Genomic DNA, 124,647 nt, shown 5'->3' with positions numbered 1-124,647 from the left:
TTTACTATTCAAACCAGGATTTGTTTACAGGTGAGTACAATGTCTGAAGCCTGTTCTTGGTGACAGGGATTGAATCTTGCTTAAGCAGCATAAATTCACTCACTCATTCACCATAAAGTTCCACAATATCTACTGGTATGCAGGTGGTATGCGACCCATGAAGATCCGGGTTCAAAGGGATCTTCAGCAACCCATACTTGCTGTAAAGGGTGACTATGCTTGTCGTAAGAGGCGACTAATAGGATCGGGTAGTTAGGCTCTCTGACTTGGTTGATGCATGTCATTGTTTCCCAATTGCGTAGATCGAAGCTCATGATGTCCATCACTGGATTGTCTGGTCCAGACGTGATTATTTACAGACTGCCATTATATCGGTGGATTATTGCTGAGTGTGGTTTTAAACAACAAACAAACAAGATGCTATTGCTTCTGTTCTACAAACAAACAAACATGTGAGATGGAATAATGGACTTTATGCACCTGTTTTGTTACATTTGATTTTGAGTTTGTTCTACAACTTCTGTGCAACCATGTAATAAGGACAGAAGCGTAATAGGACTCAGGTACTACAGGATTTAGGATACAAAACAGCATGGTCACATGGTTATCCTTCTTGTTTGACATTTTCGTATTGCAAGCTATAATTCAAACAGACATTTTGTTGTTTCCGGGTATAATTTGAAGGTCACAAATATTCAAAACATTTCGTTTCCAATGTTAGTGAATAAATCTGTTTAATGTGATATGTGTGTTGTTCTTCTTAGACCTTGGATTAAACGGACTGTTTTAAGTTATTATATACACATGCACAAAAGTTAAGCGCCACCATATTCATAGTCTCTTGATTTCACGTATGGGAATCAGAAATACGAAATATGATGATGTATGACTGAATTCGTCCAGATGCCACAAGGAAAGCGTGCTTTACGTGTTGCTGCAGTTCCCCTACCCTATAAATAGTGAAATTCAAGTTTCAGACACGTGGTTGCATTTTGTTCCTGTGTGAGATTCCCCTTCCAAAAGAGGTTGAAAATCAGCCATGGTGAGGAGAAAGTTAACGAACGCTGAAAGATGGCAAGTGATAGGCATGAAAAATGCTGGCATGTCATGCAGGGCCATTGCAAGACAAATGGGTCGTCATCACAGTGTTATCACTCGTTTAATGGTCAAACATGGTCAAACCAATGATGTCAATGACAGGCATAGGTCTGGTAGGCCAAGAAAGACCTCTAACAGAGAGGATAGACGTCTTTTCAGGATAGTTAGACGAAATCCATTTGCCACTGTGTCTTTTCAGGATAGTTAGACGAAATCCATTTGCCACTTCAACAGATTTAAGACTGCAGTGGATTACCCATCAGAGACACTCGACGATGACCGTAAGGCGTCGCCTCAGAGCGGCTGGTTATAACGCCAGATGACCAGTAAAACGTCCTCAACTGACTGAGAGGCACATGCGGAATCGTTTGATATGGTGTCGTGCCCGTAGTCGATGGAACTTGGCCAACTGGAGAAGGATCCATTGGTCTGACGAGTGTCGAATGCTGCTACGAACTGTTGATGGTCGAATACGTGTTTGGAGGCAACGTAACACTCGTTTTGCACCAAGGAACATCCAGAAGACCTTGGCGGGGGGTCTGTCATGATATGGGGTTGTGTTTCCTTCGGCTGCAAACTTCCGCTGGTGACAATTCGTGGAAACCTGAATGGCCAACAATACCAAGATGCCGTTCTTCGTCCTGTGGTAGTCCCTCATTTTGACAACCATCCTCTTCAGACAAGACCTGTTTACATGGACGACAATGCTAGACCACACAGATCTCGGGCAGTTTTGGCTTATTTGCGCCAAGAAGCTATTGCCACTCTTCCTTGGCCGGCCTGTAGTCCGGATCTTAATCCGATTGAGCATCTCTGGGACATTCTTGGCCGGAAAATCAGACATCGTGATCCCCCAGTTCAAAATCTCTCTGGACTTGAAGCCGCACTTCATGAAGCATGGATCCGTTTGCCTCAGAGAAGCATTGAACGACTTGTAATGAGTAGGCGTAGGGTTGGAGCTGTGGTCAATGTCCGTGGATCATACACACGTTACTGACGTTTCTGTCTTGCAATAGACTCTGCACTCCCTAGGGTGTCTATGTGACACCTGATATGGCTTGCTGATATGACAGTTACATGAATAAACAAGTTTTTCAATGTTTTCTAATCCTTCAATTTCTGGTCTTCGGTAAAATTCCTTTCTGTTCATATTCTTTTGGAACACAAGATAAACTTGCTTTGGGCCACGTTTTGCATCACATGAGGTTTACATATACGGCTTATAACAGTCGTACATCTCGTTATAATAGTCATCATTAAGTGCCATAAGTAACAGCTCAAAAATATGGTGGGTGTCGCTTAACTTTTGTGCATGTGTATATATGCTTGATGTGTACATGGGCTGCTACGTCAGCCATGCGAGATCCACTGGACATGACTTAGAATACTAGATTCAGAGTCATCCTCGAATACCCAGTGTATTTTTTCCCCTGGCATATATTGCGGGGAGATATAGTCATCATCTGGTCTGTCTGTCCGTCTGTATTTTGTTTCCGGAGCGTCCGTAATTTATTTCCGGAGCAAAGCGTGAAAACCGTGAAAGCTGTTACATCCAAACTTGGTACATATAATAATCATTGGCTGAAGTGTTGATTCCGGGGTAGAATAGGTCTTCAGCAACCCATGCTAGCTGTAAAAGGCGACTATGCTTGTCGTAAAAGGCGACTAACGGGATCGGGTGGTCAGCCTCGCTGACTTGGTTGATTCATGTCATCAATTCCAATTGCGTGGATCGATGCTCATGATATCAATCACTGGATTGTCTGGTCCAGACTCGACTATTTACAGTCCGCCGTCATATAGCTGGAATATTGCTGAGTGCGGCGTTAAACAACAACAAACCAAACCATTCCTGAATGAAACATGTTGTACCACTGTAATCCTTCAATGTATGATGGCAGTATCCTTTGCAGGCATTCTTCAGTTTTGATACGGGGCGGTCGGGTAGCCTAGTGGTTAAAGCGTTCGCTCGTCACGCCGAAGACCCGGGTTCGATTCCCGACATGGGTACAATGTGTGAAGCCCATTGCTGGTGTCCCCCGCCGTGATATTGCTGGAATATTGCTGGAATATTGCTGGAATATTGCTAAAAGCGGCGTAAAACCCCACCCACTCACTCACTCAGTTTTGACACCTTCTATCTGTGTTGCCAGGAACAGCAAAATTGAAGATCGGGTAGTTAAAATATGAGACCTGGTTTCTGTCAGAGTTGCTTGTGCTGTTGATCACTGGCCACCCCTGGAGTATTTATTGCTGGCCTTGATATAGTTATAAAAATGGCGTTAATCAAGCTAACTCACTCGCTCACTTATTTCTGCCTTCTGGCAATCAATCAACCCTCGTATTGTATTTGCTTGTTATAATTTTAGGTATATGATATATGATTAAATAATAACGTTTCGTTGCGATGGGTTACCCTAGTAGTTAGAACGTTCGCTTGGCACACCGAAAACCCAGGTTCGATTCCCTACATCAGTACAATGTGTCCCACCCTGTGATATTGTTGGAATACTTCTAAAAGTGGCGTAAAATCATACTCACTCACTAACTCAGGTGATAAATTTTTTTTGGTTCATACCCACGTCACGAACAACCAGATTTGGTGATCTCTGCTTTGCACGAGCAGCTCCAATGTTGTGGAACAGCTTACCACTTGACATCAGAAGTTCCCAAGACCTGGGCAGCTTCCAGAGCAGACTGAAGACCTGCCTCTTCAGGAACACTTGCTTGTTAGGGTTAGGGTTAGGGATTCCTGCCAGCGCTTTTGAGCAGTTTTCTTAACTGGATACCAGCGTTTAATAAATGCTTAGTTATTATTATATTATTATTAGTTACGTTTCACGGTGTCCCCTGAGCCTATTATAGGCTGGCTGAATTGTGGTTATATTTATATTTCTTTATATAGCCATTGTAAACCATCACTAATAAACCCTCTGTATGTCTGTTTGTCAAAGCAGGGATATTTGACACAAATGAACAGATTTGATTGAAGCAGCACTAATTGGTAGGATTAATTGCGAAAAGAGAAAACAGGACAACAGTTTCGTGTTCAATATTTTGTCTAAATGGAAACATGAAATGTGTTGCAGGCGTTTTTTTTGTCATGCATTGAACATGAAATCAAATATGTCGCCATTCATGTTACATGAAACTTAACTTTGCTCATGGGTCTAAGACATATGACCTGCATTTTGCCCCGAAATCCCAAATGGATTATGTGCATAGGAAATATCACATGCTTTTTACAAGAACCAAAACCTGAATTATGTGCATAAGACATATCACATACATTTTACAATCCATCAAAGATTAAATGCAATAGAAATATCAAACATGGATTATGTGCCTTTAAATAGAAAGATGACATGCATTTTACATGAAATCAAACATAGACCATGTGCCAAACTATGCCGTGCGTTTTAAATGAAATCCAAAAAAGGATGTGATTAAAACAGATGTCAGGCATTTTACATGAAATCCAATATTGAAATGGTTCATTCATTTAATGCGAAATCCGCCATGGATTAAGCGCCTTAGAAACATCCCTTGTATTGTACTTAAAAGCCAACAGTTATTATGTGCATAAGAAATCTGGCCTACATTTTACATAAACACCAGGATGAATTATGTGCCTCAGGAATATCACTTGCATTGTAGATGAAATGCAACATAGATTATATGCCTTAACAAATGCCGTGCATTTTATAAGAATCCAACACAGGGCCTTGTCCTTTGTTTGTTTGCTTGTGTGTTGTTTAACGCCGCACTCATCAATATTCCAGCTATATGACGGCGGTCGGTAAATAATCGAGTCTGGACCAGACAATGCAGTGATTGACATCATGAGCATCGATCCACGCAATTTGGGATCGATGACATGCATCAACCAAGTCAGCGAACCTGGCCACCCGATCCCGTTATAGTCGCCTCTTACGACAAGCATAGTCGCCTTTTAGGGCAAGCATGGGTTGCTGAAGACCTATTCTACCCCGGATCTTCGCGGGTCCAGGACCTTGTCGACAGAAATTAGCCAAGCATTATATTTTTCATCAACATATTACATTAATGCAAAAGTTGAGTACAGTGTAGATATCGCTTGATCTCTCCAAACGATATCTCCTGTGGGAGTCAGTTTTGGATGATAAAATTGTATCTCTCATGGTAAATTGGAAAATAAATTACATTCTCTACTAATCAGAGTTTGCTTCAAAGGAAGGAGTCCGAAATGTTATTTTATCACAATTTTAATGGAAGCGGGCAATTTGTTAAAACGGAAAGTAACTCTACTCAAGGCATATTCAGAGAGACAATATGCGAGTTGCTGGATTTCTTGATTGACAATATCTTTGTCAACTGTTAAGATAGAACATTTAGACAAGTAGCAGTCATGGGTACTACGTGTGCTGATCTGTTTCTCTTTGCCGACGAAAGGGATTGTTTTACTACTTCTCCCCATGTTGCAAGGCATTTTTTTAAATATTTTTTTTTAAGACCGTCAGTTAATGACAAACTCTGAAAATCCTGATATGATCCAATCTGTTTCTGTATTCTTAAAACTTGTCTTTATAATGAGGAATGTGTAACTTGATTTAAAATCTGATCATGTACATCACGTGACAAATGTTAATATCAAATCTGCATTGTACTATGGGCCGTGATGCCTAAAATACTAAATAAACTGTCTGTCTGTTTTACTACTTTAGTTATAGAAAGGAAGGATACATTGCCAAGACGTTCAACCTCAGTTTCAGATATATAGATGATCTCATTTCTTTCAACAATGCCAAGATATATGAGTATGTTCGTCTTATCTCTTCGCCAGAGTTGGAATACTGAGAAGCCGTATTCAGTGTCCTATCTGGATCTGTACACAGAAACTCAAAATGATGGCAACATCTGAACCAAACTGGGATGATTTTCATTTTTCGATCAACAATTTGTCTTTCATGTCGAACAATACACCACCAGCTCCAGCTTATGGCGTCTACATTTCTCAGCTGCGATACTTAATCGCATGTACATATTATTTAAATTTCATGGATAGACACATTTTGCTTACCGCTAAGTTTTTTAATCAAGGTTTCACCATGAAAGCCTGGTTAAGTCATTCCAGAAATTTTGTGGAAGATATTCATTGGATTTTGCTAAATATGACACGTTGTTTGGCAACATGATGCGCCATGCTACCCCATACTATTAACTTTACAGGGGATTTTCACATCTCCCTACTCATGGGCACTTACTTTAATGGGTCGGGTGTTCAAACTTGGTGACATGGCTGACAGCGTGATACTGCTCATGATATACTGATCACTGGATTGTCTGGTCCAGACTCGACTGTTTACAGTGCGCCGTCGTATGGCAGAAGTACTGCTGGGTACTATACGGCGTCAGGCAATAAACAGTTACTTCTTTTAATGAAAATTGTGTGAGTGGTGGGTGGTGCGGTAGTTTAGAACATGCGTACTCTTTCCCCGAACACCGGGTGCCATCACCGATTGTCAGTTATCCATTCATGACTTTCATAACTACTGTGCCTTTTACGCACTATGGAATCGGTTTTGGCTGCCGTGATAATCGAGAATTATTCTCTTATTGAATTACCAAAGAAATATGCAGAGATGAGATCTACAATTAATTGCCGAAGAAATATACCAAGTACTTTACATGAAATCTAACGAAAATGATATTTCTTATGTGCTTTCAAATCAGACAAGATAATGCTCTACTAACATTGATACAACTTTTTCAAAGATGTATAACACATCGTCCGGCCAATGAGGCCTTTGTGAAACAATCATATCAATAATAATACAGTAAAAGCATTCAACGTGCTAAAATATCAATACATGTTAAAACAGTCATTGTGATTCCTTAAACTCTCATTAACCCTCATTAGCTAAGTGATTGTTTTCCCTCAAGACGCCATTGTTCATTCCATGAAAGAGAAAATCGCCAACAATGTGTACAAGGCCAAATGTGTCTCACGTCGCCAATAACAGAACGCATGCATGCACTAACAGAACGGCTTCAATCCTATGTATCTTATTGTAAACCACACCATACTCAGTGCATAATTTACCATTCATCTGTTCAAAACTGGTTTAGCGATTTCATTCATAATAGTTATTTGTGATGTCGAATCTTCGATCCCTGTGCCCTCTCGATACGTGCCGATTGAGACGAGTCATCATTCAATCTTGAATGATTTATGACAACACAACAACAATCATAACGATATAAAAACACTCAGTCATGACGCCACGCATTGACCTGCCAAACCCATTAAAGCAAATCTATATTTTAACAAAGTGAAGCAGTATTCACTCAACACCCGTATTAGGACGGGCTCGTTTGTGAAGGGATTTGGATATAAGCTCTTAGTTACAGGCATCGAGCGTCACAGATCGCGGTGTTTACGGGTGTGCTGGTTTAGTCCATGTGGGGGGATCACTTTTGTTTTCGAATATCTGGAGTTTCTGCTTCCTTAATACTTACAAATACCTGGATTTAACAAGCGTACAGAGAACGGATTAGGGGGAGCATGCTCAACCCTGCTGCTCAGTGACAGGCGACTGGGTCTGGCGTGGAAACGTGTCGTCTGCTACTCGTGGCAGAAGTGTCCAGTTGGCGGGATCAACTTGTGCAATAAACATGGATGAGACGGATACCGCGGCAACCAACTGTCAGAGTGATAGCAACATGGAAGAAGATAAATGTCTGCGAGAGAATGTTACAGTAAACGGCGATGACCTTAAAGGTAAACAAACTGTCGGCCAAGTGGCAAAACTGCTGATCAATACAAGTCTTATGACGATAGTAAACAGTAATTAATGTAATTTTTACATTAACTATGATGAAACATTCTTCATCTCGATATTACGATCACCAAACAAAAAGTTCAAGTGCGAGTGGTTCCAATGTGTACGAAACGAAAGGTGTTTGTTTTATTAACTAAATTTAGTTTATAATGATGACGGTTTAATGTGTGCTAATCTTGATCACTTTTATGAGTGGAATAACATGAGGAATTTTACTCTGATTGGACATTCAGTTACATGGCTTCTCTGACCCAAAATACAGCCTGTGTTACCAACAACGCGAGCGTGTAACAATAGTGTATTAAATTATCTATATTAATTTTACCTGAGGCCACCACATCTTCGCGTTTACCGACGTCCAAAATCTTCCTCAGTTACATTATATATAATAAACGTTTGTCATATAAATGAATGGCTTCGACAGTAAAAACACTTATATACATACAAAATGCTTTATTCCAAGTTCTTCGGGGAGATGAGAATTAAACGCACACTGATCCGTAACTAGGGTAGTAATATGTCCTGCCCTTTGAGCTGGCGTATGTGTGGAATCTACATAAACATTTTATTGTAATATATATTATTATTATGTTCTACAGCGCCGCTACTTGTTTGTATTGAACACAAAATTGGTTACGTGGCGCCGTGTCAACTATGCCGTCACAAATGTTTGCGTTCATAACGCGATAGCGAGACCCTTTGTTCCCCATTAAATCTCAGCGTTCCTGTCAACATACACCCCATGTAGCATTGAATCACCGTCGATAAAGCAGATCGATAATGATCCATTTGTTCCGACAGGTGTGTCAGTGTGACTGTGTTAGAACCGTATAAAGGTGTCTGTTCCCCTGGATAAAGAAAGACGCAGGTGCCCTCAGTTGGCTTAACCTTACATAAGCGTACACTCAGAACAGGGACCGCCTATGTCAGCTCGGGATAAATTGGGTGGGAGTCGGTGAATGTTGATTAATGCCGCAGTCGACAATGTCCCCACTATATCGAGTCCAGACAGGCTAACGACTGACAACATGGGTGCTCCACGCCGTCGGGTGCGATGACATATAATCAGCTAAGGTCCACTAGCACAAAGCGATCTTAGCGCTATGACAATCGTATCGCCCATTCGACTTACGATAGTCGTAGAGCTAAGATCGCTTTGTGCAAGTGGATCCAGGTCGCGTATTGTGACCACCCGATCCTCAATTAAGTCAGAATTATGAAACACCAAAGCTGTTTAACTCGTATGGTACGCCGATTATTCACCAACCCGTACACAAAAATGTTTCATTCCACACGAATACTGTTTGGTAATACCGCTGAGTTTGCAAATGAGAAATGCAACTATTTCCGCACGAACATTGTCGTTTACCTTCATTATCCAGTCAGCTTTTGCGTTTCAAAATCGCGTGCTCCTTCTCATTCTGTGTAATTAGCTAAGCGTGTAAAGTGCGGCTCTCATTTCCCGCAAGATGTTTAAGCAGTGGACTAATCTCTTTAGAATTACAACTTCAAGGTCACTGGTCCATAATCTGTTCTGTCAGTGTGATCTATGGGGTCTTAACGCCGTATAATTACCCATTGTTGTTGTTTAATGCTGAATGTGGTACACTGATCCTGTTAGAATGTGTGCAATCAGGTCATGGCAATAGATCAAGAAACATATACGCCTACAATAGACCTACTTGCACAAAGCTATCCTATGGCTACGACTTTGATAATGTATATGTGTTGTGTTTGTTTGTTGTTTCACGCCGCACTCAGCAATATTCCAGCTATATGACAACGGTCTCTAAACCACACAATCCAGTGATTGATATCATGAACATCGATCCACGTAATTGGGATACGATGACATGTATCAACCAAGTCAGTGAGACTGACGACCCGATCCCGTTAGTCGCCTCTTACAACAAGCATATTCGCCTCTTACAACACGCATGGGTTGCCGAAGACCTATTCTATCCCGGATCTTCACGGTCGTTACGCTGTGATCACCTGTGCAAGTAGACAGGGGTGTAGTTAGACTAACGCTTATTCTCTGAAAATATGTAATTTTGATAAACACCATTTAAATTTAAAAGGGGCCCAAGTGAGATGGGGAATTCAAACCTGTGAAAACTCTAGACTTGCTTCATTAAGAGTTATAGCATACTTTGTCCAAGAAAATTCTTGAAAAAATGTATTTTGCCTCAGACTGTTGAAAAATAGAACGAAATTGTCTGCCACAAAAATGCAAGGTGTTTTTCTTTTCAAAATATTCAGACTCATAATTTAATCAAAAAAATATATCTGGTTTTGCAGCTGAGAGTTGAAAAATATCTAATCTCCATGCAAAATCCCATGACCCCCGTCAGAATATCAAATGGTCGGGTCCTTATACTTGGGGCTGGGCGGAAAGGGAAATACAATGTAGTATGGTTCATCGACTGAGACAGACTAATGCGAAGTGTGCAGTTCCAGTTGGTTGGCGAGATTACCGGCGAAACACTTAAGACGATTGTTATTAATTAGGCGTAATTTTAGCTGATCGTATTATGATTTACACATACGCTAGACAATAGATGGGATTTAGGAACAAAACGCATGTCCTCAGACAATAATTTGATCTTTTAGTTAATGGTTTGGCTATCCCAGGCGGATTACATATATATCCTCGTGTAAGTCTGTACAGGGGGTTTAGTATTACCCCCAGTGATTAAATACTCTCCAGGCTTCGCTTGCGACATTTGTGTAGGCGTCACCATTCACGTACTCAACGTCTACCGAAAGGCAAACGTAAGTTTGATCATATTAGTTTATTGATAACTGGACGCTGCTGCTGCTGCTGCTGTAGTCTTGTAGAAACTAGACTTTGATATAGGTTGATATAGGCTAATGGACACGCATTCGGGAAGCTGCTGCTGATGATATTGACTATATTGCTGGACAAAATTGATCAATCCTCTGTTTACAACAAAGTAAGTACTTAAGTAAGCTTAAGTACTTACATGTATACTGGGGTAGAACAGAGAATCACACTTTCAATGTTCATTTTCTTTCTGACTGCTGTATATGTAGTACTCAAAAGAAGTTAAGGATCACTCGATTCTTTCATATTATATATGGTTTGGCATGGCATGAGTATTGCTCAGTCTCGCTGACTTGCAATTGGTTGATGCATGTCACCGATCCCAATTGCGTGGATCGATGCGTGGATTGTCTGGTCCAGACTCGATTATTTACAGACCGCCGTCATATAGCTGGAATATTGTTGAGTGCGGCGTAAAACAACCAACCATCCAACCAACTATTGCTGGTTATTTGTAAGAATCGGGCATGACATGGCGTCTCAGATTAACTATTGCTGTAGTGTTATGAAAGAATCGGATACTCTTCTTTTGAGTAATATTTATATATATAACATGTGACGTGAAAACGATCAGAAATTACTTGGCAGAATTTGAATAGTTAAATTTGAATCTCATAATAACATTTGAAAATATCTTCTGAAATCTTTGAAACCCACCAAGAGCCTATACACAAGAACATGTTGCATCTTCAGTGATAAGGAGCGTTTTGAATGGGGTACTGAAAAATACAATATCAAAATTAGGAACTTTATACTTATCTATTGTACAAATGTTATTTTACGTTTATTGATATGCAGAGAAACTTTTCCACTCAGTTGGTTTTATCAGATATATGTTTTTATTTAAAAAAAATCTAATCTGATTTTAACTTTATAAAACTATTTTGTTTCTTGCATAATACACAACTGAATACGGGTATCTTAGACATCTTATCTTTGAAAATAAATAAATTTTCCTTTTTCGGCACAAAACATTTCAAACATGGTAGGGGTCACGTGGGTGCATATTCATTTCTTACTCCAGTATTCATAGAACCAATTTATTTTTACACACAATTACCCAGCCACAGATTACTTTTTACAAAATGTTGCTGGGTGATGGTTAGATAGACATGATCATATTTAACAATAGTTCTTTAATTTCTCAATTACATAAAAACAAACTCGGTATACTTTCTTTTGACCCTTAGTTTATTTACATTTAGTCACGATCAGTTTTGTGTCGGAGCATGCATTAGTTTTGATGATACGTTACCTCCATGGAACCATCGTGATTTGAATACATATAGTCTGATCTGTAGACATAGAGCCACTTACATGCCATGTAGCATTTTGTTGTTGGTTATGCGATACAGACGCAATTCCAAATCCATTTTTCGTATAGAACCACCCAAAACTGTCCAAAGTGTTCAAGCTGTAAAGACGATACTCCAAAAATATTCATTGAATCAGATATGCAAAACAAATGTCCAGTGCAACGTTAGAGAGCAGCTTTACATTCTCTCCAAACAAAATATATGTTCTCGCTAGCTCGAGACTGATATCTTTTAAACATAAAGAAAAAAAACCGATCACCAAACCTGTTTGAAGTGAACAAAACCATAGCCTAAAACGTTGTAATGACAGTCATAAACTGTACTGAACGAGCCCTAGATTCCCTCTCTTCGCGCTCGCCAAGATATTAACTTCCCCAGATCCAATGGCTATGTGTCGGCGGGCTCAATCTGAATACTTATACGGGCAGGGCATCACGGCATTACAACACCAAACACCATTAGTCTTATATGAGATCTCTTTATCAAGTCCCATGCGAATTCCTACCAGTGCTATCCCATCAGGCCTGTTCATACCTGCGCCCAGTGACAGAAAGTTCAATGAAGGGTCACGTGATATGCGATTGCTCCGTTGCAGCAGAAGACAGTGGGCACTGTCTTAGGCCTGTCGTGTGAAAATACGCGTTTTTGTTTGGAAATCCCTGGATTATCAGTCATCTTGTGTTAAGTAACAGTCAGGTATGTATTAAAACGTTTATCTATCAGGTGTGATATATGTCGTATCGCATAGCTTTATATTGTAGAGATGGAGAAATGTCGTCTGCTCAGACCCGCGGTTTCTATCGGTGGCAGACGTCAATTAAGATTAATGGTCACCTGGTGGAAGTATAATCGATTAATGAGTTTACGAAAGGTGTTCCTGTTGGCGGGTGGCACGATATTGGAGTATAAAACTTCGTTACATTGCATTCAAAGCAATAAAATGCTTGTTAGACAGTTCATTCTCAGCGGGGTTTTAACTTTTGGTAGATTATACTATGATGAAACGTCTCCTTAATCATGTAGATTTCACCATGGCGCTTAATTCGTACCGTTGTATTATATTTATATGTTGAGATGATCAGTTGAGAAACTCAAAATATTGAATTATCCAAATGATATATTGTTTTGTCTGTTGCTTATATTTTGTATGTTTCTTTATGGGGGCAGATAAAGGAAACATAATGTATCTTTTTTAATTCCTTTGTTATTAAGAAACTTATATGATGAAGTAGATGTATGTACATTGGTCAAATCGCTGAATACTTCAATATAATATTGCTCTTCACATGTTTTTGCATGTGATAAACCCAACGTATACAAGCCAGATGCATTCATATGTATGAGCGGATAATATGCCTGTGTGTTCTTTTCACAATCCAGGGTCAGTCTGACTATTTGCAATATGCATCTGCGTCATTGCACGTTATGACGCATGCTATATACAAGACAACACTCCATAGAAAGCTAAAGAGCAGGTTTTTAGTAAAAAAAAAAGACCGCGTGACATCAAGGTTCATTCTGACAAAAGTTGAACTCACAATTTTAATTTGAGATAAGATACCAATCTGTGTATCATACCGATAGTACACAGACGCGTGAGACTGGTACAAAATGGATAAAATCGTTAGAGTTTTAAGAATCCGCTGTGCAACACATCCTTCTGAAAAAAAACACGAGTATGAAGGCTCTTATCACCCTCTCGTGCACAAGAATAGGTTGATAAGCACATTATTATCTGTACATATGTACGTTGAAGGTGCCCCCTTTCGCGATCACTGAAATCGTTCTACATAAAGTGTTTTTATATATTCAATGCCACTTTCCTTGTCAATTGGGCTTAAACAACGTTTGATGGATCACCAATAGGTACAGTATGTCAATATCGTACGAGTATTGGATCAACCAAGCACAAAGAGTTTGTTTGCCGTTTTACTTAGTCATATTGTCCGAGCACTGTATAAGAACATTAATTCGAAAGTAAAGTTATACTTAATGGACTGTTTTTGCTAGTCTATGACAGCCACGATGGAATTCAGAGCATTGTTTGATCAATCAAGACTAAATTTAGTGGTGAAATGTGACACCTCTCCTTACCGTGTGTACCTGTCATGCGTCCTATTGGCATAAGATATCGGCTTAAACTTAACAAAGCTATGTCCATGAAGTACTGACACCACAGGCGAATATATGATATTGTATCTGTATATTAAAGAGGAAGTATGTTTCATGATCTAATGCCCATTTTCAGTCAGATTCTAGACGCTGTGATTTTGCCGTATGATACTGAGACATTGTTTCTGTGTAATGAGGGATCATTAACTTCTAGATTGATATACATGTGTACATAATAGCTTTTCAGTTAGTAATGAAACAATGCGGGGTTCAACCGACTTGAATCTAACTTGAGCCAGGACAACCCATCGACCGGGTCTGGTCTCCCTTCCATGAGTGAGTAAAAAATTAACGTCGCATCGGCATCTACCTTTAAGCGAACATCTGTATTAATTTTGTCATATAGAAAACCAGTGTTAGTAGTGTAAATGACTACTCACACTATCAACCAGACCACAACTGAGAGGGTTAAGATTCATCCATCCTAACGCTCTTCGTGTTTCCTTGCACAAGGTAACCTCAGTTAAGTTCCACCCTTGAGACTTATAGGTTGGAATTAGGGTTACTTCAGACTAAAGCGACCCAGCGGCAAAGTGATCTTAGCGCTACGACTGTCTTAAGTCTCTGTTAAAGTATGGGAGTTACGATCTCCTTGGAGCTACGGTTGCTTCGTGGAACGTTAACATGGCGTCACGCCAGCCATGGGTTCGAACCGTAAGTTACGTTCATTGTAGGCTAGGGTAAAATCGTGCTAAGATTAAGAATACGACCAGTTTTGTGCAAAGCTTGAGGTTGCACCGTGAATGGGACCCCAGAAGGTTCCCTGCCAAATGACCTCAGCGCAATTGACTACCGCAACTCCCTTACTTTGATTTATGAAGGTAGTGCTTGGGGGTGAGGGGAGCTGGAATTTTGTTTAAAAGAAAATATTTTGTTCCAGATAAAACAGGAATAAAATTGCTTTCTGGTTTTAAGAAAAACAACAACAAGTTGTTTATTGGACAAACTGGAATAAAAACAACCCCACCCTCCCCGAATATTCAATGGCAGGTCCATAAGGTTGCTTTGTTTGTGGACAGTGTGTATCCAATGCTCCCCGACTCTACACACCCCTACTCCCTGGAACTCCAGCGTCACTGCCCCAACATTATAAAGAAGTAGGGTAACATTCAGGGATTATCCTATGATTAACAATTATTCATGATATATATCAGCCCTTATGTTCATTTTACTTTTGTCCAAACCGGCATGCATGATGCTAGTCACGAATGACTTCATTATACGCACTGTGCCCACCACTCCATGCAAACTTACCGTATGAAAGGTTTCATTATAAACACAAGGACTACTACACTATGTACAGAAGCTGTATGAAGGAACGCCGCCTTGTCGTCATTATATACGAGTTCTCCTTGGGGGATTTACAACCAGGGAATAACTATATTGGCTCCAGATAAACACTACACAATTGTATTGCAAACCTAGGCTGACTTTGCATAACCGATTGTACACACCAACAGGTCAACAGCCAAAACGCTCTTATTAATATCCCCTCGAGTGAATTACAAGCCAACGTGCGGTGTGTGTGATTGTTTTGTTGACAACTGACAAGGATTACACACGGATTATATATCAAAGATGTTTGCTGAAACTCTTTTGAAGTAAATGCTGTCATCAATGCCACGGAGGACAAAGGGTATTGTCTGTACATAGAGCTGGAACAGTATTGTTGTCCAACGTAAGGCATTGTTTTTGTCTCTTGGTAATACACATTTGAACATCTTTGCAAAATAATTTGTTTTCCATAATAATATGCTGGAACAAGTATCTATTTCTTAAATGTCAAATTTGTATTTGCTGTAGACAGTGTTCCGCTTTTCTACAAACAAGATATGTCCAAAGCAAAACGTTGGGAAATGGGTATTGCGTGGTATAACATTACCCATCCTCGATTGTCCAGTGTATTATCTCCACTCTATTCTGATAAATACCCTGAACCCATCCGTCACCATAGTCCCGCTGCAGCGACGTCACAATTTCCATTGTCCCTATCTGTAAACTTTGAGAGCAATTTGTTTGAAAGACTTTTTTAACATCATGTAATTCCAATCCGGCTCAAGACGGATGATGGTAGCGAATGGGCCAAAGGTATTTATCAAAAGAGTATGGCCATATAATATCATGGATAATCGAAGATAACCATGACCCAACGGGGTACCCACCTCTATTGTGCATAGTCAATGCCCGCAAAGAACAAGAGACGTTTTGTGCTCCTCTGACCCCCGGGACTCCGGATCAGTGTGGGACCCTAGAAACCCGTGCTTGTCGTAACAGGTGTCTAACTGGAACGAGTGGTCAGGCTAAGACTCGGCTGATTGCGTGTCATAACACAATGACGGCGTGGATCCTCGCTCATGATATCAATCACTGGTTAGTATGGTCCAAACTCGATTATTTGCAGGCTGCCTTCATATTGCTGAGTGCATCCAGTATGGCCCTGTCTTACAGTGCCGTTATATTTGTGAGTGAGTGAGTGATTGAGTGAGTGAGATTGGTTTTACGCCGCTTTTAACAATATTCAAGCAATATCACGGCGGGGGACACCAGGAATGGGCTTCACACATTGTACCCATGTCGGAATTCGAACCCGGGTCTTCGGCATGACGAACGAACGCTTTAACCTCTAGGCAACCCGACCGCCCCCGTTATATTTGTAGTCAGATATATGAAGTAATTCCTGCATACTGAGTTCCACTATGTCCTATGCATGGTTACAAGCAATCTTCTTTAAATGTTTGTATACTATAGGGTAGTATCAAATTACGCAGAAGAAATACAATCGTACCCTAAGTTCGTGGGCTTTATCGCATGTACACTATCAACAGCTAGCTATGCCATCGTTGACTTTCTTTGCATCTTTAATAACTCCTAAATGTGTTTAACACATACCTGTTATCAAAAAGGCTTGCTACTCCAAACCTCCTAATGTTATTCCTGAAACGTTCCTGGCACAACTTCGAGATTTATGATAACCCTTGAGAACGAAAGCCCTATGTTGTATTATGCATTCCTGAGACCTCGGGCACGGTACCTACAGAACAACAGTTCGCTGTCAATGTATGCTTCAGATCTTCTAGGAGACATGCAGCCAAACACTCACTGGGGGTGGACATATTTAGGGCGCATTCTCCTTTCAAGGAGGCCAATCTGAGCCTTCAGGAATACCAGTGGTCATATTTCATCAACTGATTAAACTCACTAGCCTAATATTCGGGGTAATTTCAAGGACTGCATATGGTTAGTTTGGTAAAACGTAATTAAGAGATTACCATAAAGAAATCTGGTTTTAGTTTTGTTATGGCAGCAAAAAATAGGATAATAATAAAGACGTTTCAACAAGATAAGTAAACATATTTCTTCGAGTTATTTTCATGGCGTATGATTGGTTTTTAACAATTGTTCGTCGTTCTGGTGTCTCAGAAACTGTAATTTAGACAATAGGATGATCTCACATTTTTGTTTCTAGTCAATGTCCACGCGTAGATATTTTCCTGAAATTCATGAATGTTGAAATATTAAGCCTGTTCAGCTATTGGGGTTTACATTATGATTACGAATTCTTGAACGGTCTGAGGTTGCTTCATGGTAAAAGCGTTCGCTCGTTACGCAAAAGACCCGGGAAGGATGGGCCCAATGTAAGTAGCTTATGTATACTTTGTGTTCCATGCGATGGTGATGAATTTGAATTGAATGAGCCTCCAAATTGTCCTCGAAGTCTCCAGAAATGCTCCCTCAATTTTGTCGCTACTGGTGCTACTTCTCGTCTGCTCGGCTACACGTGGAGATCAAGGGTTAACGTCACGTCTGCGTTCTGTCCCGTCTACACAGGGGGAACTTGTTTATGTAGTGGTTGTTGTGTTGGTCTCGTGCATCACCTAGAAACTGCATTTCCCGCCGCTGGCAACCGCTACCACAAACTGTATGCGTTGTGCAACAGGCTTCACTATCATGTCAGCGTAACGCAAGATCAGTTGTCTTGGCATCATTGTTATGAAGGACGTTGTATATATTGCGGCATTTGCAAGAATATGACAGTAACTGCACAAAGTTGCAAAGTTGACTTCAAACGCATTTAAAAATCACTGGATATATATTTTGCAATCTCTAGTAAACTAAGGTATCATCTGACCTGAAGGGTCATCAATACCTATACTATATTTCCACTACTGCTACCCTACTGGTTTGGTGGTACTACTACTACTACTACTACTACTACTACTACTACTACTACTGTTGTTGCTGCTGCTACTACTACTACTACTGTTGTTGCTGCCGCTACTACTACTACTACTACTACTGTTGCTACCTCTACTACTACTGATGTTGCTGCCGCTACTACTACTGTTGCTACTTCTACTACTACTGTTGTTGCTGCCGCTACTACTACTACTACTACTACTGTTGCTACCTCTACTACTACTGTTGTTGCTGCCGCTACTACTACTGTTGCTACTTCTACTACTACTGTTGTTGCTGCCGCTACTACTACTGTTGCTACTTCTACTACTACTGTTGTTGCTGCCGCTACTACTACTACTACTGTTGCTACTTCTACTACTACTGTTGCTGCTGCTTCTCGTTCTACTGTCACTACTCGTATACTGCTATTACTACTGCTGCTACAATACTCAGAATAGGTCTCAGTACATCATGCTTGTTGCGTGAGCCAACTAAAATGGCATGGGGGGTGAGGCTGCGAGACTTGGTTGATTTCGTCACACCATATCCCGATGGCGTGGATCGGTGTTCATTCTTTCAGTCACTGGTTTGCCTGATCCAGACTCCATGATTTACAGGCTGGCGTGATATGGCTGAAATATTGGTGACTCCGTCGGTTAACTATATTCTCTCACTAACCGATGCTAAAACATACAACTAATAGTTGTAAATATGGTGCCATGCCGACAACAGGCTGTTTATTATATTTGAGCTGAAGATCACATGCATATCTGACACACACATACTCCATGCCTTCCTTCACCTGACGGAGGAGAACACTAGAGCTGATAGTAACGTTCTTGACCGTATACTTGGTGTCTCTGTGAACTGCGCGGACAAAGAACGACAAGAACACCACCTTATCTGACTCATTCCCGTTGGGATTTCAGTTAGAATTGGGGCGGTGGGGTAGCCTTGTGGTTAACGCGTTCGTCCGCTTGCCACGTCAAAGGCATGGGTTCGATTAATGTGGGAAGCCCATTTCTGGTGTCCCCACATGGTAGAACAACCAGTAAACCAGCCAAATGTAACTCGCAGTAGCCACTCTCTTTCCAGAAGCCTGAACATTCTCCGGCAACGTTTTCGCCATCTTTATAATTGTACCAACAACTATGTTATTGATTTCATTGCGTGATTTTCTCCATGTTAATTAACCTTCGGTCCTAACGTCCAACACGTGCACCGATGTACAAACGTTCCTAATGTCTGGTAACGATTCTGTAAATAATATAAGACTACATTGTCCCAGTATCGTGTTGTGCACAGGTGACAATATTAATAACCTGCAGCTTATCAAAGTTTTACATGATCTGAGCATTGTGCAATTTAGTTCTTCGTCAAATTCATTCTTTCAAAGCATAAAAACAAATAATCTGCAAAATGCATCTGTCGAAGAAGGTGAGTGAGTGATAAGTGTTGTTTTACATCACATCTATGCTCCAGCAAGACCACGAAGGGAAGGGATCGCACACCGAATATACACAGTGTGTCGCGCAACTGTTTCTTTCCTCAGTGAGACGGCGGGCGTTGTAAGCGGTGAAATAAGAATGTTTTTATTTTCTAAATAAATCTCTACAAAGAACAAGGTATGACTAGGGTCCTATTTGCCCACGGAAATATGTTAAGATGTAAGATTTTAAAGTTACGAATAACTTCGAAACATTGGCATGAAAATGGACATATACCATGTGACTAACCTTTCATTTTTCTTACACTTGTGAGAGCTTCTGGCTTTGGACATTACCAAGAACATAAGAATGGATAAAACGAGTCATAAAGGTCGATTTTTCAAACTTTAATTGAAAATGAGTATTTCACTACAAATTCTTACTGTTTGTAGGTGTTCCTCAGAACAACCTTAATGAAAGACGAGCTCTTGTTTAAATATTAGAAACATGCAAGCTTCGTGAAAACCATTTAAGCCTTTATTTTTATATTTCAGCCTTTTCTCTATATTTGGTATATATGAACAAAGTCCCTTTCACATATTGGATATTACATGTTTTGCTCGGTTTTCAGATTATGCGGATCCTGTGGAACAAAATGCTGCCCCGGGCACTGTTCCATAAAGGCTCCTATACTTTAATACAGGTCTATGACTATCATAAAGCTAAGATCGATTTGTGGTAGTGGGCCCCGATCATACCTCGTCCTTTAGTATTTGACGGATACGGTATGTTTCTTCATGAACATTGACATTGACAACGATGATTTAGCACCTTTAATACTGTTGTTTCTCTGAAAGGTTATTTGACGATGATGATCATGTGATAACAGTCCAGTAAAATCTAGTATTGTTGTACTGGGGGAAAATGTACTTTGGTAAATCTGATTTAGTCATAGGTAGGAATGAACAGGCAACCAGAACGCTTATATCTGTAAACTGACAGAAATGTTCATCACTCGAAGATCTGTACACAACGCATGTGTGTCTCGTGCGAAGCCTACGTTATTATCCAACACCCATCTGCGAAACGTAAGGCTCGCAGGCACTGGTTACGTGTTGTATAGCTGATTACATACCTGTGCGTTAATCAGTGTATTCACCTGTGAAAACATTTAAACCTATATCACTCGTAACACGCGGATCAGAGAAATGGCAAGGTAATCAAAGATTCTACTTGCGCTTTATACAGTGACTGTGGACGTATTTGGTACTATCATATTTTCTTTTGTTCGTTGATGTTGTTGCACTGGAGAAATAGTGTGCTTGCGATTTGATGTCACAGTGCAATCATATGGTTTACAATAAAACAATTTGAATCGAGATTAGATATTTTGCCGCTACAGCTACCAAACCAGATATGTGTTCATTTAAAACTGCGATCCTGTAGTTTTCTTAAGAAAAACACCTTGCAAAAATGTAATTTTGTGGCAGGCGATATCAAATTGTCGGAGTCAAAAGAGTCCGTCAACAATATTGTACATTATATCAAATTATATCACCATATTAGCTATAACTCAATATTTGACATTATCAATATATTAAGAGTAAATCTGCGCCTCAAAACCCGATTTGTTCCAATATAAGCCAATATAATGCTGAATCGCGAAATCACCCTTTTAAACCGAAACGACAAAGGCAGACAAGGCTATTGTGTTTGAGGTAACTCGGGCTGACTGTAAGTGTTCACGTCAACAATGCTGTTCATTCATGTGGAGGAAATTGATCCGTTTTGGCAACCAGCCAAGTACTGGTGCTAGAGGTATTACAAATTGTGCTGGAGGCGAATATTTAAGCCGAGTGCAGTCACGTGACCGGTACCAACACAAAATCAGTTTCTGACTTTGAATGATGTTTTAATATACGTTTTATGTACTTTTCAAGCGATTAATAACTGTTATCTGCAGTGGGTTATGTTATATGCACTGTTGTTCTTGAAGTAAGACACGTCACCCAATCCTACAAGCGAGAATACATAACTGAAAACTTTACATTCAACTCGGGATGTCACAAAGTCCGAACAAGACAGTTTATTCTTTCAAACCAGTCTGGAATATTGCTGAGTGCATCGCTAAACAACAAACAAACTAGAAACATTGAGGTTTATAATCGCTACCGTGTTGCACGTGTCGTGGGGCTAGTGCATTTGTAGCGTGTTGCAGGTGTTACCGAGGTGAAATCATCCAACACATAAATATTGGAATTAGAAGTGCTTACGAGGTTTTTCCTTATTTCTGAAATAATATTTATGCATGCCAGCCTGTTTGAGTTCGAGGTATGTTACCTTTCGGAATTTAAGTAAGTTTTATAAAAGCCGTGAGGATATTCGACAGTTTTCATTTCATCAGAGTACCAGTTAAAAGAACCTATATATATCTATCTTACCTGACACATGGATGTTGGATTCTGATTGGTTCAATGTAGCACGCTAAAATGTAAGCCTCAGTCCCCGCGCGAATTGCCGAACTGTTGCATTAGATTTTCAATCAATCGCAATTTTGTATCTCAAATTAATGATGTAACACGCCATTCTCCGGATATTTGCGATATTTTCCGAATGAAATAAATCCAGGGGCAATAACTCTAAGTTAGTTTTCTGTCGTCTGCTATTTTGCCTAACTGTGGTATTTTTACCCCTTAGGACCAAAGCATGCAGTACACAACATACCTGCAATATAATTCGGTGTGCGGTAAGAGGAATTCGTTGCCCACCGGTCCCTCGGGATACACGGGTTATTAGTTTATGTATTTCGCCCTTCGAGCTCGTGAAACATAGAGGGTACATCAACCCATGTCCACCATCGAGAACGGTGAGCAACTTATTATCTGCGAAATCGGTCATGTCCATAGGTGCATCCAAAGTAATTGCTCCTTTAAAGGATATACACTATAAATGAGCACACCTAAGTATGTTTGCATGCCGACCTCTTGGTAGAACTAGGTCTACATGTATGTTGGGATACATTTAGAACTGATATGTACATATAAACATCGCATATACCACGCATCAATGGTGTAGTGTTAGTAGAGACAATGATAATACACCAGAAATAATAAAGAACAGGGCTACAAGGAGATACAAGCTTAACTGGGTCTGCTATAACGACAAATATAGACTTGGTGTATAGGGTGACTTGTCAGCTTATTATCGCCATCTGTTAATCTGCTTCTCCTGAATAGCATAAGTCCCAGTTGATTATTTACTACATAACAGGCAATGCCATATCTATTGTGTTTATATAGTATTATGGCTACTACAATAATCTTTCCTACACAAAACAAAGGGTATGTCATTCAACGTTTACAAATCCGCTAACTCCAATTACATACCCACATGTAAGAAATGCATTAATATCCCACCGTCAACTCAACTTATAAATCGTAATACCCAAGGTCACGTGATCTGTCAGTTATAAACCAACATGATATATATTATTTAACTGCATATCAGTGTTACTTGACATAGGTCTTTATTGATCAAAAGAGCCATACAGGAGCCGGACAAACGCGGCGATGTGACAATGCATATGTTTCCCCAATTAGCGTTTTACATACGGTGTATCGACCTCCGCGAGCTGTCGAAGGCCTGGCCTGCGCTGACCGAGCACAGGGCACACGGCTGAGCTTGGAGGAGAAGTCCTTCCTTCATCCAGCGTTCGCGTTTCGGATTATTCCATATTTCGAGGCATCTTCATTTCGATGCTGACTTTTCTTCACGTTATGACGTCCCTGTTCGGTAAATATTATACACATTTATATGTTTTGGTGACAGGATTGTGAAACAATTGCTTCAAATATGAAACAATTTTCTGACGACAAATTTAAACATTGATTCGTGTGTGTTCTGTGAAACATTAGACAATTTGTGATGTAGACTTAACTATATTAACCACCAGACATTCCATTTGCATTTATCCCAAATCTGAGAACCATATCGTACTGAAACGTTCTGCACATATTTTAACGTCGATAGTCTTCTTATGTTTTCGTACATTATTTATATGGCTACCAAGGTGACATTGTGCCCGGAAGGTATTTCCTTTTCAGAAAATTTAAAATTCTGATTTTTATCTTACCAAGATTTGTACGGACTATTGTTCATTATTTGGGTAACATAAAACAGGTTTTAATGCAATGGGTGGCAATATTGTTAGTCATTAAGGCCATATCTACTCAACGCCGCCGTGAATAATGTGTAAATTATACTATTGGCTAAAAAAACCCTTTAAAGCATTCGTGCAATATTAACGTCGTCTGTAAAAGGTATGTGGTAAATAACTAAAGGTTACACATATGTAATTATATTAAGGACAGTTTACATGCATATTTATTGTAAAATCTATTGTATGATGAATCCGAAACTATAAATATTCTGCCTTGAACGGCAAGGAGATGTGTTTTTATTTATATTTCCACCAGTATCTAGGCAACGGAGTAATAATTCAATAAAAACACATACAAATATTTGCATTGAGCGTTTGCTTTGACAAGGTCAGGTAAGTGAACAAGCACTTCGTATGAATCAGTGTTTTGATATGCCTTAATTGTGTAATACTGAGTGACGTAAAGCTTGATAAAACAGTAACCCTGGGTGTTTAAAGTCGATAAGAACTGCCATGGTGCATCCGCATCGCAGATAATAGAGCCCAGCCGTAACACAATGAATAGGATTATCGATTAGTATATGTACAGGTGGATGGCAATCATGTGTAATCTACACGAGTGGTGTAACTCATTCACAGCACAAATTGTAACACATCACCCCATTACTCTGATATCACGGAAGACGCTTCCGGCGGACGGCGTGTGTTGTTAAATACGGATTAGTGGGATATGATTTCATATTAACTGAACGGCGCAATTAACCCTTTTTATCCCATGATTTGTTGACAGAAGGTGTTAATCACTGAATAGGTTTTCTGTATGGGAAAACAACATATTGTGTATGTATGCTTAATGACCAATGCGTAATATTCACATGGGCGTTAATTAAGCACCACCTGATTCAAAATCCAATTCCGAAAAATATTGACAAACCCTGATCTGAACCCATGTTACCTTTGGGTTTACCTTGGCCGCAAAGTGAGAGCTGGAGACCCTCCACTTCTAAACCTGAATGAACTGACCTAGACACTGCACCAGGATCTCAATGCTGCTTATCAGACGTGAGGAGACGCCTCGCGAATGTCACCCGTGAGAGGAGTGGACACTCCAGATACTGATTGCGGAGTCAGTGGTTGTTCCTGTTTTGACAATAATCGTATTTCACTGCATAGTGAGATTCGATTCGTGGGTGCTGGTACATTTCAGCATTGTTGAAATGAACGTTTTTAGACGTCTTCGCATAACGCCAGTAAATTGGTACCGGTTGCTGGTGTCAACTTCAACTTTATGTGATTGAAGTGCCAGGCGTTTTGTTCGTCAGTTTACTACTCTTTTGTCGTGTTTCCAACAATGAATAACAGCAGTCATGTTTTATAGTCGCACATATCCGGTGGTACTTAATTAATGCTCATGTGTATAATGTATCGGAGTAGAAACTACCGCTGTAGGAATGAAAACAGATAAGGGGGTCGTATAGGTGTAATGAACTACAGATATAAGGTTCTACTTACAACCACGTTAGTGAACATCTCACCTGGGATGCTCACATCCAAAACCTAACAACTAAATGCAGTAAAGACCTAAACACCCTAAGATTCCTAACTGGCTCTAACTGGGGAGCCTCCAAAGATACTCTCCTCTCTCTCTACATATCCCTAATTAGATCAAAACTAGACTACGGCTGCGCCATATACAACACCCTAAACAACTCTCTATCTAAAAAACTTGACTCAATACAATATCAGGCTCTCAAACTCATTACACGCACCCAACATGGCACCTCCTACACCTCACTTCAGGCCTTAACAGGAGAAATGCCACTAAGTCTACGCAGGGAACAGCTAAGCTTAAATTTCTGGGCCGCGTCCCAATCAAACCCTCTCATCCAAAACTTAATAAACCAAAACATCAGCCCTAAAAACCAAGCTCTAGCTCGTAAACACCCCTTACTTACCCCAATATCCCAAAGAATAACAAACTACCTAAATGAACACCAAATTAAAAATCTTAAACAAAACTGAAAACAATCAAATATCTTCACCCCTAAACTTAAAATACCCAAAATAGACACAACACTAGCTAGCCAAATAAATAAGCAAACCGACCCAAACATAGCTAAAACTACCACACTAGCATACATACACAAAAATTGGCCAAATTGGTGTCACATTTACACGGACGGATCCTCAGATCCGACCTCCAAACACACGGGTTTCGGAGTCCATACCACACAACCAACTAAAACCACACAATCCTTCCGACTCCCAAATAACCAATCAATATTCACGGCAGAACTAATGGGCATGGCCTCAGCCCTCCACAATCAAGAATCCAAAAAACACCAAAAAATCCTAATACTTACTGACTCCCTAAGTGGACTACAAGCCCTCCAAAACAAAAATACCAAAAACCGACCTAAATTAATAAATCAAATACTTAAAAGCTCCAACGACCTAACTAAGGCAGGCAGACAAATAACCTTCTTGTGGATACCCGCCCACGTAGGAATATACGGTAATGAAAACGCCGATAAAGCAGCTAAACTATCCCTCAAAATCCCAGAAATAAGCTTAAACTTACCCATCTCAAAATCAGAAATTAAAAGTGTAAACAAACAAAAAATCACAAAAAAATGGCATAACCTATATCTAAACTCAAATAGCCAAATCAAAAGAGTGCTCAGCAAACCACTAACCAAACCAAAAATTCTCCATCCATAAAAAAAAATCGACAGAGTAATCACTAAACTCCAAACAGGACACACCAACCTAAATAACCACCTAAAAAAAATTAAAAAACACACTACAGGTAACTGCCCACACTGCAAACAACCAGAAACCCCAGAACACGCACTCATCCACTGCACACACTACCTAACACATCGAACCGCATTACAAACCACCCTCAATCTAAACAAGGCTCTCACTCTAGAAGCAATACTAAACTCACAAAATAAACTAGAAAACTTCAAGGCCTTAGGCGTATTCTTAATCAAAACGGAACTAATAAAACGCATCTAAAACCATAATAACCTACCAAATCAAAATCACATAAACAAACAATCATCCACCATATACCCAGCTCCCTTAGTTCTCCTCCCCAACCCCATCGGCATCTATTCCAAATCTCAAAATTCCCAAATTCTATATAAGCAACCCCTAAAGCCCCCTCTTGGGTTGCACAGACCACCCTCGCCCCTTTCGGAAACACATTAAATGGCCTGGCCGGGCCCGTGTGCGAAATACGCATCAGTCGGAAAGCGCACGTTAAATCTCCAAAGTAAGTAAGTAAGTAAGTACCACGTTAGTATAGGTGCTTAACACCACGACCTCTCTACACAAAATTTAGAAATTGGTCAATATGAAATCCTATATCTGAACCTCAACTTTCATCTGTTGTCCACAATGTTCATGAGGTTATGTATGAAGTTTGTGTCTATGCAGACCAGGTTCAGATGAACACGAGCACCACCATTGTTGATATGACCCTGTACAAACTAACCCCGATAGGGCTTCACTAATTATAGCCAGGTGTTCAAAGTCGTACACTATGATGTGATAGGCGCCTAATTACAAGATCAATATTGTTAATTATAAACCAACATTAGCATGCAAAGTCATGAGGGCTGAGACAATGTGACAATACGTACACGAGCATGTTGTGACACAACCCGTTACACGACCGCGTGCAAACGGTCAGAATCTTGGGAAACAAATTATGTTATGTAAATTCTGTGACGTTTAGTTGATTAGTCAGGGCTTGTTTCCATGTCCGCGTTTACAAACGTTCTGAAGTGTAAGAACTGACTTGGTCTAATGACGTGCACTTATTCTCTTCAGAGGACGGCCCCAAAGCGAACGCTGGGGAAACTGCCTCGTCTGAGTCTGTGGTGTCCGGGGAAAAGAAGGAGGACACGAAGACCGCAGAGGAAGAACTTCCAGGCATGGATAGTCGACCTGCCGCCGTATGCAGGTACCGGTGGGCGAAGACTGTCCCCACCAGTTCGGCTGAAGTGATCTTCTTCTCATCCAACAAGCCGGTGAGTGTTGCAAACCAAGTACCGTCGCTTATCAGGTCGTTCGTCTATGTTGAAGTTTGTGAGATACAAGAAACTTCATTTAACGTCAGTTATTCGGTTTAAAAATACAACATTAGCCCTTCACAGATATTATTCCGACAAAACTTTTCGATAGTCATGTCACAGTCGTAAGCTTAATTCAGTCGTAGATCTACGTTAATTTTTTTACCTTATGATAACCATGATAGCGATCGTAAGGTGTGTTCAGTCGTAGGTCTACGTTAATTTTTTGGCCGTTACGATAAGCATTGTATCAACTGTAAGTCTAAATCAATAGTAGGTCTACGTTGGAGTGCTGATTATGGTAGTAGCGATTGTAACCCTGAGTTAGGCGTAAGGCTATGTTAAAGTGTGGGAGTTAAAATAGTTACGGTAGCAGTCGTTCTCAACGCTAATTTAGAAGTACTTATCTTATGTGTTGAAGTGTGTAAGTGACGCTGGTTAAGTAGCACTTCAGCTGTCGTAGGTGTAAGTATACTTTACAATAGTCTTACAGTCGGTTTGTGCAACATGTCACAGATGAATAAATGATATTTATCGTTTCTCCACAATAAATTCATAGTCTATATCATCGTCGGTTTGAAGTCAGTTTTGAATTAAACCTGCCCGTATGAATCGTGTCAGTTGCAACCGTGTATTGTTACTCAGATATGTCGTTATCGTGTGTGATCGGAAAACTAATAAATTAGCACAGTGCATAGGTCTTACTTGACTGGCAATGTTAGATTAGAATAACGTTAACCTTTCACTGTTAACCTCTTACTGTAAAAATTAAGTGCATTTGAATAAGGTGTGTTGACGCATGAGCTAGCCATTACATGATGTTGACACACCCTTTGCCATAACTCGCCGTGACTGGAAATAACTTCGGGAAAAGAAGAGTACATTTTGCACATCCCCATGGCAGAGTATCGCGAGAATCACTCGTGAGAGGGGCGGATATTCCAGATACTGTTTCGTTGGTTTTCCACTGCATAATGTGACAGTCCGATTCGTGGTGTTGGCTGAGTGCTGATACTTTTTAGTGTTGTTGAAGATCCGTGGAGATCCGGGTTAGAATAGGTCTTCAGCAACCCAAATAATAAAGCTGACACAAGCAATCCCAAGAACGAGTTTCTTGCCTACGATGTAGCACGACAGTGATCACTGTGTTTATCACCATACTAAAGCCGCAATATAGCAAATGGTGTTTATTGTTACTATTAAAGCTACGCTATAACCATCATTGTGTTTGAAGGTCGTACACGAATGCACTATACAGCGGATTTTTAATGACTGCTTCATAGTAGGCCTGTTACGATTCAATCGCGTATTCGATGAATCGAACCGTACACCTTCATGAATAGAATTTGTTATTCGTGGTCACTATAATCGAATACGTACGAATTTTACTGACTTGGTTGATGCATGTCATCGATCCCAATTGCGTAGATCGATGCTCATGATACCAATCACTGGGTTGTCTGGTCCAGACTCGATTATTTACAGACCGCCTTCAAATAGCTTGAATATTGCTGAGTGCGGCGTTAAATAAACAAACAAACAGTGAAACAAACAGTGTTATTGAAATGAACATTTCTAGGTTTCTTGGCATAACGCCAATAAATCGGTACCGATTGCTTGTGTCAGCTTTATTATTTGTGTGAATCACATCAGTCCAAAATTGGGTGATTTATAATTAATGCTCATGTATATATATATACTAGAGTATTTGAAAAGATAAAATACACTACCTCCTGGATGTAAATCACCGGCCGTCTTAAAGGCTACGTCATAATGAGGGCACATATTTGCGTGAACCTCACCAGAATATTAATGTTGTGTTTCTGTTTGTTATAACACGACACGAAGGCGATATGTCACCCCTGTGCAGTCAGACAGTGTAAGATAGATCCATGAGGATTTACGACGTCATGATACAACCCACTCGGTGTATTGTCGGTGGATACAGAGATTAACACGTTCCTCTTCCACACCCTGTATCCCAAGAACGAGGACCATGTAGCACGACAGTGATCACTGTGTTTATCACCATACAAAAGCCGCAATATAGCAAATGGTGTTTATTGTTACTATTAAAGCTACGCCATAACCATCATTTTGTTTGAAGGTCGTGCACGATCAGTACTTGATACAGCGGACTTTTAATGACTGCTTCATAGTAGGCCTGTTACGATTCACTCGCGTATTCGATGAATCGAACCGTATATCTTCATGAGTTGAATTTGTTATTCGTGGTCACTAGAATCGAATACGTACGATTTTTTGGTAAAGAGTGTGTTTTTTAAACTTGTCGGTTATTTATCAAAGCGAGATATGCAAAATGGAATATAAACAAGCCAGCAGTAGCGTAACTTGTGTCAGTTTGTCAAGGCCCCTAATGGTACTGTCAACCAAAACATGAGGCTATAGTATAAGCGTCACTGTTGCAATGTATTGCCTGTTTGCTTCACAAAAAATATCACAGAAATGTTTCAACCTAAGCAAAACCATGACATACATTTACGTACATTTCTAGTTAACTCAAGTTTTACACTGACACGATGTTTTCCCCCAATGCAAAAGACAGTAACAGCTGATTACCGTGAGCACGTAACACCGGAAGTAACTTGTTATTGTATTCGTGAATAAATGTTTCGTATTCGTTACCCTATATTCATGATACGTATCATACTCGCCTCATATAGTGTACTCGTTGCAGCCCTACTTCATAGTAAAGAATCTTTTGCATTCTTCCATTGGGTTTGTTGCTAACCCGTTGGGGGTCCACCAAATGATCATATCCGTTTATTAATGACTGAAACTGTATAACAACTATCATGATATGGGGCCTTATCTCACCGTGTACACAACAAACCGCTTGTCAGGACAGTCCAGTTCAACATCGAGGCGTTTTAAAGGGATCAACAAGAAAGTCACTTAAACCTGTCTTTCCCTTTAAAGCTGCAGAAAATTTTCAATGGGTTGTGGTATTTTACTATTACCTGTGTGAAGAGCACAGAAATTGCATAGCGGATTGTGATTTTTTTTTATTGTAGCATTAAAACAAATAAATACTCTGAAAATTAATAATCGTTATAAGGCCTATGTGGAGTCCATCTTAATTCACATTAAACACCAAAACGCTTAAAACGCTTGACATATTTAAAAAAAACCCAACGTACTTTAAAGTATTTGTTAGTTTCTTCTGAAGTTACTTTTGTCTTTAAGTGTACGTTTTCACCGACTAGGTTATGTATATGTGTGTGCGACTTCTGTAAAGAATAAAACTAGACATTCAAACTTTAATGATTGTACAAAAACCTGCGCCTGTACATCGGCATCCCTCGTTGACAACCACCCAACCTTGGCAGGTTTATAGACACCCGATTTCACTGATCAAGTACTCTTGTGTGTCGTTCCCCACGATGGAGTTGCTGGTATTATTTCTCGTCGTTACAGTCACCGCATGCCCGGTAGCAGCGTTACCACAACGAAAATACAAAGACAATGCGATTGTCATCAATTATACACGTGAAGGAGGGTGTATTGATATGTCATCGGGTTTATTACAAAGAGAAGATATAAGGTTATGCATTTATAATCAGTTTTCTGATCATATTATATAGCAGATCAATGGGGGATGAATATTTCATAGTGTTAAAGGCTGAACCTTGACTGTTGGGTGAAAACTTGGTTGCATGCATGTATTCAGTGCGCGGGTGTGGGGCAATCACAGTTGTCTCCCCCTTCGCTTTTAGTCTACAGTAAACTACGGTTATAACGAAGTCGTCTAAGGCGTCGCAATTCATTTTACAAAGTTGCGTCTTTCAGTTGTGCCAGAAACACAGCTATGGTCCTTAGATTCGCCCTAATTAAACTTCAGTGTTTGTAAGCACTATACTTGCTATTGTGTTTTACTTACCTGACCCTGAGGATCCAGGTTAGAATAGGTCTTCATCAGGCCATGCTTGTCGTAAGAGGCACGACTTACGAATCGGGTGGTCAGGTTCGCTGACTTGGTTGATGCATGTCATCGTGTCCCAATTGCGTGGGTCAATGCTCATGATGTCAATCACTGGATTGACTGGTCATGATTCGGTCCAGATATAGCTGGAATATTGATGAGTCTGGCGTTAAACAATAAACAAATATTGTGTTTTAACCAAAGTTGTAAACGACTCAGACCTTGCCTCAGACATCAAGCAGACGTACCGTGATATACAGTTCAAAGCGGTGATAACCAAACTCACTCACTCATTCAGGCACTATGCAACAACATATACTGGTGTATCAACTTCACACGTGTTTCTGGTTCATGGAGATCACTGTCACGCAGTATCTTAAACTTTCATTCTCTGAAACGGGGTACAATCCAATCTGGATGTTGAATTACAATGAATGAATGAATGAATGAATGAATATGGTATTACGCCGCTTTTAGCAATATTCCAGCAATATCACGGCGGGGGACACCAGAAATGGGCTTCACACATTGTACCCATGTCGGGAATCGGCGTGACAAGCGAACGCTTTAACAACTAGGTTACCAGACCGCCCCGGTGAATTACAAGGGAGATCAACTTTAAGTTGTATTGCTTTGAAATCCAACTGCTTTTCCTCTGACACCCACACGGGCAGTTGCTGTGTAGCTGATATAGAATGTTCGTTTCGTGTACCACTTGGTGACGTCACATCATCAATGTAGTTAATGGGCTTTACGGTATGTTCATAGCATACTTTGCAAGATAAACAATATTGTTATGTTCTACCATATGAACGAATATTATCCTGTACAGTATATTCCTAACACGCAGTTCTGTCCTTGTCCCCAGAACGAGCCAGTGGTATTGTCGTGGAATGACGCCCAAGCTGTCTTCTACTCGGTGGAGATGCAGGTGCCGAGTGGAGATTTCCATGGCAACCTCGTCGTAGAGGGCGCTACCTACCCTGTGGAGGATCACAATGTCCGCCCCTACACGTTCGAGGTTGATCTCTACATCAAAGACGGTAAGGGCGCCCAATACACGACACTGTCGATTTACGCTGCTTAAATAAACAATAGAAGTATACATGTAAGCTCTCTCTCTCTCTCTCTCTCTCTCTCTCTCTCTCTCTCTCTCTCTCTCTCTCTCTCTCTCTCTCTCTCTCTCTCTCAATTAATTTCACATCCATGGTGATTACTTCTGTATTTGCATCAGCACGACCGTCAGAACTTTCGAGAGTGCAAGTACTCTACCTTTATGCTATATACGAAGGTACATATATAAGGTATATCGCTATACTAGTCGGGTTACTATATATAAACCACTTGAAACTTACTTTTGGAATTTCACCCATGCAAGTATTTTTTTCAATATGATTCCCTTTAATGGTCATAACGGCGTAAACATAATTCGTGTGCATGTACACTTTGTTACATTACATGTGTGTAGTTGGTTTGTTTGTTTGTTGTTTTACGCCGCACTCAGCAATATTCCGACTATATGACGGCGGTGTGTTAATAATCGAGTCTGGACCAGACAGTCCAGTGATTGATATTTTGAGCATCGATCCACGCAATTGGGATACGATGACATGCATCAACCAAGTCAGCGAGCCTGACCACTCGAGCCGGTTAGTCGCCTTTTACGGCAAGCATGGGTTGCTCTACCCCGAATCTTCACGGGCCTAATACTTTATTATGCACAGTCGGGGATCCCATTAGGGCAAAAGGGTCGCTTTGTTGTAGGAGGCTGGTTGCAATAGGAATGAGTTGGATCATTAGGCTTTGTTAATGAAGATGTCAGTGTTGCAAATGTTACTACCGCCTCGTGAAAAAAACACAGGGAGTAATAACGTGTGGCCGAGTAGACTGCCTGTCTAAGTACAGTGGGATGGACAGCCAGCTCTGGGCTCCGAACTACATCAGTAACAATGGATGTGGTAACTATCGTCATGTCTTGGTAATACCCGAGTAGAGTTTCATTTCTGGAGAGGGGGATTATTTCGCGTTACCCCCCAGTCCTCTAGATCAGTGTGTGCACTGTATGGTACATCTCGTCCATGCATGCAGGACGTGGGTAGTCATGATGGGGTGCTTCGGTTTCCAGGTTCTCTCGCTGTAGTTACCAGATTTGCACCCCATGAAGATCCTTGGTGTTTGATCACCAATACTTGAAATTATGTTCAAAGCGGTGTTTGTTGCAATGTTTATATACATTCATGTGTTTTCTTCTTCTTTTCTTCAGTTTCACAAACTGGCGTGAATGTATATATTTACTATATATAACATCTATAGCAGCGTAAATAAACTGCCGGGCAAAAGACAGTATACACCCATGTTTGATGATGGCCAATAATGACATACACAAAAAGTATAGATATCCGATGGTGGTGTATTTGATACGGGTATCGTAGTTGTGTTTTGGAGCTTCTGTTTGCAGTGTTTCGGTGACTGTTTTCAGCCCTATAACGTTTTCTAAAAGTTTGTAATGTTATGGTCAAATCCCATTTTCAAGTGTATACTTTCTTTTGTCCGGCAGTTTAGTAGCTCTAGAACTACCTACCATAAATCTTATATCTACAAAAATAAATATTTATTTATTTTTGTATATGTTTATTTATATATATTTAAATAATATATCTATATTTATCACAGTTCAGTTAACTTAACCTCTTTTCATGAAAGTCTCGATCGGTATGTGGAGTTACCACCAAAGAGTATATTATTCCCGCAGAAAGGAAATACACGCTGACGTAATTAAACGTTATAATCAAGTTACGTCATAAAGTTTATTGAAATAAAAAGACAGAGTGCGTACTGGGAAATCTTAGTCGATTAAGAGAAATCTTACAAGCGATTATTAGAATCTAGGCTTAGGTAGCGCATTTATCCAGCTTTTGTTATCCCCGACAGGTAGAATTAATTACATAGCGGTAATGGGTGTTCATGTGCCTTTATACGAACATTGAATCAATAATCAGCTCAATGACTACACCTGTGGCCTCGGGCGACATTTGATCCAGAAGAAATGAACTACTCGTATTGTAAAAGCTGGGTCTGAAACTCGGTTCATTAACGGTACAAACAACCTAATTAGAATATCAATAGGTGCTGATTACGTGACACATTTTCACCAATCCGATTCCGTTTCCCGTACTGATCAGTGGAACTTTTACAGCAACCGCCAAGCACATGCCGTGACGACGAGCGGTAATTTGTAAACAATCTTATTTGTCCGGCCCGATCACAAATAGCTCAGCTATCTCACACAATCGCCGTTGAAGGAAGGTAAGGTCTGTTGTGAAAACGGAATAGTTCACTCTGTAAAGTGGTTATTATCATATCACTCTGGTGTCATAATGAAAATATCGCATATAGTCGCGGAAGTCGCGTGTTGAAACATGCTTAGTTACAATGTCGGTCGAAGTTGACAGTCTGGTAGGGTATACCTAAATGTCAGAGTGACTTTAGCACGGACGTGGTCACGTCTTATGGGCAGTAGGATGAAACAGAGAGGTATTTTAGTGTGCATGTTTGTCTTTCTGAAATATTAATGTGGTTCAATGTTCGTTTCGCTATCGCTTCTTGTGATCGATAACTTCGATTAGTGGAGTTATTTTTATCTGCCAATCCAAGTGAAGATAGCCTACTGAAGAACTGTATTTTAACACAAGTGTAAATTGAAAACGGACATGAATTTCCAAACACGCTAATTCACAACAGTCTTATAAATTAAGGAGGGTCTTTGAGATTGCTGCAGACATATTCTCAATGTAAGTATTGTGTAAAAGACACCTTAATTTATAACTTAGATATTTTTTTCAAACACAGGTCGGTAACATGCAAATCTCAAATCTCATAACGCTAAAAATTATGCTTATCTCCAAATTTATACTTTAAACTGCACTATTGTATTGTTGTTTATTCCAAAATGAGGCCACCGACCCATTGTACAAGTATGAACACACACATATGTATATGACACAGACCAAGCGCAGTAATGTTTGTTTTAGGATGTACAATAACAGACAGTATTACTACTTAGGATAATCAAGGTCATCATGCAAATAGCTATATATGTTTCTTTACTGTTAAAAAACATATTTACATAGACTGTAAGTAAAGATGTTTGATTTGAGGTGGAGAATAGCATATTACATTTGTGGTAGTTAGGATGGGTACAATAATACTATCAAATTGCTCTATCTTGAACCTGCATAATACACTGAAGGCAAAACTGATATTCTGATTCTACTATTAATAATATACAAAATAGATAACATCTTAAAATTTATGAGCATGCTTGCTATATTTCAGACGTCATTGAAGATGTGGTCAAGGCAAATGAAACACAACTAGTAGAAGAAAAGTTTCAAGAACATCTCCAAGCCAAAAATATAGACACATACAGAGATATTAACACAGATCTTGCGGGGCTGCCAAAAATGGATAGTGGTGCAGAAAATGGTATCCATGTGACATCCAAATATGAAGATCTAGTCCGTCAACAGATGCTACACAAGGAGACATTGGATACCAGTCTGGAACATGAGGTCAACATGTCATTGAAATCGGAACTTTCAAATTCATTAAATGGTTCAGTTCGACATACACCGGTTGGGGATGTTGCTATTGAACCCTATGGAGACAATGAGGACACAGTGCTCAGTAACCATAGCAACCTTGGTTCAGTTCATGGATCGTCTCATGGCTCTGCTAGACAAACCCCACAGTGGGATGCAACAGACGGAGGAAAGACCAGTATACTCGATGAGTTGGACATGGCGTCGAACAGGTCCCATCATAGTTCTGCAAGACAAACGCCACAAAGCAATGCAGTCGAGGATATTCTGAGAAACAGCTACTCCAACCCTTCTTCGCGACCAGGTAGTGAACATTCTGGAAGTTACCATGGCTCGAACAGACATACTCCAACAACGGGGGATGTGCTTAACGGGGAGGTGTACCAGTCGGGGGGAAGGTCAGGGTCACAGTCTTTGGAAGACTCACTACGGCAGACACCAGTTGACATCAGCAGCAGACCGCCGTCCAATCAGGGATCTCTTCATGGGTCCTCCCACACACCCTTGACTGAAGCTGTGGATGAAATACTGGAGAGATATTCAAGAGGATCTAACCGAGATAGAAGTGAATCTATTGAGGATGTTCTTGAAAGCCCTTCTCGATCAGCCCATAGCTCAGTTAGGCATACACCACAGAGGGACTTGGTGAAAGAAGACCTCAGTTTGCCAAGTTCTCAAAGGCATACACCCCAGAATGAAGTCATCTTAGAATCCTTCCGAAGCAGCCATGAAAGACTCTATGGAAGTCAGGAGATTCGAGTCAGCACTGAAATCTCAGCTCGACCAGGCAGTGCTGGTGGCAGTCAGCACAGCAGTTCCAGCAGACCGCACAGCGTCACGAGTGAGCAGGAGCTGTCACAGTACCTGGACTACCCACGAGGTGACTTGGGGCCAAGAAGAGCAGCATCACTAACAGGACTGCATCACAGTGATCCGCTGCTGCCCCCGATAACGCAGGACCGCCCTGGGAGTACAGCCAGCATGCCGCCCCTCTCCTCCCAGGGCCTTGACAGACACCTCTCCACCCCTGACAATCATATCCGGCTTCCTGCAGGAGGGGGCTCTCCACAGATCAGAAGCCCTCTCGTCACGACAAGGTCAGGGTCCGTTTCAAGGTCAAGTAGCAGAACTGTTACACCTGGGTCTGTGACAGGGGCCCTGGCAGAGAACGGATTCAGAGAGGCAAGTTTTGTTGTCAGAGTCTTGTATTAAATATGGTTTTGGTCTGTACAGGTTGACTGAAGTATGTACAAATATTGTATTTATGATGATTGCACATTTAGTACATTGTAACATGTTATAATATTGCAGATGAATTTTGATTTTTACAATTATATATAGTTTTGTAATCCATTTATGAATGGGTGTTTAAAGAAAAAGTTCTATTTGTATAACTGAAAACACAGAGCCTTAAAATGATATTTAGTTACAGAATTTTAACAGAAATATTGAATATGGTACTACAGCATTGTAGATAATGGCTGAAAGAAAACATACTGTGTGTGTTCAGGTTCCGATGATTTGATGAGCCTGAGAAACAGATGGATGATGACAGATTTTTCATCATCTGCATTTATCTGCACTGCTGTAATTTGTGAATTTTGTAAAAATTTATCAAGTTTTAGACTTAGACTCCAACTTAATATCTCCTCCGTTAGACACTGAGTCCTTGTGCTCTAGCACATGCCTTAGCATCATGATGAATTTGTCATTGCTGGTACAGGATGCCAAGAAGGTTGATGACTACGAGGACACGATAGTGAACCTACGCAAGCTCCTGAGTGGCCGTGAGACGGAGGTGCACCAGCTGACAGACCAGGTGCAGGACCTGAAGGACATCAACCGATCTTTGATGGAGGAACTAGAACACACCAAGGCTAGCCTTGGACACAGCAGCACCAGCAGAGAGGTGAGAGCTTTGTCACATTGGTCATACAGGCATCTGATGCTCAGTTCTCTCAGAGGTTGGATCCAGATTGAGATAAGGTCACTAGCAGCCGATCACACTTGTTACGAACTGACTTCAATATATTTTGTGTTTATGGAGGTAAGAGCCTGTGTGCAGTCTAAATCTGCATATTTAATGATTAACACACAAATAAAAGAAGACAACATTACAAAATCAGTGACACTGCAAGGGCGGATCCAGCATTTTCAAAAGGAGGGGTCCAAAATATCAAAAACCTCTCTCTCATTTGGTTTTTAAAAGGTATGGGGTCCGGACCCCCTGCACCCCCCACTCTAGATCTGCTTGTGCATCGTAAGCATAGTAATGCAACACAAGCTCCACCCATTCTATTATCAGCCAATCAGGAAACATTAGTTGGCCTAATTGATTTTCGTTTTATGGAAACAGAAACACCAAAATAATTGCTTGATTAGCCAATCATTAGCAATTTATGTATTATTATACAGTAGCAGTCATGCGAATTTGTTCAGGGTATTTATCCAAATAGAATGGAGAAATAATACCCTTGACAATGGAGGATGATCATGCTGTGTGTTGTGTTTCAGTATGAGAAAAAGTACAAGCACCTGCTGAGTGAGAAGGAGATTCTAGCTGTGGAGGTGGTCAAACTACAAGACCAACTGACCGCTCTTGGGGCAAAGGGGAACTCCATTGGCATCGATAACTACTCCCCAAACAACCCTTTGGCGCTTCAGCGAAAGATCGGTAAGATGTCTTGTACTTAGCTGTTTGAGTACTTGCAGAAATTCTGTCAGAGTAAGCCCATAGGACATGTTAGAAATTTTGGGCCTGTGTCCATTAATCTGCCTGAGATATAAATGACATGAACATACAGTTGTATAAGGGACCAGTTATTTATTATGGGTTGGGGGATGGTGTTCACCAAAAAACCATTAGTCTCTAGGGGAGGGACATGAAAAATAATTCTCATATTTGGGGAGGGTCTGGATAAAATGGACATTGTATAATAAAATAAGAAGTGTTTTTGCATTCTGTCTTTTTAGGGAGCTTCATGACAAAAATGTACTTGGACATAGGCAGGGTCATCCAAAAATATGACAAGCATTAGGGGAGGTCGTTATTCTCGGTATATTAGTGCCTCAAGAACCTCTGTAATGAATGACCAGTCCATCTGTAAGAATTAAAATTACCAAACTACAAAAAGCTATTCCTTTAGGAATTTTTAAAAACGCAGCAATTTGTGCAGCAGCATCCTTGATCATCCAGTGTGCTGCATCTCAATTCCTTTTGGATGAATACCTGGATCCTCTCGCTACAACAGATTTTCGTTTCTAGCCCAATTTGAATGGCACAGCGCTAAGAATAGTTGCACTATCAAATAACACTCATGAGTGTCAGAAATTTTGTGCTAAGTTAGAGATTGGCATGATGAGGTGGTGATATGACTTCTGAAATGGAACTCGGGTGGTGAATGGATGTGGGGTGTTATCATAATTGAAAAGAGATACAATGCACTGGATATGCGAGGATGATGCATTGGTACAACAAAGTTAAATGTTCATAAGTGTAAGTTACTGACAAGTAAAATTGTCCATAAGTTTGTTTGTTGTTTAACGCTGCAGTCAGCAATATCTCAGCTCTATGACAGTGTTCAGGAAATAATCAAGTCTTAACCAGACAATACAGTGATTGACATCATGAGCATCAATCTATGCTTTTGGGATACGATGACATCCATTAACCAAGTTAGCGAGTCTGAACACCCGATCTTGTTAGTCCTATGATAAATAGTAGTGCAGCAATTGATAGAATAACCAGTTAAACTATCAATCTTGACGTCAAAGGATGAACACTTACCAATATAGTTAATGAATGAGCCATAACTGTATATAAGTTTACTGTCACAGTCTCATGCCTGCGCCAAAGTTTACAGAAACAAGTCGTGATCATCCAGCTGTGAGTGTGGCTCACAGTCACTAGTGTTAATCATGTTAATAAGTCATTTTGTCATTACAGTGTCATATAGCAGATATATTGTGTTTTTTCATTCTGTTCACAAACAATGAAGAAGACGATCACCTTCATTCTTTTGGAACCACTTGTGTGAATTCAAGTTTCAATAATATTAAATGAAGCATAGTTTTACTTCTTTGATGAGCTTAGCTATTATCACATATTTGGTGATTAAATACACAGCATTGTATGACAGCATTGGTCATATTTAACTTGTCCTAAGTTCATTTTGTACCAGTGGTTTATTCAAAATATCTGGACTTTGGTATAAAACTACTACCTGTAGTCCCCCTGGATTTTGGCTAGTCTATTCAGACTGGTGGCTGTGTGTAACCCTAAAATATATCTTTCCTCACAACCTACATTAATATCTTTGAAACATCCATCAAGATGCCATACTCAAAGGTAACATGTTGTTTCAGATGACCTTGAAGGTCACATCCAGGACATGCAGGAGGCCAATGAGACGGCGATGTTGCAGCTGACCAAGTCGGAGAAGCGTGTCAAGGAGCTGATGCAGGAGAACGAATCTCTGAGGAAGAGTCCAGTCCACTCCGTCCATGATCTGGAGCAAGACAACAGACGTCTCCAGGAGAAGGTACAGGTCATAGGCTGACAAAGAGTGAGTTAGATGGGTTTAACGCTGCTTTTAACTGTATTCCAGTTATATCACAGCGTGTCAGCTTTAAGTGGGAGGAAAGCCCGAAGCGATGTAGGTCTTAGACATTCACAGCTTTGGTGAAACCTAGAAGGACAAGTTTGGTGCTGACAAACCTAAAAACATAATCGGTGCGAACGAGGATTTGGACCCACAGTCATGGGTTTCCAAGGGACGCAACTCTGCACAGGGCCATCCGTGTCTTGGCTAACAAAGAACGTTACTGCAGTCAGCTCCATCAAAAGAATCATTATTTGTCCCAAATTATAAGTAGCTGGTGACTTATAACAAAATTACATATGAAGACCTTATTTCTGCAGATATCTCGACTCAGCGATGGAGAAGGGGATTACAGATCCAGAATAGAGATGCAGCAACTCAAGGATGACCTTTTGGCATTACGAGACCGTAACTACCAGCTGAATGAAGAGAATATACGTTTGAAGGAAGGATCAGATGTAAGAAGGGGCATGCGACCAGGAGATGTGTCCTACAATCGTGATCTCAAGATTACAAGGGAGACTACTCTCAGAGCAGGTATGAAAACATTAAACATAAAGTGCTTTTCTTAGTCTTTGATTTTCATTTGCTTTTGTTGATAAATGATGGCTGAGACATGACTTGCATGTGGTGAGCATGAAGAAATCTTAACTGTTTTACAGATGACCATTTGAGACGACAAAGTTCAAGGACACAAGAAAAAGCTCCTCTAACAAGAGACAATGTTTCCTCACTTGAACGAAGCTTTGGGTCTGACAGAGAGTCCAGGGACTATAAATATACCCGCAGTGGACGAATAGATGGAACATATCTTGATAATTATAGAATAGGCAAAGTGTCATCAGGGGGTCTTGAAAGGTCAAGGTCAGAGCAAGAAGTGCAGAGTCGCTCAAACAGGTCACTTCCTGATGGACAGGTGGCAGACAGACTAGTCACAGACTCTAGTAAATATAGTCGTCTTTTTGAACGAACTCGGTTAGAGAGGGAGCAATTGTCACGTGATATTTATACGTCAGATCGGAGTAAAGAGCGTGACCGAAGAGAACACAGCCATCTTGAGAACCAGAGGCCGTCAGCAGGATCACAACTTGATTCAAGAGGTAGGTTTCTGTGTGTAATGTGTTTGTGTACATCTACAAGTATAAGACACCACTATTGTTTTTAAGTGCTAATCATGCATTGCTGATACAATGCAAACAGTTGTAGTTGTCAGATAGAAACAAGGATTGGCTAGAAACATGATAAACAAAACACCATTGTTATCTGTCCAGTTGAAATAATAACTTAAGTTTCTTAAATATTTTATATATTGTTTCATTTTTATGATTGATTGATTTAATTTGCTGATAAAGTCTTGTTTTTCATTTAAGATTTCATATTTTCTGAATTTGCCAGGTTAAGGGTTTATACATGAGAATTGGAATAGGTATACAGATGTGTATGAAAGTATGAGTTGTCCTTAGTGGCCCTTAGTCAGTGTTAAAACATTGACACTGTCGTAAGCCAGTTGTAGTCATTTGAAACAGCGATACATAAATCTTTTGTTGTGGTCCCTCTGTAGTAATCTACAAACTGGTGCGTGACCGCATGCAGAGTCCATGGAGTAGTGCCTCACTCCACCCTGATCATGTCACCAGTGTCACCTCCCTCGGTCGGGCCTCACCTCAGGGGTACAGTGCCACTGACACCCCCATTGGCAGTATCCTCACCCCCTCAGTGTCCCATCTGGAGGGTAGGTGGAGACACGTGTGTCACACCCATACAGACTCTGTCCTCCCAACACACTGCACCGGGTCACACCTAGATGTGTTGGGAATTCATCACAACAGTAAAACTCACTGGAGGAGATGTATTAGTGTGACAGACGGGATGTATAACATTATATTATCACATTGATTTTACTCGAGGAACAGTGAAGAGATGGGGATTATACTGTTTCCGATGGAAGGTCATCAGGTATATTTGTCATTTCAAATGTGAAACAACATTATCATAAAAGAAAATAAGTGTGGTGGAAGGCTTCAGAGGGAGGTGGGTACAGATGATATTACTTGCCTTGTGGTACATGTATATCGGTCAAACATATTTTAAGTATTGGCTCAACATAGGGGACTGGTCATTGATTATGGAGAGGGTGACCCCCCATTTTATGTTACATATTTTCATGCCCCTCTCCCCCCCAATACATGTGATTGTACATGACCCCTCTCCCATCCCAGTCATATGTAGGCTACACGTCTACTCCAGTGTAGGAGACAGGACCTGGTGCAGTGAGTGAGGGGTTGATGTCTGTATGTCTGTAACTCGGTGTGTTGTCTCTGCTCTATGCCAGGCTTACCTCCCCTTCTGTCTGTCTGTTTGTCCATTACTGGTCACTAATGGTGGATGGTCATGTTGATCTGCCTGTGTAATCTCATATTGTCATATTCTCTGCCATGTACATCCAGCTTGCCTTTATGTCAACATCTATATACTAGTGATTGTTGTTGATGGAGTGTGCTGTTGTTGATTTTCTCTGTAACGATATTGCCGATTTCCATCATCTGAGTTATCCAAGCTATTTCTTCCATGCATAAATGTTAATACTGCTTGTGTTGATAATCTTTATATTTGCTGAGTCAGCATCATGCAATATTCACTCGCTCACTCTACTGCTCAGCTTTTGATAGGGATATTCTGAGTGTCCAGGTGACAGTAGGCCTGTTCAGTAATCCACATCCATGATTATCCTGTTTATTTGTATCTCCATACTGTTATTTATACCCCAGGCCAGTTCCCGACTATTGTCTGGTTCAAATAACCAGACACTAGAAATAAATTACATGTACACTGTTCTTTCATCATTGAAACAACCGGCTATAGAACCAGTACTCGACTTGACCTTTGTGTGAGGTCTCAAATACCCTGGAACATCTTGTATCATAAGGACTCGCCCTACCCTCATCCTAGTATTCATCTTTTGCAACTAAGTATGTTCATTTATAATAACCTTTTGAATCCATAAAATATTCTGAGGACTTGCTCAGATGAGGCTGCAAGTTTAATGTAGATCTGTGACAAACTCAGAAGAGGCATTTTGGTTGTTGATTTAAGAATGTTGAGCTGGACAAATTCTGTGCTCAGTTCGTGATAGGTAGAGATGGAGCTGGTGACGTCACTTCTGATACAAAGCTATGCGGGAAATAGGACCAGGGTACTTATCATGGTACAATGGAGATTTAATACACTGTACGATTAGGATGATACTGCCATTGAGCTGACAAATTTTCAGCTTCATCTTTAATTTTAAAATTCCATAAGTACACATGTTCACAGGTTGTTGTTCTCAGGGATCATAAGCGGGTGAAGAATCTCAGTATGTCTATCAAAAGCTGTGTATTACTTATTTACTACTCTGTCTATTTATATTTGTGAGACTTATTGTTTTTTTGTATGTTTGAAGGCATTGTTTGTTAGATACATTGTTCTGATTTTTTGTACTGAATGTTTTGGAGACAAATGAGTTTCATGCTTGGAAGAACATGTAAAATGGCCACCCAGATTTCATCATAAAAAGAGGAATGGTATTGATCATGAGCACAGTTCGGTGTTCTGAGTCACATGATCTGTGATATATTTCTGTTTGAGATAGCCAAAGCAATACAGCAATATAAAATGTTCATTTCAGACAATGGTAGGGTCTCCCATTTCAGTTGTTACGATTCGATGCTGTTCTCCACAAGTGTGAACATAGTGTAGGCTTTGTATTTATTTATTTGGAGTAGGTTTATTGTGTCTGATCCACTGACTTATAACACTCTTTCTCATCTGAACTGAATGCAAAACAATTACACTTGATAAATTGCTCCAGAAAGGAAGTGACAATTATGGTTAAAGATATAATTATTATAAAAAATGTATGATTCTAATGAAAATCTTTGAATTCATAGCATTACAAATTTGTTGCATTGACACATTCTTGTAAAATTGTTTTGAGAAAATACAAATGTTTGAAATGGTCAGGTGAGCAAAGAATACAAAATTGATGTTTTTGTGAAAAATCTGTTTAGAAATGCCTATTTGTTGGTTGTTGTGAGGAATTGCTTCTATGCCGCCACTGTGTACAATTCAATTATGACTGTCAGAAGACATGGAAACAGTCTCAAATAATATTGTTCAAATTAATATTGAAAAGATGGTCAGGATTTGAGGTTTTCTTAAACATAACCATTTATATAGCAGGGTGGAGAGAGGGTGGACATAAACGGACTGGTTATGTCTCCGACTTCGGGGATTCTGCAGTGCATGCTGGGAAGTCACGTGACTATGAGACTCAACACCGCAAGCAACAAAGCAGTCACGAGAGCTCCTATAATCATGAGAGATCTTATAAAGGTTGGGGGATAAAACAGCATGGTTTAGTGTCTGTGATAACCTGACTTTAAGTGAAATTGTTGTTTCAAACTATTTTTATAAAAAATGTAGTTGATAGTTATGCAGGATCTTATTTCACCAGAGAAGCTTGTAACCTTAATCTCTTCATGTATATATATCACATTTACTTTCTGAAACAGTGTACCACTTTCTTTTCATGTTTCATACACCTCTATTTCTTCAACACAACATTTGTTCTCTGAACTGTTCATCACGATAGTGAAAACTATAGAATGTATTTTAAATTCTTTGTATCAACATGCGTAAGATGTATTTGACTTAACAAATATAAGCAAACTATCAAAGTATGTTTCATCATGTGTTATAACAAAGTGTTTTATGACTATTGTGTGGTTGGGTTGATGCACGGGAAGTTGATTTGTGAGGTGTTCAGCTGTTTTCTTATTAATATGATTATGGAGGAAAAATGTTAGTATTGACATGTCCATCCTCATAATGACTGAATCAATGCATTTGTTCCAGTTGTTATGGGGTGCGGCGGGTTTTATCTAGACCAGCTCCCCAAGTCTGCAGCAAATGTTAAAGTATAATGTTAAAAAAACTCTGAATTTAGGAAAATGATAACTTTGAAAATTCACATATTTGAACAAAATAATTGTTTCTTCCCAAGGGTACATTGTTGTGAATCCTGGATAAATCTCTGGTGCTTGTGAGGCCGCTCAGTTTAAGCATCTGCAGTTCATAGTGAAAAGTTGTCTCCCTTAGATCCCAGGATCTGCTGATTGTGGGTTTTGACCACTATTATGATCCTTGGTTTGTTAGCTCCAAGGAAATGTTACTAGTCCTTCCTGAATTTTGCTTGTCTATGACTAGCAGACGTATGTAAATTTTTGAATCCTATCAAATCTTCTTAACCCCCTATTCACTCCAAGTTTTGTAACAGATTGAATATTTATGACAAATAATATTGTCCCTCTCACTTGTCTCAGGTGACTACGACATGCAGAGGAAGTTGTATGCAGAAGACAATGGAGAGTTGAGCGACACAGCCACTGATATACTCCTCAGTAGTGACTTCATTGACCGCAAACCAACTAGATCACATCGACGTCGGCGGCGACAGTCCGTGGAATCGGAGTCTTTGTCTTCTGCAAGTGATGACGAACATCTTGGATCTCGGCGAAGACGATCAAAGTCTGTTGATGCTAGAGGTTGGTAGTTGTTGAAAATATTGACTCAGATGTGATAAATTTGTGCAGCTTGTTTTGTCTACAGGTTTGCAGTTTGGATCTTGTCTCTAAAATATTTGAGTGTGATTCTTTTTATCAGTGTTGGTTCCAGCATGTCCAGTGAACAAGATTATTTCAGTATGAGTGATTTGCCTGTGTTGGTTTACAGTGAACACAATTATTTCAAGCACTGAAAACTGAAATCAGGGTTAGATTTAACAACTATTTCGTATGTAGCCAGCAGAGCTTGCTTCTTTCAAAAGTTACTGGCCCTTCTCCAAACTAACTGGCCCAAAACTAAGTTTTGCAGGCCACGACTGAGTTACCTGGCTCCAAACATTTCAGAACTCCTCACCCCACAAATGCTATTTCCTGCACTCTGAGATTTAATCCTGGCCTCCATTTGTCTCATTTTGTGGCGATTTTATGAGCAAATAAAGATGTTGTTGTACAGAACATTCCAAAATGGCCAACGGTTGTGCGATCTACCGAGATGAACTTAGGGTTACTCATTCACACGACCTCAACCACCCTAAATATTTTCTCATTGAAATTACAGGACTCAAGGGCAGTGTCCAAATAAAAAATATAAAAAATACACAGAGAAGGGGTGAAATTTTGACTAGCCAGACGGGCCATCTTGTTTGTGTTTCAGCATGCCTTTCTTAATTTTAACTGACCACGTGCCAATGGACCAGCGGGACAGCAGTTAAATCGACCCCTGGAAATGGGGACTAGTCTTTGGCAAATCAGATAGTTTCAACAAGCTTATTTAAATACCTCTTTCTTTTTATGATGTTTTTGAATTATCTGTGCATCTGCATAAAAAAATGTACACGTTTCTTGGGCACAATTTTATCGAAACTTTGGACTTTTTAAGTTTTTCTTTATTGAAAATTGAAAATTAAAGTGATGCAGAAGGAACGCTTTTTACTTTTCATACCTAGAATACCAACAAACACAACGGGTTACAAATTGAACTCGGCTTTTAATATGATATCAGTTGTCGTGCATGTCATTTCATTGACAACAGTGTATGCTTCTGGTAATGCAGGAAATTTGAACATAAGGTTTTTAATTGGCAATAAAACTGTCTAACGTATAGGATTTCAAGTGACATGCCAATTCCCAAGAAACATTTTCTTTCATTTAATCCTTAGCCTTATCAGCTAAAGACAATATCTCAGATGCACACAACACACTAATTACCATGTCTGATAATGGGCAATGGACCATAGTTCCTCTGCAAACAGTGAATTTTGGTGGGATTTTGTCCAGCTCCAGATTAAACATGGCTTATTCTTGTGATTAAAAAGTACAACAATATCATGGGATTTACCAAACCTCAAAGTATAAATCAAATTGTAAAAGCTTAAATTCTTGGCAGACATTTCTGTGCAATGTTTTGCTGCTAGACGATGTTGACTACATCTTTAGTTGAAGTATCTTGACATGACACAGCTTATTGTGGTGGTCTCATTTTTTCAAGCGCCATATTGTTTTCAAAACCTGATCAAATCAGGGAAAGATAAATATCCATACTCCCAAAGTGTCCACAGTGAAGACTTTGACAATTACATGGTGTACTACATGAAGGAATATATTGACAATAACACCTGCTTGACATGCTTATTGAGCAGCTGCACACTGTTTCTTCCAGTTGCACAGACTGATGCACGAAGCGATTTGATATTTTCCTGTAAAAATTGTATTAGGTGATCACTGAAGAGATTATTGTCGTTATTAGATCCGTCACCAAAGTGTTTTTGGCAGGTCTGTTTGTCGTGTACATACATGCCAGTGTCTGGAGCATCGGTCTGCACAACCCCAAAATGCAATGTGCATTTGCTGAAAATGCTACTGTATTTTGAAACAATCCACTTTTTCTTGTATATATCTTTTTATAAAATGTTGAATTTAGTATACTGGTCCCAAGTGTAGAGTTAATCTTTGAGCCGAATTTCTGTTTCAAAGTTAGTTTCCACTAAAACACGCACAAGATGTTGCTTCTCAGTCAGTAACTTTGGGAAAATTATAGTAAATTGCATTTATATTTGCAACTCCTTCCTTAGCTGCGAAACTGTATGCAACCTGGGTATCAAAATTGATTGTTAAAAATGAATTGATAAGCCAAAGGCTGAAGTAAAAGGCTGTAATGTGAGCAGTAAGAATTTCCTTTTAGACGTGTAGGGAGAGTTTTATAATAGGGATATGTTGTAATATATAGTCAAGGTTAGGGTTAGGATGTTCAAAGTTGGGACTAGTATACACGTTTGTATAAAAAACCCGACCTTTTTACTTCTTTTAGATATTCCCTTTTGATTTATGAAGACTTTGTTTCTGAGTTTTTGCATAATTTGGTTGAGTTTTACATACATCTTTGCTATATTTCCTGTGCTGCTTCAGTGGAATTCCTAAAGGACTCCGTGATCTCCTGGCTAAAGATGATGTCAGGTAGAAGGCCTGCGATGGCAGTTGACTCACCCACCCCATATTTGTTGCCCTGTAGTGTTTGTTTTCCCTGAAAACGTATTCCCCAATAATCTGTAAGCAAACATGTATGTCATAAGGACCCATTTAAAAGGTTATTGTCTTCACTTCTAATGTTCGGGGGATGTTTGCTGAATTATGTCAATAAATAGTCTACCTCTTGAATTGACTATAAAAGGAGTCTTTCAGTAAAAACGGAATTCAGCGTAAAAACTGTTAAGAATTGGTTAACATTTCGAGAATGATCATTGGTTAGAAACATTAACGGATTGTTGATGAATGATTGATCATGAATGAGAATTGAAAAATTAAACAATTAAAGCATTCCAATTCTGTATTCTTCATGTAAAGCTTGAGGAATGGAATTGCAGATTTCTTAATGACATTTGACTGGACTCAAACACAAACACAAACACAAACACAAACACATCTACATGTACTTGGTAACATTGCACCAGCAACAGGCCTTGGAACATTGTCCATTATCCAACTTTAGATCATTACCATATTCGACTTAATAAGGGCCCAGGGCGCTCTCAAAAGTAGATAATCCTAACTCCGTTACCCTGGTGGATTTGCCCTAAGCTGCATTACAGGGTCAAGGCCCTTAATCCCTGATCCCTAACCCTTTATGTTCAGCCTAGATAACTCCAAGCTAATCATATCGGGATCCTAAACTGACAGAAATATGTTGCTCTTTTGATGGTATGTACTACTTCACCAAGTTGGAAAACAAAAAATCCCCCCTCGCGGTTGGTCATCATACTGTTTGATTGGTTAAGGTGTAGGAAAAACAATGTAGCTCACCATAAACAGTAGATCAGCCTGAGTAGTAGGAATGTCCCGATTCAAAACATATAACGATACTTTGTTCACGATACGATACATTGCAACACTTAATTCACAGCAATCTTGTGTGAATATTTATATTTCATAGGGCATAAACACTACCGGTATCAAAAAGGCTTGAAACTTCCTGAACATCTGGTCACCTATTTGAAAATAAAAATGTGTTATTTCAATCAATACTTTATTTCAGATAAAACTGGGGTGTCAACACCAGTTAGAAAAAGGCTAGAACAGAATTGAGGTCTTAAAAGTATGTACATTGAAGATATAGCATAATTAATAATGATAAAATTGTTTTTTGAAATGTAGGTAGGACCCATTTTGACAACAAAGTCATTCTATTGCTGTTTTAAATGTCCCATGTGTGAAATGATATGGGATCAAAATATGAATTGATACAGGATTAAATTATGAATCAATACATGTGGGTATCGCGTGTCATATCATGTGAGAATATTATTGATGCGTTGAGATATTTGTGAATCGTGGCATCTCTACTAAATAGACCGCCTGATATTACCATACAGACACACACACACTACTGACTATTTATTCACTGCTTGTAAAGACCTCAAGGAACTCCTGACCCCCGTCCCCCACGAGAGTCGACTTACAGCCTACCCTCACCTACATGGCACACTGCCCGACCTTGTGTGCACATAACACTTGCACTCCGATATCACTAGGTAGATCTTATCAGGAGCAGACCAACCTGTGTTAAGCCACAGAGAAGCAGTCAGTGCCTGTGTTCACCATAACTGGTCCACAACAGGTAGACACACGTCACGGGTAGATATTACGTGGTAGAGTTTGTGCTGTCGGTGTTATGGTTGATTAGCAGGCTATGTTTACTCGGATCACTGGTGCGGGTATTATGTCACAGCTTCATGTTACTAACACTGTTACATGTTTGTGATTGCTTCATGTTTGTCATTACTATATGTTTGTGCTTGTGAATTTGTCTACATGAGCTTCTGTTCCAATCATATCCCAGCGTAGAGGTATCATGTTACATGTCATTCATAAATTCCACTGTTATCGATGTTTACTGGAGTAACCGCGCTATTGAGCTTTATGTAGTTCACATGCATGTAAAATACCATGTATCATAGTGTGGAGGAACTTGGAAATGATTCACGATTACGAGTTAACAATGTACAAATTAAGGATTTATTTGAGTGAAATATATCTGTATAGCAATGAGAATGTTTTTGCCATCTTCCTGAGGCAAGGGAGTGAACTGACTGTAAAAGTCCAGATTCCAACTCTCGTATCACTTGAATTGCTTCAAACAAAATAGTGTCACCCAGTCAAGACAATCTGATCGATAATCAAGATCTTTATAGTAATAAAACGGGTGAGCACCTTGATTATAAACATGGAAAGATTTGGAAAATATCTGTTGAAGCTAAGTTGATGGTACACATGCTTTGCAAATCCTGCAGTCAACCAAAATTGCATGGCAGTTATCGTACCAGATGTTGATTTCATAATGAGATTTTGAGTGGACTAGGCATAGACTCGTTAGTCCAGCCAAAATATTACTCCAAAATTCCAGCCTAATTTGGCAAGGGTGGAAACTGGACTTTTATAGTCAGTTAACTCCCTTGCCTCAAGAAGATGGTTTTCGCAGCCTCAGTGAACTTGTGTTTGGAAGAAGTGTGAATCAGTTGTGATGAGAGTGGAGAGGTAGCCTTGCCGTTAAAGTGGTCACCCGATGACACTGAACGTCCGGGTTGATTCCCCACATGGGTAGAATTTGTGAAACCAAACTTTTGGTATCCCCTGCTGTGATATTGCTGGAATATTGCGAAAAGTGGCGTAAAACCCATCTCACTCACTGACCACTTGTGGTGTGGAGAAGTGCTGTGACATCAAACATCATGTTGTCATGACATGTAGCTGCATGACTTGTATGGGGACCACAGCTAGGCAGTCATTTTGTAACAAGTCATACTAACCAAAGATCTGCCTTTGAACTACTAAATATTAGAGACTGTGCTAAACACATTTACATCTGCATTTGATCTTGGCATTATTATCAGCAGAACTGAGTCTTTGCATGTGGATTAGTATCAGCTGATCCTACTAGACCAAAAGATCATTTTACTCAGGCTTCAGACTAGTGGTTAAAGTTAGGAACTGTTTTTATCCTCGGTCTGTCAGAACCACATGATTACCTGTACTCATGGATTTCATCAAAGTGGTAAACAGCATCACTGTGTCTTTACATATCAAACTCTTATTATGTGAAAGACTTTTGAAAACGGCATTAAACCCCAACTCACTCACTCATGCATTCCAGTCTTCCGAGTGATAATGGCTGGGACTCTTCAGATTTTAAATGTTGCTGTGTTTTCCTCCCCAGGTGACTGGGTGGCTCGTCGTACCCCAACTGGTAGTCCCTCTCGCACAACGCCCGCCATGCAGATGAGAATCTCGGCTAGTAGTGAGAGGTTGTCCCAGAATACACCTGCACCAAGTTCTGCTGGATTCCGGAGTGTCACACCTCAGCCAATCACAACTCAACATAACAAGGGCATGATGGGAACTATTATGTCGCTATCAAGGTAGGACACGTTAATGTTGTTATTGATCCCCAATTATCCAGGGTATTCTGTCTCCATTTTCCACCATAGTGTTGTCTTGAACCAGATTTGTATGGTACGATACTAGCAATAACTGTCCAATTAAATTACTCTCTAGAGCGAAATAAATATTGTGCTCAGTGATAGCAGTGGAGGTGATGCCATCACTTACAGTGCAAAGCTAAGGTGGCAAATTAGCCAGGGATGTTTATGATAGATTGTAACATAAAAGTAGGTATGTTCTCTGAGAATGGATATATAATACTCTGGATAATCAAGGACAAAGTTCTATTAAAGAATTCAGCTTACAATAGCTTTCAATGCTAATCAACATGCCTAGTTGTGGTGTAAGGTGTTCTCATGGGTGAACATTTGAAGAATTATATGTATTGCACATGTTGATGTATCCATTCTACTTTCCCAGGAATGTTTATTTTGTTAAACAATGTTCCACTCTAAGTAACAACTTCATATAAAATTATTGGTAAAAATATTTTAGAAAAATGTCTGCCAAATTGTGACTCTTCTTGCTAGTCTTAGGTATATATGTTGCCTGTTGATCATCAGCTGACTGTGATGTGTTGTTTGCTGTAGCTCCCTGACACAAGGTATGCGTCCGTTCGCTCCACGCAGCCCTGGGGACATGAAGCTGGACGATGTGGTCAAGTTCTCCCGCCAGGGCGGCAAGCTCAGCCAGGGCATGGTCAAGTTCATCGGTCATCTGCCTGGCCGCAGTGACGTCTACCTCGGAGTGGAGCTGGATAAGGAGGGTGCGTACCTGTAATTTGTGACCACGTCAGTGAATGTTGTTTAACGTCCCAGTCAGCAGTATTCCAGCTGTATTATTGAAGTCTGTGAATAATCGAGTTTGGGTCAGGCAAACCAGTGATTGATGTGTGAGCAACATACCACAACTGTTCGCTTCAATGACACGTAATTAACCATATAACCAAGCAAGAGCAAATGATACAATTTAGTTGCTTTTTGCGACAAGCAATAGAATGCTGGGGACCTATTCTAAGGTCTGATAGCCAGGCAGTACTCCATGTTTGGAGTTGAAATTGGCATCGGTCTTATTGAGACTCCTGGGTTCTGGAGAATTTTTGAGGTTATTTTAATCTAGGAACCCTCTAAATTTTCAATTTTAAACATTACAATGTTATCATAGCCTTAATTAATCATTAGGAACACTGTTTATATCACTGCACAATATGTATTTGTATAAGAGAAGGCCATAGAGAATCTAGAAAGTGAGCAACTTTCATATTCGTTCTGAAGAAGATGTTTTCAGGACCAGTTAATTAATACTATTTGAAACATTATTTTCACTGAATGTTTTTCAGGCAGTTATCTGCTATGTGGTTAGCTGAGTCTGTTTTGTTGGAGTTATATTACATTCTCAGGCCATTGTTAGTTTAATTGACTTGTGTGTACAAGATATGACTGGTTGGTACAGGTTCTAGTTAACATGTTTGAAGACTTTTGACAAATAAATGTTTCATATGTTTACAGAAGGAAAACATGACGGCACATTTGAAGCAATCCGTTATTTCAAGTGGTATGTATGCTCTTATGTTGATAGATGACCCTGATAGGCAACTTCTGGACTCATGATTAGCCCATAATGAATTATTTGAAATTCTTCCTCACTTGCCTGACTGCCCAAATTTGGATGAAAATTGAATAATACCTGGTATATGTATTGTGGCCTTACCAGATAATCCTACTGGTAAACTTAATGTGAAAGAGTTTGTCTTGACACCTCTTTGGCCAATATTTAGTCTACACGCCCCAATTGTGATGCTCAAACAGTAGTAACTATGGAAACATGTATACAGTATATTTCGGATAAGACAAACTGATGTATAATTGTAGTAATACTTGACTATCCTGTGGATTATATCTCCATTACAATATAGATGAGTGAGTGAGTGAGTATGGTTTTACGCCACTGTTAGCAATATTCCAGCAATATCACAGTTGGGGACACCAGAATTGGGCTTCACACATTGTACCGATGTCGGGAATCGAACCCGGGTCTTCGGCGTGACGAGCGAGCTTAGTAACCACTAGGCTACCCTACTACCCTACAATATAGATGATGAGTGAATGGAGATACAACACACTTAATGACTGAGGCTTAAATTTCATAGATGATCCATCTGGTAACATGAAGACTTTCCAAAATTAATGTTATCAGCAATTCAAAATAATCAGCATTGGATATATTTTTTAATCTATATCTGTGTTTGTTTTTCAGCAAGCCCAACAAAGGAGTTTTTGTTGCTTTCAACAAAATTGTGATGGCCTGGGCACCTTGATATCCTTGACAATGTGATCATTATGTGCGCCGTATTTTCCTCAAACCACGAACAACGCTAACCTCGTACAATACCAAAGCTACTGCCTGACAAGATGAAACACTGTGACTGTTGTATGTGTAAATATGGATGCATGCATTGCCTGAAATAGTTTGTGTGATGGCATAAGTCCTTCAAATTGTAGCCAATTACAAACAATCTGTGATATGTGGCCTTAGCTGCTTCCATTTTCTTTACTCTATTTAAAGACTATTTATAGTGTATGTACAATTAATTTAGTTCCAGACAATTTATTTATTTATTTTCTATTTATTAGTTATTTCCATAGGACAGATTAGATAAAATATCTCAATGGAGGTCACATGGACCGAGTCAACAGTAGAAAAATTATATGTACCTAGTGTGGTTTACTCCAGCTAATTGTACAAATACAATACTGTAGGACAGCATATAACTCTAGAAATAGAATGTTCAGAGATCAGTTGTATTTACATGTATTTAAATGTATTTGTTAATCAAACAAAATATAAGGCTGTGATTTGAACATATCAGTGAATATTTTCACTGAATACTAATATTATAGTGATTAGCAGGAATGAAAAATATACAGACTTAGAGTTACTTCCCTTGTTACAATGGCGGTGTGATCATCACATCACACTGTGTGTAACAATAGGGGAAATTCACTCACCAACATTGTTAAATTTATTTTAACACAAACATATTTAAAAAATACAGTGAATAAACACAAATCATACAATTGGAATTGCAAATAGCATTCATACACAATCATCTTGTTTTGATTATTAAACTTGGATTTGTAAATAGATCACCCATATTTATTATTATTTATTTGCTTTTTGTAATGCTCTATAGTTTATGTACTTTTAGATAAATTAAGTCCGTCCAGTATTTTGCTAGTGGCACTTTAAGCCTTACATCTGTGATGTCATGTTTTGTTGTGTTTGCATATTTTAATAAATGTACACTGACCATATATGGTGTTTATGTTGTTTTAGTGGAAAATGTTTAATCAGTGAGGCTGTGCAACACTGGTGATAAAAGTCATTCAATTCATTTTCCAATATTGTAACTGATAGACCATGTGTTCACAATGTCATGAACAAATGAATGATTTGCAATATCACCAAGATAAAACCTCTGTGGGAGCCTTGAACAACTTTCATTAAGTTAACTGGCACACTTCTCTCAACATGCTCAAATTCAAGAGTATGATGCTTGTGGGTGGATGTCAGGATATAAATTCTGTACTGTACAGTGTACACTCTGTCCTGTCATGACCAGAGTCTTCAATAAATGCTGCCGCGATCCGTGGTAAAATAGATCTTCAGCAACCCATGCTTGCGGTAGAAGGCGACTATGCTTGTCGTAAGAGGCGACTAACAGGATTTGGTGATAGGGCTCGCTGACTTTGTTGATGCATGTCATCATATCCCCATTGTATGGATCGATGCTCATGGTGTCAATCACTGGATTGTCTGGTCCAGACATGATTATTTACAGACTGCCGTCATGTAGCTGGAATATTGCTGAGTGCGGCATAAAACAACGAACCAAACCAAAACCAAACCTTCAAGAGTAAGGTGGTCAATACTTGGTTTCATACATACTACCTGTATACCTTAAACAACCTTATTAACTAAGAACAGTCACATGATTCTAGAAATGTCACTGTTACATAAATGATTAACCAGACATAAGTACACCATACAAAACACAAGCCATAAGCCCCCAGCAACCAAATGTTGACCATCCAAACTGGGGATTAAGGGATTTAGAGAATTCTGTTTCCTGCAAGGGGGCACGGATGGCACATTCGTCTAAAGCTCCACGATTCGCTTTGCAGGGTTGCGTCCCTTGGGCATGCCAGAAACCTATGATTGTGGGTTCGAATCCCGGGTTCGCCCGGATTATGTTTCTAGGTTTGTCAGCACCATACCCCTGCTCGTGGGTTTCGCCAAAGTTATAAACGTCTGAGACCTGCATCAATTCGGGCTTTCCTCACACATTAAGCTGTGGAAAGGCCTCTATATGGATACACACGCACAATGTTTGCTGTTCTCCTCCATGGTGTGGTTAATAAGAGTGTCTGCCTGGAGAGCAGAAGGTCAGATCCCTGGCCGAATCATACTAAATAGAAAGATGTTGAACAATTTGTACTTGTGCCTGCTGCTCGGCACTCAGGGGATAAAAGGACTACAGTCTGTGCCACAACCTTGGGTCCACTAGCCCTAACTTGGCTCTTAGCATCATTTTCAGTTGATTTTGCTGTCATGTGACCTTAGCTGAACTTACAAGACCAAACAGAACTTTACTGGGCTAGGGCTTCGGACCAGTGGCTAAAGTCGCAAACTGGGACTGGTATACTCTGTATACTGTGTCTGAGTGGGGTAACTGCAGCAGCTTCTCAGTGGGCTCGCTCCATAAAACTGAATTTAGTGTGGACTAGCATAAGCAGCCACATACACATATACACACGTGCATGCCTGTCACTATAGGCTACAAGTGCAATAATCTTGAATGCGACCTTGTATTCCTCACTTACTGTTATGTTGTCGCAGTGATAATAGTCTGTAGGGATATTGCTGCTTAGAACAGTACTATGTGTGTCAGCCTACCCCTGAAGATCCAGATGGGAACTGGTCTAAGCAGCTATGCTTGTCGTAAGAGGCGACTAATGGGATCGGGTGGTCAGGCTCGCTGACCTGGTCAATGCAGGTCATCGTGTCGCAATTGCGTGGATCGATGCTCGTTTTCAATCACTGGATTATCTGGTCCAGACCGTCGATATATGTGGGATATTGCTGAGTGCGGCGTAAACAACAAACAAACAAAGCGAGTATATGTGGGTTGTAGTCAAAACGGCCTCAAAACTCAAAAGTCCAAACGGCCACAAGAGAATCAAAATGGCCACAAACCCATAGTCAAAATGGCCACACACAAAAAGTAATAGCCTAACGGCCACAACAAAAAATAATAATGTTAGCAGGATGTGTTCAGAGTTGATTATATACTTCAGAGTTTTCTGAAGTTGAGAAAAGTGTTATTTTCACTGCAGTGAACATAACACTTGATATTTCACTTCTGTGAACAAAACACTTAGAGGGAACTGTTGTCCTACAAGAGTTACCTCCCCTTAAATTGTCAATGGTCACGATGTTGTACAGGTGCGCCTCTACGTTCACTATCCGTTAAATGTATGACACAACATAAAAGTTAACTCTTCCCATCATGTCTTCAATAGTAAGGGCAGCTTAGTACCGTACGAGTGAACGATCTCTGAACGCACTCTTTTGCTGTAAATACTGGTGTTAAGCAGCTCTCACACTTTGCCGAGGTGGTTGTCGAGCTCTCCCGAGCCTAACTCGGTTAGGACTCGGGAAGAGACTACATATATACGAGTATCACACGAGTACGCTACGTGTGTGTTACGAGCCCCATAGGAGTCAATAGGAGTCTAATAGGAGTCTATTAAGAGTTACATACGAGCACAACGATTTCGATACGAGCTGTACGAGTTTGGTACGACTTTGGTACGACTTTGGTATGAGGTGGCTACGAGCTGCTAAATAATTCGGCGGGAATTTGTCACATGATGTAACAAGGAGGCTCGTATAGCTCGTTTTAGACTCGGTCAACTCGGCAATAAATTTTGCAGACGATCCTCATACCAGTTCTGTACGAGCACCACGAGGTCGCCACGAGGCTACTACGAGTAGGACGAGTGTGTTACGAGTTTGTTAGGAGTTGGCTGGCGGCCCGAGTGTTTTGAGCAGTTCCAAAACTCACGCAGATCAGTACGAGGTATCCCGAGTTACCCCGAGTTTAGTACGACCTCGCTACGAGCTCCATACGAGTACCCCCGAGTCAGCTCGGGTCAATACTCGGCAAAAGTGTAAGAGCCCCTTTAAGCAAGGATGTGCTTTATAGCCAAGACGGTATGTAGATAAATAATGCATGTGTAACCATGACACTTCGCATGTATGCGGACGACAGCGCTCTGATGGCACCAACCAAAAATAAACGACCAAAAATGATAGATATTGTCCATAGATGGTGCCGAAAATGGAGACTTCATATAAACCAGGACAAGTCCAAGATTGTACATTTTAGATGTAAGGGTTTACCCAGCTCAGATTTTAACCTTTTGTGTGATACGATGCTAGAATACACGAAATCTTACAAATAATGCCCTTATTACGAAATATAATGGCCTCTGACGTTTACCAACTTTTATGAGACACCGGTGGAGCCGATTCTAAAGTGTGGGACTCGGTATCTACTCTCAACGTCAAATTAACAAGCTCCAAAACCGAGCATGTGGCGTCTTCCTATGTGTACAAGGTAACCCATCAACATTGCTGTACAAGGGGAAATGGGGTGGATATCTTGTTTAACAAAGCAAAGACGTATAGCATTTCGCTCTAATAAAAAAACAATATATATCAAACTTCCGAAAATAGGTCCGAATGGTCCAAACCAGGAAAGAAATTTTTTCCCACTATGGTTGAGAATATCTGCAACAAAATGGACATCTCCCGCTTCGTATGTGCGCCTGGTTCGTGCAGTTGAGATTCGTCCGTCATGCCAAACGCCCCGGGCCGATGCCTCACATGCAATGTGCGAAGCCCATTTCTGGACCCCCGTCGTGGTGTTGCTGGAACATTGCGAAAAGCGGCCTAAATAAAAGCAGCAAAACCCATTCCACAATCATAAGAAATATCTGCTAAAAACCGAGTCATTTTTACGATTCCGACTATATCACATAAGCTTGTGTAGGAATCACTATTCACATAATGATGACTCATTCTGCATCCACACGTGACGTCATTCCTTCTGGAGAGTTTAGATATATTTGATTTCGACACTTAGGATATCCAAAGAAATTATTGACATTTCTTCGTTCACAAAAATAGATAAGGTTGCACTGAATAAGATAACCGCCAATTTTTGTCACTCGTTCTAAAATAATAAAAGTATCTCTTCCATTATATCAACAGTGCAGCTTACTGGGATGACGTCTGACCTATCCAGTTACATCCCGATACATATGTATACACTAAACACATGTTAATCAGGAAACGCACCTCCCTCAAGGTTTGATATGGGCTTTAACGCTCGAGCGTTAAATAACATGGGATACGAACCCGATGCACGTTACACCATAATGCAAATCCTGAACCAAGGCTTTCAGGCTCGATGGTGTGGTGAGGTGAAATGGGGTTTAACGTCGCGTCCAAGATTATTGCACTTATATAGCATTATTATTATGCCGATTTATAGTGCTAGCACACTGAGATACCATGCCGCAGTTTAACATGACTACCCAACTCAGACATAGTATACTGGCTCCGAGGCGACCAGTCCTTGTTTTAGCCCCTTAATGATGAGCGCAGCCGGAATCGAACCCCGGACCTTTTGCTCTCCGGGCGGACGCTCTACCACTAGACCACGGAGGCGGTCCTTTCAGCATCGGCGCGTAGACATAAAGGGTATAGTATAAAAAAACAAACTACTGACACATTGGACAATATGCACCCTTGTGGAGTAGCTTTTTCTGTGGGAACGGTACAGTGTGGATTAACGGGGTTTTACCGAATAAACCAGGGAGTCCTCTACAGTGATAGAACTTCCACTATAATGGTGATGGTAATAGACATTTAGCCCCAGAAATAAAGTAATTTTAATAACAAATATCCAAATGGAAGCCGAGAACAGGCCATAATTTCAGACGCCCTAGAGCTGTGGCAATGCAGACTTGCCTGAACATTCCAGACTTGAGTTGAACTCCTTTTTAAATTGATTCTCTAGAGTTTGGGAGACAGCAAAAGATGACAATTATAACCAAGAGATCAATACACCACCAATAGGCATGACAATATTGCATTAGGTTATCCTAATAAGAAAATCAATAATATGGTTTTATATAACATCTAAATGGGCCATAAAGAAATTATTATGATCTCCAAGAGACAGTTCAATCTAACCATCAAGAATATAAGGAGGTTCATGTCAATAGCTCGTGATTAAACATGAAAGCCTCCCCCATTAAAACGCATGACATAAAGGTTCTCAAGTTCGCTATGTAAAGTCTCAAGTTCACCGTCTGCCCTGGGGATCGAGGGTCGGTGGTTCGAATCCCTGGCTGCCTCATACCAAAAGACGTTAAAAGATTGTACTTGTTGTTTCCCTGCCTGGCCCTCGTTTTTAAAGGGATACAACAAGGACTGGTCGGCTCAGAGTCAGTATACTGTGTCTGAGTTGAATATTCATGTTAAACTGCAGTATGGTATCTCGGTGGGCTAGTACTATATATAAACCCGGCTAATGTACGTCCCACGTGTTTGCACACGTAAGTCCACTACTCCTTAACGCGACGTTAAGCCCAGTCTTAGCGCTAAGGTCGCTTTGTGCAAGAGGACCAGAAGACAAGTGCAAAACTAATTTCACTACCGTTAGTTCCCAAGCAGAGTTTGCAACTATAGTCCTGCTAGAGAGATTTGTAGCATGGAGAACGCAGAGTGGAAAGTTCACATCATTGTTGCACGGAGGTAGATGTACGAGGTGAGGTGAGGTGAGGTGAGGTGTGGTGTGGTGTGGTGTGGTGTGGTGTGGTGAGGTGAGGTGCGGTGAGGTGAGGTGAAACAGGGTTTAACGTCGCGTCCAAGATTATTGTACTTATATAGCGACGTGAATATTCCATTCTGACACAGAATACAAACTCCGAGGCGACCAGTCCTTATTTTAGCCTCTTAATGCTGGATGCCAGGCAGGGTAACAACAAGTACCATCTTTTCAACGTCTTTTGGTATGACGCGACCGGGGATCGAAGCCCGCTTCCGCTCTTCGGGCGGACGCTCTACCACTCGTAGTCTCTCGTAGATATACGACGTAACTGTAGTACCGTATTAGGGCCTCAAGAAGATCCGGGTTAGAAAAGGTCTTCACCAACCCATGAGGCGACTAACGGGATCGGGTGGTCAGTCTCGCTGACTTTGTTGATGCATGTCATCGTATCCCAATTACGTATATCGATGCTTATGACGTCAATCATTGGATTCTCTCGTCCAGATTCGATTATTTACAGAACGCCGTCTCACAGCTCAGATATTGCCAACAAACGAACAAACATATTTCAAAGTATATTTGTAAATAGATAGATGCTCGCCCTTTAAACACAAAACCCTCTCAGGTTCATTCAGCAAGTTGAATGAGTTAATGTTGTCTCCGCGAATTGATTGATTGCCGGTCTATTGATTGAGTCAGTCAGTTCAGGTGCTCAACTTCTTTTGAGTAGGATATAACAGTTTCTTGTGTATTAAGGGGTCAAATACTATATTCATCTGACAACAATCCCTGTTTCACTCAAATGAAACATCACCCGTGAAGATCCGGGTAGAGAATAGGTATTTCAGCTACCCGTGCTTGCCGTAAAGGGCGACTAACGGGATCGGTGGTCACGCTCATTGGCTTTGTTGATACATGTTATCGTATCCCAATTGCGTAAATCGATGCTCATGATGTCAGTCACCGGATTGTCTTGTCGAGAGTCGATTATTTACAGACCGCCGTCATAATGCTGGAATATTGCTTAACAACAAAGCAAAAGACCAAAGAATTACGATATGATACATATATTTTTTTTTATGTGTGTGAAATGACATGTTGATATTTTTCTTTTACTTTGTTTAAGCCAGTGAGCGAGTATATAGTTTCACGCCGCTTTCAGCAATATCCCACCAATACCACGACAGGGGACAACAGAAATGGGCTTTACACATAAACATTGTACTCCTGTCGGGAATCGAACCCGGGACTTGGACATGAAGAGCGAATACTATAACCACTAGACTACCCTGTTAATAGGCAGTGTAATGGTTACGTGTATTTGATTAAATACAGGCTGATAAAGTTACACTGAAAAGACTAATTTATTAATGAACATCTATTTAAACAATTTACACACACCGTTTCAAATCAATGGCCATCTTGTTCCAATATCCAAGTTATCACGTGTAAAAGGGGGTGATCAGTGCGGTATATCAACACGTATACACCCCAGGGGATAATTGTGATCGGCTGGTCAAATGTCAATATTGTCGGTATATAGGTATACAGCTATGTTATTCTATACACAAGTTAAACACAAGTCACATGACGAGGTTGGCACAACAAACGCTTGTCGCGAAGGCATGTTTAACACGCTTCATTTCGGGTTCCGGACCGATAGATCGCCAATACATACTTGATGTGTGCCGTCAAGACCAAACACGAAACAAAACCAAGCCAAGCCTATCTGTTGCATGTTCAGTTTGGCGTACATTCCTGAATGTGATGGTAATTTTCAAAGTGGTTTGTGTTGTTAGGTAGCTACCGTTTGACAGCCAGGTATGAAGCCGATTAAGTACTGCAGTAAGCCTATCATGGAAGCTATGTAAGTTCTTTACAAAGGTATACTAGTGCCTGCTTCCTGAGCCCGACCTAGAAAAGCTAACGTAGTAGATTAATGATTAATGCGGCCGGCTTCCGAAAGGTTGAACTCAACAGCGACGCGTGAACTTTGATTACAACTTGTACCTGTCATATGGGGTATTGACGCTAAATTGGCTAATCAATGTTCGCTGTCTTCTCCGACAATTGTGCAAGAAGCAACTTATCACAGCCTGTGTGGTTTGAGTCAAGGGTGGAATAGTATGGCAAGATGGCTGAACTAGCAGACGACATTTACCCAAAGCCATAGCAGCCGACTGACAGTGGGCAGGCCACGTTATACGAGATGTGTTGATCTGAGGAATGAATGCACTCTCAAGGAGCGACAGTCACAGTATTGATATCGCGGAGACTGGACTATATAGATGTATTAAATCATGTGATATCACTTCAGCTCTGTTGTGTATTGGACAAGGGGAAGATGCTCATGTAAGATGTAAGCTCACCGGCAGGACGTATTTACATTTTGTGATTCTGGCCTCACGGTCGATGACTGAGAAGCAGTATGTACCGTTTGTTTATTTGTTGTCGAATGCCGAGATTGATTTGGATCATCGAGACAATGAGGGGCGAACAGCGCTACAGCTTTCAATCAAAAGCAATCTACTACAGATGATGGTGGCTGTGCTGAAATGTGGCGCTACGGCGGATCAGGACGACGAGGAACTTATAGTCAAACACGCAGGGTATTTCGTGGCAGAGTTCCGGTCATATTTCAGGAAGTTCTCTCCGGGTTTATGGCAATCAGTGGCAGATAATAACCGATTCCGGGTCAACAAACTAGTCAAGTCGTGGTGTCGAGTCAATATCAGTAAGGGCAAGAACAGTTTGATAGAATTTGCTAAGGTAAGCGGAGCAGACGACAGTCTAATTCAACTGCTAATCAAAAACGAAGCATCGATTGAGTTCGCTCATGCGACGCTTGCAGGAGATGAGGAAAGAATGAAGGTATTATTATGCAATGGGTCGGTGGACCTGACGACGCAAGATCTGTCAAACAGAGATAATTTCTTTGGTCCCTATACTCCATTAACTCTGGAGGCTGCAGCGATCAAGTATGGCCACAGACATGTTCTCCATCTAATTTCTGGACAATCATCGTCTTCAGCACCTTCTGAAACAAAGGACAGCCCCAGCTCGGTTGTCTGCACAATCGTTTGAAGCACAGCTTCATAATCTTTTCAGGGTATTTTAAGAACACGATAACTTGTCTTGCCAATTTTATGATGTGAATAATGACACAGAAATTCACGTATGAATTCGCTTAAGAAATGGTGTTGATTATATATAAGCATATAACATTTTCATCACATTTATGTATATTTTGATAACGTTTAATCGATGTTGCTCCAAGCAGGGTGTCAATCATGGGTATTTATGCTCATAATGAGAGGTATTATATTTATGAATTGTAAGTTTTATCTGAGAATGCTTGTTGGCCGTTTACTGACGAATCGAATCGCGTCGATATGTCGACGAATCGTCGGCTTTATTGGGGTACACAAATCGGTCTAAATACCTCCTTGTCACAGTGGAGTTGTTTGTCGAGAGGTATGGAAATGGGTTCAACTTGTTTATGCTCTTATTTATTGATCTACGTGTGTCTCGTGCCAAGCAATATTGGATGGAATCAGATACACAAATACACCTTAAGCAGTATTGCGCGCATGCACCTTGCAGTCTTCCGAGGGGTCTTCGCATCGGACGACTTTACATTATTCGCTCAGTAATATATTTTGTAGCCTTGACGTGCATGTGGTGTTGATTTTATGCAAGGAAACGGCAGTGCCGGTTTATATCCACTCCGTTGAGCACATGCTTCAATGTATGCAAAAATAGAATCGATAAGAGTATACATGGCTGTCTTGTTATAAGTTCCTTAGTGCTATTGTGTGCTATTATACATTGTCATTGTGTGCAGGGGCCCACCAACGAATTAATCCTCCTGGAGCCAACACAAAAGCTACCGACGCCGTCCATAAAGCAGTATCACCATTACTGTATTATTTTATTTTCAAATATAATACATAGTTTTTTGGTTATATAAATCGTTCTTAAATACCTATGGTGTTTGTTGTTGTGTTCGTGTGTTGTATTTACAGTGATTTATTAGGCAGTGTGGTCCTGGGCCCACTTGCACAAAGCGATCTTTGCGCTACGACTATTGTAAGCCTATGTTAAAGTATGGGAGTTACGATCATCTTAGCACTAAGATCGCTTTGTGCAAGTCGGCCCTGGAGTGCTTAGGGATAGCCAGCGTGGGGGACTGCACCTACAGTGAGTGTGTGAGTGAGTGAGTGAGATGCCTCTTTGAACAGTATTCCAGTTATATCACGGCATATCAGCTGAATGTTAGAGGAAGGTCCGAATATATGCAGCTCTTCGAACTTTATCACTTTACAGGTATGTTGAGAATCGGGACGAACTGTGATTTGAACCCACGATCATTTCTAGCGGAGCCCCGGGGACAATTCTGCACAGCGAATTGCAGCGCCTTATCGCCCTAGATCCTCCGTAACGACCAAGTGTTAATTTGGTTATATAGTGTCGAGTAGTTTCATTTAAAGGTAGTCATCGATCATTCATTTAAAGCGCTGCACAATCCCAAAACAAGGCTTACATTGTCGTGCTAGAGGTTTAGCTTAAATAGATAATTCCAATTGGTAGTTAAAACACTGGTGTCGTGTGCAGAAAGTGATTTCCACTGTAAGGTAGTTAGGTCACGTGTTATTTTAGGTCTTCCGACCTTCGGGTATTATTCGATGGCTTTCTTTAGGCCACTTTCAACTGGACGGATACAAACACAATTGTGCCCTGCTGTCGGTTTTATTAAGAATCCTTGTTAACGTGGGATTACCGAGCTCATTTTATCTCAGCCCGAGACGTGGCATTTCGTCCGCTAGACGTATTTCGGGCATCGAATACTCCACAGCACAAACAAACCTGAAAACACATATGTATATTTCCTTTAAATGAGCACATTACTGGAAGTTCTAGGGGTGGCCCAGTAGTTGCAGGCGTCCTTAGATCCATATGGGGTAGTGGTTTCGAATCCCCGATTCTTTAGTCTGTTTGGGATTCACCAAGGTAGGTTCGCCAAGGTTAGTATCTCCTGTTATCAGATGAATAACATAAATATATTAGAAAAAAAACTAAAAAAAAGCCGTGGTCTTGCACATTTAACAACATTGTTGTATAATAGTGAGTGACCTTTAACAGTATTTCAGTTCTGTCATAACGTGTAAGTTTGATGTAGGCGAAAAGCCCGAAAAAAGCCAAGTCAGCCTCCAAAATAATTCAGCCTCAATAAAATGTCTCAACCGCAATGTGGTCACACACACACACACACACACACACACACACACACACACACACAGTGACAGTGAAACACGAGCATGAGAGACAGCACGCCTTACCACATTCTTAATTATAACCATTTCAACGCTTCCATTTCAAGAGGCCATATCAGGCGAATCACTGTGCTGTTTCCTTGGACAAGGTTTTTGACTCCACTCGTCCGCTGTGATATGACTGAAACAGCTAATGACTGTGATGTGAAATGCAAAGGAAGCATAATGTTCCTTTACATGGAAAAAATACGACATAAACTATAAAGTTACTAATCAACATGGTTTGTTTCTAAAAACAGAGAAGTGCCAAAGTCAAGGAAGATAATTTCATTGTCATTGTGACTGCAGAACGACGTACTTGGAACAGGAACGCTCCGCCGCATCACAAAAAGGAAGTAGCGTAGAGTTATCTACCCTGGACCAGAAAAGTTTTGTCAACCAACAGAAGAAGAGGGGAGACAGAACCCAGCAAGATGTCTGCAATTTATCGCAGCATGATTGCTGCAGCTGACAGATTTGTCCCTCACAGTCTAGTGCCTTTGTGGAATAGTCCAGCAGGTACCCGCATTCACTAAAAACAACTCATCGCTACTACTTTAGTGTGTCAAGGTCATGGATAGTAACTGATCAAGTGAGATTTTGTGAAGTAAAAACACTCGAAAGACAGCAAAATTGAAATCTGACGTGCTGGTCGCTCCAAAATCGGTCTACACTAACTTTGTGATCGAGTCTAATTCTGCTTATGCATCGGATATAAACAAGCATCAGTATAATGCACAGTGAAGAATATCATAGAGTGTTTTGGAGTCCCAGTTCATGGAGGTCTAGTTCCAAAACATTTACCTTCAAGATGTTCCAATACGCCAAATATTTTGATTGAGAATGTTATACGGGGTGGTGGGCTAGTCGAGTTGTTAAAGCGTTAGATCGTCATGCCGAAAGCCCTTGTTCGACATCCCACATGGGTACTATGTGTGCAAGCCCATTTCGTAATATTGCTCGAATATTGCTTACAGTGGCATAAGATCTCACTCACTAACACACTCAACGTCATACCTTACTGCATGTTCTGTCTTTCAGGTCCAAAAACAATCTTCTTCTGGGCTCCTACCTTCAAATGGGTATGTTGAATATATTATAGGGATGCTAATTATCACTTTGTAATACTCTCAATAATTTGTCTTGTCAGTGCATGCAACCTATTTTACAACTTAATACAACATACAGGTAAGAACTTAGCATTTGAACATGTTTAAGAGCCAAGATGTCTTAGTGTGCTATGTATCCAATCAACATGATCAACTGGTGAATGTGATGCTCACTCTAAACCCTGTTACAGTATTTATAATCCCTGTTACAGTACTCAGAAACCCTGTTACAGTACTCAGAAACCCTGTTATGGTACTCAGAAAATCTGTTACAATACTCAGAAGCCCTATTACAGTACTCAGAAACCCTGTTACGGTATTCATAAGCCCTGTTACAGTACTCAGAAACCCTGTTACGGTATTCATAAACCCTGTTACAGTACTCATCACTGTTTAATGTGTTTAAGATTCATGGAACTTTTCTTCTTTACAGGCATTAGTTATTGCAGGTATAGGTGACATTGCTCGTCCCCCCGAGAAACTGAGTCTATACCAGTCATCAGCTCTTGCTGCTACAGGTAGGCTAACGGATGATACAATATTGCCAGGTGCACAAGTAAACCCTGTAGGGATTATGGGTTAAAATCTATGCTTGTCATACAAGGCGATTAAATGCTTTTGAGAGTCAAGACTCCGTGACTTGAACTGATTGCATGTCATCAGACCCGGGCAGTGTGGAATGTTGCTCATAATATCAATCATTGGTTTGTCTGGTCTAGTTTATTAACAGGCTGCAATGATATACCTTAAATATTGCTGAGTGCGTCGGTAAGGGTATTATGACATTTAGGTCTTCATTGCTTTGTGATAAGTACCCTTGACACATTCTGCACCATAGCTTTGTTTCAAAAGTGACGCCACCATCTCCACTGGTTTATCACTTACCTTGTACAGAAGCTCCCTCACTTCTTAGAGTAATTTGATTGGATGGCGTGCTATTTGAATCAGGCTCCGAACGAGGCTATGGTAGCAAATGGATCAGGGTATTTATCAAAGTAAAATGGAGTTAAAACACTGGATAATTGAGGGTGAGTGTTAAACAACACAAAAAACAAGAATATGAGAATTTCCTTGCCAGTGCAGAACCGATCATGAAAAACCCTGTGATCGTGTAATGGCCCTGCTTCTGACCAACCTATGTTATTGTTCAGTTTTATACTCTTTAACAAGAAGTGAGTAGAAAAACCCAGTGAAGTTAAGACTGGCAGACCAAGAATGACGTTGACGGCTTCCATTATTTCGTTCCTATCGTTACCCACAGTATGTCATATCTTGTTTAAATGTGATGAATGGAATCTTCTTTGACAGGTTGTATATGGGCGCGGTACTCCCTTGTGATCATCCCAAAGAACTACAATCTGTTTATGGTGAACATCTTTGTCGGTTTGACAGGAATATTCCAGCTGAGCAGAATTTTTATGTAAGTTTTTTATTCTCCCTCCTTGTCTAAGGTACAAAGCGTCACAGTATGGCTGAAATATTGCCGATGTGATGCTAAGTTTTAACTCACACTAAGGTACAAAGATGGGGATTAACAATAATACTTCAGATTTGTGTACACTACATTCCTCCATTGGGCTAAAAAAATAATACATTGGTTATTAGGCAATGGCTTTTGAAAATATAGTGTGGATGGGCATTGTTTTGTTTTTTTTGGTTGTTCAAACTAGTATGTAACAGAATAAACAGTTGTGTACAATCAACCTGGGAAAAGGCCTCCCTACATGAATGTATTTCTTGATGAGTTAAATATTGGAATCCAGTACTTGACTACCTTTCAACTACAAGTGTGTGCATAATACACCCATACAATGAGCTTTGATTTTATTTCATAACACGAAGACATTATTTTTGGGGGAAATGGAAATAAAAACGAATTGATCCATGCTCATGATATCACTGGATTGTCTGGTCCGGACTCGATTATTTACAGACCGCCGTCATATAGCTAGAATATTGCCGAGTGTGGCATAAAACAACAAACCAACCAACTATTGCTTGTGTTTCCAACAGGTATAGAAAATCTCTTCGGGAGGGACAGCCTGCCTTACCAGCCCCAGAAACCACACCAGCTGCACAAGGGAAATCTCCGTAGCAAGTTGTCATGTATACAAGGGACAACGTACGCACAAGAAAACATACCAAACCTAACAAACTTGAGGAATTTGATACTAATATTTAAAATTTTAATATTCTGCCATAACATGTGAAATATACAAAGGGAGATAAGTCCGCAGCAACTAATTTGGGAACTTGTGTTCCAGGATTTGTTTAGTATCTAAATCAATATCTTAATAATCATGAAGAAAATGATCACATTTCATTTGTAATATTGAGGTGTTTTACTGACAGTATTGAAATATTTATTCAGAGTGTAAAGTGAATGTTTTGGTTGTGAGAGAAACCATGGTAACAGATGCAGTGTTTATTCAGTGATGTCTGGATCAGGGATACATATCGGCATATATTCAATTATGATGGAGGGTCGCAGGATATGTTATCAGTATCAAGCCTGGAGAGCATCCATGGATGCTTGCATCGTTATTTAGTCTGTGTGATTATCAATCATCTGCAATGAGTGATTCCAACCCCTTGTTAAAGAGTTCATTAGGATCTGGGTGACCTGTGATATTCACGTCAAGGTTTTATGATAAGAGAGAAAATTGATTTGATTTTGTTAATGTCAACAGAAAGTGGTCTGTTACCAGTAGGTATATGCATTTAGGTTTTAATGAATGTGTTGTGTGAAAAGGCAAGTCAGAGGTAGATGCAAATGGCCATATCCAGCTAGTCCACAGCTCATTTCGGACTAGAGGTTTATTTTAAATTGCAGGTCCGTCACGATTTTTGCCAGTCTCGGACTAATGGACGAGTAGTCGTGTCTATCCCTGCAAATAATGCTACCTCGTCAGTGAAGATTTTGTTGGTCAAGATATCAAATGTAACTTAAGGGTTAAAAAAAATATATAAAAGAATTGGTTCTCAGGCAATAACTTTTGAAAATATAGTGTGGGCGTGCATTGTTTTTGTTTTTTTGCTGGTTCAAACTAGCATGTATGTAACCAAATAAAAAGGTGTGTACCATCATCCTGGGAAAGTGCCTCCCTACTTAAACAAGCATGCAAAATCCTTTTGCCGCCATGACCATATCTCGAGATGCACAGTAAAACAGTGCACATGTAAAGGGAAGTAACTGCATGCAATATTGGATCGCATTTTTGAAAATAGGATGATTTTAATTTTGGGGGGAAAATGGAAATAAAAGCGAAACATGGGGCAGGCTTTGATGATGGGGGCGGTGCCTGAGAACCAAGACTAAGGTATAGGGGCCTTTGTTTCAACACTGTTCCTTTTTCCTCTTTATTTTCAAGCTTGTGTTAGTCTTAAAGTCTAACCAGCTAGATGAGGTTCCTGCCATGTTGTTTACTGGTTCAGGATGTATGGTGTTTATTTATGGTGGTAGACTGATCTTGGCTGAAAGGAGCACATCATGGTGACAAGGGACATAACTCAAACTTTTAAAGCCCTCGTCAGGGCATTTAGAAAAAATAAAAATTTTAGTGTACAACTTTGTTTTGTTATTTATGGGCGCTGGAGTATGCATGTTGTTAAAGGCATTACTGTAACATACACAGGTCTGGGGTTTGGTTCACTATATGGGTATGCAGTGGTAGATATAGAGGGGGTCCTGGATGCTGGTCTATGGTATTTGAGTCTAGGGACCTTTAAATGTTTAATATTAGAGCTATCAAAAGGACCCCTGGACTTTTATGATTAATTTTGAACACTGGTTATAGAGTTACACATGTGTGAAGCCCATTCTTAGTGTCATGGCTGGATTTATGAAAAGTGTCATCTTTTTTAACGCTAATGTTGCATATCCCAATTGCATGTATCGATGCTCTTGATATCAATCATGGGATTGTCTGGTTCAGAGTGATATTACTGAGTTCGGTGTTGAACAACAAACAGCTTATGTGGCTGCTTGTACTAGCCTAGACTAATGCTTGTTTTATAGTGCTTACCTACTGATACCTGGCCACAGCTTAATATGGATACCTACTCCGAGCCGATCAGTCCTTGCATCTACTTAATGCTGAATGCCAGGTTAACAAAAAGTACCATCTTTTAACATCTATTGGTATGACACAGGCCAAGGAACCATCGACTTCCTACGCTCTGGTCAGACACTGTCCACTAGTCCGTGAAGGTGGTGTGAGTGAGTGAGTTTGGTTTAATGCCACTTTGAACAGTATTCCAGTCATCATGGCGTGTCAGCTTAATGTGGGAGGAAAGCCCAAGATGATTTCAGACGTTTACCATTTGGTGAAACCCACAGGTCTTACAACCTAGAAACATAATTGGCAGATCACGAAGGACTATAGGTTATTGTTGTTAAACACTGTAACGGTGCTGACAAAATCGGAAGGATGATTATGGCAAATCCATGATCAGCCAATCCTGGCATGGCTAAGGAACACAACTCCATGCAGCCATTTACAACATCATCAACCACCTTCGTTGTTGTACATGTACAGTGAAGACAATGTGTATCATTATCTTTATTGAGTCATAAAGAAAAGACTTGGATGCACACATTGCATTGTCACATATTAGCCTCATATTGCATCTTCTTGAGAAACATTCACAGACAGGAACAAGATTATCTGAGTAATTTTACTTATTTATATTCTAATAATTCTTTGTCTAACAGAATTGCTCAACAAAAAAAGAACTTTTTAAATCTTGACTAAACAAAACTCACATTTTCTTAAGTACTCAGCATAAAAAAAATATTTAAAAAAATAATATTACTGATAATTGCTAAAAAAATAACACGACACTGATGAATATACTCAAATATTGGTTTGGTTACCTGTGGCTTTACTCATAAATACTGGAACGCTGAAAGTGTGTAGCACTGCTACTTTGCATGCAAACCTAAAGTGGTCGAATCTGAGAAAGCTGAAGCTTATCTGGAAAGGTTCAAGTTATACACTCTAGGGCTGGGAGTTAAAATGTATTACCTGGGTACTCAACCCCCGTGACCTGACCCTACCTGGGTACCCACTGTAGGTCTCAAGTTGGATATAAAATGTCTGATTGAAAATTGTTTTACCAGAGCCCTGTCAAAAACTACTTCGATACATGCATAAAACAATCTGATCATGCAGACACTGAATATGACAGAAACATGTAAAAGTCAGAAGGAATGTGTGCATAGTCAGAAAGAAATTTAGCGATTTGTAGTGTAACCATGGAGTTTGATTGTTATTGTCATTAAATATTATATCACGTGACTACAGCTCTGGGTAGTCCTGTGGGTATCCAGCTCCTACTCAGGACCTACCTGACCTGAGTACAGAGTTACCCCTCCCAGCCCTAACACTCTCTTTGTTGATTTCCACTGTTTTCTTCAAAAAAATTAATTGTTGCACATCCATGGAATATTTTGTGTCGGAAAAAGTTCTTTCCTATAAATATTTGTTTCTGACCATGATTGAGAAAGTTGTTTCTTACTGCAATTTGGCCAATAAGAATTGAGTATTTTCAAATGGAGATAGAATTTATAATACTTGTCCTGATTCACATTCTGTGCTTGACGCTGACCAAAATTTGTCAGTGGTCCAAAGGACTGGCACCAAAGAAAAAATCTATTGGTCCTGTTGGATCTCTACTAGAAACAATGGCGCTTAGAGTTTAGACTCCATCTATCGCTGATTTCAAAAGTCGTACAAACTTAAATATATACAAAATAACACTGGACCAGGGGACCAGTATTTATTTAACTTTTCTGGTCCTTAAGAAAATATACTAGACTTGACCAGCAGACAGTGTTAGTGTTGAGCACTGTAACATGAGTGATGTTTCCTGTCGTTTGTCCAGCACACTGGATATTTGTAAAATCTTGTATTATAGTTATTAAAATTATTATATTCACCAGCATCATCACAAGGCTGAAAATGGCTGAAGACATTGCACATATTGCTCACAGTCCCATCACTACAACTGCCAGAACCACTTTACTTTAACACAGACAGACATTTGTTAAGAGATTATGGCGATTATTGAAAAGAAGTTGACTTTCAAACCCTTTCATGTAAATAACTTCATGATAAAATAACATGCGCAATAAACTAACAAAAACTAACACAAAAATAGAGCTTAACGAAAAGAGCTTGAAAACTGGGTAGTCAGATAAGGCACCTCATACTTTCTGATCCTTTCTATTCTCGTTTTGCACATTTTGTTACTGGTTCAGAAAAAGTCTGAGAATTACCTTCTCCAAATCGAATATTACGCCACTTATTTTTCACACACATTGAGTCTAAGGCCTGGGTTCTGCATGATTCAGTACAGGCCTTGGGCATCTTAAAGCGAGTCCTCTTGGTGCCAGCTATGCCCCGAAACAATGGAGGCAGGCTGTCGTCTAGCACAACAAAACACAATTTCAGGGAGTGTTCTAACTTGGAATTGAGACACATATCTAAATAGCTAGGAACCTTGTCCATCAGCTTACAACAAACCTTATTAAGCGAAAACACAGACTCTATTTTAAGTTCCATCAACCCTATGTCCGCGTCTTCACATACATCAGCGTTGTTGTCAGTACGTAATAGATCTGTTACCGGTACTGGAATTAAAGGACTCTTATATTCGTCTTGCTTTTTGACCAACTTAACATCACTGGCATCAATTAAGGTCTTTGGTATAGCCATTGTTCCAGAAGCAGTCTGTTCAAGAGAAGCCATGAGTTGAGCAGACGTCAGTCGCACGGGTTTTCCTGAGTTTGCTTGCGCCACCAGGGCAGTGTACAGAGATGAGGGAACAACATACACTTTCTTTTGCTGGTTGGCATGGTTAACGATGTTCAAAGAAGGTCGTGAAATAGAAGGAACCTGCATAAAATTGGACGAATATAAAGGAGTAACTGGTACTGTCACACTTGAATTAACAGTTGGCAATTTAGTTGGACCAATTGTTGGTTGTACAACATTTACAGTTGCTGGCAGAAGGATCCCATTTGGTTTGGGGGTCCCTGACGGATCCTCTTGAACTGCTGGTGTAAGGAAGCCGGTTTGAATACTTTGGTTCCCGAGGGTGGTCTGCAGAGAATTTTCTTGGGATATTATTGTATTTGTGGCTAGTATTGGCGTCTCGGCTATAGAGACTTTAGGTCCTTCCGAGGCAGTACCTTCAGGAGGCTTTGTGTTCATACTTGTGACTGAACTGAAAACCTTTTGGAAAGCAGTGACACCTTCCACCATGGTCTGGTGCACTGCAGTTAAATGATCTTGACTTAGGTGCACTGCACTTTGCTCAACTGAACTTTGCTCAACTGAACTTTGATCTACTGAACTTTGCTTTACTGAACTTTGCTTTACTGAAGGTTGTTTGGAAGAAGGCAAAGGAAACTGTTGACTTTCTTCCAAGACATGACCTTCAGGAAGGTTCGTGTTGACCCTTACAACAGAATTGAATACTTTTTGAAATTCAGTGACACGCTGCATCACAGCTTGGTTTAGTGCACTTTGGTGCTGTTGACTTCGTTGCACTGATTTTGTATGACGTGAAGTTGGGAGCACTGAATATTGATAGACTGTGCTTTGCTGCTCTAAAAGTTGCTCTACTGAAGTAGGTTCTGGAGCTGACTGAGGAACATTTTCTTTTGGGGGTTCCATGCATGGACGTGGGGTTGCCACCTTTTTACTTGGTGACATAGGTTTCGGAAGAGGAGATGGCATCTTTGATATTGCTGTCAATCTGGCCACCTCAGTAGAACCAAAATTTAAACTTTTTTTGATAATTTTTCTACATGGTGAGGAATCATACCCAGTACTCAAAGTTTCCACCTTAATTGATGCCATGGGTAAAGGACATGGGTTTCTGGAAGCTTCGGTGTTGGAGGAGATATGGGACAATGTTTCACATTTCGACTGTTTCACGGGCCTGTCCTTTGTAGTCTTGTCATTTGATGAAACATTTTTCAGTTTGCTGGGTATGGAATTTGAAGGAGATACCGTTTTCTCCTGAGGTTCTATCTTGATTTCACTGACTGGAACTGGAAGGACAGATTCGTCAGAATTCTGCAAAGAACTTGTTGGTACTGAGACTGTGGATGTTGTAGATAGACTGGATGAAGGAGAACTGATACTATCTTTGTCTTTAACCTGATATTGAGGCTTAAATTTTTTGCTTGATGAAGAAATAGAGTTGGACATGGTAGGTGGAATGAAGATACCAATCTCTCGAGGTGGAGACTTCTGCTTCTGATTTGTTTCAGGATCAGGGGTAGGAACAACTTCAACACTGTTTTCAGTATCAGGCAGTGTTACATCAGTCTGAGAGTTTGTCATCTTTGCAGGGGGCACAGCGGACTCTGCGCTAGCAGCTGCTTTCTTTCGTTTTCTGGGTTGTTTTTTATGAGGTTCAACTACCAATTCGCATCCATCAAATGGGTCTTTCCTCACAGCTAATGTCTGTTTCCGCCGTGAAGCTTTCGGCACTGAAGCACTTTCTTTGGGAATTTCAGCCATCAGAAAACACTCTTCTTCTACACATTTGCTCCTGACCTTCTTACGTTTGATCTTGAGTTCTAACTTACTCTGCTCGGACATGGTCTTATGAGTCTCCACAGCATTTGCAACGGCTTGAACATAGGCTTGCAGATTATTTGGAGAGAATTCTATGGCAAATTTAGGCTTCACTGAGGTGCCAGCAAAAGTGATCTTGTCTTCCATATTCTCCTTGTGTTGGTCCTTGATGATAACAACAGGTTTATCATCATCTTTATCTGCATCTTTATCATCTGATATCTTTGTCTCAGTTTCATTCTGTTCTGGCTGGTTTATATGTACCTCCTGGTGTTGTTTTAAGAGTTCTTCGGGGGTAAGCAGCTTAACTTTGGGAAGAATATTTGGAAGTTGCTTAGCTTGGGCCTTGCTAGACTCTTCCTTAGCCACAGATGCCTTTTTTTGCCGATTGTTGTCCATTCTACTCCTGACTTTCTTTAACAAATTGTTTAGTATTGGGTTAGCAGCAGATGGGCTCTTCTCACTTGCAACTGATTGGTCATCTGAACCAATTTCCCTCTTGATCAGAGACTTGGCTTCTGTTATAACCTTTTTGTTACCAACAACACGCTGAGGTTTCAGAATGCTGACAGCATTGGAGAAGGAGTTGGCAGGCATGGTCTGTTCCACTGGGACAAGCTGCAGTTCCCCAGAGGGAGTTTGGATGATTTGCAAATGTGGCTGTTGGAGGATTGGGGAATTGCTCTGAGGCTGCACAACCTGAGACGGAGCAGACATCACCTGTATTGCATTCTGTGACTGATTCTGCAAACTTGGCTGATGAGTGATTTGGGGATTGCTTGGAGGCTCATTCTGCACAACCTGTGATGGAGCTGTCATTACCTGTATTGCATTCTGAGACGGATTCTGCAAGATTTGAATGTTACTTGTATGAGAATTCCGCAAAATCGAGGCACTGGCAGACGGCTGATTTTGCACCATCTGAATGTTAGCCTGGTTCTGTATCACCTGAAGAGTATTTGATGCTTGGAAAGATCCACTTACACACTGCATAACAGGCAGCGTTTGACCAACGACAGTGGCAGTGCTGTTGCCTGCCATAAACTTAGAACTGGGAATGACCTGCATGGCAGACCCAGTGTTCTGTAGCACTGGCAGGCTGGCCAGTTGGGACATGATCATAGATGATACAGAGGACCCTGTTGACCCTGTGAGGAACCTCAACGGCCCCGGGCCCACAGATTCAGTCCCTGAGGGGACTCTGGTGAATGTCTGGTTGGGCATAATGACTGGAACAAAGTTGGGCTGCATTGTGCCCGACTGTTGGACAGTGGGGCCCTTCTCTATTTTCTGTGGATCTACACAACCAATGTTGACAAATTTGATATTTCCTTGCGCTTCGACTTCTGCATTAAAGAATGTGTATTGCTTATTCATGATGACATGATCGTTGTGTGCAGAACATTAGTCTCACTGCATCTCCGTGTTGTCTTTTTACGCCATTTTTCTGAAAGAGAAAGAAAATAATGTCTATTACTGTTTCAATTTTCTTGTTTGTAATGTTTGTTTGTTGATCAATGCAACACTCAGCAATATTACAACTATATTATGGTAGTCAGTAAATAATCGCGTATTTCAATAGCGTATTTAGAGTTTTTGTTGGATATTTGATACGCTAATATTTGATTTGTCTGCATATTTCATTTTTTTATGAGTATTTTACACAAATACACAGCTTATCTCTAGCTCTGAGAAACCATAATTACAGGTTTTTGGAAAACTCAGTTGACACAAATCTACACAGGGAAATGTGGCACCTTGGACAACTGGACAACTGGACCACCCATACTTCATGATGGATTTGAGGAGGAAGATTGAAATTTTGCATGTGGCACCATTTCCTTTTTGTTTATTAAATGAATCCCTCCACCGTGATATTGCTGGAATATTGCTAAACGCGGCGTTACTCACGCACTCATAAATGAATTTGTTGGTTTTAACTATTTTGAGCAGTATGAAAAAAAAAAAAAAAAAATATGGGTATTCATATCATTGAAAATAACTAAAGATGAGTCTTTAGTATTCCCCATATCCTTGTTAGACTACAGTTGTAAAAAGTGATAGTCACATGTGTGGTGATTGTCAACGTAAAGTTCCACATCTACGTAACTGATTCAATCCCTTCACAGGACCCCTCAACACACATACCTTCACAGACTAATGCTTAGTCTCTGAAAATATGTAATGTTGATAGAAACAAGCAGCTACATTTAAATTGAAAAGGAGACCCTGCAATCAGATGAACCTGTGGAAAATCTAGACTTGCTTCACTTACCACAATCTCATTAAAATCATATCTTAGTTCTCGCTATTGCTAAACAAAGATCTGAGGACATCCCATTATGTGTCATGTCAGTATGACCTTTCATCCAACCAATCAAAGCGTCGCTTACCAGATCATGAAGGTGACAGTCGGAATGTGTTTTCTAATCATGCAACCTCGAAAACCTTAACATGGGGTATTCCCAACAACAGTTAGGGCCTGTACGACTGATTCCGTCAAAATTATAGTCTATCTCTCGCTTCCGTGGGATAAACATTTGAATGGAGGAGGCGTTGCAAAGTACGTGGGAAGCACTGCCATACAATCTCAACCATATATTAGACGCTTTGGAATGTTCGTTTGTTCAGTTTTCAAAATTCTAATCGAGAACTGTGTCAACATATTATTCAATCATAGGCTGAAATGGAAGTTGCCAGGTTGAAACGAAAGCTGCTCTCTAATTCTCTAATTGGCTGATGTCGACTTCTTGTTAATCGTTTCAGTGGTCAGTGGTCATAATGGGATGTCCTCAGATCTTTGTTTAGCAGTAGCAAGAACTTACGTCTGATTTTAATGAGACTGCACTTAGCACTACAATAAGGGTTGGGTGGAAGGGGAAGTAATTTGGTTCAGGTAGAGTGAGACAGCCAAACACCTCCACTGCAGGGGCGGTTGGGTAGCCTAGTGGTTAAAGCGTTCGCTCGTCACGCCGAAGACCCGGGTTCGATTCCCGACATGGGTTCAATGTGTGAAGCCCATTTCTGGAGTCTCCCGCCGTGATATTGCTGGAATATTGCTTAAGGTGGCATAAAACCAAACTCACTCACTCACACTCACCGGTTATCAATTCTAAAACTGACACCCTGGGCCCTGTTCCACAAAGTGATCAAAGGTCTATGACTGTCGTAAGCCTATGTTAAAGAATGGGAGGTATGATCATGTTAATGCTACGACTGTCGTAAGCCTATGTTAAAGAATGGGAGGTATGATCATGTTAATGCTACGACTGTCGTAAGCCTATGTTAAAGAATGGGAGGTATGATCATGTTAATGCTATGACTGTCATAACTTTAAGCCTATGTTAAGGAATTTGAGTTATGATCATGTTAATGCTACGACTATCGTAAGCCTATGTTAAAGAATTTGAGTTATGATCATCTTAATGCTACGATTGTCGTAAGCCTATGTTAAAGAATTTGAGTAATGATCATGTTAATCCAATGACTGTCATCAGTCATAAGCCTATGTTAAAGAATTTGAGTTGTGATCATGTTAATGCTACGACTGTCGTAAGCCTATGTTAAGGAATGGGAGGTATGATCATGTTAATACTATGACTGTCGCAAGCCTATGTTAAGGAATGGGAGGTATGATCATGTTAATGCTACGACTGTCGCAAGCCTATGTTAAGGAATGGGAGTTATGATCATGTTAACGCTACGACTGTCATAAGCCTAAGTTAAGCAATGGGATGTATGATCATGTTAATGCTACGACTGTTGTAAGCCTACGTTAAGGAATGGGAGTTATGATCATCTTAATGCTACGACTGCTGTAAGCCTATGTTAAGGAATGGGAGTTATGATCATGTTAATGCTACGACTGTCGTAAGCCTATGTTAAGGAATGGGAGTTATGATCATGTTAATGCTACGACTGTCGTAAGCCTATGTTAAGGAATGGGATGTATGATCATGTTAATGCTACGACTGTCGTGAGCCTATGTTAAGGGATGGGAGGTATGATCATGTTAATGCTACGACTGTATTAAGCCTATGTTAAGGAATGGAAGGTATGATCATGTTAATGCTACAACTGTCGTAAGCCTATGTTAAGGAATGGGAGGTATGATCATGTTAATGCTACGACTGTATTAAGCCTATGTTAAGGAATGGGATGTATGATCATGTTAATGCTACGACTGTTGTAAGCCTATGTTAAGGAATGGGAGGTATGATCATGTTAATGCTACGACTGTTGTAAGCCTATGTTAAGGAATGGGAGTTATGATCATCTTATTGCTACGACTGTTGTAAGCCTATGTTAAGGAATGGGAGTTATGATCATGTTAATGCTACGACTGTATTAAGCCTATGTTAAGGAATGGGAGGTATGATCATGTTAATGCTACGACTGTATTAAGCCTATGTTAAGGAATGGGATGTATGATCATGTTAATGCTACGACTGTTGTAAGCCTATGTTAAGGAATGGGAGTTATGATCATGTTAATGCTACGACTGTCGTAAGCCTATATTAAGTAATGGGATGTATGATCATGGTAATGCTACGACTGTCATGAGCCTATGTTAAGGGATGGGAGTTAGGATCATCTTAATGCTACGACTGTCGTAAGACTATGTTAGAGAATTTGAGTTAGGATCATGTTAATGCTACGACTGTCATAAACCTATGTTAAGGAATGGCAGTTATGATCATCTTAATGCTACGACTGTTGTAAGCTTATGTTAGAGAATTTGATTTATGATCGTCTTAATGCTATGATCACTTTGTGGAACGAGCCCCAGAGCCTTTAACATCATACATGTACAGTGCAATCTGTCTGAACCGGACTTGTGTGGGACTGCAAGTTTAGTCCGGTTCAGACAGTGGTCTTGGTTAGTGACATTTTAGAAGGAGTTGTGTCCTTTGTTACACACCACAAACACAAATACATGTAGAAGACAATATTCTTGAAAACCAAGCCTCGGTTTCACACAGGTTATAAATAGATTCAATGGTAAAAGCCCCATAGTGACCGACCTCACAACCCCTGTCACAGGAAGTGACATATTCTTGGTTGTGCACCAACCTCAGTCATATAAATCTTTTTCTGGGGACGCCACTCTGCACAGCAAACTGTGGCATCTTAGACGACCTAGCAACACGCGCCCCACCAAATTGTTTGAAAGGAGTATCATTACAACTTTTTTTTATAAATTTCAAAGTCCATTCTTTTCAACTCATATTTTGTAAGCATTACCATTGAGAAAGTGTCACAGTCATTGTGTCAAATGTCGAAAATAAGTGTTCAGCCATGCTTGTTGCACATGTGTTGTGGAGCTTGATTATTTACACTGAATTATTAAAAAATTGATACGATTGAAAGAAATATGATTCTGAATTCAGTTTTCAAAATTAAAAATTTATTTAAATAACCATATGTTTGATAAGAAGTGAATGTAAGTCTTATTGAACTCTTTCTCACAAATGTAACGTCTTCCCTTGTCACGTCATCTCAATTCCATGAAATCCGCCAGGAAATGCCAAATAAGGAACATCCAAAATGAGACAGTTCAGGTGATCCCAGAGTATTGTTACACTTGTAAGCATAGTTAGTACAATGTTCTTTCAGCATGTTCAGCCATAACAAATAAAATACAGAAGCATATCGCTAAGAACAGCTTATGAGTGTGTTAGATTTTGATTACTCTGGTTAAGACTTACTAATATATCTATTAAGTTAGAAATGTAGTTTATTTATTTTATATTTTACCTATTTTGTATTAATATATAATTGAAGTCATCAAATTTATCTTATTTAATTTATTTAATTATCTAATTCAATTCAATGTATTAAAATATTTATTAGGATTATTATTATTATCATTATTTGTCTATTTTGTATCTATATGTGTTTAGGCATAGATCTAGATCTATCTAGTGTAGGATAGTAGTAAATGTGACATCTATATTTTATTCCCCTGAGCCAATTAAATAGGAATATACAAAATAAAACATGTATATGTAATAATCACATCATGTGGTATATCACTTATTTCTTAATGTGAACGCATGACATTTAAGCGGATATTTTTTATGCGAGGGTAAATATGACCCTCGACACCGGTCGGTGATGCTGGAAACCCGACCGTTTCATGGCTACCCTGGACTCATAATAAACAAGTTTCTATTTATGTGAGAAGTAAATGATTCCAAGCACTTCACTAACACGTAACAGGGGCTCTAAAAACAGAAGAACGATGGACAAAGTGTACAAATACATAGTGTTTCTATCTCCATACGACCAAAGAAATTGGCCTATTGGACGGAAGTACGAAGCAAATATCCAACGCGGTTGTTTTCGAAACTGCTCAGCTGAAACTTACTCTTTTCTGAACCGTCTTTAACAAATAACTTACACAATAATGTATTCATTAAACATTTAATATTATATGACCACGTATCATAAATATAAAGAACAATTGCCATACCGTAATATAGCCGACGATTTACAGTCGAGACGAAATGTTGTTCTCTTGTGGGCGGCCATTACTAACGGTGTCTTAGATATTTAGTGCCCTGTAGAAAACAGGAACTATTTTAGAAATGGCGTCGCTTCCTGTGCAATGCATTGCACTTGCAAAAAGGACTTGTTTAATAGCAGTTTGGCGTGCAGATTATACGAATAAGTTGTTGATATTATTAAAACTTTAGTGTCCTCTACAGCATTTAAACATAAGATGATAAGACAAATACAGATATTTGTACGCGTGATTCATATCGTCAGAGGACATATATACACCCTAGCTGATATGGTTCTACTATTAAAGATTTTAACTAGAGGTGGTGAGGTGAGGTGAAAATGGGTTTAACGTCGCGTTCAAGATTATTGCACTTATATAGCGACGTGCATGCACGTATGTGTGTGGCTACTTGTACTAGTCCGGACTGATGCCGATTTATAGTGCTAGCACAATGAGATACCATACCGCAGTTTAACATGAATACCTCACTCAGACACAGTATATTGACTCCGAGCCGACCAGTCCTTGTTTTAGCCCCTTATGATTTCATGAACATTGCTGACGTAATGCACCTGTATTTGTTGTAATATAGACACTGTTGTTAATGTAATAAGTTTATTCTACCATGAATTTGGAAATTACTTGATTCTGATCGGTCAATCAGAGGTTATCAAATCACAATAAACACCCGCCGATTTAACAGCCGATTTGACGACTGCATAGCATAGTGTTTCTTTTCGGTCATTGTTGGAGGCATTTCAAAATAAATATATTTGTAATTGTAGGTCACAAAATGTAAAGTTGCAGAACAATATTCAATTACAGGTAATCCAGCTCAACACTGAAAACACAGTATGTTTATCTCCTAAATGACGTCGTGATTATGCCATGTTGACCGTGTCGGCTCGGCTCTCAAACAGTTTTCAATAGCAAAGACAACACTTTTTAACCAGAGCTAAACATAAAGTCGGTATAATAAAGAGATCACGTCACGGTGAAACCTACTGATGTAAAAAAGACATGCACACGTATTCATCTCGCTCCCGCTTGGGAAATAATACACAAATTCTGACACTTGTTTAGTAAAACCAGTACGACACACGTACTCTAAGTCGTGAGGCTGCCCCACATGGCTACAGGGAAGTCCATTCCTGTTGTCCGCCCTCCGCGATATTGCTTGAATATGGCTAAAACGGCGTAAAACTATACTCACTAAAAAGGCTGCATAAAAAATCCAGGGACACATTTTTCTTGAGGAGTGCAGTAAGGCATTATTTATATTATTTATTGAAAACAAAAGTGGTGACGGAGAAAAATAAAATAAAAATATTTTAATTGGAAATATAAATGACAGGATTTAAAGTGACGCGCTTGTGCCTCGAAACCCTTTTCTCTCTCTTTTTTAAACCTAATTTTTATAGAAGTATTTCTGGGATGACAGCTCATGGATACACGCATTATGACACGAGTTTCGTAAAATCAGTATCATACACGCACGACTGTAATAATGTCTTTATTATTCACCATTAATATATTTCACTGTGTCGAAGCAGCAGAGCTGTGTACATGATATCAACAATTATATCTATCAGTGGTTTGTCTGGTCCACTGACGCCATAAAATAGCTGCAGTATTGCTGACTAGGACGTACACAACCAAGGAAACAAAAACCTTAACTGTGTTGATTTGTTTGTTTGTTTGTTTACGCCGCACTCGGTAATATTCCAGCTATATGGGAGCGGTCTGTAAATAACCGATTCTGGGCCAGAGAACCCAGAGATCGACATTATGAGCTATCCCTCGGGTCTACCCTGAAACGTTACACGAAATCCCAGCTATATGGTACGTCTACAATATGCCCACCAAATTCTGATTCGATCGTAAACATGGCCGCGATGGCAGACCATATGAAAAAATCAGTTTCATCAAATACTCGTTTTGCATTTGTGTATATGCCCACTTATGGAAAATAATTTCCACTTGTGTAATAAAATACAGCATGTTTGTGATATCAGTTGATATTTGGGTGATTATAGTGAGTGAGTGTGGTTTTACCCCGCTTTTAGCAATATTCTAGCATTATAATGGCGGGGGACACCAGAAAAAGGCTTCACACATTATACCCATGTGAGGAATCGAACCTGGGTCTTCGGTGTAACGAGAGAACGCTTCAACCGCTAGGCTACCCCACCGCCCCTGGAGCAACTTTATAACCTTCAGGTATACCTCTCTAAGTTAGAAAGATATAGGTAACATCTTATATACATGGTTAATTATTCAAACATAATGTATAACACACTTAAATATACAGTAGGATCATTGGTCAGACATATATGGTCAATTCTTTTGCGCGTTTTAAGTTAGACATAACCAACTTCACAGTGCTGAAGGGTTCGTTGTCGGCACAGGTTCTTACAGATATGTACCCCAGGTACGTTTCTGTACAAAATCAGAATATGGAAAGGTATCCTGGGATAAATCCATTCCGACGCAAGCCGTATTACGCAATTAATGCGCTTAACCATTCCTTGGATGCTAATATATACGACACGTCCTGAATGCAAAACCGGTAAACTTCAACACGACACCACGTTGTATATTTCTCTCTCGATATTTCTATCATGAATGGATTGGAACTGTCATACTGTTGTATCAGATGCATTCCAGTGTGCTATAAAAAAAGAAACCAACAAAAAACAACAACAGTGACGTAAGTAAGTACGAATAGCATTATCCAGCATGCAATCGTCATCAGGTGAACCAGAACTACAGAATGAACCGGTTTCGGTTTAGGGTTTACTATGGACTCCTCCGCCGTTTAGGGTACCGGGTACATTTCCGTACTCTGATTTTGGCTCGGGTACATTTCTGGGCAATCAATTTCTGTATACAGAAACGTACGTGGGGCACATAGTACCCGCTTCGACAACGACCCATTCAGCCTTAGTCTCAAGTTTAAATTAATTTATTAAAAATTCATATTTCTGTATAATTTAGGTGGGCACTGATCGAGCTTCGTGACCCCTTTGGGCATAAAACACATTGTCTCCGAATCAGTCACATGTACAACGCCATAAAGCACGCATGTGATAAAAGAGTCAAGAAACCCATTAAACATTCATGACCAAAGCTCTCATAACGAGACACAACGAACGCAGCCGTACGAGGCACACGCCATCCTAAAGTACGTCAACAATCAGTATCCCTTATCTGCAAAGGCTATTATTACACGGTCAAAGTTCACCATCTCGCGTGTCACACGAACAAACAAAACCGTACACAAGAAACATCTTCCGTCAACTCCTCAATATACCAGCGTCCGAAGACAAGGGATCACATCGCCCCTTCTGCTCCGACCGAGACACGGAATAATGAGGTTCTGCGTGTTGCTTGTCTTAGCTATACTTCTACTTGACCAGTGCGTGGATAGCCAGAGTCAAAGAAGAAAGAAGAAAAACAGGAAATACAATATAATATCTGACAGAAAGAAATGGACAGTGTTCCAATCGTATAGCAGTAATGATGCCATTCCAACGATGCCACCTGCTCCCAGTAGTGCAAACACCAGCATGGGGGGTGGGACCCCCTTTAACGTGGGGGGTATCTTCCCACACCTGACCCTGACAGCCGACAGCGAGGGACCCCGGTCTGAATGTGGGACGGGGGCGTTGATGCCATGGGCGGACAAACTCTACGTCGTCTCATACCTCTCCGTCCCTAACGCCGGCAACGGAACGGGGCTCTACTCCATCGACAGCGACTTCCAGGTCAGTGTGTGTACTTGTCACTATGTTTTCGTTGTTTACATATCTGTTACAGTCAGTATCTAAATTAGGCCACTTTGTAGCCTAGCTATAAAGAATTCAGTCAATTTACCAGTTGTTTGATTCACTCAGTCTCAATAAAAAATGCCTGAAACTTGCGCGGTAATCACACACAAAATACCATCTTCCCGAAGAAAAGGGGACGGGTGGCCCAGTCGTTTAAGCCGCCGCGATTCGCTGTGAAGAGTTGCGTCCCTTGGGCACGCCAGAAACCTATGGTTGTGGGCTCGAATCCCGGTTCGCCCCGATTATGTTTCTAGGTTTGTCAGCACCATACCCGTGCTCGTGGGTTTTACCGAAGTGGTAAACATCTGAGACCTGCATCACTTCGGGCTTTCCTCCCACATTAAGCTGACACGCCGTGATCTAACTGGAATACTGTTAAAGCGGCGTTAAACCCAACTCACTCACTCTTCCCGAAGAAAGGGCGTTAACTGACTGGAGGATACACATAAAGTTTACTGGGTGGTGGCGGCAGGAGGTCTGTGCCACTCATAGGCCTGTCTCTCTACCGCCCAGTCTGCCTGAATCAGGCCATGCTGTCTTACAGACCCTGATACAAATATATATCAAATACAGCCCATGCAAGTCTATAATGTTTGGCAAGTCTAGATCACTGCAGTATCAGGAAATCTGAAAATGAAGAGAGTCACTGGGCTATTTTTTTAATTATATTTTTATTAAGATAACTAAACAACTGTTTTTTTTCTGTACGATATGTTCATTTCAGAGACTAGATGTTAGTCTAGCCATGCTCCTGATGACTATCGTTCGGCAACAGCAAAAAAACCATGCGACGTAGCCAATCATTGGTCCTTTATGTGTCATTCCAACAGCTTGTTCTCTCTATTGCTGTGTATATATCCTAGTATGCTACTGTCCAACGGTTTGGGAATGAATGAACAATAAATCGTACCTTTTATACCCATATCATTGCAGCAAGTGCAGCCAAAGGTTCACTTTAAATTCAAGTTCCATTGATCTGGGTGCTGAAGCACTTTCATTACTCAGAAATCTGTTTTGGATGTTCGGGGTTTGGACCCACAATTTTCAAATTTCAGTTTGGTAACGTTTCCTCGTCAGCTTACATCAAAAGGTATGCTATTTATGTCCATCATCCACTTTCCTTATAATTGAAAAGTATACATTCCTCAGCAGTTGTGAGTACAGACATGGCTTATGCTATCCTTGATAGCCTTTTTTTATCTCATTATTATATAAAACAATGGCCTTTTATTATACAGCTATTTTTAATGTTCTGTTTTAAAATCACCCACATCTCTACTATTTTAGTGAACAGTGAGAACATTTTAACATTTTTTCGATATGTTGAATTTGAAATGTGGCGTAAAAAAACCTCAGTTCAGTCTAAAAAAATGACAAACACACCTTACGCCACTTTCAGTAGTATTCCAGCACTACAGCGGAGAGGGACACCAGAACATTGTTGTTGTGTAATTTTGTTGTTGTTTATATTGCAGCTTACCAAACTAGCGAACCATCGTTCGACGTACGCTAACCGTCTCCTGCACAGGGAATCCAATCAGATTGTCATCGGCGCTTGGTTGATAGATATCCATGGCAACGTGTCAACTTTCCAAGACTTATTGCATGTGCGAGTTGCAGCAACAGCAGAACACTTAACAGATCCCAAAAACTTGGTAGGTGTAAGGGAGATCGACTCATCCTCGAGTATCCAGCGTATTATTATATCAGGATAGGCTTGATAATCGAGGATGAACATGGCACTTGTTTCAACTTAAGGACATTGACTGGGAATGGGTGTCTTTTTTCAAAGATGATACAGTCATTGGTTATACTCCTTGTCGGAACTGGGGGCACAGGTGGCCCAGTCGTCTAAGGCGCCGCGATTCGCTGTGCAGAGTTGCGACCCTTGGGCACGCCAGAAACCTATGATTGTGGGTTCGAATCCCGGTTCGCCCCGATTATGTTTCTAGGTTTGTCAGCACCATGCCCGTGCTCGTGGGTTTCACCGAAGTGGTAAACGTCTGAGACCTGCATCACTTCGGGCTTTCCTCCCACATTAAGCTGACACGCCGTCATATAACTGGAATGCTGTTAAAAGCGGCGTTAAACCCAACTCAATCACTCACTCACCTTGTCGGAACTCCAGATCGCAAGCGGTCGTTAGTACCTTACGTCAAGAAAATATCGACGTTACACCGTGGTCGCTACGGACCACGACCAAAATGTAGAAAATCTAACATAACGCTCGAACAATGAACTGGATTTTGTTTGTTTGTTGTTCTACGCCGCACTTAGCAATTTAATCCATTTATATGACGGAGGTCTATAAATTAACAATTCTGGACCAGATAATCCAATGACTGACATCAATTTGGATACTAAGCAATTGGGATTCGATGATATACCTCTACCAAGTCAGCGAGCCTGACTACCCGATCCGTAAGTCAAATGTGTCGCTGAAGACAACAACGGAGAACAAAAGGTGCAATGTCAGATTATAAATATTTACAGAGATTGTCGCATGTCAGTGTGACCTCCCGCACATCATAAATATTTACAGAGATTGTCGCATGTCAGTGTGACCTCCCGCACATCATAAATATTTACAGAGATTGTCGCATGTCAGTGTGACCTCCCGCACATCATAAATACTTACAGAGATTGTCGCATGTCAGTGTGACCTCCCGCACATCATAAATACTTACAGAGATTGTCGCATGTCAGTGTGACCTCCCGCACATCATAAATATTTACAGAGATTGTCGCATGTCAGTGTGACCTCACGCACATCATAAATACTTACAGAGATTGTCGCATGTCAGTGTGACCTCACGCACATCATAAATATTTACAGAGATTGTCGCATGTCAGTGTGACCTCCCGCACATCATAAATACTTACAGAGATTGTCGCATGTCAGTGTGACCTCACGCACATCATAAATACTTACAGAGATTGTCGCATGTCAGTGTGACCTCACGCACATCATAAATACTTATAGAGATTGTCGCATGTCAGTTTGACCTCACGCACATCATAAATACTTAAAGAGATTGTCGCGACAACTTTTGACACTAGCAAGGGATCGCTGTGATCTGACATATTACATTAGAAAACAGAAATTACAGTCTAATGGTGTAGAATTACATAATTCATGACAGTATGTTTAAAATATTTAACTGTAAAGATTAGATTTATGATATAATAACTGTTACAGGTGTATATGCTGGGGATGGATGGTCCGCTGTGGGAATGTAACGTATACAACTTGACCTGTGTCCAGCTGTTTGACCTGGTCCAGACACTAGGGATCCCAGCCGCAGCGGGCGAGCAGCCCCACTTCAAGGCCGCTCACACCATGAACGACAGACTGGTGGTGACAAGCAACACATTCGAAGAGGCAGACTTTGAAGGGTAACCAAACTCTATCTCTTGGACATACACGGATATACTTCATGTCTGAACAGTAGGCCTGTGAAGATCCGGGTTAGAATAGGTCTTCAGCAACCCATGCCTGTCCTAAAAGACGCTTATGCTTGTCGTAAGAGGCGACTAACGGGATCGGGTGGTCAGGCTCGCTGACTTGGTTCATCTCATCGAGTCCTCATAACTTCATGATGATACAGGGAATTCACTCGACTGTAATACTAACTGGAATTCCTCGACATTCTCCCGTGAAGAACAGGTTTTCAGCAACCAATGCTTGCCGTAACAGCGACTATGCTTGTCGTAAGAGGCGACCAACAGGATCGGGTGTATGTTCAGGCTCGCTGATGTATGTCATCGTATTCCAAATGCGTGGGTCGATGCTCATGATGTTGATCACTGGATTGTCTGGTCCAGACTTAATTATTTACAGACCACCGTCATATAGCTGGAATATTGCTGAGTGAGGCCTTAACAACAAACAAAGTGAACAGTTATAACCTGTGTCTTGAGTGAAGAAAGTACAGTGGCAGAGAGATTAGTGTTGTCATTTTATTGTGACTTCATGGTAACTGATGACGTCACAATGGTTTGCAAATCATTGTGATGGAATAGCTCCTATCACCCAACCGATATCTCCTATTATATACTGAAGAAAGTTTTGGGTGATAAATCAATCAATCAATTATTATTACCCCACGTTAAACAGAATTTATAGCTAAAATGGATAGAATTATCAAAATGAGCGGGCCACTGTAACTTTGCTTGACGAAAGCCATTATCAAGCCCGTTGTTAGGTGACGTCATAGGGTAGAGAAAATGACGTCACGTATTATTGTGACGTCGTCTGGTTTGTTCTATGACGTGGGGGCACGGGTCGCCCAGTCGTCTAAGGCGCCGCGATTCGCTGTGCAGAGTTGCGTTCCTTGGGCACGCCAGAAACCTATGATTGTGGGTTCGAATCCCGGTTCGCCCCGATTATGTTTCTAGGTTTGTCAGCACCATACCCGTGCTCGTGGGTTTCACCAAAGTGGTAAACGTCTGAGACCTGCATCACTCGGGCTTTCCTCCCACATTAAGCTGACACGCCGCGATATGACTGGAATACTGTTGAAAGCGGCGTTAAACCAAACTCACTCACTCACTGTTCTATGACGTTTCCATATTTGTAAAATGTGGTCAGTGACATTCGTGTTTATTGCAGTAAGTGTTTCAAAACCGATGTTGTTGTTTCTTTTTATTTGATAACAAATTCCATCCATTTTAGCTATAATAACGGTAACGCTCTTTTTCAGGGCATTATCATTTGCAGAAGCCCTCTGTCTTTTCAACTGCCCTCCTTCGTCGGCAGAAAACCTCGAGCTTCTGCAAATGATAATGCCCTGAAAAATAGCGTTACCCTTCTAATAAGATAGCTGCGTCATAAATCGCTAAGAACAATGACGAACAAAGCGTGCTTTATTTCACGATAAAACATTATTCTATTATGGCGTCATTTCTGGAGATTCGAACATGCGCTCGCAAGTTGATGACGTCGTAAATGGGATGACTTTAGTTTAGAGAGGGAAGTGTCTAGTGGGTTGTTCTCCATAGATGTAGCTGGGCAATGTAGATAAACGTAATGGTCGAAAGATAGCATTCCAAAATGGGATAGGTATGACAATCGGTATAAGGAGAAAAGATACGGATATCCGACCTGAAAATTGTGAGAATATCAATTGTGTGGAAAGATCCAATTTACACACACCCCCACACCCCAGCCCGTTCATAAAAAGGACTTGTCCGATATTGGCAAAGTGGGATTCTATTCAGAGAGTCATCATTATTTAAATACGGGTATATATCTTTAAAGCTTATACATTTTAGAAACATCCTTAAAGAGGCTGTACATGTTGATATATCATTTAAGAAATAAACGACTCGTGGTCCTTGTTTATCGTACAATAAAATACCGCAGGGAGAATATACCACTCGGGGCTGCGCACCTCATAGTTTATTCTCCCTGCAGTGTTTTATTGTACGATAATAATTAATCACGTCTAGTCCTAGGCTAGAAATGGCCATGGCGTGTGTCCCTCTTTCATTGTATTACCGTATTTGTAGCGTTCAAGATGGCGGCCGTCTGGCCGAATGGACGGGCCCAGGAAATAACTGGACAATCCTGGCGAGGACGGCGTTCGTGGAGGTGGCCGGCAGGAGAAACTTCGGCAAGGTCATCTACGCCCTCGGCTGGGACTACCGTTCCGTCATCCTCAAGGTCTTTAATGGCGACGACGTGGGTGAGGTTCTTGAACGCCATTTAACACAGCAGTGTTAAGATGTGGTACCTTCACATGTGATCTCAACGACTTTAACAATGGTTGTTAAAAGACAATATAGGGGCGGGTTGCGGTTCTTTGACCCCTTTCAAGCAGGTCATTGGTTTTTGTGGTTGTTGTTTAACGCCGCACTCATCAATACTCCAGCTATTTGACGACTAACTGTAAGTAATCGAGTCTGGACCATAAATTCTAGTGATTAATATTAGGAGCAACGATCCACACCTTCGAGGTACGATGACATGCAATCTACCAAGTCAGCAGGCCTGGCCACCCGATACCATGAGTCGCTTCTTACGACAACAAGAATAGTTGCCTCTTACAACAAGCATGGGCTGCTGAAGACCTTTTCTTACCCGGATCTTCACCCATCAAAATAATTTCGTCGCTTCATACTTTCAGCATAGTTTGGTTGAGACCAATAATAATTATTCTGTTCCCCATGGAGGATCCACCTGTGATAGCTGACTGCAGTGTTAGTAATTGGCTCACTCACTTATATTTGCTACACGGCATGACTAACTCCAAACGAGATGACCGAGCAAAAGATGACATACGATGACGGATTACTTACTTATGTCTATCTTTACAACTGATTTGCACAGGGGAATAGATCTATATCAAATGATTGCCAAAGATAATAAGTCAAGTCAAATGTTACACTTTTCACAGCTTACAGGAAGTGGCAGACCTATCGTCTGCCAAAGGCTAGCCATGCATATGATCACCTGTGGCAGACAGAGTGGCCCCGCATCAGGGAGGTGGAAACTGAACGCTACCTGATGGACATGCACGGAATGTTCTATGAGTTGTCTCCCCTTGGTTGGGCCGGCAGCATGTGGGGTGTCCGACCGGTATGCCAGCATCTGAGGATGATCCCTGACTACACGTCGTTCAGAGGAATGCTGGTTCTTGGAGGGAATCAGGTAAAACAGCTATTACGGAAAATAAAGGTCTTTATTTCGCCTGACTGAATGTCACAGGAGCGATTTCGTCGGGGTGTTTGTCACAACTCATGTTTACAACAGTGTAATGGTACTCGAAAAATCCTATGTCGTATATGCAACGTTGTTCTGTGGACTGCCATTTATGTTGTCGCAACATTATGGGAGCGTTGTAGTTACATTCTAATTTACGTACTAGTAACGTTGTATTTCACGTCGTGGTAACGTTGCATTTTACGTTTTAGTAACGTTGTATTTCACGTTGTGGGAACGTTGTATTTAACGTTCTGGTAACGTTGTAGTTAACGTAGTGGGGACGTTGTTTTTTTTACGTTCTAGTAATGTTGTATTTTACATCGTGGGAACGTTGTATCTTACGTTTTAGTAACGTTGTATTTCATGTTGTGGGAACGTTGTATTCTACGTTCTAGTAACGTTGTATTGACGCTGTGGGAACGTTGTATTTTACGTTCTAGTAATGTTGTATTTTACATTGTGGGAACGTTGTATTCACGTTCTAGTAACGTTGTATTGACGTTGTGGGAACGTTGTATTTTACGTTCTAGTAATGTTGTATTTTACATTGTGGGAACGTTGTATTTTACGTTCTAGTAACGTTGTATTGACGTTGTATTTTACGTTCTAGTAATGTTGTATTTTACATTGTGGGAAAATTGTATTTTACGTTTTAGTAACATTGTATTTCGCCTTGTGGGAACGTTGCATTTTACGTTCTAGTAACGTTGTTGTTTACGTTGTATTTTATACGTTTCGGTAACGTTGTAGTTTACGTTGTGGGAACGTTGTATTTTACGTTTTAGTAAAATTGTATTTCGCCTTGTGGGAACGTTGCATTTTCCGTTCTAGTAACGTTGTTGTTTACGTTGTGGGAACGTTGTATTTTACGTTTTGGTAACGTTGTAGTTTACGTTGTGGGAACGTTGTATCTTATGTTTTAGTAACATTGTATTTCGCGTTGTGGGAACGTTGTATTTTACGTTCTAGTAACGTTGTATCTTATGTCTTAGTAATGTTGTATTTCACGTCGTATTTTACGTTGTGGGAACGTTGTGTTTCACGTTTTAGTTATGTTGTATTTCACGTGGTGGGAACGTTGTATTTTACTTTTTAGTACCGTTGTATTTCACGTTTTTTGGAATGCTGTATTTTACGTTCTAGTAACGTTGTATGTATTTTACGTTTTAGTAACGTTGTATTTCACGTTGTGGGAACGTTGTATTTGTACCTTGTGGGAATGTTGTATTTTACGTTGTAGTAGCGTTGTATTTCACATTGTAGTTTACGTTGTGGTAACATTGTGTTTTACGTTGAGCGGACGTTCTATTTTACGTTGTGGTAACGTTGTCATGTTCATGATGGAATGAAGATATGGTATACTGGAACATTGAGGCTAGAGAGCGGAAGGTTTCGGCCGCGTCATTCCAAAACGACATTGTGATATGGTACTTGTTGTTACCCTGCCTGGCGGTCTACATTATGGGGATAAAACAAGGATTGACCTGCTCGAAGTCAGTATATTGGTGGAGTATCCATGTTAAAATGCAGGATGGTATCTAAATGAGCAGGCATTTATATGACATTTGTTTTTCGTTTCTAGGTGTCCTCCATCTTTGACAACAACGTGGTGACGGGGCAGGCCCAGTCTGGTCTCTGGTTCGGGAAGACAGACGACCTGTGGGGGTTCGGCAAACCGCAGGGGTGGGGCGCTGTGTGGAGGAGGGACAGTGTGACGGCTAACACCCCCTCGGATCCCTACCTCATGACTGGCTTCGACAAAAAGGTGCTGTTCATCACTGTCCTCAATTCCACGTCACCGAGCGTGGGGTTTGACGTGGAAGTCGATGTCACGGGGGCTGCAGGTAACGATCACATGACATTTCTCCGTAGCACAAAAACCTTTTCGCTTCGATTGTAAGTTTTGTTAGAGTTGTATTATTTCAGAAAAAGCTTGTTGTTGCCGGGGCGGCGCTCATGTTGTCAACCACTGGTTTGTACAGCCCACATTTCGTTATTAGCAGGCTGCGCATGTATAGCTGGAATATTGCTTGCCGTGACATCATTCCTTCGCCCACTCATCTTCAATTCATCACGGGTGTGTAACTGTGTATTCGGTATATTTCTTTCAGACACTTTTTACGCCTGGCGGGGCGGTCGGGTAGCCTAGTGGTTAAAGCGTTCGCTCGTCACGCCGAAGACTCAGGTTCGAATCCCGATAAGGGTACAATGTGTGAAGCCCATATCTGGTGTCCCCCGGCGTGATATTGCTGAAATATTGATAAAAGCGGCGTTAAACCATACTCACTGACTCACTTTACGCCTGGCGTTTAATCGCAAAGATAACAATGGGAAATTCCGTGCATAAAAAAACTAACCGGTGTTTAATCGAGACCCTGGCGTTTATTCAATCACTAGCGTTTAATCGAGGAGATACGGTATATGATGGGACAAAGTACTGACGATGTCTCTCTCACTCAGCCAGTCAGTACTTCCATTCCAGTGAAAAAAACCTGTTGCTGACAGTCCTGTATAGTCTTATATATCAAAGACCGCCTTCGTAGACTCGTGGGGCGGTCGGGTAGCCTAGTGGTTAAAGCGTTCGCTCGTCACGCCGAAGACCCGGGTTCGAATCCTGACATGGGTACAATGTGTGAAGCCCATATCTGGTGTCCCCCGCCGTGATATTGCTGGAATATTGCTAAAACCAAACTCACTCACTCGCTCGTAGTCTCGTGGATAGAGCGTCTGCCAGGGTAGTTCGATCCCCGGCCACTTCATACCTAAGGGCGATACAATATGGCACTTGCTGTTACCCTGCCTTATACTGCTGGACAGGACTGGTACGGCTCGGAGTCTGAACTGTTACTGAGTAGGCATCTTCTCGAGGCAAGTGAGTTAACTGACTATAAAAGTCCAGTTTCCACCCTTGCCGAATTAGGCTGGTATTGTGGAGTTACATTTTGCCTGGACTAACGAGTCTAGGCATAGTCCAATCATCAAAATCGCGCAACGAAATCGAAATCCGGTTCGTAAAGTCTCATGCAGATTTCGGTCGACTGCAGGATTTGCAAAGCATGTGCACCGCTAAGTCGTTGGCAACAGATATTGTCTAAATCTGTTCATGCTTTTAATCAAGGGGCTCACGTGATTTGATGCACTTCGCGATGTAAGACTCGTTTTATCACATAGATCTTGATTATCAATCAGATCGTCTTGACTGGGCGCCACCGTTTTGTTTGAAACAAATGCAAGTGATACGAGAGGTTGAATCTGATTGGTCAATAGGAGAGGCATAGAAAGGCTATAACTCGTAATAGCCACTGGTGGCGCTACGATCGAGCCCAGGAATTCCAGCCTAGTTCGGCAAGGGTGGAAACTGGACTTTTAAAGTCAGTTAACTCCCTTGCCTCGGGAAGATGCTGAGTAGGGTATCCACGTTAAACTTCAGCATGGTATACTAAGCCAAATAAGTTAAGAGATCATGAATGTTTTGGGGAATATTTGTATGATATTGGGTGCTTCAATCTTCACTACAAACAAATCTACCAAAATATTCATAATCCCTAATATTCTGTTGAGTATGTGAGTAGACTAGTTTGTTTGTTTGTTTGTTTTTAAACGCCACACTCAGCAGTATTTCAGCCTTTTGGCGGCGGTCTGTAAACAAATCGAATCTGGACCAGACGATCCAGTGTTTGATATCATGAGCATCGATCTATGGAATTGGGATACGATGACATGCATCAAACCATGTCAGCGAGCCTGACCCCCCGATCCTGTTAGTCGCCTCATACGACAAGTATAGTCGCCTTTAATGGCAAGCATGGTTGCTGAAGACCTATTCTATCCCGGGTCTTCACGGATCCAGTAGGCTAGTACCATATAACCGGCTTTAACTCGGACTTGTACAAACAGTCTACAACACACACCCTAAGTTTGGACGCGACATTAAACCAGAAGTTACCTCACATTAACACAGACAGGGTATTGATGAATCCCCGACACGAACAATTTGACACTGCTTTCTGTGTTTCAGCACACATGGCGGGAGAAGAGTGGTTCCCCGTGGCAAGTCTGACTGTGGAGAAGTCCGAGTTTTTCGTCTTTCCCACTGGCTTCAGCGCTCATTGGGTGAGGGTGGTTGCCCGCCACAACGCTGTCGTTACTGCTTACTTCCACTACACCTAAATCACACTTCTATTCTATTTTATTGTTCAGTTTGTACTCACCAGTTAGCTTAGAAATATATATACTAAATATGATTGATGTATCAACTATTTTGGCATGACCCTGTTTGTCGTTTGTGTTAAGTATTCGCATAGTAACATGTATTATTTTCGTTGTGTTCATTGTAAATCCCGCATTCTGATTAGCTGAATCGGTCACATGTTATTTAAAGCTACTTTCATCACTTGGATGATTGTTTGTTTGTTGTTGTGTTTAACGCTGCTCTCACCAATATTCAAGTTAAACGACTGCGGTCTGTAAATAATCGAGTCTGAGCCAGTCAGTCCAGTGATTGACATCATGAGCTGCGATATGCGGAATTGGAATACGATGACATGCATCAGCGAGCCTGACCACCGGATCCTGTTAGTCGCCTCTTACGCCTCTCCCGACAAGCATAGTCGCTGTTACGGCAAGCATGGGTTGCTGAAGACCTATTCTTTCTACACTCAAGACACAGGTTATAACTGTTCACTTTGTTTGTTGTTAAGGCCGCACTCAGCAATATTCCAGCTATATGACGGCGGTCTGTATATAATTAAGTCTGGACCAGACAATCCAGTGATCAACATCATGAGCATCGACCCACGCATTTGGAATACGATGACATACATCAGCGAGCCTGAACATACACCCGATCCTGTTGGTCGCCTCTTACGACAAGCATAGTCGCTGTTACGGCAAGCATGGGTTGCTGAAGTCCTGTTCTTCACGGGTGAATGTCGAGGAATTCCAGTGAGTATTACAGTCGAGTGAATTCCCTTTCTCCTCACCTGTATCATCATGAAGTTATGAGGGCTCGATGACATGCATGAACCAAGTCAGCGAGCCTGACCACCCGATCCCGTTAGTCGCCTCTTACGACAAGCATAGTCGTCTTTTGGGACTGGCATGGGTTGCTGAAGACCTATTCTACCCCGGGTCTCCGCGGATCTTCAGTTAGAATTCCAGTCGAGTGAATTCTCTTTCTCCTGTATCATCATAAAGTTATGAGGCCTAGTAACATGTTTTTTCCGTATCAAACATCTCCGTCCTCAACACTCACTGCACAAACACAATCTCAGTTCCACAAATTTCTTCGGGTTTCATTTATAACTTGCCTAGTGATTAAAGCGTTCGCTCGTCACGCTGAAGACCCGGGTTCGATTCCCGACATTGGTTCAATGTGTGAAGCCCATTTCTGTTGTCCCCATCGCTGGAATATTGCCACAAGCGGCGTAACCAAACACACTCACTACAAAAATTTGTAGATCGGTTCTTCGATTTATGCCTCAATGAACAATACACATACGTCACACTAGAAACGACGTCATAGATAAAGAAGAGAGGGAACAATCTGGGAATAAAACCGCCAAAACCCTTTTCGTATTCATGAGAAATTTCTGCCAAATGCTGAATCGATTGTACGATTCCGACTATAACATGAGAACGTATTTATCAATCACAATCCAGTAGTGATGGTACCAGGTGTTCGCGAAAAGGTGAGCGTATCCTGCCCAACCGGTGGCAACGATCACAAACACATGCAAAGGCAAGTCAATTGTCCACCTGAACAAAACACGGGAACATATGGTAGTCAGAATAGGGAATTGCATCAAATATCTTTACTTTGCCACTGAAGCGTAAAAATTAGAAAAGTCCTCCACATGACTACCATAAAACCTTTTGAAAGAATTACTGAGGCCTTGAATGTTGAATCAAAAGACCATGACGCTTTTTGAAATCTTGGTAGAAAGAACATGATTCATTGTACCCCAAAAGTTAATATTGTAGACACAAAGGGCTGGAGCTGCAGGAATATTGCTCGACATAAAGGTTTGTTTGTTTGGTTTGTTTGTCCAGATTAGTAGTATAGTAGTAGTATAGTCTAAGTGAGCAGAAGGTCATTTTGGTTGATCCGGTTGATCCAGGCGGATCCGAAGTTGATTGGATGATCCAAGTCACGTGATCGGATAGGATAGCTCATGCATCAACAGCACGTCACAGGTGAGGGGGAATGAAAGGTGTGTGTTTATAAGGCAGAAAAGAATTCATAAGAAAACAAAAGCAAAGGGTATTCAATAGAGCTATATGTATGGCGTGCTGCCCTGAATAGACAAGCAGCCCAGTTTTAATTGAGCACTCTTGACAACTCACGTGGACCTATATTCAAATAACCCGCGCTCGCTAGAGCGTGCGACCTGGTTTGATGAATACAGGGTGTGTGAAAGTACATCATACCACAATAGAGACGGGTTGTGTCAACTTTATATACGCCGGATAATGTAGGGAAAAAAATGTGCGTCCAGCTGGATCAAATTCATCTTGTACGGTCTACACGTTGTACACCATGAACGTTAGACAACCTGTATGGGAAAAAAACATAGAAGAAATAGATAAGACTACACAATCAGCAAGCTAGCAGTGTCGTTTAATTACATTTAGCGTCGACTTCTTGGCTGCTTGTGGTTTCTTTCTCTGTTGTGATTTTCTCAACGTAGTCTTCCTAAATATATCTCCAGGGTCAAGTCTCTGATGCTTTCTTCATGTTGTTCACGTCCAATCCGTTTGCTGGCGAGAGTAAAACTGTTTGTCGGGCTACACTACTGTAGAGTTTATACTGTCTTACACGTGCAGGGAATTTTGAAAGACACTCTTTTCTTCACAGCACACTTGTGAGTATGTTAAAAAAGCGATCATATTAGTATATAGTCTTCGTCATACTACACCCGTGAAGGTCCGGGTTATAGAATCGACCTTCAGTAACCCATGCTTATCGGCGACTGACGGGGATCGGTTGGTCAGTCTCGCCGACACGGATGACACGTGCCATCGGTTCCTAGTTGCACATATCACTGCTCATGCTGTTGATCACTGGAATGTCTGGTCCAAGCTCGTTTATTGTCAGACTACCGTCCTAGAGCTGGAATAATTCCGAGTGTGGCGTAAAACAAAATTCACTCACTCACTGATACCAATACATCTAAAAAGTAATGTCATCGTTTAAATGGTGAGTTTAAACGCGTATTTTACCCTTACAAGGACGGATGCATTCCACACACCCTTCCTGTTATCAATGTGTCACTGTTTACAGTTCGGGCGAACATAGCCCTATAGACATGTGTGCGGGCGAGTTCATTCATCAGAAATGTGTCATTTACGATGTGTTTATAAATATGAACTGCTAACCACGCTCATATAGTCATGTTGCGTGTCGTGGTAAGAACCGTAACTGATCTATTGAAAGGTGTCATACATTCGTGTTCGGATATAGGTACAACATCTACACGCACATACTTTCCTACATCATTCAAATGTATTAAATACCGGATACGTTTAATAGACACCAACGAAAGAAAGGTTAAATGAGGGGAATACCCATATATATCCTCTCTGAAATAACTCCCTTTTAAAATAACGAATGTACAACACATCTTCCCTAACATATCATAAATACGGGACACTGGTCACACAATTTATGAATGGGAAGCTTCAGGCGAGGCTGGTATGTTGACATTAATTGTAAGGCCGGGGTATGTTGACATTGTTATGGGCGGTCGGTCGCTTAGTCTCTCTGCTATACATTAGCTATGAATAAACCTGCTTCGACATATATTTCCAATAAAACATTTTCTTCGTCAAACAATTTTCCATGATAAACTCTGTTCTCTCTTCGAATTAAGGGTGAGTATTGTAAACATGAAAATGTCCTATAGATTGCTTCCATCACTTGCCTTACAAACCTAGCTTCGTGCCGTCACACTGGTACATGTACTTATCAGTTTTCTATCTATTTTCAAAATAGCACGTTCTGAAGTAAAACTGTGCACATCATGTTACCGGTTAAAACTCAAACCGTAGGGCTTATTTGTCATCGCGTTAAATGGAAAAGCTAGCATTGAAACATCAACTATGTAAGTCGGGACGGGGCTGAATAAGTGAACGCCCTCTATACAAATGGTTCACAATAGTACGCAGCCCGGGTGATTCGAAATTCGGCTGCATTCAGCGTTATAGTCAATGCAGGGTGACATGACTACCTCGTTGTTGTGCGCTAAATGTAAACTGCTAGCTTGCTGATTGTGTAGTCTTATCTATTTTGTCTATGTTTTTTTCCATACAGGTTGTCTAACGTCCATGGTGTACAACCGTACAAGATGAATTTGATCTAGCTAGACGTACATATTTTTCCTACATTATCCGCGTATATCATGTTGACACAACCCGTCTCTATTGTGGTATGATGTACTTTCAACACACACCCTGTATTCATCAAACCGGGTTATTTGAAACGACGAGGCCACGTGAGTTTTCAAGCGCGCTCAATTCAAACTGGGCTGACGGGTACGGTCTGTCTATTTGGGACAGCACGCTATACACATAGCTCTATTCATAACCCTTTACTTTTGTTTTCTTATGAATTCTTTTCTGCCTTATAAACACACACCTTTCATTCCCCCTCACCTGTGACGTGCTGTTGATGCATGAGTCATCCTATCCGATCACGTGACTTGGATCAGCCAATCAACTTCGGATCCGCCTGGATCAACCGGATCAACCAAAATGACATTCTGCTCACTTAGACTATACTACTCAGATTGTCCTGTCCAGACTGAATCATTTACAGACCGCCGTCATATGGCTGGAATACTGCTGGGTGCAGAATCAAACAACCAGAAAGACACCGATGACCTGCATCACTTATTTCTGTCAAACTTTCCACGTGTTAAGCGAACTCCTCTAAGACCTCAAACTCCATTAATCCCCACTATTTTGGCATTTAGTATAACATCAGCAATATCTCAATCATATTGTTTGTTCAAGTTCACAAATATTGGTCAGTTAGAGTCCAGAAACATGCGTTATTCTATTTCAGCGGGTAATGTGACCAGTTAATATTGACCATTTTGGCATTTGGGATTCCGCGGTCTTTTAACAGCAAATACGTAATGATCAACAAACTTTTACAAAAACAGTACCACAGCATTATAGTAGAACGGTAACAAGATAGTCATTTAACAAACATTGATCAAGAAGACTAAAGTCTATAGATTTTACCACTCGGAGTCCGTTCGGGGTAGGAAGTCACTCACTATTCCTTGATCAAGGTGTATGTGGTCTAGTGGATACAACATCTGCCTGGGGAGTAGGTCAGTGGTTCAATCCCCAATGTTTTATACTAAAAGATAGTACTTGTTGTTGCCCTGCCTGCCACTCACCATTGGGAAAAAAATAATGTCTTTATACTGTATCTGAATCGGGTATCCATGTTAATTACTACAGCCACAGAGCCGGATGCCACACTATTGTATATAAGCTCTACCAGTGGAGTAGAGTCGGATGCCACACAATTGTATACAAGCTCTACCAGTGGAGCAGAGCTGGGTGCCACACTATTGTATACAAGCTCTACCAGTGGAGCAGAGCTGGATGCAACACTATTGTATACAAGCTCTACCAGTGGAGTAGAGCTGTGTGCCACACTATTGTATATAAGCTCTACCAGTGGAGTAGAGTCGGATGCCACACAATTGTATACAAGCTCTACCAGTGGAGCAGAGCTGGGTGCCACACTATTGTATACAAGCTCTACCAGTGGAGCAGAGCTCGATGCAACACTATTGTATACACGCTCTACCAGTGGAGTAGAGCTGTGTGCCACACTATTGTATATAAGTTATACCAGTGGAGCAGAGCCGGATTCCACACTATTGTATACAAGCTATACCAGTGGAGTAGAGCTGGGTGCCACACTATTGTATACAAGCTCTACCAGTGGAGCAGAGCTGGATGCAACACTATTGTATACAAGCTCTACCAGCGGAGTAGAGCTGGGTGCCACACTATTGTATACAAGCTCTACCAGTGGAGCAGAGCTGGATGCAACACTATTGTATACACGCTCTACCAGTGGAGTAGAGCTGTGTGCCACACTATTGTATACAAGCTCTACCAGTGGAGCAGAGCTGGATGCAACACTATTGTATACAAGCTCTACCAGTGGAGTAGAGCTGTGTGCCACACTATTGTATATAAGCTCTACCAGTGGAGTAGAGTCGGATGCCACACAATTGTATACAAGCTCTACCAGTGAAGCAGAGCTGGATGCAACACTATTGTATACACGCTCTACAAGTGGAGTAGAGCTGGGTGCCACACTATTGTATACAAGCTCTACCAGTGAAGCAGAGCTGGATGCAACACTATTGTATTTAAAGGCTCTACCAGTGGAGCAGAGCTGGACGCAAAACTATTGTATGTATAGGCTCTAGCAGTGAAGCAGAGCTAGATGCAACACTATTGTATGTATAGTCTCTACCAGTGGAGCAGAGCCTGATGCCACACTATTGTATGTATAGGCTCTACCAGTGGAGCAGAGCTGGATGCAACACTATTGTATGTATAGACTCTACCAGTGGAGCAGAGCTGTGTGCCACACTATTGCATATATGCTCTACCAGTGGAGCAGAGCTGGATGCAACACTATTGTATGTATAGGCTCTAACAGTGAAGCAGAGCTAGATGCAACACTATTGTATGTATAGGCTCTACCAGTGGAGCAGAGCTGGATGCAACACTATTGTATGTATAGGCTCTACCAGTGGAGCAGAGCTGGATGCAACACTATTGTATGTATAGACTCTACCAGTGGAGCAGAGCTAGATGCAACACTATTGTATGTATAGGCTCTACCAGTGAAGCAGAGCTAGATGCAACACTATTGTATGTATAGACTTTACCAGTGAAGCAGAGCTGGATGCAACACTATTGTATGTATAGGCTTTACCAGTGAAGCAGAGCTGGATGCAACACTATTGTATGTATAGGCTTTACCAGTGGAGCAGAGCTGGATGCAACACTATTGTATACAAGCTCTACCAGTGGAGTAGAGCTGTGTGCCACACTATTGTATATAAGCTCTACCAGTGGAGTAGAGTCGGATGCCACACAATTGTATACAAGCTCTACCAGTGGAGCAGAGCTGGGTGCCACACTATTGTATACAAGCTCTACCAGTGGAGCAGAGCTGGATGCAACACTATTGTATACACGCTCTACAAGTGGAGTAGAGCTGGACGCAAAACTATTGTATGTATAGGCTCTAGCAGTGAAGCAGAGATAGATGCAACACTATTGTATGTATAGTCTCTACCAGTGGAGCAGAGCCTGATGCCACACTATTGTATGTATAGGCTCTACCAGTGGAGCAGAGCTGGATGCCACACTATTGTATGTATAGGCTCTACCAGTGGAGCAGAGCTGGATGCAACACTATTGTATGTATAGGCTCTACCAGTGGAGCAGAGCTGTGTGCCACACTATTGCATATATGCTCTACCAGTGGAGCAGAGCTGGATGCCACACTATTGTATGTATAGACTCTAGCAGTGAAGCAGAGCTAGATGCAACACTATTGTATGTATAGGCTCTACCAGTGGAGCAGAGCTGGATGCAACACTATTGTATTTATAGGCTCTACCAGTGGAGCAGAGCTGGATGCAACACTATTGTATGTATAGGCTCTAGCAGTGGAGCAGAGCTGGATGCAACACTATTGTATGTATAGGCTCTAGCAGTGGAGCAGAGCTGGATGCAACACTATTGTATGTATAGGCTCTAGCAGTGGAGCAGAGCTGGATGCAACACTATTGTATGTATAGGCTCTAGCAGTGGAGCAGAGCTGGATGCAACACTATTGTATGTATAGGCTCTAGCAGTGGAGCAGAGCTGGATGCAACACTATTGTATGTATAGGCTCTAGCAGTGGAGCAGAGCTGGATGCAACACTATTGTATGTATAGGCTCTAGCAGTGGAGCAGAGCTGGATGCAACACTATTGTATGTATAGGCTCTAGCAGTGGAGCAGAGCTGGATGCAACACTATTGTATGTATAGGCTCTACCAGTGGAGCAGAGCTGTGTGCCACACTATTGCATATATGCTCTACCAGTGGAGCAGAGCTGGATGCAACACTATTGTATGTATAGGCTCTAGCAGTGAAGCAGAGCTAGATGCAACACTATTGTATTTATAGGCTCTACCAGTGGAGCAGAGCTGGATGCCACACTATTGTATGTATAGGCTCTACCAGTGGAGCAGAGCTGGATGCAACACTATTGTATGTATAGACTCTACCAGTGAAGCAGAGCTGGATGCAACACTATTGTATGTATAGGCTCTACCAGTGAAGCAGTGCTGGATGCAACACTATTGTATGTATAGACTCTACCAGTGGAGCAGAGCTGGATGCAACACTATTGCATATATGTTCTACCAGTGGAGCAGAGCTGGATGCAACACTATTGTATGTATAGACTCTACCAGTGAAGCAGAGCTGGATGCAACACTATTGTATGTATAGGCTCTACCAGTGGAGCAGAGCCTGATGCCACACTATTGTATGTATAGACTCTACCAGTGAAGCAGAGCTGGATGCAACACTATTGTATGTATAGGCTCTAGCAGTGGAGCAGAGCTGGATGCAACACTATTGTATGTATAGGCTCTACCAGTGGAGCAGAGCTGTGTGCCACACTATTGCATATATGCTCTACCAGTGGAGCAGAGCTGGATGCAACACTATTGTATGTATAGGCTCTAGCAGTGAAGCAGAGCTGGATGCAACACTATTGTATGTATAGACTCTACCAGTGGAGCAGAGCTGGATGCAACACTATTGTATGTATAGGCTCTACCAGTGAAGCAGAGTTGGATGCAACACTATTGTATGTATAGACTCTACCAGTGGAGCAGAGCTGGATGCCACACTATTGTATGTATAGGCTCTACCAGTGAAGCAGAGCTGGATGCAACACTATTGTATGTATAGACTCTACCAGTGGAGCAGAGCTGGATGCAACACTATTGTATGTATAGGCTCTACCAGTGAAGCAGAGTTGGATGCAACACTATTGTATGTATAGACTCTACCAGTGGAGCAGAGCTGGATGCAACACTATTGCATATATGTTCTACCAGTGGAGCAGAGCTGGATGCAACACTATTGTATGTATAGACTCTACCAGTGAAGCAGAGCTGGATGCAACACTATTGTATGTATAGGCTCTACCAGTGGAGCAGAGCTGTGTGCCACACTATTGTATGTATAGACTCTACCAGTGAAGCAGAGCTGGATGCAACACTATTGTATGTATAGACTCTACCAGTGAAGCAGAGCTGGATGCAACACTATTGTATGTATAGACTCTACCAGTGAAGCAGAGCTGTGTGCCACACTATTGTATGTATAGACTCTACCAGTGAAGCAGAGCTGGATGCAACACTATTGTATGTATAGGCTCTACCAGTGGAGCAGAGCCTGATGCCACACTATTGTATGTATAGACTCTACCAGTGAAGTAGAGCTGGATGCAACACTATTGTATGTATAGACTCTACCAGTGGAGCAGAGCTTTGTGCCACACTATTGCATATATGCTCTACCAGTGGAGCAGAGCTGGATGCAACACTATTGTATGTGTAGGCTCTACCAGTGGAGCAGAGCTGGATGCAACACTATTGTATGTATAGGCTCTGCCAGTGGAGCAGAGCTGGATGCCACACTATTGTATGTATAGACTCTACCAGTGAAGCAGAGCTGGATGCAACACTATTGTATGTATAGGCTCTACAAGTGAAGCAGAGCTGGATGAAACACTATTGTATGTATAGACTCTACCAGTGGAGCAGAGCTGTGTGCCACACTATTGTATGTATAGGCTCTAGCAGTGGAGCAGAGCTGGATGCAACACTATTGTATGTGTAGACTCTACCAGTGGAGCAGAGCTGGATGCCACACTATTGTATGTATAGGCTCTACCAGTGAAGCAGAGCTGGATGCAACACTATTGTATGTATAGACTCTACCAGTGGAGCAGAGCTGGATGCAACACTATTGTATGTATAGGCTCTACCAGTGAAGCAGAGTTGGATGCAACACTATTGTATGTATAGACTCTACCAGTGGAGCAGAGCTGGATGCAACACTATTGCATATATGTTCTACCAGTGGAGCAGAGCTGGATGCAACACTATTGTATGTATAGACTCTACCAGTGAAGCAGAGCTGGATGCAACACTATTGTATGTATAGGCTCTACCAGTGGAGCAGAGCTGTGTGCCACACTATTGTATGTATAGACTCTACCAGTGAAGCAGAGCTGGATGCAACACTATTGTATGTATAGACTCTACCAGTGAAGCAGAGCTGGATGCAACACTATTGTATGTATAGACTCTACCAGTGAAGCAGAGCTGTGTGCCACACTATTGTATGTATAGACTCTACCAGTGAAGCAGAGCTGGATGCAACACTATTGTATGTATAGGCTCTACCAGTGGAGCAGAGCCTGATGCCACACTATTGTATGTATAGACTCTACCAGTGAAGTAGAGCTGGATGCAACACTATTGTATGTATAGACTCTACCAGTGGAGCAGAGCTTTGTGCCACACTATTGCATATATGCTCTACCAGTGGAGCAGAGCTGGATGCAACACTATTGTATGTGTAGGCTCTACCAGTGGAGCAGAGCTGGATGCAACACTATTGTATGTATAGGCTCTGCCAGTGGAGCAGAGCTGGATGCCACACTATTGTATGTATAGACTCTACCAGTGAAGCAGAGCTGGATGCAACACTATTGTATGTATAGGCTCTACAAGTGAAGCAGAGCTGGATGAAACACTATTGTATGTATAGACTCTACCAGTGGAGCAGAGCTGTGTGCCACACTATTGTATGTATAGGCTCTAGCAGTGGAGCAGAGCTGGATGCAACACTATTGTATGTGTAGGCTCTACCAGTGAAGCAGAGCTGGATGCAACACTATTGTATGTATAGGCTTTACCAGTGGAGCAGAGCTGGATGCCACACTATTGTATGTATAGGCCCTACCAGTGAAGCAGAGCTGGATGCCACACTATTGTATGTATAGGCTCTACCAGTGGAGCAGAGCTGGATGCAACACTATTGTATGTATAGACTCTACCAGTGGAGCAGAGCTGTGTGCCACACTATTGCATATATGCTCTACCAGTGGAGCAGAGCTGGATGCAACACTATTGTATGTATAGACTCTACCAGTGAAGCAGAGCTGGATGCAACACTATTGTATGTATAGGCTCTACCAGTGGAGCAGAGCCTGATGCCACACTATTGTATGTATAGACTCTACCAGCGAAGCAGAGCTGGATGCAACACTATTGTATGTATAGGCTCTAGCAGTGGAGCAGAGCTGGATGCAACACTATTGTATGTATAGGCTCTACCAGTGGAGCAGAGCTGTGTGCCACACTATTGCATATATGCTCTAGCAGTGGAGCAGAGCTGGATGCAACACTATTGTATGTATAGGCTCTAGCAGTGAAGCAGAGCTAGATGCAACACTATTGTATTTATAGGCTCTACCAGTGGAGCAGAGCTGGATGCCACACTATTGTATGTATAGGCTCTACCAGTGAAGCAGAGCTGGATGCAACACTATTGTATGTATAGACTCTACCAGTGGAGCAGAGCTGGATGCAACACTATTGTATGTATAGGCTCTACCAGTGAAGCAGAGCTGGATGCAACACTATTGTATGTATAGACTCTACCAGTGGAGCAGAGCTGGATGCAACACTATTGCATATATGTTCTACCAGTGGAGCAGAGCTGGATGCAACAGTATTGTATGTATAGACTCTACCAGTGAAGCAGAGCTGGATGCAACACTATTGTATGTATAGGCTCTACCAGTGGAGCAGAGCTGTGTGCCACACTATTGTATGTATAGACTCTACCAGTGAAGCAGAGCTGGATGCAACACTATTGTATGTATAGACTCTACCAGTGAAGCAGAGCTGGATGCAACACTATTATATGTATAGACTCTACCAGTGAAGCAGAGCTGTGTGCCACACTATTGTATGTATAGACTCTACCAGTGAAGCAGAGCTGGATGCCACAGTATTGTATGTATAGACTCTACCAGTGAAGCAGAGCTGGATGCAACACTATTGTATGTATAGACTCTACCAGTGGAGCAGAGCTGTGTGCCACACTATTGCATATATGCTCTAGCAGTGGAGCAGAGCTGGATGCAACACTATTGTATGTGTAGGCTCTACCAGTGGAGCAGAGCTGGATGCAACACTATTGTATGTATAGGCTCTACCAGTGGAGCAGAGCTGGATGCCACACTATTGTATGTATAGACTCTACCAGTGAAGCAGAGCTGGATGCAACACTATTGTATGTATAGGCTCTACAAGTGAAGCAGAGCTGGATGAAACACTATTGTATGTATAGACTCTACCAGTGGAGCAGAGCTGTGTGCCACACTATTGTATGTATAGGCTCTACCAGTGGAGCAGAGCTGGATGCAACACTATTGTATGTGTAGGCTCTACCAGTGAAGCAGAGCTGGATGCAACACTATTGTATGTATAGGCTTTACCAGTGGAGCAGAGCTGGATGCCACACTATTGTATGTATAGGCTCTACCAGTGAAGCAGAGCTGGATGCCACACTATTGTATGTATAGGCTCTACCAGTGGAGCAGAGCTGGATGCAACACTATTGTATGTATAGACTCTACTAGTGGAGCAGAGCTGTGTGCCACACTATTGCATATATGCTCTACCAGTGGAGCAGAGCTGGATGCAACACTATTGTATGTATAGGCTCTACCAGTGGAGCAAAGCTGGATGCAACACTATTGTATGTATAGGCTCTACCAGTGGAGCAGAGCTGGATGCAACACTATTGTATGTATAGGCTCTACCAGTGAAGCAGAGCTGGATGCAACACTATTGTATGTATAGACTCTACCAGTGGAGCAGAGCTGGATGCAACACTATTGTATGTGTAGGCTCTACCAGTGGAGCAGAGCTGGATGCAACACTATTGTATGTGTAGGCTCTACCAGTGAAGCAGAGCTGGATGCAACACTATTGTATGTATAGGCTCTACCAGTGAAGCAGAGCTGGATGCCACACTATTGTATGTATAGCCTCTACAACAAAATACGCAAGACTACCTACTGTCAGTATTTCTTTAATATTTCAGTAATTTATTGTTTTCATGTCAAAGCCAATATGTTTTGACTAGCATACAAATACAATCTTCTCTGAGAAACTCTAGACTAAACATGCCATTATTATTGATAAATATATCAGAACAAATGATTATCAAATATGTATTGTGTCTTCAATAATAAAATAGAATCATCATACAGCACATTTAGAAGTCTACACACAGAAAATCACTAAATGCCACCTTATAACAGTAAAAGTCAAAATATCTTAAATGCACTTTTCTTTAAAATCTTTACGACATCAGTAGAAAATAAAACATCAAATTAACTACAACAATTTTTTGTTTGGACAACACCAAAGGTCAGATTAAACATTATGTTTGTTTAACAATAAATAAAGACATCTGACTGTTAAGGTAGGTACACCATGATTGGTGTGGTACGATTGAAGAAAAATATTGCACAATTAAAGACTTAACATTCATGAAATACTGTCCATTTTGACTTTCAATGTCCAGCCCAAGACGTCCAAAGATTTCAATACCACTATGTTTGTTTGTTTGTTTGTTTGTTTACGCCGCACGCAGTAACATTCCAGCTACATGACGGCCAATAGTTGGTCCTTTGTCCCCAACACACACACCACATTTTATGACTGACACAACACTCAATGGTTGTATGAGGTGACTAACATACTATTTTCAAAAAGCTTCAAAAAGGCAAAGAAATTGACTCTGCTTGCATTGGTATTATCTGTCCGGAGTGAATGAATGGTGTTTATACTGAGCCTTTGAGAGGGACTTACAGAATTAATTCAAGACAGATCAACAATTCATAGTTTCAAGTAGATATCTTAAGTTTGAAAATGAAGCAAAAATGTGTGAGATGTCAACCCTACAATGAAACTTCAATGAAGGCACCCTTGTGTTTTAATGACATCATGTAAATCATTTGTGACGTCATGAACATTGGATGACGTCACATAATATTTTTCTCAACAATGAAGCACTGTAGAGTCATATAGCTTCAACAGACCAATCAGCATTGAGCCTCACAAAAATGCACATATGCAAATATCGAAAAGTTATTACACATGATCTTTCTACCCTTATGGATAATATACCTCAATATTAAATATCAAGTATATTCATGAACTCTGAAAATTGGACATGAACATCAAAACAGTACTTGAAAATAGATAATTGCTAGTTTCATAATTGCTTGTGGCACCCTCATATATAAAGCTTCATGCATCAGGACCACATTTCAACCAACACATAGTATTTTCCAATAACTTTCATAACTAGAAATGCCATTTACAGTTACTTACGACAGAATTTGTTTCAAGTTGCAAGACCCTAAGACCCCTGTTATTTTGGAGAGGCAACATAAATGCGCTGGAAACACATTTTAGTCAGGAAGCTCAGGCTCATCCCTTGTCAAAATGGTGGAAGATTCCAGGAAGATATTCGGTATTCACATAGGCCTCATCATATATCAAGTTATTATGGTTTTGGACAGCTTTCTCAAGGACCTGCTTGGAGATTCTTAATGCCCTTACATAAAAAAAATAACTTTACCAGGAATATATTCTCATAATACTGCAAATGTGACATCATTTCAGAAAACCTATAGTACTGTATGACTTACTGATGGTATTTCACTTAGAAGATAAAAACAAAGTGTAACAAAAATATTAATTTTCACATGTTTCATCTGATGCAATACTTTGACCATATACACTGTTTTTTCATTGGACTTAAGACATGCTTCAGTCAGGTCAAAACTTGAAAATCAACGTTGTGGAAACATTCAAAAGTCAAACCATTCCCACATTCCTTCATAAATAGTCAACATATTGCTTAACTATCGAACCCACAATCTTCCTGACTGGACCGAGTCTGGAGTAACTTTCGCCGCCAATAACTTATTTCCAAAGCTAGTTTTTCTTGCTCCATTGCCATTTTCTCCTTCTCTATGTCTAATCTCTCCTGCTCCAGTCTCGCATGAGCCCTCTCCTGGTCCCGAGCCAGCTCCAGACGTTCACGTTCGAGGGCAAGCTTCTGACGCTCCTGCTGCATTTCCAGAGACACTCTTTCCCGATCCATCCTCAGCTTCTCTCGCTCCACATCCTTCTCTAGGTTCAGCTTCTCCTTCTCCATGAGAATCTTCTGCATCTCCACTGCCAGCTGTTCTTGTTCCATCTTCAGTTTCTCTCGGTCAAGCTTAAGTTTCTCTCGCTCTAAGGACAAGGAGTCTCGTTCACTTGCTAACAGCTCTTCATGAAGTTTCACTGACTGATCATCAAAACGTCTCCTCTTTGCACCATCTTGAATACTGTTCTGCTTGGAACCTGATTTGTTACTTGTTGAGGTAGTTGAGGTTGTAAAAGAAGAATATGAGGTGAGGGTATCAGTTAGGATTTGAATGTCATTAGATAGATTCAGATTTCTGTTTCTGTGATTTCTTGAATGACTTGTGTTTCCCTGATTTGATGTATGTGACGATGGCTTGGATGGCAATGATCCACTGCTACCTGCTCCATGAGGTCTGCTTGTTGCACTGGTGTGAGGAACATCATGTTCATTATGAGGCAGTGATCCATTGCTTGTAAATTTTGAATGCTGTAAAGATGATAATGCTGATTGACTAGAACCGTCTAACTTTGAGAGATTATTATTGCTTGATTCAGGCATGTTGATTGGCAACTGGTCATCTATTGCAGGAAGAGAGGTAGGGGTTGATACTGGAGGTATGTAGACCTGATCTTGTACACTAGACACAGAGGAGTTCTCACACTTGCTGCTCTCACCAGAAGAGTGTCCTGGACTACTCGGAAATCCTGGAACATCCTGGATACTGCCATCTTGACTGTCTTCATTGGCAAGATCTATCTCTATTTTCATGGTCTGGGGATTAATATCCAAATCTGGACCCCCATCCTCCTGAGTTTCATCAGCCATGCCCAAGATCTGGAGACTGAAGTTTGACACAGGTGGAGGAGCAAGTCCTTCAATTTGATATTTCTTAAACTTTGAGGCTTCTTTCCGAGCAGTACAGTTTAAGTTCTGCCACCGTTTTCTAATTTCGTCAACAGATCTTGAAACACCTGGTGTCATTTCATTGATACCATCACATATCAACTGCCAGACTTCCCTCTTCCTTTCATTGGTAGCACTATCCAATGCCTTCTCATTGAGAACAAACTTGTACTTGCGTACCATGTCAATGATGTACTGTGTCTCCTTAGCACTAAAATTTGGTTTTCTATTAAGTCTCTCAAACCCAAGGTCTGCCATTGCAAAGGCATCCTGCGGGCTTAGTGTCAGATTAAAACAGTTCATGGACTGATCCATGATTATTCATTATAGCATTATGATATGCTAAAACACATCTTGACGTACATGACGAAATCTTTGACATGAAGTTTCTATCAGCATGATCAGGTAGTAAGTCTCATTTTCTCCACATCAGGCATTTCCTAGTGCTGTTGAACTCTTCATAGGTTAGTCTGAAACAGATACAATCTACTCATAGTTTGGAATAAATTTTTATTGTAAAAGCATTACCTTTATCATAAAATAGACTTATTATTGACAATGTAGGTCAATCCAGATCAAACAACAAACTATTTACCTCTTCAACATAGCATTTATACTGTGCCTTTACATTCACCAAGCGAATGCTCATGGCGCTACATTATCATGACCACAGACAATGGATAAGGGTGCACTTGAATTTCATTCTCAGCTCCCTGGGGAGTATACAACCAAAGCTGCCCTATAAGGTGCTGGAATATTTTCAAACATTAGAACCTCATCCAACAAGTTACCTATTCTCCGCTGACGGAGCAGAGGCATATTTCAAAGACACTTGCCTATGCAGACAGCACAAGAAACGTGTGTTTGATGAGTTGATGAGAACCATGCCCAACAACCTCTCAGGAGAAGTTTGCTGAACATCCACCCACTCTTCTTAACCAACGTTGCTTAAAGGGCAAGTAAACTGATAAAAATGATAGCGATTTTGTTGAGATTATCAATTTTCCTTGATACATTTAGTCAATTTCTGAGAGAAAAGTTCATAATATTCATAGAAAGTACTTAAATGTCAAAGTGAAAGTGCTCAAATCACACGCTCCATAATCAGGTTATAAAACAAACCTATTTTTGGACTTGGCCTAAAGCTACCTGCTGAGCAGTGCAGCAGTTCGGAACAAATGTTTTCATTAGCTCACATGTAGACTTATTTGTCGTGTTCAGTGCCACACTCAGCAATATTCCAGCTATATGACGGTGGTCTGTAAATAATCGAGTCTGAACCAGTCAATCAAGTGATTGACATCATGAGCATCAATCTACAGAATTGGAATATGATGACATGCATCAGCAAGTCTGACCACCCGATCCCGTCAGTCGCCTCTTACGACAACCATAGTTGCCTTTTACGGCAATAATAGGTTGCTGAAGACCTACTCTACCCCGGATCTTCATGGGTCTACTATCTTGTGATATGAACAGCTACACATATAATACTGTTCCTGCTCTTTCTGTTAATCCGACAAAAACAATATTGCATACATCGTTGAACATCCCTTTTGATCTTGATATTGTGAAATTGTGAGTAATAAAATTAGAAACTAACCATCTGTACCGGTAACTAGGTTTTTAGGACGAACATCCTGTTTGGGTACAATAAACAGCCTGTTTCCCTGTTCTATTCCTCACAATGAATGCCTGTCACTAGTGTCAGGAATTAATCCTGACATCTTCAATGTTGTTACTCATGAAGCAAAAGTTGACATAACTTATAGAAATGGTAATCCAACGGGTCAGCAGACCACAAAATGCCACAAAAATGCGTTAAATAAATCTGAACGCTGGCCCTAATTCCACCAGGAGCAGATTTTTTTACTGGGGGACAATTTCACCTGTCATTTTTTATCATCTGTTTTACCCAATTACCAATCTCAATAAAATCACATCTTAGTTCTCGCTACCGCTAAACAAAGATCTGAGGACCTCCCATTACAGGTCAGGTCAGGATGACCTTTCATCTGACCTATCAGAGCGATGCTTAGCAGGTTGGGAAAGTGACATTGAAATGTGTTTTCTAATCATGCAAGTGAGTGAGTGAGCGAGTATGGTTTAACACCGCTTTAAGCAATATTCCAGCAATATCACGGCGGGGACACCAGAAATGGGCTTCACACATTGTACCCATGTCGGGAATCGAACCCGGGTCTTCGGCGTGACGAGTGAACGCTTTAACCACTAGGTTACCCGACCACCCCTCTAATCATGCACAGGGTATTATGAACTACAGTTACATGTTGTACGTCTATCTCTCGCTTCAGACTTTCCAAAGCTTGTTGGAAGTACTTTAATCACTAGGTTAACCGACCGCCCCTCTAATCATGCACAGGGTATTATGAACTACAGTTACATGTTGTACGTCTATCTCTCGCTTCAGACTTTCCAAAGCTTGTTGGAAGTACTTTAACCACTAGGTTAACCGACCGCCCCTCTAATCATGCACAGAGTATTATGAACTACAGTTACATGTTGTACGTCTATCTCTCGCTTCAGACTTTCCAAAGCTTGTTGGAAGTACTGCCATACAATACTGGCCGTCTACTGAACATTCCAGGATTTTCTTTAGTTACATTTTCAAATTTTGAATCAATATTTTTCCGAGCATAGTCTGGAACAGAAATTGCTATTATCATTAGATATATTTGACCAGAGACCATATAATAGAGGGACGGCCCTCTAGCCTATGCGCGAAACCATCAGTGCTACGGCTTGTCCTGCGCAGCCTGTCCGGAAGCGAGCAGAAACGCGTTCACTGCAGTCATCGTTGTCGCCTTTTTTTCCCATGCAAAAGATATAGTTTACAATACAAAATTACACTCCTGTATTTCTTAACATTGTTAACATTACAACTGAGATTTGTTGGTGCCCTAAAGCATGTCGTTGTCACTGTATTTGATGACTGTGATCACACTTTGTCTTTGTCCGAGAGAACAAAATGGCACACATGTAAAAGCGGCAAAAGTGCAGATTTTGATTTTCAATAACGGCCTCTAATTCGCAATGAAAGTCCTTCATTACCAAGGTGTATAAAAATGAAGTATGTTAAAAATTGGCTTACTGCCATTTACAAATTTAGGGCGGATGTGATATTTCAAATTTGGACTCCAGAAATGGGACTAAATCTGACTTTTCCCTAAAAATTACACAACTCTTAATTTTCGCATGCTTTCAGACGAATGTGTTCCTATCATCGGTCCTGAATTAAATTACTTTACATTCATCACGATTTCCCCTTTGGCTTGGTACCAAAGTTATTTAGGTACGATCGGTAGGTATTTTTGTATGATTTTTGGCGCAAGGCCATATTTTACGTCACATAATTTAAATTAAATTTTGTCTGTGATTATCATCCGCATATATCTTTTGAAACATTATACAAAGTGACTTATATTGTATGATATTAGAATTGTTTTTGTAAGACGCATATTTTTTTTACCATTGCTTTCGCCATTTTTTCTTAAGTTTAACTTTGTTTCAGTTAGGCTTCTATCACATATTGCGCATATACTACATACTACAATTCTACATATTTGTTATCTTTTGAAGATGTTGTCTGTATTAATCATGACTACATTTAATCAATTATTTATTTTATGCTGTGTAAATATTGATTATGAGCAAAATGATCTTGGCCTAAACCCAATCATAATAATGTAAATATGATGAAGGTACTACTTACTTTGTGTATTTACCCAACAATGAAAACATCATACAAAAATAAAAATCTGTTACATGAAATATTTGTATTATAAAATTATCATTTGCTTTGTAAATGCCAAGAAAAAAGGATTATATCGGCAGTCGTCGGGAGAGAAGTTCCAGACAACAAGGTCGAAGGTTTCAAACTTATCTCGCTCCGGCAAACCCTATTATCACTGCTAGCCCCAAACTGGCATTAACCAATAACATTTGATTCTTTCGAAGCCCATTGTCAGACACATCGAAAATTCATTTAACAACGCTCGTAGTTTAATGTGTATTTTTAATTCATTGGAACTATTAGCATTATAAAATAGTAGCGAATTTACATGAAATAAAAACATTAATATGGCGTCATTTTTTTTCTGGCTAATAGTAAAGCGTTTACACCAGTCGGTGATCATGCATTTATGCAAGTAAATCTAGTCTGGACTTATTATAAGATATGAAGTTAATCTGGAGATATATTTTGTGAACATCGGGAATATGGTGATATGTTACAAGTGTCTTCCGTGCTTCTGAATGAGTTTTATTTACACTTCCTGAGTTCCTGTGCAATTTACCGGATCGTAGTTTTCTGTGGCGTTCGTAGTAGATTTGGTATATTTGTTTATTTATAATAGTTAACAATTGCAATATAAAATGAGATATGTAAATTGAAATAAATGTCCCGGAAGACACATGTTCAGCAAATAATTTGCAGCCAACTGACATGTGCTAATGAGAGATATCGTACAAAAATCTTTGGAATCTGCTAAGAGACGTCCTTTTATTGGATTGTGGCTGGTCGTAGTCGGAGAAATCTCGGATAAGGGAATTAACTCTTACCCCAGATATTATGTAATATTGTTTACGATGGTTACCAGAATGGTCAGTCGTGAATGTCTGCGCATCTATTGCGCATCTGCAGCGGTACAGGGAGGTTAACAGCAGGGTGTCAGGGTGTATCAGTTACATGCCAGACCGTAGCGCTGATGGTTAGTGATAAACTGTTGGTGAGGGCCGTCCCTCTATTATATGGTCTCTGATTTGACAAAGAGACATTGCTTCTAGATTCTACATGTTCTTTGTCCATGTGATTATGACAATCATTTTTTGCAAGACTGACCTAAATGATAAAGATATTTGTCCAATGCTGCTTGGGCTGAAATTTGGCAGAAACCCAATAGTTACTGGCAACAGAGGATGGCAATGGCACAAGTTTACCAAAATTTGGCGCTGGCATGATAAATACTGACCACTATAATAAGTTAATTACACGCGAAATTTAGAATCATTTAGCAGTTATTCAGTGCAAGATTAATAATGATCACAACAGCATGGACCAGACCAGTGTACACAACCTTGGATTGTCAGAACAGTATCCGATGGTGGTGAATGATCTGCACGTTTTGGAACAGTAAGATTATCAATTCAGATGTAAGCACTGGACAGGCCTGCACACATGCCATAACTGCATGTCCGGCACGTTTGATTTGTTTACACACCATTATGATGTCCAATATGCACTGTATACGGGTGTTCCAAATGCATATCCAGTTTCAGATTTCTTCAACCATATTCTTCCACATTTGCACAAATAACATTTGTGATTTCTGCCCATTTCCTCTCGATAAATACGGTCAGCGAACTCGTTACATTGTATTTCCGATTTGTTTTGGCAAGTGTTGTATTAAGCCGAGTCCTCACGATGTAAGGAGCTTTTGCGGTTGTTTTGTATCGAGCAAACTGAAAGTTGTACTCGGAAAACATTCTGAAAACGGAATTAGATATGCGTTTTCAATATTCCGATATGTGTTAATATTTACTTAATAATATTAATTATTATTCAATTCCAATATGAAAAATGCCCCAGTTTGGCTACGAGTTCAAAGTCAATTGTGTCAACGAGTTGGCGGTGTCTACCAATTCACCGCATCCCCGGTTGTTGGGTATGATGTGTTTGTGTCCAGTTTTCCAAGATATGTGTAGACACAAAGCAAGGTAATGTATTAATTAATGGTGAAATATGAAACAATGCAAGATCAAAACAAATAAAGTATTCATGAGTGAGTGGATGAATGGTACGAGCGTGATATTCAGCAAGGATATCCATCGAACCAGATCTAGCTTTGTCATTATCAAAACTTTTTATATATAATTTATTTTATAAACGCCGCATTCAGCAATATTCCAACATTTCGACGGCGGCCTGTTTACAAATAATCGAGTCTGGACCAGAAAAATCGTCGCAAAAGAAATCTTGGAGCTTGAAAATCCGACCCATTAAGCCAACTTGTTCTATAACCCGGTATGCCCATGTGGTACCGAAATACAATGAAAAATGCACACGTAAACACAGCCCTGTAAAAGAATTGTATTTGTACTGATTCGATAATTCGATAATTCGCAGCCTTATCAAATCTCTGTCACGATATTGTTTGTTTTCTGTTTAACGCCGCACTCAGCAATATTCGAGCTATATGACGGCGGTCTGTAAATAATCGAGTCTGGACCTGACAGTCAAATAATTGACATCATGAGCAGCGATCTAGCAATGTCGCTATTAGCAATATTCCAGCAATATCACTGCGGGGGACACCAGAAAGGGCTTCACAAATTGTACCCATGTCGGGAATCGAACCCGTGTCTTCGGCGTGACAAGTGAACGCTTTAACCACTAGACTACCCGACCGACCCAGGTTGCTGAAGATCTATTTTAACCCGGATCTTCACGGGTCACGTAAATGATCGAGTCTGGACTAGGATAGCCAGTGGTTGCAGGCGTGTAAAACAAAACGAGGTACGATGCCAAACAATCAGCCTGCTAACATGTTTAACATACACTCTTCAAAAAAAGAAACGCACAGGTAATATGTAGTTCATTGAATCTGACTACACAACAAATCCGGTATATAAATTGGATATATATTATTGGAAAATGTTGGTGGCCTGATATTCGACAAATGGTGCGTCAAATCGCAGGCATTGTCGATTTTCAATGTCTTAAACGGCATTGTTTTCACGCTTGTTCAAAACTGTCATGGAGGAAAACAGTCAAGCAAAATGCACGTGCAAGTTATGGCATTCGTAACTCGTGGTAGTGGCTATAAAAAGGCAAGCATAAGCAAATAATTTGTCATTAGATTGTCAACATTTTTCAAGTTCGAAAATGCCGAGACTCAGCGCTGCCGATCAGAACATCGCCATAGGACGTATCCAAAGAGGGGGGTCGCAGACTTCTGTAGCACGTTACTTCAACGTCCACCACAGCACCTTTTGACGCCTTTGGGACCGTTACTCAAAGTTCAATTCCACTGCAGACCGTCCGAGAACCGGCCGACCAAGCGTTACCACCCCTGCACAGGATCGCTACATTCGACTGTTCCACCTACGTCATCACAATGCCACAACCACGGAGACTGCAGGACGCATCCCTGGTTTGAGGGGGATATCGGACCAGACTGTCAGGAACCACCTTCGCGAGGCTGGAATCCGACCCAGAAGCCCAGTTATCGTCCCCGTTTTCCAACAGATCTAGCGAAAGCGACGCTTGCGTTGGTGCCATACTTTACAGCCTTGGAATTTGAGAAAGTGGAGATGAGTGTGGTTTAGCGATGAATCACGATTTCTTCTTCACCGGCGAGATGGAAGACAACGTGTTTATCGTCGTCGAAATGAGCGATTTGCCCTACATTGTGTACGTGAATTCGACAATTTCGGTGGCGGTAGTGTCATGGTGTTGGAGCCAAATCCTACACCACAAGATCTGACTTGGTTGTGGTTCAGGGACATTTGACAGCATTGACCGCCAGGGGGAGCTGTTTCAATAGGACAACGCTCCAACCGGACACAACTCGTGTCATGGTAGACTACCTTCATAATGCCAACATCAACGTCATGCCCTGGTCGTCGAGATCTCCAGATATCAGCGAAATCGAATACCTCTGGAATGAACTCGATCGACGTGTACATCGACGTCAGAACACGCCGCAGACACTCCCTCAACAGATCAACGCGTTACAATCAGAATGGGGCAGAATTCCGAAGGACAGAATTCGTACACATATCCAATCAGTGCCGAGGAGATGCAGAGCCGTGATTGCTGCCCGGGGCGGTCACATGTGAAACTGAGTTCGGCGCAACCTTGTGGCTTTATGTACATGACAATGAATAGTTTTCAATGCCTTTGTACAACGACAACATGTGAGTATCGAGCTTCAAAATTTCATATTTGTACCTATGATATTTAATTAAATATATCGACTGTAATAGGTATAATAAATTTACTAAAAGTCTATCTGTGTGTTTCTTTTTTTGAAGAGTGTATTTAAAAATCAACCTTTTCTACTTACTGTGCGAGGAACGCCTGAAGTGATGCAGGTCTTGGACGTTGTTCACTTTGGTGAAACCCATGGGCACGGGTATGGTGCTGACAAACCTAGAAACATAATCAGAGCACCGAGATTCTCAACCGAAATCATAGGTTTCTGGCTCAAGGGACGCAACTTTGCACATCGAATTGAAAGGCCCTATAGATGACTGGCCCACCCGTGTCCCTTGACTAACATCTTGTCTTTGAAATGAACATTTCTTACACAAAAAACAGTTGTTAAATTATAGCTATAAAATATAATAAAAAGAAGCCCAGAGACTTTCTTCATTTTGCAGTAATCTGGACTTGCCAAACATTATAGACTTGCATGTGCTGTATTGGATATATTTGTTTCAGTGTATGACAGACTACCGTGACCCCTGCAAATTAAGATATTGGTTCCGTCCGTAACAAAGATGAGAGGTGGATAACGCTTGTTGCAGACTGAGAACCTAATCCCCGAGACGTTGCACTCTTATAAAATAATGGCCGAGGGGTGGCATGAAATCATTGGCGGAGTTTTGTTTATGGGAACAAGTAAACATAGAGCCACAGGGGTCTGTAGCTCACCTGAACTATGACAAAACAATGGCTGTCATGTTTCAAGTCTGAATTGATGTTTCTGTGCAGGTTTTAGAAACACCAACGCTGAGATCATTCATGCAAAGTTTCAGCGCCATAGGACACTTAGTTTCAGCTTGTTTGTTGTTTAACACTGCACTCAGCAGTATTCCAGAATCCAAATATAATGGAGTCTGGAGCAGGCAATCCAGCTATTGATATTGTGAACCACGATTCATGGATTAATGGCGTATGGTTACGAATACGTTATACTGCATACCAAGCCATCTGATTCAGCACAATTGTGTCTGGGGACTTACTTACAGTACCACACAGTACCACATACTTTGGTAACTGCTGATCAACTCAGCAAATCCATTCCATACTTGACAGGATACAGAGTGAGTGAGTGAGTGAAAGTGAAAGTGAATGGGTGAGTGAAGTTTGATGCCGTTTTAGCAATATTCCAGCAATATCATGGTGGGGGACATCAGAAATGGGCTCCACACATTATACCCATGTGGGGAATCGAGCTGGGTCTTTCAGTGAACGCTTTAACCAGTAGACAACCCCACCACCCCCAGTTACATTGCCTGCAAATAATTGAGGCTGGACCAGATACTTCAGATATTGATATGATAAGAAATGATAAAAAAGCTGTCCAGTAAGTTGACCAAGTCACCAAGCTTGACCACCCAATCTTTTAAGACTCCTCTTACAACCAGCATAGGTTGCTGGTAATCTGTTTTAACCCTAATGTAATAAGGAGGCATTGTGCCTTCAAAATTTCAGAGTAAGTGAATGAGTATTGTTCTACACTTTGAAAAGTATTTCAGCTGTCAGCTTGTGTTTAGGAAAGCCTGAAGTGGTGCAGATCTTGCCATCTTTATGAAACTCACCATTTGCTCACCAGCACATGTATTGTGCTGAAGCATCATAATCTGGTCGAAACTGGGATTCAAACCCTCAATGATAGGATCCTGGCATATGTAAGGGATATAACTCTGATATACCAGCAGTGAAGTAAACAAACTCAAGTGTTGAGGTACATTGCTTTATTAACCATTTGACAGATCTGCCTTTGAAGCAGAAACAAAAGGCAAAGTTATAAAGACAATTTAGAGGTCTCGTGCTTAAAAATATTCTTGACAAAGTACTATAATGTAAGAGCGAGAGTCTGGCAAAATACCAAAGAGAAAGAATGACAGTGTTCAGAAAAGCTTCAGTATATATACATAGTTTTATGTAAGCATACTACAGATTGTGTTACCCCAACAGTCCCATATTCATTGCTTAACCATGAATTTGGCATTCTCAATTACAGCGTGACAAAATAAGTGGTGACGAATGACTCACATTTGAGACAGAGGTTTTAGTGATTATAAGTCCGAGAAATTTAATTAGAGTGTAATCCTGTTAATCTGGACAGTACTGTTTGAAGTGAAATTGTCTGGATAATTCCTGTATTAATATATCCTGGTTTAGAAGTGTTTGTGTTTCCAAGATAGTCCAGGAAGTTTTAAAGGTTTGTATCAATATTCCTGGAACTTGCAACTTTTGACAAAATGATTCTTTAAACATTTTATCATCATGTTCACAATTACATCTTATATTTATTTTATTTAGGTCATATTTTCAATTTCCACAATTTCATTTTTTCTATATCGATAGCGTGGATTGTTGTTTATATTATCAATGTCTGGATTGCTTTGTCCAGACTCAATTATTAACAATCAACCATTATGTGTATATATAACTGGACTATTGCTGAATGTGGCATTAAACAACAAACAAACAAACATCAGTAATTCATTAGACCAGTCTTAAAATATGAACTATTCACAGCTAAGCATATCAACATGATAGATTTAGAGAAACTTCAATTTGGGCTGTACATTAGAGTGAGTTGGGTTTAACGCCGCTTTTAACAGTATTAGTTATATGGTGGCGTGTCAGCTTAATGTGTGAGGAAAGCCCGAAGTGATG

The 124,647-nt window shown here is 40.7% G+C and overlaps 6 protein-coding genes across 10 annotated transcripts; 4 read left to right on the top strand and 2 right to left on the bottom strand.

The window, feature by feature from the left end:
• The first annotated feature begins 7,512 nt into the window (after positions 1 to 7,512).
• LOC139474694 (uncharacterized) lies at positions 7,513 to 56,086 on the top strand. Of its 5 annotated transcripts, none has more exons than XM_071257790.1 (16): positions 7,513 to 7,858; positions 27,861 to 28,060; positions 32,914 to 33,088; positions 36,381 to 37,828; positions 38,370 to 38,555; positions 39,161 to 39,320; positions 41,012 to 41,187; positions 41,568 to 41,784; positions 41,910 to 42,347; positions 42,809 to 42,979; positions 45,469 to 45,621; positions 46,611 to 46,832; positions 52,558 to 52,759; positions 53,372 to 53,547; positions 54,290 to 54,335; positions 55,038 to 56,086. In XM_071257790.1, the coding sequence occupies exons 1-16, from the start codon at positions 7,753 to 7,755 to the stop codon at positions 55,096 to 55,098; spliced, it is 4,137 nt and encodes a 1,378-aa protein (XP_071113891.1). In that variant the 5' UTR covers positions 7,513 to 7,752; the 3' UTR covers positions 55,099 to 56,086. The 5 variants fall into 5 exon arrangements, with proteins under 5 accessions (XP_071113891.1, XP_071113894.1, XP_071113893.1 ...); XM_071257791.1 differs by lacking the exon at positions 7,513 to 7,858 and adding an exon at positions 23,541 to 23,653; XM_071257793.1 differs by lacking the exon at positions 42,809 to 42,979.
• A 7,410-nt stretch (positions 56,087 to 63,496) lies between these two features.
• On the top strand, positions 63,497 to 65,578 carry LOC139474993 (uncharacterized). The gene has a single exon (XM_071258198.1). It carries the CDS (start codon positions 63,913 to 63,915, stop codon positions 64,768 to 64,770), a length of 858 nt encoding a protein of 285 aa, XP_071114299.1. The 5' UTR covers positions 63,497 to 63,912; the 3' UTR covers positions 64,771 to 65,578.
• Positions 65,579 to 67,375: 1,797 nt separating this feature from the next.
• On the top strand, positions 67,376 to 70,578 carry LOC139474363 (mitochondrial pyruvate carrier 2-like). The gene is made up of 5 exons (XM_071257350.1): positions 67,376 to 67,517; positions 68,040 to 68,080; positions 68,541 to 68,625; positions 69,416 to 69,527; positions 70,121 to 70,578. Exons 1-5 carry the CDS (start codon positions 67,433 to 67,435, stop codon positions 70,200 to 70,202), a joined length of 405 nt encoding a protein of 134 aa, XP_071113451.1. The 5' UTR covers positions 67,376 to 67,432; the 3' UTR covers positions 70,203 to 70,578.
• A 2,123-nt stretch (positions 70,579 to 72,701) lies between these two features.
• On the bottom strand, positions 72,702 to 83,236 carry LOC139474814 (uncharacterized). The gene is made up of 2 exons (XM_071257938.1): positions 83,177 to 83,236; positions 72,702 to 78,148 (listed from the first exon to the last, which is right to left on the bottom strand). Exon 2 carries the CDS (start codon positions 78,076 to 78,078, stop codon positions 74,335 to 74,337), a length of 3,744 nt encoding a protein of 1,247 aa, XP_071114039.1. The 5' UTR covers positions 78,079 to 78,148; positions 83,177 to 83,236; the 3' UTR covers positions 72,702 to 74,334.
• A 3,226-nt stretch (positions 83,237 to 86,462) lies between these two features.
• Positions 86,463 to 98,126, top strand: LOC139474335 (uncharacterized). The gene is made up of 7 exons (XM_071257312.1): positions 86,463 to 86,976; positions 88,515 to 88,694; positions 90,239 to 90,435; positions 92,551 to 92,726; positions 93,438 to 93,691; positions 95,328 to 95,589; positions 97,764 to 98,126. Exons 1-7 carry the CDS (start codon positions 86,581 to 86,583, stop codon positions 97,913 to 97,915), a joined length of 1,617 nt encoding a protein of 538 aa, XP_071113413.1. The 5' UTR covers positions 86,463 to 86,580; the 3' UTR covers positions 97,916 to 98,126.
• Positions 98,127 to 111,195: 13,069 nt separating this feature from the next.
• LOC139474332 (myb/SANT-like DNA-binding domain-containing protein 4) lies at positions 111,196 to 119,358 on the bottom strand. Its single transcript, XM_071257305.1, has 2 exons — positions 119,234 to 119,358; positions 111,196 to 114,463 (listed from the first exon to the last, which is right to left on the bottom strand). The coding sequence occupies exon 2, from the start codon at positions 114,306 to 114,308 to the stop codon at positions 112,815 to 112,817; it is 1,494 nt and encodes a 497-aa protein (XP_071113406.1). The 5' UTR covers positions 114,309 to 114,463; positions 119,234 to 119,358; the 3' UTR covers positions 111,196 to 112,814.
• Positions 119,359 to 124,647: the final 5,289 nt, after the last annotated feature.

Source organism: Haliotis cracherodii, unplaced genomic scaffold (genome assembly GCF_022045235.1).
Source record: "Haliotis cracherodii isolate W230 unplaced genomic scaffold, xgHalCrac1.p SCAF_3, whole genome shotgun sequence".
Lineage (NCBI taxonomy): Eukaryota > Metazoa > Mollusca > Gastropoda > Lepetellida > Haliotidae > Haliotis > Haliotis cracherodii.
The sequence above is the reverse complement of the archived record's forward strand: the minus strand, read 5'-3'. Positions and strand labels throughout refer to the sequence as shown.

Excerpts from the sequence above, each read along its gene's own strand:
- LOC139474694 (XM_071257790.1), top strand. The coding sequence starts at position 7,753 with ATGGATGAGACGGATACCGCGGCAACCAACTGTCAGAGTGATAGCAAC. Across the intron at positions 41,188-41,567 it reads ACAGACGTCTCCAGGAGAAG|ATATCTCGACTCAGCGATGG; the intron begins GTACAGGTCATA and ends TTATTTCTGCAG. Across the intron at positions 41,785-41,909 it reads GGAGACTACTCTCAGAGCAG|ATGACCATTTGAGACGACAA; the intron begins GTATGAAAACAT and ends ACTGTTTTACAG.
- LOC139474993 (XM_071258198.1), top strand. The coding sequence starts at position 63,913 with ATGAATGCACTCTCAAGGAGCGACAGTCACAGTATTGATATCGCGGAG.
- LOC139474363 (XM_071257350.1), top strand. The coding sequence starts at position 67,433 with ATGTCTGCAATTTATCGCAGCATGATTGCTGCAGCTGACAGATTTGTC. Across the intron at positions 68,081-68,540 it reads GGGCTCCTACCTTCAAATGG|GCATTAGTTATTGCAGGTAT; the intron begins GTATGTTGAATA and ends TCTTCTTTACAG. Across the intron at positions 68,626-69,415 it reads ATCAGCTCTTGCTGCTACAG|GTTGTATATGGGCGCGGTAC; the intron begins GTAGGCTAACGG and ends CTTCTTTGACAG.
- LOC139474814 (XM_071257938.1), bottom strand. The coding sequence starts at position 78,078 with ATGAATAAGCAATACACATTCTTTAATGCAGAAGTCGAAGCGCAAGGA.
- LOC139474335 (XM_071257312.1), top strand. The coding sequence starts at position 86,581 with ATGAGGTTCTGCGTGTTGCTTGTCTTAGCTATACTTCTACTTGACCAG. Across the intron at positions 88,695-90,238 it reads TAACAGATCCCAAAAACTTG|GTGTATATGCTGGGGATGGA; the intron begins GTAGGTGTAAGG and ends TAACTGTTACAG. Across the intron at positions 90,436-92,550 it reads GAAGAGGCAGACTTTGAAGG|CGTTCAAGATGGCGGCCGTC; the intron begins GTAACCAAACTC and ends CCGTATTTGTAG.
- LOC139474332 (XM_071257305.1), bottom strand. The coding sequence starts at position 114,308 with ATGGATCAGTCCATGAACTGTTTTAATCTGACACTAAGCCCGCAGGAT.